We start from the raw sequence: 144,179 nt of genomic DNA, 5'->3' as shown, positions 1-144,179 counted from the left end.
GGCAGGGGTCACACAGTGCCTGGCTCGGGGAGATAGAGCCCTTGCAACGTTTTGCACCTGTATCATCTGTCCATGAACACTACCAACTGGGACAGCATTTCCTCAGCCAGGAAACAATGATGTCTCTTTATTGTGGCTGCACAAGTGAAGTCATGGGGAGCCTGTGGGCACAAATGGTGTGCAGTGAGGTAACAGATTAACAAGCAGGTTGCTTACAGCCCTTGAAAGAATTAACAAAAGGACTACATGAGAAACCTGTGGCATTGAACAGGAAAGATGTGCAGACCAGGAAATTCCTAAATGTAGTATCAAATTCAATATTTAAAAATGTATAGAGTGAACTGAACATGTGGTATTGCTAATAACTGGTGCTCTAGTGCATGCTTAGCATACAGATAAAGTAATTAACCAATTAAAAAGTGCATGAAAGACAAGTGACAGAAGATGTTAACCAGCAGGAGAAACAATAACTGCAGTTCCAAGGAGTGATGCAGTGTACCTAAATGGTGGGTAAGACCTGGATTCTCCATGTCAGCCCTACAGCTGGAAGCCACTCTGCTGTTTGCTGCTGAAGACTGTGTTGTGCTTGAGACCTGCATGAATATAGAAGCTGAACCAATAACGAATGGAGCAGGGGAAAAACTGAGTGATTTGGAGAGAGAAGTAGACTTGGAGCAGTCTTTATTAGTACAGACCAGAGGGCAAGAGGCCAACTCAGGGACACCCTAGAGCACTCCTGGAAAAAGCTGTGAACAGAGTCTGTGCACCTCACAAAAACCATTGGCATTCTTCTATGTCTCAGTGCACAAAATCCATCCAATAGCATCTGTTGCAATAATTCATGAACTGAATCCATGGCTTTTCCCTCACAGTTTTATCAATTTCGGAAAAATATTTGAGCCACTAGTGGTCGTTGTTGTCCTGTGCAGCTCTAATTCCTGGAGTTTGTGCCAAACAATTCCTGCGAGCTGACTTTCACCAGGTACAAACCATAGCCAAGATTTTAAAGTCAAGCACAAAACGATGGCTCTGCTCATTCATCAGGAGATGAGCGGGTGTTAAATTTACCTCTTCCTGTAAAATATATTCAGTGTCAAGGAAAACACAACAGTTTGACAACAATTAGGGATCACAGTGCATAGGAAAGGCTCCAGAGAGCCAAACAGATGCTGCTTTGTTTATGGAGTTTGTGTAAACACGGATTTTGATGCAGCTCCTTTTATCCTGTGCACACGTGTGTCCCTCCACCTAATGAAAGGCAATTGCAAAATCACAGGCAAATATGACACCCTGTTTTGGGGGAGTTTGGTGTGTTTGCTGAGTGTTCAAACAAAGCAGATGCTGTTTCCCCAGCTTCCCCCAGACAGTCTCTGCAGTACATAGAGTTAAAAATTTCGGCCCAGACTGACAAAGGGACAGAGGACAAAGCACTTAAAAGTGCTCAGCTTTGAGGTCTCCAGCTGGTGGAGCAGAATTCACAGATCGGAGCAGGGCATTCACAGGGTGCCTGCAACGCATATTTCCGTGATGTGCAGAGTTACCCCGGCTACTCTGCATGAGCTCCTTCCAGCAGGGGAAGCAGTGCAGTCTCTACCGCTTCCACAAATGCCAAAGGTATACAAAAGGTGGCCACAGCCATAATTAAGAAGATGAACTTTACATTTTTAACTGGATGCACCAGGGAAAACCTCAGTACCTATGGACTCTGAAGGGCTCTGGCCTGGCTAAAGGTAGAATATTCTCAGTGAGAGTTTCCTAGAGAAAGGGTTAGTGAGAAATGAAGATACAAATTCGGGGAAAAGATGAATACAGCAACTGCCTTCACTTGCTCCAGTTTCCTGCATTTGACATGATAAACTGAGTTACTGTAAAAACCTCAATGTTTAGTAAAATCTCATGTTACTATTACCACCCAATTATAATCACTAATCAACACTATAGTGATACCATACTCTGTGCCCTCTTTCTACTGGCCTCAAAATAACATTTCAGAAAGTAGAAAGCCACAGCTTCATTTTAAAGCTACTTAAAAAATATAAAGATTTTAATTGCACATTCATAACTATATGAGTGTATTAATAAATGCATGTTCACACATACACACAAATTCCTTTCACATGAGCCAGAGCTTTTCCACTGACTCCAGTGGGGACAGACAAACCACTAAAGGAAAACCCATCCCTTCACTGGGGAAGGAAAGCAGGAACTTTCTCTGAGACAAGCATGAGACGTTACCGCCCATTTTAGACATTTAGCAGTGCTCCCATATTTTGCCCAGTCCCCTGGGTAAAGAACACATGAAGCACATTACCCATGGATGCACACTGGGAAGGACTGACTGACCGAGACAATCTGAAAGAGAAGAGGACTTAAAACAGACTAACATCACTTTGAACAATGTGGGAAAAGGTTGCTACACAGCTGACCTAAGATTCAATTCAAATTGCACTGTTGTCACTGGGAATTTCTCCAATGACTTTGCTGAGCTTTGGATTAAGTCTCAAGCCTATAAAATGAGAAACAGAAGAGAGAACTCTGGCTTTGCAGAAACCCTCATATCACCTCCACCAGAAGCCTCCCACAAGACTTTGCAAGCAGTTGTTGCTGCTACACAGACTACAAAAGAGAGACAGCATCCACACCAAGCATCTTCCTCAGTCAGGCATAAGAAACCATTCTGAAGCAGCTTTCTGCTTCCTAAAAATTTCTTCTCTTATCTCTTTGAACTTTTCTGAAGAGTTGTGCTCAATACTCATCCATACTCCAGTAGTAGATATAGTCAAATATGTTCATACAATTTATGCAGTAAATGTTCTAGATGCTCTATTCACTCACTTGCAGACTGTCCCAAAGGCTATGTACTCATTAAAAAAAAATTAATTTATTCAAAATCCAGTTCTACATAATTCTATTTCAGTGCAGTCTATATTCAAGCAAGCATTTAAATATTCTATTAAAATTGATCCATCATCAAATATCGTGGAACCCAGCAAAATAATAGCTAACATCTTAGTGGTAAGCCTTCATCAGATACACGACGGTGCCTTGATACCCCCTTCATTTATTTCCAATTCTGGCACCTGTAACCATGGCAACATATACTGAAACATTTCAAGCAGAACAGAACTGACAATCACAATAACAGTGCGAAGTACCTGAGGTGGGGAGAAAAGAGGAGAGGCACAAGCAGGTAGTTGTTGAAATTAAAAGCTAATGACAAGAAAACAGCTGGAAACAAATGCTGGCTCACATGGCCATATTCTCTAGGCAGATGTATTTCTGAAAACCTGGTCTGTTCCATCTTATTAGCTGTGCAGCTATGGAAGGGAGGTAGAAAAAATTTTTTTTCAGCAAAGAGTAGAAGTGTGAACTCTAAAAAGTAAGTTGCTGCAAATAGAAAACAAATGTTTATCTGTTGCAGCCACATCCAGGAGTACTCAGCATTAGCCCATGAAAAGCAAGTATTTTTTCCAAAGGCAAACACTCACAAATGTGCTTCAGAGAAACACTATCCATCAAGAAAGAAAGAGAAGTCACCTTTTAAAGAGATTCTAAAAGAATAATTCCATTAGCCTACATCAAAGAACAGGTTTGAAATGAACATGAGTTAATAAACCATATATGTGTAAACTGGGATAACTTCCTAGACGTTTAAGGGAACTAATTAGCATTTGAATGCTGTGAAGCAAGAAAGGGAAATTCTATCTTTAAACTGTAACAATCAAAACTAGAAATGAGATTGACCTGTGTGGGAGAGCCTAGCAGGATGCAGCTGCAAGGTTAGCTTCGAAGGTTTATGGGGCTGGAGCTGAAAAAACATAAAGATCAAGGCCATCATGAGACCTGCAGGGAAGGCTGGGGTTTTTTATCTGTTACCCTGTGAAGCTGAATTTAGAGAACAGAATTAGAAGAACAAGAGCTGGACTTACATCAGCCTCCCTGTTGCAGCACCTCACAAGCCAAAGGCTATGAATCAGGCATTAAAACCATCAGGAATTCAGCGAGCAAGGATCCCTGGAAAAAGGGAAGAAAAATAAGACAAGACGAAAGCAAACATGATATTAAACTGGAGAGTTGAGGGAAGGAGGCAGAGCAGCTGGGGATTTCTCTGCTAAGGAGCTGTAACCTCCAAGAAACAACACGAGCTGTTTGACCTAGCCTTGCTCCGAGATCATGTAACTGCTGCCTAAAAGGCTTCACACACACTCAAAAATTGCATATTCCATTTAGCCTGCTACAATCCTTTTAGATCCCTTTTTCCTTCATCAGAAGGAAACATAAAAATTCTGCAGCAGGTATTAGGGGGATTAATCCCATCCTTGCAAGGGATGGAGTGACAGCAAGTGGAACAGGCAAAAGTGGTTGCAGACTGCAAAAAGGCCTGAACCCATGAAATATGTAAATGCACACCGAAGTCAGAATTTCCAGGATCAGACACTGCAGCCAGTTATTCCCCCCTTTTCAGTTCCTTGTGCCTGACACAGGAGGATGGAGAGTCTGGCACTTCACTGCTTCATCTCTCTAGGTTATGATGCTGGAGTGTGTGTGTTGCTCTCCTGCTGAGAGCAGCTGCATCCACCTCACAGCGGGTGAAAGGACCACGAGGAGACTCCTGGAGCAGGGCTACCACTGGAAAACCAGAGATAGTCACAGGGGCCTGAGTCATCACATTCCATGGGATGACTGGGACCTCACTCTTCACAAAGCACCTAAACTCTGCCTTAGGTTGTGTGTTCCCTTTTCCCTTGTCCAGGATTGCAGAGGCCCATAGTCCATAATCCCACGAAACAGCAAATGCACCAGACACCTCTTGGTTCCACCACAGCACATGGTTGTGTTTCCGTGCTGAATCTCCTGGTGTCAGTGGGAATTGTGGCTCCCTCTGCTGATGATCCATCACCCAGGCGCTGCCACAGAGGGAGCTTGTTTTTAGGGCAGGAAGCAGAAAGATGGTCCATTCCCTTTTTCCATGGTCTTTTAGTCATTCAAATCTTATTGTGCAGCAAGGGCCAGTACAGGATTCAGTGGAAGCAGGGGAAGATCTGGATTAGAAATGGAGAACATGGAAATGGAGAAGAGCTGGGATGTGCATTAGCAATAATTCTGGGAAAAGAGTTAGAGCCTCTTTTCTCACTTGCATCTCAGAAAATGTAACTGTCAAGCCACAGTACACAAAAAAGGTGTCATTCGCTGTCATGTAGGAAGCACCTTACTCTCCTTCCTCAGGGGAATTTCCTCAGTCACTGGATTTTGTAAAAGAGAGTATTTTTCCCCTACCTTTGTGTGTCTCATTGACTCCTATTTTCTTCTTTGTCATTTCTAAGACTCTTCTTCCTGACCCCCAAGAATGATTTGAGCTTTCCAACCAATTTCTCTAATGCCTTCAGGTTAATACGGGTTCAACAGCAGCAGCAGAGTTTAACAGCAGGTTTGGAGCAGCGCTCGCTCACAGATGTGGGAGCAGCAGAAGGGATAAGGAAAACCAGACAAGTGCAAACCACTGGGCAAAGTCTGCCCCGTCCTGGGCAAAGTCTGCCCCATCCTCCAACGTCTCTGGACATGTTTTACTCCAGAGGGAGCTCACGATGGACCCCTGTGCTTCACCTGCAGAAGGCAGCACACCTGCACCCCACTCATCAGCCAAACTCTCTCCTTCCCAGAGCAGACACCCCTCAGCCTGTGCACCTCACTCTGACCTGTCCCACGCAGGCTGAACCCACAGACACCAAGGCCAAAGGAGGACACCATGATTCCCTCCAATCTGAATGACCCAGACTTCCCCCTGTGACCCCTAGACCCTTTTGAACAATTTGCACTGATACAGAACTTTCTTGAAAAAGATATCCCGTCATGAGTTACAGACTTAAGTGCTAGAAAAGGCACTGTGCCCCTTGGGATGCTCCTTCAATGGTTAATTAATCTCACTTTAAAACCAGCCTCCTTTCTTTCTAATTTTTGCTGACTTCTTCAATTTCTAGTTACACGATCTTGTTATACTTTTAACACAGATATAACAGGTTTTCTATCTTTACTAGGGTGCTGACAGACCAAAATTTTCAGCTTTCCATTTTTTCAAAGAATCTAGTTAATGTTCCAATAAAGAAAACCTTTTCATTTCAAAATCCCATTAGATCACTTTTACAGAAAGATAACCATTTATTCTTAGACTCTAGGAACCACAGCAGTGAAACCATTTGCATCCAGTGTTCCTCTATTTTTATATTCACTTTCACCTAAAAGCAAAAGTGTGAAAGTCTTAACTTGTTCTGGATTTTGATTTCACTTCACACCTTCAAAGCTAATTAATTATCATTTGGAGTAAAATGGCATGTTTAACAGCTATAATGAAAATGTTAAGATACTGGACTTAAGGAGTTCTGACCAGAATGCAAGCTGTCAATAACCTAAACATTTATTTATTTTTAAATTTTGCATTGTTTGCCATCCCAAACTGGGAGAAAATTTAATATAATGAGAATAATACTCACTAACCTCAAATGATGTGGAGCCATGAAAGCAGAATTCTGTATCTCAAGTCTGACTTCTCAGAAAGTAAAAATGAGCTAATATTTCAAAACAAAAGGTCCTTCAGAGCTGAAAATTGAAACGTGTTTATTGCCACTACTTCAGTTTTTATTTTTCTACTTTGTTTTCACATTGGTTGGGTCATTCGGAGTGTACACCCTTACCCCCAAATCAAGATACAGCAATGGAAGGGCACTGAATTATTGTCCCTTCTTTGTCACCCTGGAAATCTTCTGTATCAGGATAAAGCAGAACCAAGCAAGCACTGCTGCTCCTGGCCTGTTCCTGCTGTAGGACTGGTGTAAAGGGCAGGAGTATAGCCCAGGATTACGGCTTTACAGCTGCCCTACTGCTATCTTTCTACCTGTGGAAAATGTTTTATGGGGTTTTTTTATTTTAAACTCATGATTTATGACTTTGGAATTAGGGATGAATCCTATTAGGGAGACAAAAGGCTCCTTGTAGTTCATAGCCATCTAATAGTGTGAGAGATAGAGAGACTATTATATTTGGCACAATATTTATAGAAATTAATCCTCAAGCGCTAAAGATTTGAAGGATTAACAGTTTGAGTGACAGCTGAGATCATCCAGCCTCTATCCCTGGATTGTGCCACAAAACCATTTGCCTTCAAGTTGAACATATTCCTCACTTCCACCCCAGTCAGCACAATTCCTGCTTTTATTGCACTCAGGTCCCCAGGGGAGATCAACAAACTCATAAATCCTTATTTCATGGTGGTTTGCAAAATTGTTGTGTTATTTTTGTTTCTAAGATTTGATATGTGCCTTCCTCCCTCTGTGAAGAAAAAGACATATTCCCTGTATAAAATGCACCACATTTTTAAACCTTCAAAATTTGATTAAAGAGCTTTGAAACTGTCCGTTTTCAGTAAGAAATTATATGTAGTGGCCACGCATGTAAACATGTCCACAAAGAATCATCCAGACTCTCCCAGGCATTGCTTGGAGAAGTCCTAACTAGTGGGAGACCTTAGCTAGTGTGTCCTTCCTCCCTCATTTCCCACAGCAGGAATGTGACTGACTATTCCCCTGGACTAACCTGGGTCGAAGAGGGCAGACGAGCTCCCATCTCCAGCTACTGAGAGGGGGATCCTGCAGTGAAGAGTTGGGAAATAGGAAGAAGTGGCCCCAGTTCTGGAAAGAGGCACTGCCACAGCTGTGGCATCACTCACAGAGGCTCCCCAGCTGAGCAGACAAGATAGGGAAGGAGAGGAGATTTTGTGGTTGCCATGGCAGTGGCAGCATGGGGCCATGGCAGGAGAGCAAGAAATATTCATTGCATGCTTATTCGTATGGCTTTGTAAAAAATCTGTGAAAACACCTGAAATAAATTTACAATTAATCTTCCCAATATCTCCATACTTTGAAGTCAAAGAAATACACAAGTACCAGCATGCTGGGCAAGGTGCAATTTGTTCAGAGCTGTGTAACTTTGTAGAGACCAATGAGGTTACAAGGTTTTGTCCAGAAGGATCTTAAATATCACAGTGTGAATGTGTTTCTTGCTTTTCAGGGCTTAAGAAACTACCAGAGGAGGAGAGTTCCTCCAAGGAGCACCGATACCCAAGCAGCTGGCAGAAATCACCCAGTCTCATCCAAAATGGAGACATTTACTGCCCTCCACAGAAATTCTGGCAGGGAAAGAACTGTGGCAGGATGTTTTTGCCATCTGTCTTCCCAGTTGTCAGGTTATTTCCACGGCCATTTTTGAAAGGTAACATCCACTTGCAGTTCCTGGGCTACAGGAAAGGGCTTGTGAAAATACCCTACAGCACCACGTGCAGCTGGGGACTAGGGGATAAGGGCTGCAACAGCTGTGTGATGATGCTTTTTAGGAATACACAATGAGGAGATGCTTTAAGAGCAACGGGAAGATGGTGAACTGCAAAGGGGGACGACTGCAGGTCACCATGAGATGCTACTGCAAAGGGATTCCTGTGGGTATGCAGAAGATCCAGTCTAAACAGAAAAGCCTCCAGAAGGATTGGGGGTTTTCTTGTGAGCAGAAAAAGTACCAGAGCCTGCGGATGACTCTCACTACTCATAAGCTACTTCCCTGTCCAGCATTTATAGGACGCACTGCTCTTAGCTGTGGATCAGATTAGGATTTTTAAGAATAAATCATAAAATTCAATGTCTTCAGGGTAGGAATAGAGCCCAGAACTGTCCTCTCACGAGGCAACATGAGCAGCTACAGCACAGTGGCGAGATGGTGAGGAGAACAGGCAGCATTGGTGCCTTTTGCCCCGTGCTCCACAAAGGGACATCTTTGGGGTGTCCCTGCATTACCTATCCCCTGCAGTGGGAAGTGTGGGATTAAAACATGTCCTCAGTCCTTGGCAATAGATAAGGTTTTCTTTTCCTTCCTTAAAATTGTATTTCATCCTTAATTAGCTCACAAGCCTGTTGTTCAAAAGCTGAGATCTCTTCTCTGGGTTTTCCCCTGCTTCAGTTCAAATCACATCTAAAGACAGAGCCATCCTTTCATGAACAGAACCATTTCTTCTGCTTGCGTTGCCAGCATGGTTAGGCCCTTATCAAATCTCTTCCCTACTGTAATATTTCTTTTCAAGGTAGCTCACTAACCCTTACCTGGTTTTCACTTTTACCTGCAAATAGCAAAATACCTTCAACTGGAAAAGATAATTCCTCACTTGTGAAAGTGTTATTTTTTTATTCTATGATATGGGCAATACAAATGTCACTCCAAGTCAGGTTGTATTAAGTAGTTTCATGTCACATGACACAGTGTGAATTGACACATGCTGTGCTGTTGTATGAGATCTGGGGTTACTTGTTTGAAGAGACTTTTTTCTTTTCTGTTTAGGAGAAGATATTACATACTATAGATATTACATGATCCATCCATTAGCTAAAAAATAGATCCAGATAAAGGTATAATTCCTGGCATTTAGAGCAAAATAAAACCTGGAAATCATTGCTTACTTTTCATATAATACTGATAGTCAGCTTATTCCTTACAATTTATTAAAGACAGCAAAAATTATGTGATGAGACTACATCTGTTATTAAATACAATTGATATAGAAAAGTAAAACAAAAATCCCCATGCAGATTCCAAATGTCAAACCAAACCAGGGACCTGCTTTATGTTAGCAACTGGTAGTCACTCTGAAAAGCCTCTTATAAGTTTCAGCATTGTTTTATTTTTCAATAAGTTATGGAAAAGCCAAGGACTTACCAACAATAATTCTCACTCTGCCTATCCACACACAGACCAGTATCACCAGTTATCCAGTACTACCAACCCCTTCATCATTAAAGTTTTATTGGTAAAGGCTGGGATGGGACAAAAGAGTTGATTCCTTATTTAAATCACACGTAAGAGCATTCAGTCAAATCGCATCTACCAACAAAATTAAAATCCTAATCAAAGCTCATTAAACCCATGCATATGAACCATGACAGTATTTGCTTGTTTGTTTGCTGAAAATTTTCCAGAACTTGGTGCTTTGTTTTCCAGGAGCCTGGAAGGCCTCAGTATAATTTTCTGGCACAGGAATAGGAAAGCTGTGTACTTCCAACCAGAGGAACACAGGGATTCCCCTTGTCTCAGTCTGATTATTTTGGTGTATAAGTTACCATCCTCTCCCTCTTTTCAGAATTGAATTACAAACTGGATTGCTCAACAAATATGAACAGGCTGGTTACCAGCAGCAGCATTTGCCTCAGTGAGCCTTGCAGGAGCCTCCTCAAGCCGGTCCTGTCCTTCACTTCATGCCAAAACAGCCATATTTCTCCAGACTCAGCCACCTCCAGGCACACAGCCTCAGCTTTGCATTTATTCTCACCTTTAATTCCCAAGGTTCTTTCTTATGTTCCAACCCAGACCTTCCCTTTGCTCTCCCTAATGTTTTGGATATTTGGAGACACAGGGCAGAAACCACCATCTCTGAGACACAGAACAACCTCACTTCCTCTGGAATTAGAGCAACACATCCATGATTTCACTGGCACATCCCAGCCCAAGAGCTTTTACAGTGCATCTTGATCTTACTGACTGCTAAAAAACGTACACAAAAGTTTGGAGTATTATAAAGGCTGCTTGTAAACCAAAAAGCATCACCACTGGAGCCTCTCCAGTGTGTCCCACCTGTTCGGTTCTCACAAATCACAGAGCACGGAGTCACTAAGACTGGAAAAGTCCTCCAAGATCATCAAGTCCAACCTTTAAAAGAATCACGGGTCTTGGGTCAATGCTGCGTGACAGGCTGCACCAATGACCTCATGCCAGCCCTGGGGCACCCACGGCACAGATCTGGAAAGTCTGCCCTCACACACAACACTTTTGGAGCCACATTTTGCGTGGCTGATGGGCTGGAGCTGCACTGCAGAGCAATGCAACCCCCTGTGCTCCTCAGAGCACCGATCTGAAGCCTGACAACGACTGTGGTCGGGGCGTTGCATTTGCAAGCAAAACACACTCTTACTTTCTCAATATTGGCTCCTTTATTGCCAGCTCTTATGGCTGACAACACAGGAGAGAACTTCATAAAGAAAGTCTCATGATAGCTGTTATTTATTATGCAAATGCTGCCTGCCATGGCAACATTGCATGCAGTAGTCCGCTTTATTTGCCCCGATACATGCATATTCAAATTGAGGCTGCATACATTGTGCCTACACATTACAAAGATTTTGTTTTCCTTGACACTTACGGGAGAACAAACTGCAATTAATACAGCCTGTTTAAGCAGACAGCATCCAATTAGTTATCATCCATTTTCAGATTGGGACTCTAGACTAAAAAACATGGAGCTGGCTTCTTATTCAAAAGGAAAATACATCCAAACTATGGGTTTTCAAAGACACATTTAACTCACAATGGCCAGGATACTCACTTGGCCTTTAATGTGAAATGGAGTGTTAATTTTTCTCTGTCACCTCTTAATTGCTTCCTTATTATACTGTTCAAGCAGTTAATTGCTAGGCTGAGTGAAAGAGTGTTTTCAAGGGAAAGGAAATGCCACAGCATGAAAGAAAAAAAAATAGAAGCAGCACACTAGTGTAATTTGGCCTGATATAATGTTAGTTGTGGTATTGCCTTTAATGGTAACTACAAAATTAACAGGAAAAGCTAAACAGTTTTCTATTGCCAAACAAGGCAGGAGAGGTATCAGGAGGTTTGGCGATCAGCAGTTGGTGGGATCACACTCAGGGAATCAATCCATTCCACGGACATGACGTCTGTACACGGGAGATTTCCTTCTGCTCCACCCCTTGCAATAAGGAACCCTTACTGATTTGTGGTGCAGGAGCTGCTTCTCAGGCTCACCTCTCTCGTTCCACTCACTGTTACCTGCGAGCTGACAAGAGCATCCCCGTGCCTCGGGGCTGGAAGCACCAGGACTGGACGCAGGCTCCGGCTCTCCAGGGCTGTTGTCTGTGACTGCTCTGCTGAGCTCTCCAGAGCCTCCTGAGCGATCCTGTGCAGCAGACTTGAAGAAGCAACCATCAGACATTTTTTCTGCCAGTCCTGCAAATACAAGGAATTGAAATGACTGGCGTTTCCAAAGGCTGTGAGCGCACCTGACGGCAGCTGCGTTCCCCTCCCCGCCTAACCCAGCATCGCTGGCACTCCTCAGGCATCAAGGCCAGTCCTTTTGCAAGAGACACCTGAGTCGGTCGGGAAAGACTTTACTGATGTCACACAGGGACAACAGATACTCCAGATGCAAAGGCAAGAATCAGAAGCCTTTATTTAAAGAATAAGTGATTGCAGGCTCTAGAGGCAACCTTTGCATGACAGTGCTAGAATTCATGATCAGTAGTATTTCCTCTCTCCTCTAATTTTTATTAGAGAATACTAATTATTAATGGAGGAAGGAGACAGGAAAAATAAAAGCAGATACCAAAGGCACTGTTGCATGGTAGATTTAAATACGCACATTAATTCATAAGCAAAGTGAGTTAAATACGAATTTTGAATTAATTTCCTAAATGTAGCTTCCCAGTGGACAATAGAAAAGAGATGATCCAGTTATCAACTTGTGCTTATTAGCATTCAAACATGCTGATTAACTCATTAGTAAGACTACATTTAAAGTCATCCCTTTTGTTTCCTTCTATAAACTGTTGGTCTTTCATTTATTGGAAGAAGAAAATACATTTATTTAGGATCGAGAAGAATGAGCCAACTTTGGCTGAAAAATAACAAACTTTATAGAATATAAAAAAAAAATCCTCTTTCATTTGACAGGAGTCTATGAAGTAGCACTGTCATCTGCTGAACTGGGTGGGTGAAAAGCAGATGCCTGACAGCGTTGCAATTTCACTGGGAGAAAGTAATGAGTAGGAGATATCAAAGCAAAATTTAGCTTTCAACCAGACAGATCTCAGAATTGCACAGAGAACTCCAGAATGACATCCTGAATGTCCAGCTGAGAGACTGGCTTGTGAAGCTCTACCTGCGTCCTGCCAAGGAGCTACACTGCTTATGGCTCCTGTGGAACACTGCTGCTGTCTGTTTGCACACACTGCAGGCATCGGTCACCCGAATTCTCAGCACAAAAACACCCCACCGAATGTGTGGGATGTGTGATTTAGAGTTCCAGAGCTAAGACATAAGGTTTTGGCACAAAGTGAGTAGAAGGTGTGAGCTGTGTATCTTCACCACCTGCAACTACGGCATCCAGTGAAGACAAACACGACGCCTGCCCGGAGCTGCAGGACCGGCCCTTGATAACTCTGCTGTCGTCTCACCAGGACGGCCGAGGTGCCACTTTCAGTCAACAGAAAAAATGAAACGAGGCACAGTCTTACTTTGCAGGACTTAATCACTCCAGATTAAGAGTGTGCCACCATGCTGGAAAAGGTGAGGAGACCCAGCAGAGCCCAGAGCAGATGTCACTGACATGCAAGGGAACAGGTGCAGAGGGAGTTTGTCACTGCAGAAACTTCTGGGACATTTTGTCACAGAGAGAAACCCCAGCAGAAACCTCAGTTCATCTTCCCCACATAACCAGCAATGGAAAAGGGACCTCTCCTTGTGAGCCAGACATCCATCTGTGGTAGGAATGACTGACCAGCTCTCACAAAGGTAAATTAGTCCATAACAATCACAGCACCAACTCCATTCACCATGCAGAGTCAAGATTTTCTCAACTCAGGCATCAGGAAGAAGTTTCAAAACTCTGGATATTCTTTTAATGATTATTTCAGTGCTTCTTTAGTATTTTATTTTACTATCCCCCTAAGAAATTGCACAATAATAGCTTTGCAGTGCCCTGAGATTTTCACCTCTTTTCAGGTAAGTGCTGTGTCTTGGCCACATCTCAGCATCTTCATTGTCTACCTGTTTATATGGCCTTTGCTTCCACCTGACCCATACACCTCACAAGCTTAAACTTATTTTAGTCTGTCCACTACTCTTGTGGAATATTTAATAATAAAATGCTGAGGCATCGAATAAATTAAATATTCTGCCACAGATAACACAGACCATCTTTCTCCTCTGGCCTTCTAATGTCTTCCTGTTTAAACACAGGAAGAAATTGTTAAAAATCCCTTGAAACACATCAAGAAATATCTCTCTCCCACTGGTGTAATCAACAAGTCTAAAATTCAGTCTGAACACACCAAAACATCTCATTTTGCATAGCAGACTTCCTGACACCTTTCTGTGAAACCATTTGATGTCCATACAATATCTAAGTATATGTACACATTACCCCCTATGCAGTACCTTGCTATTATTATGGGATAGTCTCCTTATATATTTCTGCCATTTTAGAGGGCATAAATAGGTTCTCTGAACAGGATATACTTAAATTGAACAACCTGATGTCTTATTTTCATACAAATCCATTTTATTAAACTGTCTGTTTCCATTCTTGTATATTAAGATTTTTACCTAAATCTCTCTCATTTTTCTCTTTAACTTCCAATTTGCCTTTGTCTAAGGATACTGACAATGTCCTATATAGCCTTGAAATCAATTTAGTGAGACAGTCTCTTTGTACAACAATTTTTCAATCTGCTACATTTGCATTTCTATACCTTTCTTTAATTCACAAAGAACAGCATGTCTTAGCCAAAGGAAATGGGAAAACTGAGCTCCAGGAATATTAAAATCTTCTACAAATTGGTCAAACGATTTAAAATGTCCATCCTTAAACAAATCTTTAATACAAATGGATCCTTTTTGTTGCTAGGTTCTAAAGGCTCCATTTTTAATACAAGTGGAAGGTCCTCATTATAACACAATAGAGTTAAGGGAGACAATTTCTCATACCAGCCCATGAATTTATACACTTTCCCCACATTTTACAGACTGGGAAATAGTTGTTAACATAATCTTTTTCTGTCACGCCATTTTTATGTATATTTTTATGTCTGTGTTATCTCTCAAGTGCAAGTTCTGTATATATAGATCCTTGTACAAAAGTGTGAAGGAAATTACCCTTGTCAGGTCCTTATCACTTAGAGTTGTGATGTGTTAATCCTACTCTCCTGCCACAATTCTCGCAGATCTGCTGCATTCCATTGGTGCAAGGTTTCCATTTAGCTTCCCTATACCTTCAACTGTACTACAGTCTTTATCAATAAAAGAAATAGCGTACATTTCTCTTTACAAAGTTTACATTTCAACTAAATAAATGAAAGAGTAAAATAATAGTCATTCACATAAAAAGAACCAAATTAACTACCTACCAGTCAAAGAAAATAAAGACAAATGTAAAACAGTAAGATAATGACAAATATTAACCTAGTCACAGAATTTTAAAAAGCACAGAAAGACTGAGGTTAAGAGTAAAGTTTGTGGATTCTCCAACCCTCTCCTCAACACAAGGCCAGCTAGATGAGGCTGCCCAGGACCATGTCCAGTCAGGTTTTGAATAGATCCAAGGATAGAGAGTCCATTACTCTGGGCAACCTGTCCCAGTGTTTGATTATTTTTACACTAAGAAAGGTTTTTCTTACATTTGAAGACTCTGTTGAACAAAAATTCTAATACATAGTGGGAACACCAGTAGACCCTCCTCTCCATCTCTCCACCTCGGAAAAGCTTAATACCTTCTTTGAGTGCTGTTTGTCCTACCTATTCCCATAAAATTTTCCATCATAAAAACACCGCAACTTCCTGTCTCTATTTCTATTTGTTTTCCTTCCACTCATTCAGCAGCCTTGCCTGCTGACTTCCATAAGTCAGTTTACTTCCCCACTCTAGCCCTGATGATTCTGTAATATGACCAAACTAAACAATTGAGACAAAATTCATTCCATTACTGTTCTGCTAAAGCCAGCGGATTTACTTCAGGATTGAATTTGCTCTTCTTATGTGAGAAATGGGGGATTCAGAAGGAGATAAAAGAAGAATGAAAAGAAAAACTGACCTTGATGGCCATATTTTCTTTAATCTATGAGGGCCACTATATGAATGCACACAGCTAGCCTGACAATACTGCCTGCATTTAAACGCGGGTGGGTGTAAATATAGGTAAGGGCACTAATCAGCCAGGTGGCTACATGTTACCCTGAACACAAGCAATTAACTACAAGGGCAATTTTCTCCCAGAGGTTAGTTATTTCATAGCCAATTAACCAGGCAGCTTCACCCCACTTTGAACTGTGTGTAGAGTAAGAGCCATGTCTGCATCTGGACCTTCAATAGATTCCCTGTAGCTTTAGCCATCAGCCCTATTCATCTTTTTCTAAAGTAGTTACAGCATCCACCTGCCTTTCAGTATTTAACTCCTTCATTTGTAAAGAAGCAAGCAGAACATTTGAACAAAAAGATATTTTTATCTTTATAATAGGCAAGGCAATTTTAGCAGTATATGTCTATGAAACTCGGCATTCAGCCTTGTGTAGTGTCTTCACAAAATCAGTGAATGCACTTTATTTAACATAGACACTGTCTGCAAAGCTGGCCTTTGGAGAGAGAAATGTGTTCTTTCGTGTTCGGAACATGGCAGGTCCAAGGAAGATTGACTGAAAGCTCAGGAGGAGAATAAATCCAGTTAACACAAGCTAACGCTGCACCCTCTTTATGTAATGCGTTAATAATGTAATTACACCTTAAATATTAATAGAATATGCTGAATAGCTCTGAACAGATGCATATCACAGGCTGTGTCTGACAGTGTGCATGTAAGCAATAGCTGGATTGTATTCCCAGCAGACACATGACAGCGTTACAGCCCGGGGTGGGCTCACCTGCAGCCCCGCACACGCGGCCCGGGCGGGGCAGGCTGGGGAGGCTCCAGGTAAAGGAATCCCACTCCCTCAGAGCTGAGCTCTGATTGCATCCTCAGCTACTGCCCTTCCTCCCTCGCAGCCCACAGGTCACAGCTCAGCACAGGACTAGAGCAGGGCTGTAACTCTGACTGGTTATTCCCACGAAAACGAGTGTCCAGCTGGATGAGGTCCTGCCTGTGGATCACCAACACCACAGCTCCTGGCACGGGAGCTCCCTCTGCCAGGGCGTGTCTTCCCCACCAGTGACACAGAGAGCCTGGAGAGCACAGCACAGCTCAGCTCCCACAGCCCACAGTGCCCCAGGAGCCCCCGAGGACCCCACACCCCTGGCGTAACTAACAAAAAAAGCATTTCCCAGCACTGTCCTGGTCCATCTAGAGGAGAGTCAGGGAACAGTTTCATGGCCCGGTGCTGTGATTTCAAAAGTACCCCTGAACCGCCGTATCTCACTCTGAAAATCTTCTAAATTACAAGACGAACAGAGCCAAGAGTGCAGAGTTAGAATAACTAGAAAGTCCGTAACTCTTATGAAATTCCCTGAGCTTTCCTTTGCATTCCTCCTGAGAGATTTTAGTGTAAGAGATATCTCAGATATTTTAAGAAGAAAAAAATCTACTCTGTGAAACAACACATTAGACAAGACACACATTCTCCTTCCATAAAGGGATTAAGAGAGAGGATGGAAAATGAAGTATCCCTTGAACTTTGCAGTTTCTAGGTTGCCAAGTTCTTGCTGAAATAAGAACATAAAAGCAGAACACAAATAGAGTTTTGAATAAAATCAAATAAAATAGTAAAAACACACAGAAGTTGAGCAATGTTTCAGTAGTTGCTTTTCACTCTGGCTAGGTTAATAAATTGAAATAGACATTTAAGTGAAATTTCACTGTTTATGGTCAGGATTATCAGAAAAGAGATGGCTATAATTTGGCTGCATCAATTCCCATCCCCTTGCCCTTGCTATTCTCTGTGTATTTCTCAGTAACAAGACTGTCATTTTAAGTATTATTTATTTACCAGACAACCACGGTACCGTTTGACATGTAATAGAATATTTCCATGAATTTTATTTGCTAAAAAATAGCAACATGAAATGTAAGGTTTTTTTAATCTGCTACAATAAGTAGCAAAAGATCAAAAGTAATCAAACCCATGCTGACAATTAGTTAGATAAAAGTCTGACAATTCTGTCCACTACAGCTATTATTATTTACATAAGAAATTTCTCAATTACACAATAAGTTATCATTATATAGTTTAGGCAGAGAATTGGAAAATATACGCAAGTTATAGAGTTTAGATCTTAAAATTAGCTGTTCCTAGAATGTATGGAGAATGAAAGCTCAAATTCACGACCCTCCCAACACTACAGATTGAAAAAATATGTTGTATCAAACATCCACATAAATTATAAAACCCCTTTAAAATGTCAAGTATAGATCCTACTGTGCTTAGGATGTCAGCATACCTCTAAAAATATGGAGTGATGAGGCATGGATACAATTCATAGCGGAAATCAAGCACGCTTTTCAACTTGCACGCACAAAAAAAAAGTGATAAATCAAACAAATCTTCCCCTTTTCAAACTGAACTGCAACTGTATTAACTTCACACAAATTGTCCAGATTGGTGATATCTGATTACGGTATTTAGGCATCCACAATGTTATATTGCCTTTTTTTTTTTTTTGACAGTAGGATTACAAAATTTAATGCTGCCGTTTTAGAAGACAAATGCATTAGTTGAAATCATCAGTTTAGCCATTTGCATTAAATGATGCTGAATAGAAAATGTTTATTAGTCCAGTTGTGACATCCCTGGTTTTTGTAAAAATCAGTAAACCAACACTTTTAGGCTGAGCCTGCAAAGAGATATATCTTGGCACTCTCTCAGTGCAAACAGAAAAATCTCTTTTTCTAGATCTTATTGTGTGACTAAATTTGTAGTATTTCCTCTTGGCTAGTAACAATTTCCCAGAGAGCTACTTTAAAAAATGAGCAACAAATATTTATAAAATAATATCATTTATGCTGAAAACTTGCAGCTGTTGAGGAATGAAAAGAAAGAGGGGGCTGGGATAAAACATAACGCTGTGAATTAACACAAGAGTAAGTGCAATGTCATTTTCATACACTGAGAGAAAATTCGTGGACTTCCCTCAGCGAAGGCAAAAAGCCTTTGCTCTGTGGCTGTCTTGCAAACTGCTTCAACTGCAACACCTTCAAATAATGAGGCTAGTTAAGGGAGAAATCGTCAGTAATAGTATGGTTCTTAGGCACCTAATCCTGGCTTTTTATTTACACAGCTCTGCCATGTGGTGTCAGAAATCTCTGTCTGGTTATTAGCAACCCTCTGAGGTCGTTCCCTTTCAGGCGGCTGCCCTCCAGAGAGGGACAGAGGACAAAACATTTGCTGTTGAAGGTTTTTCTCCTTTTAAATCGTTCTGCACTGTGGAGAGACCAGTGGGCCATTCCCGAGCGGTGCCAAGAGCTGGGAATGCTGCGGGAGGGGCGCGTTCCTGTCCCGCGGGAGCCGTGGGACTCTGCCCACGAGATGGCAGGCTGAGATGCTGTTTGCATTTTTCAGCCGCTCTTCAACTGGAAATAGTTTCCCCTCTCAAATGACAGCAGCCCCAGGTAGCAGAGGTGACATTTGCTTTACATTATGATACACACTAATTAATCATTAGCGATCCCAAAAGTATGTCGACTAAAAATGCTTTGCTATGGCTCATCACAGTAGGGGCTTTCAATATTGATACTGTTACACACACATATGTTCCACGGCTGGTTGTTATATACCCATGGATTTAGTGGTTTAGGCTACAGAATATCTTTTAAGTGCTGCTAATTATTGTTTGCTAAAATTCCTTACAGTTGGTAATGAACTTAATGTCTTGTACTTTATGCAATAAACTCTGGAGGTCACAAAACGACTGCTTGACTGGGAGATGAAATGGGACTTTTACAAGCTAAAGCTGCTGCAAAACTGACTGGAACTTTTTGTGGCATAGCCCAGGGTTTTTGGAGGGGTTGACATTTTTCCACCCATGTTTCAGTCTCTATGCCAACCGTCTGGGGCCATCCCTCTTCAGTCCCAGCAGCCCCTGGCTGATCAGTGCCGCAGCAAAGTGACCGGGGACACCACGGTTCTGTAAGAGATGATGCCTGACTTCACTTCAAATGTGACCAAAGCTGCATGTCACTACGGTGAGGACACTGAGGGGGTTTGATTCACCTCTGCTACCAAGTACCCAGGCTGGAAAATAGGAGGTGGTGAGGAGTTCACGTTAATAAACCTGAACAGGAAGGTCAAGAGGTCCAAAAGCACCAGCAGCTCTCAGTCCAGCCTCATGTGCCTTTAACCCTGGTTAAAAGCACCCAAGACAGTCAGAAGGAGGCAAAGAGATTTGGACCTTGATTTCAGCCAAGTACAAGATGGAAATTTTTTGAAAAGCACAGTCCTTTTCCCTGGGAACCCTCGTCAGAGGCTGCCAAGCTGCTGACCTGTCTCATTTTTTCACCTCATCATTGCTGCACAGAAACGATCCAAACCCAAATGTCCCTGACAGGTCCTGCCTCGGCAGTCCTGCTCTCAGTAGCTTCATCTTCAGTCATCCTTAGCAGACATCCACTCTACAGAGGATACATGGTCTTACCTTAGCTTGGGAGTACTTCAACAGACCCTTCTAAATGGTAAAGGGTGTTCAGGTGCACACCAGTGAGGGGAATCACATATGGTTAAAATGTTCTGTAAACCAAAGAGTCCTGAGTTCTTAAACAGCAACAAAAGCCCTTGTTTTAAAGAGAACCAACCAAAAATCACATTCCAGGTAGGCTGACACCATTAAAAGCGTCTCTGCGGGTCACCTTATCACAGATTCTTTTAACACAATATTCTTAGTTGGAAGGGACCCACAAGAAACCTCAAGTCTAACTCTTAAGTAAATGACTCATATGGGAATCAAATCTGCCACGCTGGTGGTTTTTAGCACCATGCTCTTACCAGCTGAGCTAATCTCAGGGTCTGCACTGGATGGGAGCTAAGCTGTCTAGAAAATTCTATTCTAAACATAAAAAATCGAGCCTTTGAATCTGCTAGTGTTGCAAGACAAATATTGAAAGGTGAGCACAGGCTCTTGCAAAGGTTATGAAGTGAATATCTATGATGCTTCTCCTCAGGGAAGTGAAGAGGAAGCAACAAATTAACATTTGTTACAGGACTTTTCTCTACCACTCTGCATCACCTGTGTGTCAGAGGGACTCATGCCAGCCTAGATGTCAATTGTTTCCACTCCCACCAAACTCTGCTGGGCACAGGAGATGTGCCCACACTCATCTCTACTCTCTCCTGTAAAAACTTTGGCTCACATCCCAAAATCCTGTTTCTAATGTGAACAATTTTCTGGCACAAGTCAAGGCTAGGTCAGCACTTAACAGCTAAAGAACTGGGAAAACCATTATTGGTCTAATGGGTCAGGAAATTAGTCCTGTTCAAGTAATGGAACTATATTAAAAACACAGAAAACAAAATAAAAAGTGAGAGAGAGAGTGAGGGAGTGAGAGAGAGGCCAAAAAAGAAAAAGGGGGATTTCCAGTTCTTTATGATTTCAGGACCTGAGATTTTAACAAGAATATGAAATACCACTAAAGTTTTGTTACATCTGTGACAGTTAAGATTTACAGTTTACTTGACTTCTTGCACTTTTAGTCCCACTAACGCAGAGTTTGGGGATGATATATAATAAACCAAGATTATAAAAAATGGGACTTACGGGCTGAGTCCCTGGATTCACAGTAAAGCCCTTCACACAGACAGGTGATTTCTGAAAGGGTGAGGCACCATCACCTTCAGGATCTGCAGAAATCTTGGTCTTGCATTCTGATGTTCCAAGGCACCAGATGTTTGCAGCCCTGCAACCACCCAATCCCACCCATGGTTTTTCCAAGCAGAAGTTGCTACAAGCAGAGCACAGAGGAAAATTTCTTCATTCCCCATATGGCCACAGTCAAGGCTCACAGTGTCCACAAAGCTCTGTAGCCCTCAGACACATCTGCATTCAGCCACTTACATCTGCTTGTAATGTTTCTTCTTAACTAGCAACCCTCAAAAGATTTTCTAATTCAACAATAAAGTACTCAATATTTTGACGTAGTTACTGTGCCATTCCAACACACCTTTCCCTCTTACTTGTCAATTCTTCAAAAGTGAAGAGAAAGCAGTTGTCAGTGAAGAGCATTTTAACTGCTACACCAGTTGACTTTCAAGCCTATTTGGCTTTATTTTAGAACTTTAGAATTAAACCCTGTTCTATTCTCTCCCTCTCTCTTGCCAACCATAACACTTATTTAAAATTCCCTCTTTTCCTGACGTATTACAAGTCTGAAAGCCCCCATGGCAGTTTTAACCTTGGCATCTTTTCAGCAGCCCCCTGATTTATGAGCTTACGGTTTCTACATTCTAGCTGCTTTACACTGAAGCTTGAAAATGTAGCAAGAAAATAAAAAAATAAATAAAAAAGAAGGCGGACTTCTAGCAGCAGGATAGTATTCCTCAAGACATGCCGATTTTGTTCCCTTCTTACTTGTGAAACAGATGGTGTTTTATGCTTAACACAATCAGTACCATTCTCTATCTGTTGCTTTCTAACCTTCCCCACCTGTGTGAAACCCAGCCAGAGCTTAATGAACATACTTGGAGCTGTCTGGACTGAATTAGTCCCAGTAGGAGCTACCCTTCAGGTACTCCACAGTCTCTCACGGCCATGTAACTGCAAAGGAATACAAGAAACCTTTACACTGTGGCTAATTAAATAAAGGTTTGCCTCTGCTAAGTGCATTTTTTCCCTTCCAAAAGCAGGTAATTTCTCGTGTGTTGAACTATTTTGGAAGCATTTGCCATTATCTTGAAAATTTGGGAAGACAATTTTGGCATGAAAATAGGGGCAGAACGTGATTTTAAGCAACACTTTTCTTCCAGTTTTAAACCTTTTTTCACTTCTACATACCAAATTATTACAATAATTACCTTGCAAATGTAAGGTATTACCAAAATAATGTTTTTCAAAGTTCACATACAAAACGTTTTGTTCCTACTATTCATGCCCTAAATTTGCATTTTTCCCACTTGAAATTCCAGAAAAATTATCTTTTTGGCAGCAGATTCTTTAAAATGAAGATGAAATGACAAGCTGGCTACTTTGACCATATTTCACATCCCAGACAGCAAATCTTAAAAATGTCATGAAGACATGCTAAAGTAATTTCCTTCATGCTAATTATCAGTTGCGGAACATTGTTGTTGTGAAGCAATTCAGCAACCTGAGATTGCTTCCAAAGTACCTATGGTGGGATCTGCAAGTCAGTTTATACACTGAAATTTCATGCTGCTGGGTTTCAATCTTCTGTCTGATGTATGAAACAACTCCATCCAGTTGTCAACCTGAATAAGCACAAAAAAATCCATTAAGTTTATTGGACCACTGATATGAAGCAGGCAAATTATTTTTTCCAATCTATCTTAGACCAAGAATGGGATCTCACTGGATTGCAATCAAGTGGATGGCCAAACTTCCTCAGGAATGTTCACAAAAATAACAAATTATCCAAGTTCTCTATCTGCAATTCCCTCATGATGAGGTTCAGCTGCACACAGGTAAGACAGACTCCTATCTTCTTAACACACCAAGGAGGATTCCAGCATACTGAAGAAGCCACTGTAATGAGCCAATATGGGGATCCAGAGAGTTAAAATTCCATGTTTATCATAAAGAAACAGAAAATGCCTTCTCCTACACTTCACAATGAAACACCATCAGGAATGTCTGCCAAACTTTTATTCAGAAAGAGCCATGCCAGTTCCTTGTCTTGAAGATAAAGAAACGAAACTTATGCCCATGACAGCAGCCAAGGTGTCTCTGCTCCTGGTGCAGAGAGGTGGTGAAATCTGTATTACCACATCCGAAAGATGCTACTTTCTTGTTTGGGAAAGTAGAGAATGACACAGGGGGTACCCCACAGAGGCAGGATAAACAGGTTTCCAGGAATGGGTACTCTGGGTTTGCCTCGTGGGTGTCCCTCTCCACTTGCACACTTGGTTCCCAGCACAGTGAGCAATGGCTCTTGGAGCTGGGCTGGGAAGAGCAAACCAACAGGGGCAAGTACACCTACAAGTCCCCTTCTCCCTCAGACCATTGTCTGGATGTCCCACACTAATCCCTGTCTTATTCAAGTTGGACCCTCTCTACTCTCCCTTGCAGGTGCTCTAGAGTGATCCTGATCTTCCAGAAGTGGTTGTTTGCTAAAATGATTGTACAAAGATATCTGAGAGTGGTTTGTGTAGTGAGAAGATGACACCTTAACAGACTTCTCAAAAACTCTCCTAAGACAGCTGGAGTAGAGGAATGTGAGAATCTTTCAGTGTGTGAGAAGTGATGAACTGTGCAGAAAGAGAAATTCCCTATGTCGGCTGTTGGGTGCCTTCTGGGGTAGGTAAATGCTGAATCGGATCAGAACATTGTTTAAAAAACCTAACAAGGCACAAGGGTGTTGTTTAAAGTAGGAAACAGGGGGAAAGTAAGCATACAATGCAGAGAGAGACATGCTGTCAGTTACGTGTCAGTAACAAGATATCTGATTGTGAAGGAGAAGGCAAAAATTCCAGTTGAGCCCTGCATAGGCAGGCATCCCTCCCCAGGGGACATCCAGGGACACAACTCAGCATCACAAAAGGTGGTCAATAAAACAGAGAGCAGTGGTCAAACAAATGCCAGCAATCACTCTTCCTTACACTGCCATTTAGCTGAACTCCCGGGGATATTGGACATCCCAAATAAGAACAGAGGGGGCACTTTGCCGGGGGCACAGGGGGAAGGGCAGATAAAATATAAAAGCTTGATCAGCAGTCGAGAGGCTTCTATAAGACAGACTGGTGAAGTAGGACGGGAGAACAAAAGCAGATGAGTCATGTACCAGTCCTCCAGGTAATAAGGGATTTTTTTGATGCTTCTGAGATGTGCAGGCTAAGTATTTAGGGACCAGTGCCCTGGGGACTCTGCCCAGCTCTGATTCTGTCACAGGGACTCACAGAGGCGAAGGTAGCACTCTAAAGTGTCACACTCACACTGTGTGACAGGGCAGGCAATCCCATGATGTCAGACATCATCCTTTGAGTCATGGGGATAGCTTTAAACCCCAGTACTACCACAGAACAAATGAAGATGTCCTATTTCCAGGTATCAAGACACCCATGGGAAGGATCTGTACCAACTCTATACTAAGATACAGAAGTGGGGAAGAGACAGGCTTCTCCGTGGTCACTCTAGCCAGTAATTCTAGTCCTTGGTCTTCTCTACCAAACCAAATCCCCAAAACCTCTACCTGCAGTATCAGCTCTCCTCATCAACCCCAGCCATGATGAGGAAATGTAATTTTAGAGAGTGCACTGGATGAGGGCAACATTCACTGGGCTGCAGAGCTCTTTGTGGAACTGTTCCATTTGAATTATAAATCAAGATAACTGTTGAAAGTTGCCTTTCTTGCTTAAAAAAAGTACCAACAAAGTGCCCCTTTAGAGGTGAAAATGACATGAAAGTTGAAGAATTCACTCTAGCTGAATCACGAAGTACAAAGGGGCATAGTGTAATTAAGTTCAGTGTCCTTGTGGGAGGGAATGCAACAAAACCTAGCACTGTGACATTAAGCTTTAGAAAGGGGATTTAAAAAAAAAAAAAATGAGGAAGCTAGTCAAAAAGGCCCTGAAGTCAGAAGTGAGGAAATTAAAATCCTTCAACTCAGCATGGAGGCTACTTAAGCAACCATAATAGAGTCCCAGAAGGAATGCGCAGCTTTTCAAAGAAACACGGAAGGCAAGAAAAATAAAATTAGCATGGGAAAACAGCAAGGTTCAAGGGGTTATTTAAGCCAAACAGGTAGAATTCAAAAAGAAGTGAAAACCTATCTGAAGGGAAGGAACACAACCCATGGAAGGTTCTCCCCATCATGAAAACATATTTCAAAATTGTGGTGACTGAGAAATGGTCTGGGCTGAGGGGAAGAGTGTGCGTGTGAGAAGGAGAAAATAATTAATGAAAATAAAAATTAGTAATCGGAAAGATGGATTTCCAGGCTATTTCAATGGATAATAACAGTGAATAAGGTGACTGCAGAGAAAAATCAGTTCTTTTTCATCAGCCTGTAGGCCACTGTGATACAAATTACCCGGGGTAGTAGAGTTTAGGACAAATAGAAGGGTTAAAAAAATCAAGGCATGGAAAAAACAAATGAATTAAAACCCAAGAGATCCCTGGAACCAGCTGGAACAGGCAACTGCTCCTTAGGGTGGCGTAGCTGGGCGCTAATCACAAAGCATGATTTTACAGTGAGCCCATATGGAAAATGGAGACATTCCTGCACTGAGACACTCTTTCTATCTCTTACATGCTGCATCAAAAGCCTCTTGATGTCTTATGTAAACCAGAGTGACCTCTGAAAATATGAGGAGACCTGAAATCTCTGGGAATGCCTCCTGACCCTTCCAGACCATGGCATCACTTCTAAATGAGCCAGGAGAAGTGGAGCCTTCCTCACTTTGATTGAGCTGGGCTCCAGCAAAGTGCCCTGTCCCCAGCTGCATCCAACCTGCAGCACAGAACACACTGTCTGAGCTTTAGTCATTTGTGTGGTCTGTTAAGTAATTATCCATTGCATTATTCAACGGGAGAGCACAGTATTTACTGGATTACTGGGTCTGTACTGCCTTAAAGACATAGCTCGGTGCTTTGGGAGCCAGCTGCACTGTTGCAAAGCAACAAGCAAATATTTCTCTTTTCTCCTCCCTTTTTGAGCTACACGAGAAGGTTCTTTAAAAGAAAACGGAAATGGTGGTGCTACAATAAAAATGCAATATATTTTATATCTTTTATGCAATGTATTTGCTGACCTGGTCTCAAAACTGGAGGTGGCCATGGCTCATTAGAGTTCCTTATACAGACTCCAGCTGAAATAGGCAAATTATCTTTCCATAGGCAAAACAAGGGCCATTTGGGAGAGTGGGGGGTGTTTGTGGTCAAATATTGATTTCTACACATACTAAAGCACTGACCCGTGGTGTGTCCAGCTGCAGCACATGGCAAATTTCTGTGGTGATTTCTGCGATTCAAAAGGCACATGCCCTCAAAGAACAAGAAAAGGGAGTAGAACACACAGTGGCCACTAGCTGAGAGGGCCCCATGGTGCCTGCGGGCAGGGAAGATGATGGCAGCTCACACTGCAGGATTTTGAGTCCTGTAGCAACAAGCACAGGTAACATCCTCGAGCCAAGGATGCAGGAGAATCCTTGTGGTCGGGTGGGATAAACCAGAAGCACCGAGAGGCATCAAGTTAAGACAGAGAATGAAACAGGAATATACAGAAAGTGGAAAAGAGATGTAAAATAGCCCTCTCCAGTGTTTTGGAATTGGATGCTATGCAGCTGGAGAATCTTCCCTTTGAGCTAACTCCCAGTCAGGACAGAGTTAATCAGCTGGGATGGGGATAATTATACAAGGGGTTGCATGGTGTTAATACATTTAAGCAGTTGCTGTTTCATCGTCCAAACAGTGGCTTTTCATGAAAACCATTTCTACCCTGGTACATGCATGTGAACACAAGGACAAGGAACCACACTGGCATTCATGGATAGTGACAAAGTGCCTTGGTACAAAGACACAGAGACTAGCTGGTGTTGGGGACAACAAACCTGACTGCCTGGCAACCCTCTACAGCGAGCTGCAGGTTACCTGCCCAGTTCCAGGTCAACCACCTGACTCTGAGTTCAAAAGCCGTGGTAGATCCAGGTTATGACACTAAAGGAGGGCAAAAATGATAAGCAGCTTATTTGGGAGACGAGGCATGTCCTCCACCAGAGCATGCAATTTCATATCCCCTCATGTCATCTTCCACTGATAAATATTCAGACACTGGTACTGTCTGAATAAGGAGCTGTTTGGGCTGACATTTTCATATCAATGCAAATGAGTTTAATAAGGACTTACACAAAGAAAATTTGGAGTTCTGTCTGTGTCACTAGAACAAGCTGTCTTTTACAAACATTCCTGGCTATCACTGCAGCACATGTTGAGTACAAAAATGCACCAGCTCAGACAAAAGGTCCCTCCAGCCCAGTCACTGTCCCCAAGAGGGGTCAACAACAGATGTGCTGCACAAGAGTGCAGACACAGGGAGAGCACACAGAGGTATTTATGCAGAATACTTCTCCAAGACTCTTCCTGGGGAAGTCCAGTGGCAGAGGCCATGTATTTTATTCAAAAACCTGTGGGAGGGTTTTTCTCCCAGCTTTTCCGAAGAAAACGGGTATTCCTCAACCCCCTTTACTGCCAATAGCTCCAGCATTCAACAGCACAGCTACTGACCCTAATCCCCAATGTATCACCAAACAGGAGCAGAACCAAACCTCAGACTGATCCAGTACGGTTCAGCTCACACCTCAGTATCCTGTGCTTTTGTCAGTGTGATTTCTGCTCTGCTGACTGTAGACTAAACTTTGTTCACATTTACACCACGTAAATGAGGATTCCACCAGAACTAAAGGAAACTACACTGGAATTATATAACTGTCAGAGAGCAAAATTTAGTTCAATGTTACATTAATCTTTTTATCAATCACATAACTTAGACATCAACTAATAAACTCACTCTGGCTATGCCTATCCAGAGCCAGGAGCAGGAGGAGGTTATTGCTGAGTGTCACAGAAACTCTGTTTGTCCAGCTTTGGCTTGGCTGACTTCCACGAGGAATGCATTTAGTTAATTGAAAAGGTTTTGGTTAAAGTTTGCCAGCAAGAGATCATAGAGTTCTAGGCAACCCATACTGTGAGTATGAACTCCATTCAACCTTTGAAATACCTCTGTGAAGGCAGGAAATTGAAATATTGTGCTATATTGGCAACTAAACAGTCATTTATCATCCATGCTAAGTTTGGAGCACAGTGGAATGATTTTTAAACTCTGAGGGTCCTGATTAACAATTACAAGGTGTATTTATATAGATATAGATTATGTATTGAAATATAGTTTCAAGAAGAATATGAGATAATCAACAGCTGTATCCACCCTCCTATTTGCCTAAGATCAAATTTGGACTGTGCTCAGAGGCACAAACACTATATTAAAACACAACAGAGTTAAGACACCTACTGACAAAAGCAAGGAAATTCACAGTTAAGGGGGAAAACACGCCATATGTTCTGCAGTACCTAGGCACAACAGGGAGCATTCAGCTCATCATTAAAGAGGCACCCAGTTGTGCCTAGGTATTGGAGAACATATGGAACACTTCCCTGCTCATGTCTGAATTTCCTTACTATTGTCAGCTTATGGATCAAGCTTGACTTTTTACTTTTTTTTTTTAATACAGAGTTCGGGGGACTTTTTTTTGTTTTAAATATAGAATTATGGGGATTTTTTAAAGTAGATGTTTAGTTTGTAAAATACCATTTTAAATTTATAATTATCAGCCCCACAGACATATATAAATTACTGCAAGTGTGCTTTCAAGAAGAGTTCAGGATCACTGGAAACCATAAATTGTAAAAATGAAGCAGGGAGTTGCTCAGGGAGTTTCCAGGCAAACACTTATAGAAGGTTACAACCGGCAGGACTAATTGGACGTACTGTATCTGAAAAGCAGTGATTTTATTTTATACTTCAGCCCTTCCCTCTGAGCTATCTCAAGGTTTTAACTGCTGAAGACAATATAATCAATCTATTGCACTACAATGTTTATATTTTAATTACCAGACTGTTAGGAGTCCCCAGCTGGAATTGCCAGGCACTGTGCTTGGTAATGTACATCTATTTATGAGATCCAAAGGGCTTATAGTCAAAGCTGCTAAGGAGCTAAAAGAGAAAAGATAATGGTTATTGTTCCCATTTCAGAGCTAAGCAAGAATGATCTGGGACTGGGTAAGTTGAACCATGTAACACCTCACAATGAGCATTCATTCAGTCTCCCGCTCTGGCCACTTCTGCCTTTAAAATTAAAACAAACAAACAAAAAAACAAACAAAAAACAAACCAAAAACCCCCAAACCAAACCCCCACAAAAGCAAAGCGAAGCACCAACAAAAACCAAGCCGGGGGCGCGGCGGGGGGAGCTGCGGGGACGGCTCCCGGCGCCAGGGGGCGCCATCGCCGCGGCAGCGCCGCTCCTCGGGCGGCCCCGGGGCGCAGCGCCCCCCAGCGGCGGGGCAGGAACATTATTTCTGATTTATTTTTGTTAAAAGTAATATGTATAATAATAGATATAAAATCGAATCGACTTATACGGTATGTCACTTTTTAAATGAAAACATATAGAAATCTGGTATCTTGGAAACCACTCCAGTCTCATTAAAATACACATGAGTTTGGTTTTCTCATTTAAAATATACTGAGGAGGAGGACGGAGGAGGGAGGAGTGGGGTTTGTACAAAGATTAAGTCTTGTCAGATCTGAATTACAGCATGATCTCATGTATGTACCGGATAACATACATTCTCATTTTCCTAGAAAACAATGTAAAAGAATAAGTTCATCTCCTTGTTTTGCTTCCTAAACAACCCTCTCTTCCTGTCTCAAAATCAGACTGTTCTTTCAGTAAAATAATAATAATAATAATTTTTTTTTATTTTATATTTCTAAAACTTAGAGTTTTCCATTTTCCCCCACTTTTCTCAGAAAGAAACAAATTCTGCAGACTCAGAGTAGGCCACCTATTTCCGGGCTTTACGGGGTGCTGAGCCATCACTGCTGCTTATGCTGTTTTTACGATGTAGAACAAAACGGTGACATGAAAAAATCTTGCACAGCCAAAGACAAACTTCCCCAGGTCCTTGGATGCACTGTTTGCCAGCTTGGACACCTCTGTGTCTCCCCTAGAACCTGTTACACCCTTAGATGCTGAGGCGAGGAGGATGAGGAGGGGATCTGCCCTTCAGTTGCCTTTCCCCTCTCACCCCTGGGAAATCCCAGAGAGGTCCCTTCCAGAAGAGGATACGTGGAGGGTTGTTACCTTTACCTGGCCCTTACCCAGCCACACACTGAGCGATGGAGCTCAGCCTGTCTGGCCAGAAGGGAGCGAGTAACGACCAAGGGAGAAAAGTTTCTTTTGCCTGAGAGTCATGGCCTGGGGCACAAACGCAGTCTCCTGAAACTGTATCATCATCCAGAAGAATGCACTGGAGAAAGGTTTCCATAGGAAACTGCCCGGCCTCTTCTTCCGGAGCAAAAGGAGGGAAGGACATTGCAAGATGTTGGTTTCAGCAAGCCTGGAAGACTAAATCTGAGTAAAATTCACCCAACCTCCCCAGGTCTGCTTAAACTTGCAAGAGCTGTACTCTCAACTCAATCCATGCAGAAAATGAAGCTAAGAATGAGATTTAAATCAAAACAATGAAACAACTCACTCACATTATTGAAACTCATTTAGGTTCCCCCTTCAATCCTTAAATCACCTTCCTCCCCCTCTAATAGACTATTAAAATGCTCTTATGATCTGAAAACAGAGCTAATTCATATTTATAAAAGTAGTTTTAAGCAGTCTAACAGGTTAAACAAGAAAACTATATACTAAGCTCAGTGAGTTACCTGACTGTGCTGACACTGTCAGGGCTGTGAGCATCCCTGGCAAGCTGAACCATTTCATGCATTTGCACAAAAGTTAGGGTGGAAGATTTGTAAGGAGAGCACTTGCCATAAGCAGAAAGAGACAAAGGAAAATGCAGACAGCAGTGCTGTTGCACTCAATTTTCTATGCTGGCCTGCTCAGCTCTCCCGGGAAGCAATGTCTTTCTCTTTATTAAAGTCCTTGAGAGAATGGATACTCTACAATTCAGATTTTAACAGTCTGTGTTGATGTTGACTACTCAGTTATTAAGTTGTCTTCTAGAAGTTCATACAAACCCTCCATCTGAGGAGGCTGTGGGGCAAACACGCCCATGTTCCCCTTCAGATGTCCTCTGCTGCCCTGAGGACTGGCAACAGTGTCCCTAAGGAGGCTGCAGTCATTGCTCTGCTCCACGGGCACAGGAGAGAAAGGCTGAGGGGCAGCTGGGGAAGCACAAATCTCCATGCCCTCTCCTGCTGGAAGTTTGTCTGGATCTGAAGAAACAGCCCCACCAACCTCTCCTCCTCAGCACCTTGCACTGACACGGCTTCGGGTCTCAGGTGACACAGCAGAGAACATCAGTAATGTTCCTCACCTTTTGCTTGCTGAGCACTCAGCTAGAATGAGATCTTTCCACTAGCCAAAGAAATAGTTTGGAGACTGGACTTCAAACTCAGAAACATCACAGCTGACAGGGAGTATTCCCACAGTGACTTAACATATTGTGGTCACCCTGCTCCAGAAAACTGTGCAAAGCTGGGGATGAAGCATACTGTCCTTAAAAGAGCACCAGACATCTCCTGCCAGCCTGCCCAGCACAGAGGATGGGATCCTGTACACGTTCTGCTGCATGAGGAAACAGGTCCTGCATACAGGGCATCACAGAGATGGCAAAACCTCCTGTGCCACCAGTGTTTCTGCTGTGGAAGGAGTGGGAGCAGCTTGCCCTGTCCTAGGCGTCAATTAGTCAGACAGGAGATATATCGAGTAACAGGGCACAGAGATGTAACCTTTTGTCTGATGAGATTTTCCAAATTGCCAGTCATCTGGAAAGGGTGCGTGCAGGCGAGGGTCAGAAGTTTAGCAAGGGCTACACTAGCAGCATGGCAAGGCAATAAACTATCATGCAAGCAAGTGCAAATATTAGCTGTGTGTACATTTGAAATCTTGAAACAAATTCGCTAAAGATTTAGGACTTCATTAAGGTCAAAAGGGTTATGCTGTAGTTGATAGGCACATTTGTTTTATTAATTGAGTCATAAGTTCTGGCAGTCTGCAAATAGATTGCAAAACATGCATCAGCTGCTTTCGATTGCCATGAGAGATCTGAAAACCTGCCAGGAAGTCTGTTTGCAGCTCTTAAAAGTTTTGGCTTAAAACCTGTTTTAAACTATAAACAATTACTTTTTTTTCTTTTTAAAGCATGAAAGGAGGGAGGGTAAGATAGAGGGAGAAAGAGAAGCACATGTTTTCTTTAGGCTCAGAGCACAAGAATTACTGATGTAAGTATCCTCCTCTCAAGGAGGCTGATCATTTTCCAGACAGCCCAAGCTCTCCCATTCCCTGGTATCCCTAGCCTTAGCGTTTGTCATCTCATGCAGCTCTCAGTGTGTTTTAGAATGAAGAACATTTGGTTAGCATACTTTTGGAAAAGAAACGTGCAAGCAAAAGGGGAAGATGTCCCATTTTGATGCCTTACTTTAAATCTGTTGAGCATACAGGACACGAGTACCAAAAGGAAACACTGCAAAGCAAGCCAGGTCCCGCACTTGCTAAGATCTTTCCCAAATACGTGTTAAAGTACCACCAACAAAATACAGAGCAGCTGTTTATCTTGCACGGTACCAAGCTCAAAGTGATCCTATCACAACTCTGAGAAGGTTTCAGCTATGCAGATAGTGTTTCATACATGAGTTACTTAAGCTTCAAACCCAGTGAGTCTCTCCTATTACCCCACCACTGTACTGGGATGATTTGTCAGCTGCTCTCCTAAAAGCTGTCATGGCCGAAAGTGGCTGGAAGCCAGACAGAGCTGCTCAGTTTGCCCTCCTATGAAAGAGCCTTGACTCATTATGGTTCATCCCAATGACATAAAAGGTTACAGATTTGGCACCTTCATTTCCCCCGACTGCAGAATCAGCCTTTGAAAGCTGCTCTCCCAACGCTGTGAAGCTGTTTGGTTCTCCTGTGCCCACGTCCCATTTCAGTTCTGCTGCCTTCTGCTCTTTTTGTCTTTAGGAGGCCAAGTAGCTCCTATAGGAAGACAAAAGCTGGTCTGAAAATTAATGCAAATTACTTTTTGGAAATAGACTTAAATTTTGGTTCCCTGATCTCAACACAGCTTCAGGATGGTCTGGGTTCATACAGAGCTCACATCTGGTGCTGACCTGAGCAAGAACCAGACAAGAGAATCACCCACATTAGGTATTGCCTCTGGCACCTCTTAAATGACTTCACACTGCATTTTGAATTACACTGTCTTCCAGCAAATTTTTCAGATCTCGCAATACAATAAAGCCAGCCATCTGGGTACCCCAGGTATGCCAACATAAGCTGAAACATCCCCGAATTTTTAAGCATTTTTCTTTCTCTTCTTGCTGCCCTCCCCACATCCCCTCATCACACAGAGGTGTGGCACAGGAAGGCCAGAAGAGAACACAACTGCACTTAGCTCCTCATGAAACCAGGTACCAAAATGCTCTCAGGGATTTGGACCCAGTTCCTTTGAGGGGAAGATCCATGCTCAGGTCCATTGTGCCCCTTTCCAACAGGGCCAACTCACTGCTCTGAGCAACCTTGTAAACAAGAGCAGAAGATCTGATCATGGGAAATCCTGGTATGAAGCCACTGCACAGCTTGAGGGCGTCTCTTGTTAACAACTGTAACATACCCTACATGAACCCAAACGCTCAAGTGTTTATTTAGCCAAGAACAAGGTTACTACCTTGTAAATAGGATGCACCCTCAAGCTATCCCAGCTGTACTCATAGCACAGCCAGGATTTGCTGAGCCAGGCTGGAATGATGGGATTGTCCTGGGGAACCTCCAGGATTTTGGTTTGGTCTGGGATGGTGCCTTCCCCTGAACACCTTCTCATTTCTGGCACATGTAACCACCTCTGCTGCCAAGGGCTGCCCAAACCAGCACCCCAATAAGACATGGACCAAATAAATACATCTGCTAAAAACACACATTTATCACTGTTTATCACTGAAGTTTTAAAGTCTTTTTCTGTTATGGAGTAGTCACTGGACTTAATTACTGTCAACCCACAAAATGGATTTGCTCCTTTGCTGGTAGAAAGCACCATGTGTTTTACTGAAGGACTTCTTCCATAGCTGGAGTCACAGGAGATGCATCTCTGGACCATCAGCTACAGTGAAGTAAATATGTTTGGGATCTCATCAGTTTCAGCAGCTTTTTTTCACTTTACCATCTTTACTTCCTAATTCCATGCACTTCACTTTCAACAAATCACCACTCGAGCAATTTTTTCCAATAAGCTCTTTCACAGTATCAGCTATTTTTTCCGATAAAAATATTTTTGCTCTGTGGTTTCAGTCTTCAGCTTCTTTTTCATCTGGTCTAGACACAAGCTAGTTATTTGTGAAACATTTATTATTGTTTCAACCAATTGAAAAAGTTTTGCAGGTTTTGGCTTCAACAGTAACCAAGTTAATGACTCTTCCCCTAAGAAAGCCAGAAACGATAAATCAATTTATGACTTCTCACAGGGAACTCCGTGTTCATGGGGGCTGAAGGAACATCTGATCAGGGAGCAGCACTTTAACCATGAAGAAAATTCAAGGATTTTTTTTAGCATGAGGAATCAGTTTGTGTGCACAGCAGCCAAATGTTATAAGCATTTAAGAGTCCATAAATACTCCTTCACAAGAGAGATCATAATAGTTACTGGGTCAAAGTCACCCTGCAAAAATTGTGTTACATTGGTGCCTGGTGAGTAAAATACATGCTTTCTATTCTGTTAGCAGCTACATGATCCTCTTCACAATTCTATTTTAGATTGGCCTGAACGTTCATAAAATAAGATTTCTTTTCCCAGATCTTATTCCTTAAAGCTAACAATAAAAATCTCCAAGGAAAATCCAGCAGGGAATGGTGGCATTCTCAGTGTCCTGTGGCCTTTGAAAAAGGTCATACCTACAAAGCAATACAGCCCATTACAGATTTAAACTCTGGCCTAAGCCCACATCAGATTTAAGGATGCAATTCAATGCTCTACTCAGAATTTTCTACCTAGGCATGACAGATGTTATGGTTCACCTCTTCACGGGGTTTTTTTAACACAGAGTTCACACTGAGTGAGATACCACTGCTCTAACCAAAACTATGCCTTTCTTTTAATTTTGGGGTTTCCAATCATCTACTCATGGTTCTGAGAGAATTCTCTTGTGACTATGGAAATTCAAGTCAGGTTATGAGAAAGTATAAAAACAATGAATACTGGGTTTGGCTTACAACAAGGAAGACCGGGAGAGGGCACGTGCAGCTATTTAAATTCATAAAAACCTTTGTGGGACTCCTGTGTTCTCACTTTTCCCTTGATTTTAAAGGGCCCAAAGCCATTTCCATCTCTTCACGCTGCTCTGCAGAGCAGTGTGCACAGTAACTGGGACCTTACATTAGGAGGGATTTATTTATATTACACAAAAATGATGCTCTTTTATCAAAAACTTTGCTATTAAAGTGTGGAGGCAGGTAGCAGGCTGAAGGACAAGGACTGACATCAACAGATCTCTCTTGTAATGAAGAGCGTTTGAGACTGTACCAGCAAGCTCTTCAAGGAGCAGGGTCTGCTTGGTCTGTCCTGGGTACAACAGGCCCCCTCTGTAAGTCATTTAAATGTTTAGTAGCTTTGCATTTTTTAACAATTCCTGCCAAATTGCATGTATTTATTTCAAGCCTGCCCAACGTCTGCTATTTACAAATACTGCCATATATATTAAAGCAAGAGTCACTCCCAATTAGCTCAAGTGTTTAAGAAAATCATCGTATATTCTGAATGATGAAAGATCACAGAAGGAGGTCTCCTAATGGATAGCAGGTGTGGGAATGAAAGCATCTAAAGACTGTGAGCCAAAATCTAAGAAGCCACAGAATATCATAACTCACTTTAAATTGCACCTAGGTCACAAAGTTAAATAAGACCTTTGGCTCAGAAAATATTTAAAACTACCACCATTTTTATAACAGAAAAGCAAACAAACAAACAAAAACACCCCCCAAAATGCTTATTCTTTATAAGAAGATATGCAGAGTCAGCTACATATGGAGGATAAGCCAAAAAAAAAAAAAATTAATAAACATAAGATTGAAAAACACTGATATTTTTGCCTCTGTTTTCAGGCAGCTATAAAGAGCCTCGATAAGCTCTAGTTATCCACAAACACCTCCTCCTTCTGTTTTGTTAGAAAACACTGAAAACCAGGCAGGTTAACTCATATTTAAAAGTTTGAATCCACTACACACTGTAGTAACAAAACTACTTTTAGGATCTTCAAACACATTTGATAATACAAAATAATCTTTGTCACAAAAATAGTAGAGTAAGGTCAACAGATTAGCTGGATGAAATTCCCCAACTTGGACTCTCACTTAAAGGACACAATGATCTATGTTTTGTTATAACCTGGACTTGTGGTACAGGAATATGGCACAGACCTCAGGTGATCCCATTCACAGTTAACGTGGTGGATGTTGGTACTGAGCTGTACCACAGCAAGATGCCTTTTCTTCCAAGAACTCCCAAGTCGAGTGACTAAGCAATAAGTTTTCTATTTGTCAGTGTTCTTACTATCAGTTACTGTGAAAGCAGGGAAATTTAGAACTTGAAGATTCTTGAACAGTTAGGAACAATTAACAAATTAGGTATGAAGGCAGAGATAGGGATGGGGAAATACAACCCACCTTTAGTCCCTGTAACATCACCACAATACCATAAACAGACTGTAAGCTTTGAGCAACTCCATAAACCTTTACATGGATGGAAGTAGAATTAACTGAAGATTTACGTATCTGACAGAAAAGAAAAAAACCCCAATCATCAAAACACAAAAGCCTGTCCTTCAGTGCCAGTATCATCATTGCCAGTTGGATGCTTCATAGGTCTTCCAAAGTTTGAGCAGAGCACAAACCTAGTGTGCATATACAGCTCTCACTCACCTGGAAATTTCAGTCAGTGGGTGTTTTGCCATTTTCTGTGTGTTTTTCCTGAAGATACAAGAACACTCACCATTGTTATTGGCCAAAACTATGATCAGGCAAGTCAGCTCAGGGAGATATGATGGCATTTTAGGTCAGCCTGTAAGGAAAGTTAAAGCTGACCATGCTGAAAAAGCTTAGAGAAATAAAGGAACAGAAAGCCCTTCAAGGTTGCCACAGTCAATCAATTTGTAATAAAGATAAAGCCATCACAGTCCAGTCAGACACACATGGCTGTACATGTTTACATGGGTAAACAAATAAAGTGCACAAGACCACTAGATCCAAAGGCAATCAGCAAATCCAACTGGCTTGCCTAGACAGCACCAAAACCTCTCCATGTGAAGAAAGCTGCCAGGTCACTTAGAGCATGGTCATGCACCATCCCCACCCATGAATTTGTGTCATCTGCCCCTACCACAGCAGAGAAGCAAAAGAAATCACCACGGTCCATCCAGAGACCAGAAAAGGGCAGAAAGAAGCAGATGATGTGCAGCACTTGGTCCTACCGGTGTGCTGAGAACTGCCAGCAATGCAGCCTCCTCTCCAGAGCAATGAGGAGAGCAGAGGGAACAGCACCCTCCCTGCACTCCCTCACTGCAGGGGAAGCACACCCCTCAAGGCACCCACTCAAGGCAGGTAATTAACCTTTAATCAAGTTCCATGGACATGTTTAAAACACATGCCAATGTTACTTGCTCATCCGTCCATATCTAGGCACGTACTTCGCACATGCAAAAGGAGGATTCATAAATATGCTTTTTATTTCCTAAGAGCTGCACCGCAAATTCCATAATGCATTCATTTCATACAATATCAGGGTATTTGTCAAACAAGATAATACTATGCAGAGCCAGGAATGGTATGAAAAACCACTGGTAGAAAGTGATATGATTCACATTTCTAGTAGTGGATCAGTTGCAATGGAATATGTTTTTCATCAGAACTTGGTACCAAAGCTACTGTGGCTGCTGATCACACAGAGATAGTGCTGTATTTTAGTATCCTTTTGAGAAAAAAACACCATTTCAAAGGGAGTTCTCTTTCTCTTTAGGAAAAAAAAAATATCAAAGCAGCCTCAGACCTTACACAAGTCACACATTGTCACTTTTCGCTGCTCCAACATCCGAGCTCCTGCATAACACAGTTCTTACCTTGCTGATTGCTCTGCTGATGTCACTGGCCTCATTTTGGGGAAGGCAGGATTAGGACAAGGCAAAACCACCAGAGTTTTACCTAAAACCACCTAATCCATCAGTCAGCAGAGCCCTGAGCAGCTCCTGAGCTGCTGGGTTACCACAAGGAAACTGAGGCCGCAGGACCCCGACATCCCTCACCTCACCGAGCAGCACAAGAGGCAGCGGGTGCATGATCCCAAAAGGAGCATGGGGGCTTCTCCACGTGGTGTTTTACATCAACTTTATTTAGCTCTCACTCCTCAAAAAGGAGCCTAGAGGTACATTAAGCCACATGCAATACATATTGTTTCCATAAATTTGCATTCCTCCAATCATTACCTGCAACTATCTAAGTAATTTTTAAAAGAGAAAGACAAAACAAAACCCGTGTTGTGTGTTAGATTCTGCCCTCTGATTCTGGAACCACTTCTCACCATAGTAGTTAAAAGCAATAATGTGAAAAATATTTCATTTCTATTTACACAACATGGATAGACATCTCTGAAGTTTTAGATGTTTTTTTCCCAACCAAAATGTTTATGTACTGATCAGAGAAGGTCCAAGTTATGCTGGGAGAAGTCATGGTATATGGCTCCAGGCTTTACTGAAGAAGTGAGGGATGCGACCACAAGGAGAAGCTCCAGAGTTGTGTACCTCTAGGATTATTCTTAGCCTGGCATATTGATTTCTATGTTTCAAAAGAATTTAAAATTTGTGAGTACAATTTTCAATAGACAGATATAAAACAGAACCAAGTTTCATTTTTGTTTTATATTAGACTCTTATCTGTCTTTTAAATATTTATTTCTCTCTTTAAAAACAGCATTTTGCAATTGTGATGGTTGCAAAGACTATTTCTAAATAAGAATGGACTCGTGGCAGATCACAAGCACCTCTGCTGCCATTCATTGCTGTCCTCAAGCAGAGTCACCAGATCTTTCCATGCCAAATCTACTGAAGAGATGCGCCCAGGGGGAGCACAGCAGTATATTAGAGTCACACCAGCCTTGATTTGCAAATTCTAGTGTAAATCAGAGCCACATGAGAGCATGTTAAAAGCTCCCTTTTCTTTCAGGGGAAAAAAAAATTAAAAGAGTAGAGTGGCTGGTCAGAACATTCACAGTAATATTTTCAAGTCAAATGAAAAAAACACATTAGAAATAAAAGTGCTCGGAGTTCCTAATTCGCAATTTGTACGAAGCTGAGAGGAGCATTCAGCATTGGCCCTGAGAAATATTCTTCCTAACCTTCAGGACAAATCCTTCTAGCTCTGCTACATGAGGTACACAGAATCAGGGCTTCATGGGTCACACATCTCCCAACAGTTCCCCCCAGATCTTTGAATCAACTGTGAATACACTGAAAAAAATCACTGCACTGACTTCAATACCTAAATAAGGCCCAGAAGCCCAGCTCTGAAAACCTTTGAAATAAATCGTGGCAGTGAACTTCAGCCCACATCCAGCTGACATCTGAACCACTGAAAAACTAGTCCAATTACACCCCAGCTCGGCAGCAAGACAAGGCAGCTGTAAGAATGCATTAGCCTTGTGCTATCACATCCAAACCATCTGAAGTGGAAGTCACGAGCCCTTAAATCAGAAGAAGGCAGGCAGCACTTCCAGTTCTCAGCAAGTCAGAGATGCAGCTGAAACTTCAGCCTTAAAACTAAAAAGTTTGGTCTTACCTGGGGGTCACCTTTGCTGAAGAGCACAAATTGCGAGAACAGTATTATGTCACCTACAGGCTGTGACTAGGTTTGATGCATTATCAGTCAGTTCAAAAGACGGATTAAGAGGTATTATCAGTGTAACACAGCTACAGCAGCAGCCTACTCCCAGCTCAGTGCCCATGCCACTGTAAGCTGCCTTCCCACTTCAGCTCAGGATGTAACAGGGTGATGTTAAGAGTTCATCCTTCAGCTGTCTGCCAGTTAAACAAAGATTCCCTTTGATTTTAAATTACTTTAAGTTTTTAAATAGACTGAAGCAACTGGCTAGCAACAGATTTTATAAGAACCATCATGCCATTAATACACTGACTAAAACAATAAAATAAATTCAAGAAAGCATCTAAGTTTGGCTACTAAGAGAAAATCTTCCTGCAGCAACATTTGCAAAGTACTTTATTTCTTCTCCTCTGGAACTGATGTAACCTTTCAGGAGCTGTAAGATTTAGAAAGCCACACCACATCGCAGTTGTTTTCCTATTAGCGTACCCCATGCCGAGAACACCAGCGATTACCACCCTTGTGGAATGTGGTCTGCCTGTGTTAGATTCGGTTTGACCTCCAGCGTGGGTCAAAAGATGCCAGTTTCTGGAGAACTCTGCGGCTATTGTGTCACCCAAGCAGAAAATGCTGCCTTGTGCTTCAGAGAAGGCTCAGGAGCCTTTTAAAACACACTCATGTAAAGCAGAGGAATTTCCGTGTCTTCTCTCTTGCTGTGTCACTCTTCAGCTAGCTAAGCAAAAAGCCTTCCAGGATATTTCTTGGGCATTTTCCTAGCCCTGACAGGAGTATCACAGTTCCATTCAGTTCTTTACTAATCTCTCTTCAAACCCACCAGAAACGAGGTACACATACAGGTGCTGCAAAATCAGCCATGTTGCATCCAGTGATGACTCCAATCCAGCTTTGCAGTGCCCAAATCCTAATGCTTAAGGACAAAATGCCACTTCAAAGAAACCAGGATTCACATCTAAAAACATGCACAAAAAGCACATGAAGTGAAAAGACCTGCACACCATTCTTCTTTGCTCAGCACCACGAATTACACCAGCCCCAGCAGTTTCTGGTCTGACTCTGCAACACTTACTATTTGCACAAATAAATCTCTGTCACAACACTCCTATCAGTCAAATAATTGCAGCGAATCTGTTAAAGCCCCAAAAGCCCAAGATTGCAGGGGTACAGAGAAAGCTCATCCTCATCTCATGTCTGCAAGCAGACAGACAGTGGAGTGTCTGTGCTGGAAACGCCCCTATAGGAAGGCTGATTAACTTAACTCACTGATGATATAAATATCATTATCTGCAATTCAATCAAAAAGCAATCAAGGCGTGTTTATTAGTGTATTTTTGAAAGGCATTTAGAGCATAGGTTGGGTACTTATTGGATTTAACTAATAAATAAGATTACAAGAATCAAATCACTGCTCTTGGAAAACAGCACTTTCTGTGGTGAGGAGCAATTTAAAATCATTACCAATTTGAAAAGGAATGAAAAGATAAAAGGAAAACATCAGCAAAAAAAAGGGGCAGCAAGCCATTTATTTTTACTTTTTTAAGAGGATTTGCTGTCAGTGTATAAACATCACACAGGATCCCAGGATGGTGTTATTTCTCACTGCAGATGTGTGCCACAGGACTGGTCTCCTCAGTCTCCAAAACTGCTTCTAATATTCTTCTTGTTTGGATTGCAATTTGATCCACACCTTCAATTCATGTTTTGTTGGTGTATACCTTTTATGCTGGATGACTTTACTTGTCTTCATCGCCTTGGCAAGTCAGAAGGGAAACATTTTTAAAAGCTGTGGCATTACTCAAGCTGTGAGGTGGGCGACTCAAGAGAAGCAACATCTTAAAACATTCTGCACGGGGGCAAGTAAAAAGTCAATAAGGAAATACCATAGTTAGGCTGGTTTTAACTTGCTGAAAGTGTGAGACAGCTGTTCATTTCCTGATCACTCATGTGGAAATGGTAAAAAATCATTAAGAACAATGACTAATCACCAAATCAAAGCAAATATTAAATAAGCAAACTTGCTTTCTAGCCTTAAATCCAGCATGCAAATGAGAAGTGGTATTCAAAAGTTTAGTCTTTAGATAATTAAAAAGGGTACATTAGAAGAAAAGAAAGATCCAGTTTATGGCTGTATCATGTTAGAACATCATCAACAGGAGTTATGGGAGCACTTGGATCCACATGGTCAAGGCTGGAATAAAACACAGAGAATTACTTTAAAGTCAGAAATAAGTAGTGTATGAGAATAGAAAGTGTACATGGGAAAAGCAAATTCTCCCCTTTGCTCGTATCCTATCCTGAGTAAATGTCACTGCTGCTTCTGAGCTGGCCGTGCTGTGATGACAGCAAGGGGATGTGTGGTCCTGAGTGGCCCGTCAAGGCTTGCGCTCTATTTCCTTCACACAGCATTTGGTTGGTTTTAGGGCTATCCAGGAGGGCATTAAAACTGCAGATTAGGAAAATACATTACCCCCTCTTTGGTAATGAGGTGTGCAGTCCATCTGGGAAGAGGCAGCCAAGCTGCTCAGAGGAAGCAGTTTGCCATAACACCAGGGAGGCACATTGCTGGGGCAAATGAAATGAGTGGGACAAACAATGCCAGGAAGCTCCGTTTGATGCCCCCCTCCTTTTTTCCTCATGCCCACTGCAGTTCTTTATTATAAATTTTCAGGTCTGCCTTAGGCCGTTGGTATTCATCAGGCCCTGAGCTCCCAACTCATCTCTGTCCAAAAGATGACTGATCCCACCCTCACTGTGCAGGCAGTTCCTGGCTCTAAAGGACTTCACTGAAATGCATCAGCAGCTCCCCCACCACCATCTGCTCTATCACAGTGTCTCCAACCTGCTCCTCTCTTCAGCCCCCCCAAAAACAGATTTCTCAGTCACAGAGAAAATGGGTATTTCTCCTCTATATTGTCCCAGAGACTGCAAGGGACCATCTGACAGAAAAAGCAGAGATAACTGGGATTGTTCCACATGGAGTGAATTCTACCCATTTTATAAATGGATGGGAGGAGGAAAGGACAGAGCCAGACTCTTCTCCATGGTGTCTAGTGAAAGAAAGACAGGCAATGCCTTTCAAATACAGCAAAATACAGCAAATATCATTGAAACATAAGAAACTTTTATGTAAGAGTGATTGATCACTGGAATAGGACACCTAAAAAAGTGAACTCTCCTCATCCTTGGAGATATTCCAAACCCAACTGGACATGATCCTGGGAAACCTTCTCCAATTTACTCTCCTCTGAGCAGGCAGGTTGGATGAGATGATCTCCAGAGACCTCTTCCAACATCAAATATTCTTCTACTTGAACGGAATTTCATTACAAGAAAACAAAAAATAATAATAATTTTATTAAAAAGCCCTCAAACTCTAGCTTAGTGATAGAAAAACAAAAATGCAACTCACCAGACATCACTTTATTCAGCATATTTTTTTTGGAACAGCATGCATTTTATTCCATGCTTGGGAAGTTTTCTGGAACAGCCACAAAAGCTGTCTTTCGAAGCACATGATTAGAAAGCCAGCTATTAACCCAAATGCTTCCTACAAGAAAACTTACGACCAACGTATTCTAGGCAGATGAGACTGGAGAAAAATGGTTCTTCCAAACTTTGGGATGAAACTTTCCAAGTTTAGGTTTGCATCCACTTTTTGGCCTTTGAACCTAGTTTAATTCCTGATTCCAAAGGACAGTTTTCTAAATATTCATCATTCAGCTAAATCCCCACCAGGAGCCCACAGTGATAAGGAAGAAAATGAGACTCCCATCTTGAAGCAGCAACTACTCTCATACCTACTGCTATTGTAAAAAATGCTGACAGTCTAATCTTTAAAATCAAACAAAAGTTGGTACTAACCCAAATTTATTTTTACCCCACCTCAGATAGCTCTTACACATCAAAATTTCTGTGAATAAGGCAATAGTTATATTGCAGAGAGATGTGGTTAAGGAAAGTAAGTCAAATTGTTTGCTTGACTTCAACCAAGTCCAAGGACCTCTTAATAAACTGAGAGCAATATTTAATTTCTCTCTGCCTCCTCTCACTTTGAGAAACAGAGTCTTTTCATTCACATCATCAGGGTGGCACATAACACCAGGGAGAACTACATGGGAAATAATACAGCAAAGTTTTGTGTGATGTCACTACATAGAAAAATTTTTATCTGGAAAAGTGAATGAGGAATTCCAGCACCAGCCCAAGTTCACTTCAGTGAATTCCAAAAATATTTGTATAATTTTTAACACATTAAAGAACAGCTATTACAAAGAAGAAGATTGTGCAGATGTGTTTGCATAGAAAGGAGGTTATTTTGAAAGATTCTGAGCTCTTTAACAAGTAAGCCAAATATTTTTAAACGGTCCATATTCAGATGGTCCCAGCAAGCTCCCCAAACCTCTCCCAGCATATGGCAGCAGAAGACCTGAGACCCAGGTTCTCATTAACTCGTTGCGTGAGTTTTATTCTTTTGTTAAAGTCAGGGTGCAAGAATATGCTTAAATAACTGAGAGATCTGTAGGAAATACGGAAAGATATACTTCCATGTACTAAAATGAAGCATTGGTAAATGGTTTAATGAATCAATTATATTTCAAAATGGACTTCTGTTTTGTTTTACATTTCCTTCCCTTGTAAACGGCATGCCAACTCCAATACTTCACTCAATAAATGACTACTAAATGAGTGCAAAGTTACAGGCATGTTGGTCTCTATGACAGGTCATACATAATCACCATAGAAATATATAATTACACCTGTCAACCTCATCTCATGCAATTGATTCAATAATTAACAATGTCAGCACCAGGCTAAGCTTAGAGGTCTCACTGTGTGAAAATACTCATACATGGCTAAACATCTTGGTATTTTAATTGCCTGTCATAGTGCCAAGGTTTCTATATTGTACCTACTTCCACAGCAACAGGCTGGAATGAGTAAAGCACATTTAATAACTGCAAAAAGGTGAATTTATAAGCTTGCAGTCATTTTACAGCACTCACAGACAGTGCAGGGTATTCTAAAGACAGCTGGAGATATAGTTGCATTTGAGAGAACAAGTTCAATTTGTGAAAAAAAACTTCTTCTCTGTGTGGACTGTATGTCCACCCTGTGAAATAAAACTCATCATATAAATCTGAGAATTGTTTCTAATTACAGCTGCTGGAGAGGTCAGCTCCTGCCTGGAAGTGTACACACGCCCAGTCTGACAGGACGGTTAATCTCAACACACCAGGAATGGCTGTGTAAAAACAGCTTCTTACAGGCTTCTAAGGACTTAATCATGACATGTTTGTCCATCTAATATTCTAAATTACTTGCAAGCTACGCTGCATTGAAAGGCCCTGATGTGCCCAAATGCTAACCCCCCTGAACTCGACGGCCGGGCTCCCAGCGCCCTCAGCAGCAGCCGGAGCTGCAGCTCCTGTCTGGCACTCTGTGCTAATTGCACATGAACATGACAAGGGCAAAGTCTTTGTGGCCTGAACTTTTAACAGTGGCAGAGCAAGACCAAACAGACTGGGTCAGGGAGAGGTACTAAGCAGAGTCCCACGAGGAGGTGAAAGACAAACAGATACTGGGAGCTGATGGGAAAGAGAATGAACTCTTCAGGAAATAGATGTGAGGAAATAAAATATCTATCTGGGGAAAAAAAAAAAAGTGTAAAATGAGAAGGTAAACAGGTGGAAGAACTGCTCCACACATTGGCAACAGGCAGTTCTAGAGCATCCCACACTCTAGGACTTTAAAATCAACATTGCAATGTAAATTCTGTTCACGTTTTCCCTAGTACAGAAAAGCCTTCACCTGTATGAAATTTCTACGTGAAAAGTTAAATTGCTTTCAAACAATTTGCAAACTCAAATATGAGTGAACAAAAAGTAAACAGCATCACTGAGGAAATCCCTCTATTCACCAGAAAAGCAGCAGAACACAAGTCGGTGAGAATGCACAGATGTTTAATTAAAATAAAGTGACGCATCTCTACAACCTTACTTACTCTGCAGACTTATCAGGCTATATTCTTCCCCTCTGATGACCAGGCCTCTTCAATTCTTCTGTGTTTTGGCTGAGTTCAGCTTTTTTTCTTAAATATCACCATGAACTGGAACCCTTAAACAAAAGAGAAAAGGTGCAACTCCAAAGTCACTAGAGAAACAAGAAAAAGCAGTGGTAGTTTTCACCTACAAACAAATACGTTTCAGTTGAATGATCAAGAAGAGCATAGCATGGCAGAAGGATGAGCCCTGACTTACTCCTGCATGGTTTGATGTTGAATGAACACAAGAAGGGGATGGAAGGCATTTGTTAAAGCCTATGAATACAGAACATAGGAAAATAGAAAACACTTTACCTTCTTGCTTTAATTTACTGTAAATAAAACACCTCCAAATGGAAAAGAGCTAAGTGGCAAACACTGTTTTTAAAAGAGGGTTATTATGGAACTCATCTCCAAAGACAGGATTTTATAAAACAAAAGAGAAATTAAACCCTGTAAAGACTAGCAGAACCTTCTGTTTTCCAACTTAGATCTGAAAAGGAGAATGAGCCTGGTAGTGCCAGGCAAAGAAGCCTTTCTGTTGAAAACTGGAGCAGCAGAGCATTTATTCATAGCAATGTTTAATGGCCAGATTGAAGTGGGGTTTCTCACATGAATCTTAAAACTCTGAGGCATTTTTAGACCTTTTGGAAGGAGATTCTTTCTACACAAGTCTGGACCAGAACTGCCAGCAGGACCCGTAAAGGCACCTTAACCTCGCAAGGAAGCAAACAGGTCTGTTAGGAACATGGAAAAAGCTGGTGGGATCCACGGGGGGTGGGATCCAGAGCACACCAGGTGTCCTGTGGGCAGAGGGTCACCTGGCCAAGCACTGGCCCCAGCTGACTCCCAGGCTGAGCAGAAAAGCCAAGGTACTGCCACCACCCAGTCTGCTGAGGGGTGACATGGGGTTGTATCCTGCTTCCCAACACAGCCAAGTACCTCCCTACACACAGGACAAATCTGTTGCTGAAAAACCAGCATCTAAGTTGCTTCCACTGCCTTTTGTTGGAAATAACACTTAAATGAGAAAAAAAAACTCAGCAAAAGCCAACCAGTGGTGTCTCTGCATGCATAAGGATGTGGAGACCCAGATTTTCAGCTGGCATAGATCACCCTCACCCTGTTGGAGGATACAGCAACTCTGCTGACTGTCACTGTTGAAGGGTGAGCCTATAAACACATACACAACCCAGAGGCAGGCCCACATTTCCCTCCCTGAATTTCAGGGTAGGTGCAGTTGCCATCACACACTGGCCAAGCTTTCTTGGAGCTGCTCCAGAACATCAATCTAACATGTTTTCAAGCTTATCCTTGGAGAGCTCAGCTGGCCAGAAGACTTCCCAAAGGATGTATTTTCTATATCCTTTCAAACAGAGAGCCCAGAATAAGAATCAGCTCAAAGAATTTCACGAAGTCTTTTACACTCATTGTAGTACTTGAGAAACAGGACGGGTATCACAGCTCTAAGTGGTCCATAGTACAGATGATCCACAAAGTTGCATTTAAAAGCCTTTCATCCACACAGAGTTACTGTCTTCTCTACCCATTCATCGACACAAAACTGCAAAGCAAGGACACTTCATAAAGCCTTTATAATTACTCATATCAGCATTTGCAAGGGAAGGTCTGCAAATTTGTAAGTACTGCTTTTCTGATCAACTTAGTTTATTTTTGGTTTTGCTAATTAGGCTCATTTTTCCCTCGTAGGCAAAGGAAAGCAAAAGGAATAGATACTGTTCCTTTATAAACAATGAAAATATCAAAAAACTAAAGTTCAAAATAATGATTGTTAGAATCCCTTTCAAGTAAAACATTTTTCTAACGATAATTACACATTTCAAACACTGTTCAGAGAGCAGTTTAAGCTCATAAGTGAATAGCTGAATGAAGCAAAGCCCAAAGCTCCCCTGACACAGAAAACTGGAGTGTGTGCAGGGTGACAGTAGTTCAGGGAAGGGTGCTGCCTGCCACATCCTCGGCAGGGCGAGGCAGATCAGCTGTCTGATTTCCAGGAGCACAAAGCCAGGTTACACCAGCCAAGGATCAGCCCCAATAGCTGCAGCTGAATTTTCAAGCCTCAGACAAGGCCTAATTCAACTCCCATTAAAGTCAATAAAAGCCTCCCATTGATTACAGCAGTGGTTGGATCAGGGCCATACTGATGTTTACTAGAAGCCAGATACAAGGTCTGATTACTTTTATACTGTTACACATCAGATCCTTATTCACTCCATTATTTACAGGCTTGCAAACAAGCAAGAAATTCTGATCACACAGTCATACAGACTTCATTTGCATCCTTGATTGGCATGATGAGAGCTCAGAGAAGGGTTTGAATATGTATTACACAGAGCAGCAGTGCACAAAACCTGCAGGATGCAGTAAAGCAATCAGGCAGCATAAAGAAATTGAAATGGAATTCCTTGGAGAAAGGGATCATTAAGTGCTTAACAAGCATCACTCCGTTATATCTGTTTTAGTAATGTTAGCATAATTTTAATTGTTACCATCCAATCTGTTTTGATAGCTTTGGAGTTATCAAGATGCTAAATATTTTACGGTGACATTTGAACAATCAGGAAGATTAGCTGCAATGCCCTCTACGCAGTAGCCCAGTGCCTGTGAATAGACAAAAAGGGGGATCTATTTTCTGTGTGGAACAAAGACAAGACAGAAAGATCAACACAATTAAATATTAAACAGAAGTAATTACATAGGCAGCTAAGTAATAACTCAAACACCCTGTATTTTATTATGCATTTCCAACTAGCCAATTAAATCATACAATATTGTGAATGTGCCTGGCATGTCCTGCTGCCTGGTAGGTCATTTAGCCAAGTTTTACTTCTGGTATAGAGATTCTTAGTAAAATTTATACTGAGCCAAGGAAGCATGCAGGATAGAGGGCTCTGCTTTGTCCTAAGCTGACAAAAAGCTGTTGTCCCTTCTAAAAAGTCTAAAAGTCCTAGAGTTCTATCTAATGCTAATGGGTTGCCAGGTGCAGTTTCAGAGCCATTTAAGGGGATACCTTACAGTATGACATGTGTGGCAATCAGTGGCCTCAGCATCACGCCTACAAGGTCATGGAGCCAGAACAATGTGCAACAGTCCCTACCTGCATGGAGACACTTTCTAGATCTAGGGTTCATGCAATCAGTGCATGCCAGGCACAAAATATAACAGAGGATGTGAGCTACATGGAACTTAAATGCTTTAGAATTACACACCTGCTAGAAGTGTTTGCTGAATCAGGGCCATATAGGCTATTTGCAAGTGATCCGTAATTAAATGCAAACTAGCGCTCCCAGCAGAACAGTAGCAAGTAATAATAGCTAAATATTATCCAGAAGAGAGGCAAAGGACATAATTATTGCCAAATGAAATATGGCAACACTAGAGCTTTAATATGCTTGTAAGAGAAGCTTGCAAAATCTGTGGTAGCATAAGACTGAGACTTCCATCTGGATAATAAGGATCCAGGCTGAAATCTGACACATTTTCAACTTTAGGGAAAAAACTCAGAACCTAGCAGCATATACTGCCCTGAAATCAAATGATACTGCTATCTAACAATTTCCACCTTAATAACCCATCTCTCTCTGATGAAACTGTAACTGTTTTTCAGTTATTCAACTCATGCTCATAAATGGGTATTTGAAAATAATTTCTCTCAGGAAAAATGGTATTCTTTACCTATGAGTAGAAAGAATAAGCTCGAGATTTGGGGTTAATCTGATTAGTCAGGACATTGTAAGAATCAGGATAGTAGGGCTTAAAAGTGCCCTGTAAATCAGGGTCACACTAAGATACCAGAGGATCTGGGTTTGTTAAGCTCATCAAGGTCAGGCACTGGCCTTTGTAGCCAGAGCCACACAAAGCCCACAGACCCTTCTGTGGGGTCTGTCACAGGCGCTGCACAGGTAAAGAGGAGACACTCCAAGTCTGGTCAGTCAGCAGCAACTTTGCTTCTGATACCAAAAGCTCAGAAGCTGCCAGCTCAGTACTCATCAGGGAGGAGACTTCCCACCTGACCTGTAAGTTTCATGCTAACTTGAAAACAGGAATCACAAAAGGTCCACAACGCAAGGGCAAAGGTTCAAGGGAGAGCTGCTGGTCCTTGCATTCCTTGTGATTCTTAAAGGGAACTCTCTTCTATTGAGCAAACATAGCAGCTCCTGTCCTTCCTTCAGATGGAGTCCCCAGAAGGACATCAAGGGACTCTGCTGTGGTGACAGAACTTGCTCTGCAGACTGGCACTGCACCTCTCCACTGGTGATGGGGCCCCTGAGGAAAGAAGCTATCAAATGCTGTGAAGGTTGTCACTAAGATTTTCCTTTTTTTCAAGCTCAGGCAGTGATGTTTCTTTCTTTTACAGTCACAGCTCAAAGTTCTGATACCTGCTGCCAAAGGGAGGAGGGCAGCATGGTGAGTTAGTCCCTGGTAAATCCATCAGTGAGACACCATTGTTTTCCAGCTCACTGTGGGCATATTCAGGAAACTTATTGTAAGAGTTTTCAGGCAATTTCACAGGCATTGAGACTGGGCACTGGACCAACACCAAAACACCAGTGTCTGACTTACAGAGCTTGGTTCCCCCAAGAATATGTGCTAAACATGTTACTTATAAATAATTGGATTCAAAAGGGTAGCAAGAGCTTCATAAGCAAAGAGAGCTTTAGAATAATTAATTAAGAAAAATATTTTTTAAATTATGCTGATGTACAAGAGGACTCGTCTTTGAACATCTAAGGAGAAAATTAACTAGTAATTGGGCATCTTCCTTGATCCATCTAAAGCAGTTCTGAGCTGCACCCCTGGCGGCAAACTGGAAGAACCAATAGCGTTGACACTGAGTGGAACTTTCAACAGTATTTTTGTGCATGCTTGATGAAAAGAATAAAATCTTTCAAAGGCTGAAATACAATAATCCAGTGGAACATCAGGGTTAAAGATGAAGGATTTGGGATGCCACACATAATAGTAAAGTCCAGAGTTCTGAGAGAAAAGGCATTTAGACTCAGCTCCTGCAAGTCCCATCCAAAGGGCCTTCAGATAGCACGGCCTAAGAAGAACAGGTCTGGAGGGGAAGACTCTACAACAAGCATTTTCTCAGTGACTCTCACAGCAAACCCTGACTGTGCTGAAGACATATGGCACCTTCCTGACATTTTTCCTGACATATTCCTAGACATAGAAGGAAAACCCAAGGGCTGTGCAGAAGACCACACTGCCACTCCCGGACAAGGAGTGCAGTATTTGCTGTCTGCATCAGCAAGAGAAACTCAGGACCTAAAACTGCTTCCTGGATGTCTGGGTATTTTAGAAGCTTTTTACTGAGTCTTATTTCTTACAACAATTTTACAGCTACTCCAAATCACAAACACTTGAGCCAAATCTCAAGAGTGCCATTCAAAAAATGAAACCTCTTTAATCTTTTCAGGGAGATAATCAACTTAAGTGGCTAATAACTTCATCATTTGAGATGAAACTGGTAAATACTTGTACCCTGAGAAAGCTTCAGAGCAAAGATACTAGCTAGAAAGAAAAAAACCAAAAGAGTGAAATTACCCAGTCTGGGTGTTAAAAGCCTGAAACATTTTAAAGATTAAATAAGTATTTGATGTTACTATTTTTAGCTAAAGAAAAACAGCATTGTGCCTATCAGACATTTCAATTTACTTAAAATAATTGTGCCTCAGTAGCTTACAAAGGAGTGATTACATACAGTGTGACAATTGTATTACTTACTACCCTTGACATCACTTCAGTGAGGGTCACTCCAGTTAAATATTTCATTTGCTGTAATGTCCATCTTCATCCAGCTATTTTTGAAGCAATCTGAAAAATCTTCAAATCCTTGTTCCTTCGTCTTTGTAAAAAGAGGGCCCTGTTCATTGTTCCCTTTAATACTTAGCAAATTGCTGGAGCATTTCACAAAACCTTTAAAAGAAAAGTGCATGCAAGAGAAATTCAAAGTAACTCATTGAAAACATCCTTTTCTCACTTTCTTAGTCCTTTCCACTGTCAAATTCCCTGCCTAAGTCCATTCTCTGGTCAGAGAGCCAAAGATGCTTTATTAACAGTGTCCTCATAAATATTCTGCATTTGAATGAATGAGATGAAGGATACTTGACATTTAAATGTTTCTTACAACTTCATTTATAAAGCAATTCTCTTATACCAAAGCATGCCTCCATAGTTACACACAAAAAAATTACAGCCTTCTTATACTCCTCCGTATGTGTCTTAACATCACCATTTTCTTAAACCCATCACGACCTAAGTTCTATTTGCTGAATCAGAACCGCCAGGATAACACCATTGAGAAGTACACATCACTAAGCTTTAGTGTCTACAGCTTACCTACAGATCATCACCATGGAAGAAGGTTTATGTCCTGGTCAGACTGTGGAGAGCTGTAAATTATGACATTGCATGGAGTACTGGGAGTGGAGGAAATATCACAGTGAAGTCACAGATAGGCCACTCCTCTCCACTCTCAGTTTGATCTGCATCGCTACTTACAGAAGCTGAGGAGAGAGAGGAAAATTCAGAGGGTTCCCCATCCTGCAGAGGTGTCTCTAGACCAGGAGAGCAACTACATTTCCAGGTCAAAAGCAAGAACTCCAAAGCCAGCAGCTTTCCACCACGTTGCAACCAGAGGTTTGTACATGTACCAGAGGCGGATACTGATCCCTACAAAACCTGAACTGTCATTAGCACTCCCCTTGCTTTCCCTGTACATTGGAGGTCTTCTTAAGTACTCTGAGACTAAGAAAAAATGAATAATTTTTAAAATGCACTGCATTAGTATTAACTGGTTGTTATCATTATTATTAATAGTACTATGTATCTTCATATGGTAAATATTACTCCCTGCTTCTCACATCAGCATGAAATAAGCCCCAGTATGAAAATGTTGTTCTGCGATCTCAGCACAGGCAGGCTGACCTCAGTTCTCAGGAATTAATGCACAGCTTTAAAGAAAGTCACACCAGAAGCATATATTACTTTATGGGTTTCTCTGTAAAATAACCTATCCCTCTTTGAGGCATGATTTAAAGACAGCCCACAGGACATAAATCACAGCTGCTAAAAATACAAACCCCTTTAGGACATCACTCCTTAACGGCAGCAAAAATCTTCACAGGAAAAGACACCTGCCCCAGTGACAGAGAATAATCACCTTCTCCAAAGCATGTCTTGGATGCCTGCTGGAGTTAGCAGGTTCACAGTGCCAAGTTTTCCTTTGGAAGAGAAGACAAGTTTCAAAATGCAAACCAAAATCCTGTATTTCCTCTCAAAAAAAAAAAAAAATCTACTTTTCAAAAGGCTGAAGTGTATTATAAAAAAAAAAAAAAAGGTGCACAAGGGTCTCACACAACTCCCTGGGAAATCCTGCCCCATTCTTGCACCCCAATTACCAATGCAATCAAACCAGGACATTGGAACTGGCAACCTAAAAACCACCCTCACTTACTGGCTTTACTTCCCCAGGCTCCTGGTAAGAGACAGATTCAGAGAGTCAATTGTAAGTAAGAGGTCTTTCTCCAAGTTTCTTTTGTGGAGGCACTGGGTCCTGAGGTCTTTGAAGCAATACTGATTGCAATATCAATAATTTTGATTTAATTTTCTTTCCCTTCCTACCAAAGTAACAATGCCATCATACTTAGGCCATTTTCTTTGGTCAACAAGATTTTCCAGCCACCATAGAAGATGTTAAAATGTTGATTCAGTTTCATCCCAAATTGGAATAAAATGTCTAGAATTTACCCTATTTTTTAAAATGGAAACTTTATCAGGCTCCAAGCTTTTGATGAGCTTATAACACATTGCTTCAAAGTCTTCCTTTCCTTATCCCATCCACACTCTACTTACCATTAGAATAATTTTACAGAGTATAGTCCATGTGCATCCACAGGGCACAGAAACATTGAGCAGAAAGAGCAGAGTTTGAAAAAATCCCAACAGATTTTGTCAAACCAAGATCATTTTACCACAAAACGCCTGACACATTTTGCTGATAATACCAAAACCAACAAAGTGGGTGTTATCACATATTAGTATAAGAACTGGACAACATGCAACTCAAACCAGAGGCAGATTTGGCACCAGCCTTCTCCTCCCCTCCAAACTGACCTGAGTTACACAGGGCTCTGCTCTGTACAAACTAGGACAAATATTCACCTTTCAGTCACCTGGCCTTGAACACTTCCAGGGATGGGTCATCCACAGCTTCTCAGGCCAGCATGTTCCAGTGCCTCATCACCCTCACAGTTTTAAACTTTCCCTCCCCTTGCCCTTTATTGAAAGACTTTAAATTCAAAAATAATGCTCCAGTACTTGAAGAGAAAAAAAAAAATGTACATCATCCAGGGAAAAAAAAGAGTCTCAGTTCGATGTGAAGCCAGATTATCCCTGACTAAGGCTGGCCCACTACTGCAGAAGCTTGTGCCTGGAGCCTGACAGCTCTGACGATGAAAGGTACAAATCTGAAAGGCAAGCTACTTGTAATACCCAGCTTGGACCATGAAATGACATTCCTTTCCCTACCAATTTTCCCACCCATTTGGCAAATGTTGCATTAGTGGATGTCATGTCATGGACACTGTAAAATGAGTGGCTTTTTCCATATATTTTTGGTGCTTTTGTGCGGTGTTTTTCTGTTTCTTCATTTTTGCAATTAAACTGCTTGATTTCAGATGTCATTTGCACACAAACTGCAGTAGAGATGACAAAGTTAGCCCACAACAACCACACGAGGCAAAATAAAAAACAAATACATAAATAAAAGCTTGTTTTATTTCAATTTCCCAGCTGGAAGTGAGAAGGATATTGGGAATGCTTAGGAAAACATAAATAAAGATAAGAACAGTTATCCAAAAATGTGTGTCTCAGAAAAAATACCCTAAAGATATTAAAATATTCTGGATAATAGGTAACCATCAGGTTTTACCCATGAGCAGCACTAATCCTGGCACATATCCTGCCCTCAACCATCCCAGAGGACATTCCTCCTGTGCACAGAGCCAGTACATCCACAAAACTTCCTCTGGAAATGCTAGCCAGGTCCCAGCAGCAGTGAAATTACCCTGTCTGCCGGGCTCCTTCACTTGGGTGCAATACCACGCTGACAAAGCTCTCATGCTCCACAATCCCACTCTTGTCTGACTGCCATCATTTCAGAAATCTCTGCAATATGCTCCTGGAAGGGGCTTGACATAAAGCAAATGGAGCCAAGCCTTGGATGGGGAATTGTCCCAGAAAGCACCCGTGCTAGACATTGTACAATCCTGAACCAGATGCTTCCCCAAAATGTTATCCTAATGACACAATTCACCTAATTTCCATGTCTCATTTAAGATCTCACACTTCTTACAAAGTCAACAGAACAAAGCAGATGCCTTTCTGATATGTCAGGGACTTTATTTGCCTTGTGGAAGCTTCCCCACTGACTGCTGAATACTCTCATGTATCCGAAAGCAGACCTTGTCCCCTTTTATACAGGCTAAGGAGGGAAAAGAGGCTTCACATGAGAAATAATTTCTTATGCATGCCTTCCTCTCCTGCCAACATCCCAGCTATACCAGCCCATTTTCCCTTGGACTAGGCAATAAAGGCAATTGAAGTTTTCAACTTGATTTTGATCTCAGCCTGCCAAAATGCCTAATATTGAAATTGGCCACAAATTATCTCCCCCCATATCTTTTCCACTCTTCCCAAGTAAGTATTAATTTCTCCCCTCCTCCTCATAAAAAACCACCAATATTTTTTAGCAACATTTATGACTTCAGAACTAGTTTAAAGGCCTCTTTAATTTTTGGTTTCATTTCATATGTCTTGAGGAAAGAGCCTTCAAATAGTCAAATTCCCCAAAGACCTGCTGTGCTGCATTTATTCACTCACCATGTTTTGAACATGCAAGAAAGGAATAAAAAGAAGGGACAAAAGATGGGAGGTGGTTGTTGGAACAACATCTGCTACATCTAGGAATGGAGAGCATGTCCACAGAAATTAGGATCAGATACACACATTCAACAACCAAATATGTAAGCATGGAAAAATCATCAGGATTTCACAGGTTAGGATTCTCCTGCACTTTTACACCTTATTATTGTTACCTAACTAGATGGGATCTCTCCAAGGAACAAGCCCAGAATGTACCAACATTGAGATTAGGGACAAAAGCCTACTTTGCTTGCAGCAGTGCAGTCCAGTACCTGGCAGTACCACAAGCACAGCTCACAAAAAGTGTATGAGCACCCTACCTAGACTAAAGGCTGGAGACAGCCTGAGTGATCTTTCTACAGCACTTCCCTTGCAAAATAAAATGTGCCAACATCCTCATTGGAAACTGCGCTGCCTGATACCCCCACCCCAGATACCCCCTACTACCAGAGCACAGACAGCAGCCTGTCCCAGGCACCCTTCACCAACCACTGAAACAGATCCAGCGCTTTAAAGCACTTAACACTGCTCCTTGAGACATGACTGCCACTCTAAAGCCCAGCACTCCAGCTCAAGTTCACATCATTCCCTAAGACCTGTATCTAGCCTACAGCAGAGAGCTACCAAAGAGAAGTGTTTTTAGCCATTCCCTGCTCCCACGCTCCCTCCTCAAATTAAAAGGCTGTGGCAAACATGGAATACAAACAAATTCCCTGTGTTCAGTGGCACACACCACATTTCTGTCCATTATTAGATGTGACAAACACGAGAGGGGGCAGAGCAAAGGGCAGGACACTTAGCGATCTTGTCATACAAAACTTCTCAAACATGCTCAGAGCAGTGTGGGATTACTCAAGGCTTCCCATGCGGTGGGTCAGGAACACCAGACATGCAGCAAAACAGCTTCCTGGGAAACCTAAACAGAGAAAGAGGAAAAAACAGCCCTGCACACATCCTTTCAGGCACCTGGCACCAGTGCATCTTTCAGGAACTGTTCACCACTTTGGTCTCCTTACCTATCACCTTGTTACACTAAAACCAACCCACTGAGAGAGATTTTGTCAGGTGCAGAAAGAGGTCAGGCTAATGCCAAGAATCTGGGGACAGAAAAACCTCGAGTTCTCCCAATCTTTTCCATCATGTGTTCAAGACAAGAAAACACTGCTGGCACATCCCATTAACATCCTGCTCCCCAGGGCAAACTGCAAGATGGCTTGTGCTGGGGCATTTTAGCCTTCAGAAAACAGAAAGCACAGTCTGACAAAATGTAATCCCTGAGGCACTACACTGCATGCAGCATCTCCCTCTGCCAAACTGCCCTTCCTGGAAATGCTACCCCAGGTCTGATAAGTACATGGAAATGAAGACTTTGCCATTCGAGAGGAAGGGAAGACAGGCTCTTGCCTATCCCAAGCACACATGGTTTCTCCTTTCCTCCTTCTCTTTGAGACCCAGGTAACCACCTCACACTGTGCTGATGTGCCATTGTTTATTTTCCAAGCATCTTCAGAGAGCAGCTTTCCTATGTGACAGCTTGCCTCCACAGGCTCTGTTCTCATGCAGACAGAAGGCTGCACTGCTGCAGCCTTTTTGATCTCCAGGCAGAGGTGAGGGGGCTAGAGGAGGGGGATGCAGTGGGAATTCCTCCACCCTAATGCTATTGGTTTGCTTTTCAAGATGCTCAGCAGCACTGCATGAGACAATCCTGTGCAGCAGAGGTTCTCTTTAAGATGATATCCTCACTTTCTTCTGTGACCTTTATTCCCACTGTTTGCTTTCCTCCGAGGGTGACTGCAGCTGTAACCGATCCGAGCCATGCCCACCCCCACAGCTCCTTTGTACCGGCTCACAGATCAGCATCTCCATCCTCACAACTGTTTCTCCTGCTAGCAGATGTTAAATACAGAGGAAGGGGTGAAAACCCCTGGCCCAGTGGTGTTTGTGTGAGCAACTGCCCTCTCCCATATCGTTCTTGCAACTTGCTTAACCTCAGCCAAAGGAATGAATGAGGGTGCAGGATGACAAGGCTTTCCTCATGAGCATTGTCCTTTTGCTCCCTTGCTGGCACCTCCGTCCTCCCAGTTATGCCTTTTCCACTAGTTCCATCCAGCTGGGAGAGCCCAAAAAACAGTAATAGCAATATTGAAATGGCTTTCTACTAGAGAAACAGCAGCAGCAGTGGCTGTCAAAAGAAAATCTACTCAAATTTTCCAAAGGGATTAGGAGAAAGCGAAGATAATCCAGCCACCAGCTGTAAAAGCTAGGGACAGGAGAGGAGACTCACATGACCAGCATGCCTTACATGCTCCAGGAGAAGACAACACATTACATTTCGGATACATTTCCTCCACCACATAGAAAAGGGCTGATGACTGTTGAGAAGTATGCCTTAGACTCAGCCTGTCTGCATTAGGATTGTGCTTTCAGATCAGAGGAGGAAAAAATCTTTGGAGATGCTGTGAGACAGAGCTGGACCTGAGGTCTTCCAGTTGCCTCCTAGAGATGACACTAGGATAGTCCATGAGGAAGAAGAGTCAAACGGAGGCTTGGACTTAGAGTGGACAGGATGGAATCACTTCAAGATTTGTACATCAAGAGTTTTTATATCACCACAAACTTTTTTATCATTATTAAACAAGAATTTCTACAACACTGATCAAGATTAGTACTAGTTTACAAACTGTTTTTCCTCTCATGGCTTCAAGTCCTCAAAATGTATATTTTTTCTCAAGAATTTTCAAATGTTCAATATTTTCTTTGCAGATATTTCCAGAAAATTCACCACTAGCTCAGCATTTCCTATTAAATTATCACTGTGGTCATCCTTAGCAACTTTAACTTAAGGAAATTGGTCAAACCACAAAAACTCACACCTACAGTTGTGCTGTATATAGATATCCAAGCAAACAGGAGCCCACACCAAGCAATGTGTGGGAGGAAGTGGCCAGAGATGTTCGCAGACATTATTGCCTCTTTTAGAAACCAAGCAGGGATCTAAATAGATCCAACAAATGCAGCTGAAGAGCTATGTGGCTTTACATGGGAATTTTGTTGTCGTCAAAGCTTCAGATTAGCATTTCAAGGGGAAAGCAAAGCAATTATTATAGTTTGTTACTAATTAGCAAACAGCCCGTTTCCCACCATATGTATTAATGGTATCCTGAAGACTTCTGCAGCCACAAGAGGAATAAAAACCTAGTAATAATATGGGCAGATTACACATAGAACTCACAGAAAATCATGTTCTCAAACACCATATTAAAACCAATCAGAAATCAGCCTCCCACCCAGCCCAAACGTTGGGGGGAAGAAAAGACTAATTCAGCTACATTTTATACTCAAGTGACCCAAAGGACGCTGTATGAAAAGGCCTCCTTGTACCAGCAGCACTGCACACTCCTGCAGTCCATCCCAAATCTTGCAGCAGCTGGTGCTTCCAGGAAGCCCCAGAACCTGCAGGCATGTGACTCACCCAAATCTAGGCTCTGTACAAAAAAAGAACATGTACCATAAAAATAAGTTTCCAATTCTCAGTTGCAAACAAAACCTTGAAATAGGCAACACAGATGGACCTAAAAGCTCATAAGCATGACAACACACCCAACAGTTTTTCTTAAAAAAAAAAAAAATCCCCATCCTCATTAACTTTCTGAGGTATAACTCATGAATTTTGCGTACTTAAGGCTGGCAAAGATATACAAACTCCTTGTAAAGATGCACAGCAAGTAGGTCTCAGAATTCCCAAGTCACAGATAGCCCTTGAACTCAAATAACCAGAAAATGGCTGCTTTTCAGCATCTGCCTTTCCACAACTCATTCCCACTTCTGTTAAGTGCTGGTTGTTGGCAGTGTAGGCCCTGGTACAGGTCTCTGGGTGAGGTATTCCCAGCAGGTATGGCAGCACTCCATGTCATGCATCCCAGCCCTTTCCCTGGGGAAGGAAAAGAGCCAGCTATGCACATAAGAAGACAGGGATTTACCAGGGAGCAAGACTGGGAAAGCCCAGCTGAAGTCAGTAATTACCATGGGTTCTGAATTTTTCAAAATGCAGCCACCTTCAGGGGAGACCCACAGACTCCTCCACACAGCAAGTTTGATGAGTAAGAGGAAGAGTTGATAAAGGTCTGTTTTACACAGAGTTTCTGCTCCCCAACATGTCCCTAGCCTATATTCTGTGTTTTCAAACAAAATCCCTTTTGTGCTTTCCCCCTGCTGCCCCTCCTGCAAGGAAGAGCTCCCAGCAGCCATCTACAAAGTGCCTTCGTTGTTTGTCTTCAAGCCGGCCTTCAAAGCCTCCTGAACCATCATGCAAACAAACAGCTTGTCATCACTTAAATCGCTGTTTTCCTGAGAGATCCATAGACCAACCTTCTTATCAGCCCCTTACACACCCCTATCTGTAACCCCTTGTCTTGGGCTCACTTTGGAAGTGGTCTAAGGACAAAACCATTTTGTTTTGTTTCAAAGCATTCCCTGACATCCTGGACCACAACTAAGACTCTTTGGCCTCAGAAAGCAAGTAATAATTCTAAGAAAATGAACCCATTAAGAGTCAACCTGAATGTGTGTAGATTGTCTGCATGTGTTATTAATAGGAACTGAGAAACTTTCTTGATTTCTTTTATTTTCACAGACACGTTGTAGTTCCCCAACTGATATATAACATGACTTCACAGAATTATAGAATGGTTTGGTTGGAAGGAACTTTAAAGATCATCTCGTTCCAACCTCCTGCCATGGGCAGGGACACCTTCCACCTCCCCAGGTTGCTCAGAGCTGCATCCAACCTGGCCTTGTACACTCACAGCGATGGGGCAGCCACAGCTTCTGTGGGCACCCTGTGCCAGGGGCTCCCCACCCTCACCAGGAAGGATTTCTTCCCAATATCCCATCTTACCCAGCCCTCTGGCAGTGGGAAGCCATTTCCCCCTTGCCCTGTCACTTGCCTTCCGAAAAGTCCCTCTCCAGCTCTTTTGCAGACACTGAGGCACTAAGGGCTCCCTGGAGCATTCTCTTCTCCAGGCTCAACAATCCCAACTCTCTCAGGAGCTGGGACACATTACCATGACCTCTCTAAAAGAAATGGAAGAAAATAAATCTGGAATCACAAAAATGAACCATCTGAGCCGAATACTATACACAAGTGAACCACCACTGCTACAGCTGGTTATTCATATTGATTTGTCTGCAGGACATGGCTGCACAAAAATCCATGTTTTATTTTGTCACCTACCATGAAAACTTTTGCTTGCAGGGACTTAGTTCATTATTTTCCTAACCACTCGTGAGATCCACTTGCACCTCTCAGCAGATTCATCTCCAGTCTTACAGAACTCTGTTAACTCCTCAGCAGAGTAACTCATCCACCTGTGAAGCAGGGACCATACCTTGGTCATGGCTGTTAGGAAGGTAAGTTCGTCTCCATTTGGGATATATTATTTGGTGACAAAACAACTGGAGGGAAAAAAATGCCACTCTTTTCAAGTGGTGGCAGGAAGACCTCAAAGTTTGTAAGAGTCATTAGATACTATTACGGTATATAGAACTAATAATGATGAGCAGTTTAAAATAGATTCTATTCCATCAGCTCGGAAAAAAATACATTATGATGAAAAAAATTACAGCAAAGTGAAAAAATATCATCATCAAAATAAACTATGAAGATCCCGCATGGAGAGATGCACACATTTCGAGATATCATTTATCCCCTAAAGTTACGGCTATTGTAGAATAAAGTTGACATGCAAATTCGCACGCTTGCAGTTCTTTTAAAAGACAGCCTGTTTCTTGGAGGTATCATAATAGTTTGGGATCCTGCAGTTGCTATGGCAACTACTGCTGCATCCAACAACAAAGTATTGTGTGTAGTTAGATAAATCTGCTTAAGTTATATCTGCCCCAAGTTCCCAATGCCACACCAAGTTATTATGCACCCTTAAAAAAAAGGAATGTAAATTGAAGAAACATGTTTCAACACTGAACAATGGTGTGTAGAAAACACTTTCTCCATAAACATTGCCTTTCAGGGCATGGTCATCACGTACCTTTGCTAGATTTCTTATGTCAAATTCTTATGACACCACTGCCAAATACATGTAATTTATTCAAATAAACCAAAGTGACATTAGGATGACATCTCAGTACAGTAACACAACTGCATGATCTCTGTGCATGTTTTAACGTCAGTCTGGTAACACAATAGGCTTTCCCTCTGACATTTGGTATGCACTTGCTGCAAAAAAAAAAAAGCTTTAATATAAAATAAAATGCCCTGAGATGTACCACTTTATCACTCTATGTCTTTCATCTCCTGCCTCCAAGAGCCACAACATTCCATGGAAAGCAGACTTCTATTATTGCACCCCAACCCTACAGCAAGTGCACAGTGCCCTCCACGTAAATAATCTTGCCAGTGCCAAGGCCCTCCATTTCCTTTTCCATCCCATTGCTTTTCACAAAGAACTTCCAGCAAGTACACAGATTATTTGCAGTTCATTTGCATACAACAGGAAGAAGCTCTAACACACTTCATAAGTGCTTCATTTGCTCCAGTTGCTTGCTTTATCTCAGCGGGGATAACCAGCATACAAGCCAAGAGCCTTTCCCAGATGAGAGGTATCTGCCAGCAACCAGCTGACATTTTTTTCAGTTTAAAAAATTACCTGGTTCTTTGTGGTAATACCTAAACACAGATCTATTCTGAGAAGATAGCAACAGAAAACCAAACCATTTCACAAAGGCAAAACAACAGACTCAGAGATTACTAAGGAGTGAGGCTTGGAGACTGAGACAAGAATCTTAATCTCTGCAAAACTACTGAGGTTTGAACACTTCGTTCATTAAAGCAGTGAAAGCCAAGCCATCAATTCTGATTTCCCCACCAAATTCCTTTTGTATTTTCTAGTTAAGAGAAGCTACATCATTCACCACAGGGGTTTCTGATAGCCTAAAATCATCTGCACTAACATATGGTAGAGTCACAGGCAGTGACACTGCAGATATGAGGAAGGAGGACTCATGGTCCCCAGGGGTGATGGCACTCTACTACTCCTGGTCACAGGCCCAAGGGACAGAGCAGAGCTTCAGCTGCCACCTCCCGAAGGGATGCACAGCCACTTGGCACCAATGGAAGTGCTTACAAACACACATGTGCACAAAAGCAAACACTCTGTAGTTCTTAAATTAAATGGCTTCAAAATTTGTGGAAGAGCAAGAGAACCCTTCTGGGTTCCCTTCAAGGTATGGTATTATTTGAGTATATTTGACTGAGTATATATTCTTTTGAGCAGGTGTCTTCTTTATGCACTAGGATTTTAGCTGTAGGAGCCAAAGGAGGATCCTGGAATTGTACTGAAGACATCTTTTCCTGCTTAATACAGCATCCCCAGAGAACAGAGAGCAGCTGAAGGCTGTCGAGGCTGAACCCAGCAGTGAGCCCTGCCCTCCTGGAGGCACAGGCTCCCTGGCACATCCCGAGGCGAGCACTGCAGGGCTCCCTCTGACACACATAATGGAGAGGAGCTTCACCTTTTACTGCTCTTCCACCGACAGCACAGAACAAGATGAAAGAGTTGGGTTTATTTTTACATTTTTATGACTTTTCCCACCCCTTTGCTACCATGCTGGTGGCATTTCCCACCCCCAGCACTGTGCCCTGGCTGACCCCACTGGGATGCCTATGCCCAGGAGGGCAGAGATACAGTTGCTATGGCAACACTACCTCCAAATTTTCTGGCCTCCATGCATGTAACATATTAACCTTATCATTTAATTGCCAGATGAATTTCAGGGTGGCACACAGGAAATTATTTTTAAGTAGATTTGCAGAGGAATCATTCTGACAGGCGGCATTTCTGCACATCACGGCTGGTGTCCTCATTACCCCGCCACCTGACCCACAGTGCAGAGAAAGGTCCTTTCTCCCTCCACCAGCCAAAATCCTCACAGGCAGTCTCTGCTAAAGCCTCCTGCTTTCCTCTGCCTTACAATCCCATCCAAAGCAGAGACTACCCTTTCTTTGTGGTCAATTGGAGGCACCATGCAGGGACAGGGTGGGCTCACACTGTCATCCAAGTCCAGCCAGGAGGAGCCTCTTACAGGATCACATCCCACATGAAATAAATCCCATGGCACACAGGGCCTGCCCTGCTTAGCCCAAGCGTGCTTCCTCAAAAATCTGTCGTTGCAGAGAGTTCTCACAACAGGCTGGCAAAGTAATAAACCAAATTCTCCTTCCTACACAAGGATGCCAAGGAAGGAGAGCTGGGACCTGCCCCCTTCAGCTCCCCATAAAGCAGCATAAAACCAGCCTCAGGAGCATCTCACCCCCTCCCACCAAAGCCACTGGTCAGAGCTACTGCCCAAAACCGCTGTGAGAGCAAGCAAACCACAGACCTCCTGTTGATCCCAAACCTCCTGAAGCACGTGACCCCACCAAAAACTTCTTGTTTTCAACATGCCTCCTCTGTATAGAGCTTCAGAGATTAAACACCTACCCAGAGCCCAGGGAGTACTGTGCAGAATTCCTTGGGCTTGTGGACTATTAAACCTGAACATTTATTTTGTCGGCTCTGTAATTTTCTTGACCATTTGCAGGAGGGAGAATCAACCACTTAGCTTTTTTTTTTTTCACCTCAGCCACTTATTACGAGCACATGGGGGAAGGAGAGAAGTGGGAGGAATCTATTTTATTTGTTGACCACTTTAACTTGTTTATTCTAGAAAATAGCATCCAAATGCATTTTCCAAGAAAACAGCATGACACGATCAGCAGCAGATATGGAGAGCTCTCTGCTCAAGATCCATGGGCTCGCAGAATGACCAGCTTCTGCCAGGAAAGGAACCTGAACCAATATGAAAACAAGAATATGTGAGTTTATTCACAGTTACTATGACCAGTAACTCCTCACTGAACCATTAATATCTGCAAAGTTAATGCAGTGTTACATAAAAAAGCATTTCTATTCATTGCTTCTCAACATTCCCAATCTTGGAATTCAATTTATTGCTGAATGCTATTGTTGTATACATAAAAATCGACTTGTTCAACAAAAACTACCATTCAAGAAACAGAATTCACTTCTACCTTCCCATTAATGTCAACAGACAAGGCTGGGAATTCTCTATGAAAAATAAACATCTCAAGAGTGTTGAAGGTAGACAGGCCACACCAGCTTAGAATGTTCCAGGTGCAAAGGTGACTCTCAACAGCTCTCCTTGGACACTTCCAGTTTTATTCTGAAGGAAACAGAGGACCAAATGGCAGAAGATAAAATGTGTAAGCTGGTTAAATTTGGCTGCCTCTGTTTCCATTGTGTGTCCACCATCACAGTAGATATTTCCTACTTCTAGATGTTCTGGACAATAAATATTTACAGGAAGGCCATTAGGGCATGGCAAATCCTGACAGAAGGGTTGTATATCACCCCTCAGCCAGCAGCACCTCACAGGGGGATAGATTTAGCAGTACACAGGATGTGTGAGATACCCTAAGCAGGCAAGGGTGAATTCCCAATACTCCGGTCTGTTAAGTCATACCTGCTGTACGAATTGTCTTGGACACCAGCACAATGGCAAGGCAGCTGTGTGCACATCCCTCCTTCTCTGAAATCATGCTCAAAAGGGCATGAGACAGAAGCACCTGGAGTCAAGAGAAAAGCCCAAACTCACCAAGTAGGAACTAACTGTTCCAGCTACAAACCCCTCCTCAGATCCCTACATACAGCTCACAGACCAAACAGTATCACACAGCCTTCACTGGGCAGGGATATTTAACAGTGAGCTGAATGTATATGGTAGAAATGCTGCAGAGAAATAGAGTGAATTTAACAATTCCCCATAAAAACAAAATCTTCCATCGTTCATACCCCAGATAAGAAGCTGCAGTTACTCAGCAGTAATAAAGGTGGAACAGAAGAAATGCAGCAGCCACGTCTGGGCTCCAGTCACTGTGAGCTGTGAAGCAAGCAGCAAGAAATGCAGCATTATGCTTCCAGATTCCATTTACACTGGTCATGGGTTGGGTGAGTGAGAGGAACCTGGGTAGGCTGATAGCCTGGCACCACTCATTTAATAAAAAGCAGAGCCTGAATGTGCAAACGAAGCGCAAGGACTACAGCTCCCTGCATTTGTTGTGCCCCAGCTTTCCCAGAGAGAATTAGCAGTAGAAAACGACCACTGTGCCTAACAACCCTCCCTGCTCTGTTTCTCCCTGTCTCTCATCTGTCACCACATCCTTCTACCTCGCCACCCAACCACTCCTAACACCTCTGGCTGTCTCTCGAGCTCATTTATACACCCTGCTGCTGTGCCCTCGCTTGGCAGCCTCTCTGCTGACTGCACTCAGAGCAAGCAGCTCTGCCATTCTTATGTTAGACACAGCTTGTGGGGGGCACTTGGCCTCCCCAGCCATGCACTTCCACCGACCCCAGCTCAGGAAGTCACTTGAGCATGACCAAGTGGAACCAGCTCATACCCAGAAGGGAACACAGGAGGGAGGGAAGGAAAGTGCCACGATTTCCATGGGGCACTTCCCTTCTGTGGGTCACTGCTGAGGCAGACACTATTCAGCAGAGCCCCCAGCAGGACTGGGGTCCTCCCGCCCACAAATCTGCACGGTGAAAATGTTCCAAACCCTTTGTTTCAAGTCTCTCTCACCCTTGGCCCCGTGCAGAGACATGATCATAATCCTCTTTCTCCACCACCCTTGTGCATCAGTGTTATGAGATCTCCCCTTCTACCACAAACCCACTCCAAGAAACATCCTTCCTGAAACCCACATGGCCCACAAGGAGAACTTCCTGGAGCTGACCCCAGAAAAAAACTTACTGCACTGAACACAGCTCTGCCTCCGTGCAGGGACTGCAGTTGTGATGTGTGCTCTTTCCTTGTGGTTATACCCACTAACCTGTTTGCCTGTTTTACAGCAGTCATATAATAGCCTGATCTCCACAAGGGTTTTTCTGTAATATCCTCTAAATCCTCTTACACCTGCCTCCTGCTAAAATACTCCCTATCCATGCAGAGACACACACTCCCTCTGTCCAGTCTTATTGCTGTAGCCATTTGGACAAACAGACTTCAGCTACCTGCAAAATTAGAGAAATAGGCACTCCGTCCTGTTTTAAATAATGAAATATAGACTGCCCAAAACCCCCATGTTTGAATGACAGTTTGAACAGCACTCACTTCTTTCTCAGCCAGCCACTGCCTCCTCATCTGTAAAATGGGGCAATGGCACTTCTTGCATCTGAGCGACAGTGTTTGCAAACATTAAGAAACGACTCTGCAGAAGCCAAAAGGGAGTACTCTATTTGCATGCAAATTCATGTAAAAAATTAATCCTCACGTGATTCCAAAAACATGATGCATACAAATACATTACTGCAAGCCTAAGAAATTTAGCTTTAGAAATGCAGCCAACTGTTTTCTACACTGACTGGGGGGAGTAGGGGAGAATCTCACAATGCACCTTCCTTTATTTAACTGTTAACTCTTTATTCTAAATCTAATATTGGTCCTTAATTTTCCATCAGCGTTTTGACTGCAAGAGAGCAGGGGACAAACAGGAGTGGCAAAGACAATCCATTTATTTCATCCTTTCTTCACTCCTGGGGTCAGCTACTCCCTCTCTGAATCAGTGCTAGACCTGCTTGAATAGCTGAGAATGAACCTTCCACAAAGTGTGGATTTACTTTTACTAAATCCTCTAAGTATTAAAGCTCTTCACACCATTTGGTCTTGAAGTGATGCAAGAGCGAGGTGTGGACACCAGTGACAATAAAGCACCATCTGGCAAAGTGAACTCCAGGCAAACAATGACAAGCACAAGTGAAAAGAATTGCAATGATTTCCACAAACATGTGAAATACTATAAACTGTGTGACTTAGCAGCTTCCTCCTCCTCACAAGTAAATAAACATGTCTGCAGAAGGCTGTTTGGTTCTGTCTTTTATATGAGCTGAGAATACACAGAGACTACCCTATTTGCATTTTGCCTTTAAAAAAAATATATGCAGATTTGTGAGCAAGGGGGAAAAAAGGGCAAGAAAGAAAGAAAAAATAAGAACTAACCAGACTTCACTTTTTCTTGGTTCTTTACTGTCAGGGTGATGTACTGGAAGTCTTTATTTCTTTCAGCTTGGGCCCCTCAGTAGTTCATTCTCCTTCCAGCCTGTTCTCATGCCTTTCTTATCACCTGCTGAGGCCTTGATCATGGACAGAGCAGACAAGCAGCAGGGGACAATTAGAGAGGAGTTCAGACTTTGATCATTTGACCATATGTGAATACAACAGCTGACCACATGTTTTAAAAGACAACTAACTTAAAAGTATTAAAAAAATCACAAAGCAGGCATAGATACTTAAATTTACATTTTAATTATCTTGCACAATGGTGCATTCAACTTTGCAGAATATTGAATTTTTCTTCCTAAATGTACACATGTACACATCTCCAAAAGGAAAATCAGCACTTTGCTGCTTCTCTGGAGTCTAAATAAGCATACTCTCACTAAAATAAATATTTGGATGATTTAAAACATAAACAAACATATCTATCTAGTAACCTGCAGTTTTTTACTGACAGAAAAATTCACAAATAATTTCTATCCTGCAGACAGCCCAATTTAAATAGAATAACACTGTATTACTTTACCTCTAAAAATACCATGTATTTAATAGTACACAGACATACGACCCTACAGTACTTACACAAGTGATTTCTCTCCAGAACCTCTCTGTTAGCCTTTAAAACTTAATACAGAAATACAACACGATTTAAAAGCTCAGCTGTTGTAGGGACTTGGTTCTTATTGCTCATCTGCCCACTTTTTCTTTAAAAAAAATGGGAAAAAAAAAATCTTCATTTACTCAACTGTTCAATCTTTACTAAATCTTTACGTTATCAAAGCAAAGGGTCCAGTTGTGAGCAGTTTAACTGCAACCACCCGACCCCAAATACTTGAGAAAAATCATTGTTGGAAATTTTTGTATACAATAGAAGCATTATCATCATTTGTGAAGATACAACATCCACTTATCTTCTGCACCTACAAGATAATTAACATATTCATGAAATGGCTGTTTACTCTCGAATAGGAGGATAATAGAAAAATAACACTAATTGTTTTAGCGGCAGTTTGTTTAGGAGTTATCTGAGGCAACAAATGTTTCTTTTGTAGTTGTGGAAAGGCAAAAATGCTCCTTTCTGTAAACACTTCTGTCTTCAGCTTTCCTTTCTCCCTGAAATTTGAATGCTACCAAGGAAAAACTGTGGAATCAGTGAAAGGAGAAGGATTTAAAAATTAAATTGTAGTTAGTTTTCTTTGGATAGCAATTGTTTGCATATTTTTATTACAATGGAAACCACGGAGTATAACAACATTTTGGAAACTGATGTGTTTTGCAGAGTACAAGAAGGGCTGTACCACATGCTGACTGAACAAAACAATGGTACTAATGGGGCATGAAGGGTGTGTACAAAATATTTTAAGAGGCTCAGGCTATTCCAACACACAGTCGTATTTTTTGCTTCTCTGACTGGACTATAAAATGTCTCCTTGTTGGCCCAAGTCTGCCCCTAATGAGGACAGAGGGCTGAGTGCTGGCAGCAGGTCGGCCTGTGCCTCGCCGCCGCAGCCGGGCAGCCGCAGTGACCCACCCGTGCGCAGGGCTGGCGGCTCAGCCGCGGGGCCACGTGCTGGCTTTGCTGCCAAAGCCCTGCTCGGCCACGCTCAGGCTGACCCCAAAACATCCCCAGCTTCCTCCGTGTTCTGCAGCGTGTCCCACCCAGCTGCCCAGCGAGCAAGGACTCAAGGTGGCCTCAAAAGCTGCCAAGGCCACTGCAGCCACCAGCATCTTTCACCTGCTCTTGGCTCCACCTAGCCTAACCCTGCGAGCCCCACAGGCCACCTCAACCACAGCAAGGGGACAGCCATTTCAACAACGCGTTGTGTCTCCTCGCTGGGATTCAGAGCCAGAAGAGAAGGAGCACAGCATGCAGCTGGAAGATGGGAGTCAGCTCAGAGAATGGAAAAGGAAACCTCTCCAAGCCTGGCAGCTTATCAAAAGGAAAAAATAATCAGTGTGGTGTTTGTCTGCAGCCCACTGAACCTTTCTTGCTTAAAATATTAGAGGATATTAAAGCTAATCAAATATGAGTTATCAGCAAATTTGCCACTTGCTTTTCAGCCTGATGCTGAGAGGTGAGTGGCAAAGGGTTTCTGGGCTTTCCCAAGTTACCCTGGAAGGAATTTGGGTTTGTTTTTAAAACCAAAGTTCACCTCCTCAGCACCATACAATAGCTTCAGCACTCCAAAGCAATTGTTCTCACTGAGAATCTTCCTGCACCTTAGGGCTCTCCGTAATAAAATATGGATGCAGTATTAATTAAATATAGATGCAATTTCCTCCTCCTTTCTCTCCTTAGCTGCTATCAAGAACATTAGTGCAGGCGCCTAAGGAAAGCCTCGCTAACCGAGAACAGCTGCCACACTAATTAGGCACCGTGGTCTATCAGCCAGGCACAGGCCCAGGAACAGCCACCTGACTTCTCCCCTCACAATTCCCACACACTGGCTCTGGGCATGTGGCTCCAGCTCAGCTTTGCACTCCCTCAGCTTTAGGCACGGGAGAAGACACCACTGACTGAAAAGAATGGGGTTACCACTGACCCCCAGCGGGTTTTGGTTGAGCTCCCTAAATGCAACAAGCATTGTCTCTGTGCTGAAGACACTGCTAATGGGTCATGTTTGCAAAGCATTTGGAGATATGCTTGGCAGCATTGCCATCTTTGGGAAAGGCTAAGGGAAAGCCACTGCCACGGAACAGTGTGGCCGTGTATCAGCTGCCAAAAATTCCTACCCCAGCAGACAGTCTGCCCAGAGTGCTCCAGCTAAACAAAGCAAATCCTGAGCTGATGGCTGCGCTTTAGACTGCTGGGCCCATCCCCACCTTGAAGCCACTGAAAAGAGGGGACCAACCCCCCCTCCAAGAACAGTAAACCCAGTGAGCAAGAGCAAAGGACCCTGCCACTAAAAGAGCCTTTGCTTTCACTGTCAGACTAAGAGGACTCCAACCTCCCTCCCCCATCCTGGCTGGGCAACTTGACAGAAGCTTTGCATCTGAAGTTGTATCACTGGGACAAAAATATTTAAAACAAGATTGAAGAATGAAGAGGCCAAAACAAGGATAGGGCATGACTATGACCTCATATTGCACTGACTGCAAGGCTCACATATGAGTGGGGAGACCCATCTTCTCAGTGCTGCACTGTGGCTTATGAACCATTTCTTGTGATGCCATTTTCTGTACCATGTGAGAGCAGCCTTCCTCCATCCCTGCCACCACCTGCTCCCAGTTTAGCCAATTACCATTTAATGTCCTCCATCTGTACAATAGGAGCACTGGTACTTCCTGACCTCACAGGTATGCGTGTGTGTCTGCATGTGTGAAGATAAATATATTAAAGATTGGGAGGCATTCAGGCCCTGGGCCAATGGGAGCTATATAAGTGCCAAAGAGACTAAGACAGATGAGGGCCATATAAATAGATGGCTGGGGAGCTGCACCCCTGAGGCTACAGACAGGAAAGGGGCAGAGGCAGAAACAAACCGTGGGAAAGAGCCCTGTTTGAAGTCTCTGACAGAGCCCCCGAGTGCCAAGGGAACACGGAACAAACCCCTGCTCCTCACACCGTGAGCTGTGCTGACACCCCTGCCATCAGGAGGCATCCCACGGAGGAAGAGGAAGGGCTGTCAAAATAAGCCCAGCTTTAGATCAACAGCTGATAAGGGAGCCTGGTCACATGCAGGAGGCCCTGCCATGGCTTCTGGAGAGGTGCCAGTGGTGTAAAATGGACTTGGCTCCCACCACAGACAGGTCCTGGGCTCTCCTGGCACTACCCCCAGCTCTTGATGCAGACAGTTCAAGCAAGGAAGCAAGCAGAGGTGTCCCCACTCAGCCCATGACACAAGGACAGTCACCAGGAGCGGATCCATCCCCTACCTGCCTCTGCATCCCCAAAACTGGGTGGACTTCAGTCTCCAGCTCTGTCAATCCTGCTGCGAAATGCACTTTATAAAGTGTCATAAATCATAAAACGCATCTCCTCCTCAGATCCACTGCCTCTTCTGCAGCTACTGCGGAGGAAAAAAGGCAGCTGTGAGAAATCTGGCCCACAAAGGTTCACAAAAGACTGCACACAGCGCCTTACTGGCAAAGAAAGAAAAAAGAACAGAGGAAAGGTAGAGACTGTAAGAGGTTAGAGGGAAAAGCAGCAATATCCTTTGAGAGCTCCCTGAGCTTTTCTGCCTGGTAAGCTTTGGGGATCTCTCTCAGCTTTCAAGAAGACGGCAGCAGCATTTTTCAGGGGAAAAAAACCCATAACATCGAAGGGACACAGATCCTAATCATCAATATAGTTATAAAGGAAATCTGATGGTGATTTTGCCACAGTGGGTCTGCAAAGCATCTCCCATGCCTCCAGCTGATTAAGCAAGAGGAGAGATTGACAGGATCTGCTCTCCACTGGTACACCCATACACTGCTAAAGCAACACCTCCTCTTGGCTTTATTATTTAGCATTTATTAAGGCAGTACCCAGAGGCCCTCCCAGATCCTCAATAATTTACAAAACACACAGATAGTTCCACCCCCAAAGATATTTAAAGGCAAACCACAGAGCATAGCAAGGGAGAGGAAACAGACAGAGGGGTAGGAACAGAAAATACCTCTTTAAATTTGGAGCAGCCAAGAGCAGAGTCACAGAGCTGATTAAAGGACATGGAGATGCATTTTAGTGAGAGAACTCTCTCTAATTAGCTCATCAAAGCCTAGGTTCATGCACACCTCTGTGGGAACCAAACTGTGATAACAGTTTCCCAGTCTAGCAAAGGCCTAACAGAAACTAAAGTTAAACATGGGCTGACTGGGCTACAAGTCGTTCACCACAGGTGACAGCGATGTAGATCCATCACTACAGTTTTTTAATGAAGACAAAGCAGATTGTTTGGAAGAGCACCCTTACTCAAACAAATTCACTCATTTCAGGAAAATCCTGTTGCCTGTTTGGGAAAGGTGATCACAATAGAATTAAACACAGCTTTCCCTGCATTACAAGGATTAATCAAATTGAAAAGTATTTAACAGTGGAGTAAAGGATCACAAAAAAAAGTAGTAGAATGCAGCAAGAATACATATTTGCTCCTGTTTATTTCATAGGGAGAAGGAAGAGATTTGTATATCTCTCCAGAGTCTTAAACGGCTCTAAGATAAAAACGAAGTTCTTCAAATATTCCATACAAACAGACTGCAATATACTGATGTTTAGTTTTTGCCTGGGGCTTAGAAAAGTTCCCAGCTCTGCCATTCTCCATAAGTCTTCAATTTAACCACTCCCTCCACTCTCAAAAAAAAAAAAAAAAAAGAAAAGGAAAGAGATCTGAAGTCACTGAAATTGATATGGATGCAAAGCAGAGAAAGCTTTTTCTAGGGGAATTAATCTTCCCTTTTGCTCGTCTCCAAGAGACTGATGCACCAAAGCCAAAATCCCCATACATCCACACAGGATGATGGAGTAGTTTAGGAACCAGATAAGCCAGAATTTTTGCCTGCAGATGCTGCTTGCAGGGACTCAAGGGTATCAGCTCTCAGTTCTATCCAAAATCTATCAAAACTACCATTAACATGCAAGTCCAGGGCAACTGAAGTTTTAAACCATTTGACAGTATGACCAAATCTCACATACTCAAAAATCACCATGAGTTTCCTGAAAACTACATCCAGCTGTAATCTGGCTCCAAACTTTCACGCTGGGTTTTTTTTTTGGTTGGTTTTTTTTGGGGGGGGTTTTTTGGTTGTTGGTGTTTGTTCTTTGTTTTGTTTTTAACTTTTGGAAGAACACTAAAGCACATAAAAGTCTCTAAAAAACTGAAACTTGTGGGGAAGGGAAAAAAAAAAAGTCAGTGCATTACAAAAATTATAACCCCAACATCCACCTGGAGATGCTGAACTGCCGGGGATGATTTATGATTTCAGGTGGTGGCACGGGACTTTATCCAAGTACTTCCACCACACTGACCAAATCATGACTGATCGTTTTTAGGGAAGGTTTTAAACACACCATGGGTCTTTCACGGTCTTTACCTCATTTCTATTCCCATATTAAATCTTTTACTGGGCTGCAATGCTAAAGAAACAAAACCAGAGTGAGGGCCCTATTTTCATGCATCATACTTAACTGTTTCTCCCTCAGTCATAAATACAGCTAAAATCTGTTGCACTCCTGTTATTGCCAGCATTTCTGCAATGTAAAAATCACCTGAGGTAAAAGAAAAAACACAGTAGCAAAATCAGCAGCTAACATTACTTTTTAAAACATAATAAATATTTCACCCAGACTTAGCCAAAAAAGATTTAGCCAAAAGAAAAAAAAACACCACACAGTTGCTTAAGCCTCAGGAGACATTTATGCTGTTAAAACAATGCCTTCACTGCCTAGAGAATCATAGAATGGTTTGGGTTGGAAAGGACCTTAAAGATCATCTAGTGCCAAGTCCCTGCCAGGGCAGGGACACTTCCCACTATCCCAGGTTACTCCAAGCCCCGCCCAACCTGGCCCTGGACACTTCCAGGGATGGGGCAGCCACAGCTGCTCTGGGCACCCTGTGCCAGGGCCTCCCCACCCTCACAGGGAAGAATTTCTTCCTAATATCTAATCAAAATATACCCTTCCAGCTTAAATCCACTAAGCACTAAGCTTTTGCAAAGAGAAAGGACTGCCAGCTAGAGAGGAGCCCTTTGACAAACAAACCAGTCCAGGGCACCAACTGGAAAGGCTTTAGTAGTTTAAGAGAGAAGGACACTCAACCCTTTTGGAGCTGGTCTTTCATTACTTATGTTAAAAGTGAGAATCCAGTGTGCTGGGAGAGCCCCACCCCAGATCTAATGCTGACATTTCTGCTCTGCAGGATTTTGCTTAACTACATCTGCACCTCCTTGAATGTAGTGACACAGCAAACCAGAGGCTGCCATCACTGGACTAAACCTTTTTGCTTTCTGTCCCATGGAAGGGACCACTGAAGAAAACATCTCTTGCCCTCTTGTTATAGTGGGATGTGATTCAGTAGCTCTTAATTGGTTCAGCTTTTCTCTCCCCTCAAGTCCAGGAAGGCCATGACCATTGGAAATCACCCCCAGCACTGTCTGCACTCTCCACACAACACCCAGACTGAAGGCAAGCAGTGCTAAAGACACACAGGGCATTCTGGCACACTGCAGCTGCATCCTGAGGCAGCCACACTGAGTCAAGGGCTGGTCCAGCTAATTCAGCTGGTCCCCGATCGAGACGTGGGCTCACACAGAGCTCATTTCCCTTTGTTTGTCCTCCCAGGCCCAACAGCAGCACACAATGAAAGGGCACATCCCCAACAGGGTCAAGTGAGCCAAGACAATAAGGAGAATGAGACAAACAGAGATTTCCCCTTTGTGGCATTACTCTTGATTTTTCAAGCATCCACAGTTACAGGAAAATTACTATAAATTTGAGGAGAAATTGAAACTTGGCTCTTTTCCCTATGTTTGCATTTTAAAAAGAGAGGGGGAAGAAAGAGAGAGGAACAAAAACCTCACCTTTTGCTATTTGTTTTTTGCCGGTTTTATACTTTAGAAACGTAAACTAAAAATAAGAGGACTAATAGGAGTTGTCAGACTTCCACCATCCTGTGTCTCTGGCTCCTCCGAGTGACACTCTGACAAGAAACTTCTGGTATTGTCCAAAGGAAATATCAAGGCAGAAGTTGAAAACACAGCTGAATCTGAGAGAACTGGAAACTTATCACAGCAGTAGATGTCTGACAGCAGAGATCCCACTCCAGGTGACCAGATCCCTGCGCCGGAGTGTCCCCACAGCCAGAGCAGGGAGAGGCTTTCTGTGGCCCAGCCACCGCTAGAGGAGGTCAGAGTGCCACAGAGAGAAGGGACGACGCTTCTCAAAGCTTTGGGAGAGAAATTACAGACTAAACTATCACAAATAGACTTCGCACTCCCTTCTTCCCATTTATATTTTTGTAACTGAGAAGTCTCCTCAATTTTAATGAGATTCAGTAGGAGCTGGGGGAAATGACATCACACACACACACCCAAGGTGTCTCCAAATTTTATTTAAAACCCAAGGGATCCCAAACCCATAGACATCACTTCTAGCCATCACTAACGATGCTAAATCGTGATGATTCAGAGAATTTCAGCTGCAGAAATCAAGCGGCTGCAAGACAGAGTTACCTATTTTTGTTTTTAAACAGAAGCTGGAAGTTTCCATCCCTTCTATTCCTTTTTATAATCTCCACAGAAAGACTTCAAAACATGAGCTGAATAGAAAATAAAAGCTGACAAACCAAGACAGCAGGACAGCCTTCAAAAGGACTCCAATTTAAATATAAAATATAATCTTCCCATTTTTAAGACCATCTCATCATTTTGGGTGGACCCAATTGCTAATTTTCAAGGGTATGGGACTGCTTATTTTGTGGGCAAGTTTCTGGCTTTGGCAGAACAGACAAAAAGCTATCATTTGAAAAGATAGCAAGACTGCAGACCTCAGCCAATTTCAGGCTGTGGCTGCAGTTTCAGAGCCATGACTTGTTTACCTATCGAGCATTCTTAGATCCTTAAAGGAGCAGAATGGTTTCTAAAGGCTTCAAGCCTACCTCTCTGAGCAGTACATTTGACTGTATCCCACTTCGTATGGTGATATTCTGGAATTCCAGCTCCTAGCCATGCTTTGAGCATGGCAGAATCCAAGCTCCCATCATCCTGAACGACTCAAAGGCACAAGGCTCACCATTGCTGCAGCGTGGAGCTCTCCTGCGAGGACAACTGACGGTCTCATTCTCTGCAGGAGATGCTTGGATGGAGTTCCTGAATAAGGACTACTGCAAGATGCACATCACAAAAACAGCTAGTCCTGGAGCTCTGCTGCAATCCCCAAAAAGGGAAAATTCCCATGGTAATGCCTTAAGAATTCAGCTGGAGAGAATGGGAGAACATGCATTATTAAGTAACTGTCAACAGCATGAGCAGGCACTATCCATTATGCCAATTCCAAGTCTCATTATTTATGTCTGCACACAAGACACACACACATCCAAACACACAGAGGCATATATACATTTAGGGAGAACAGATTTTACTTTTTGGCATTGCAATTCCTTCCACAATATTTTTCCACTTAGGAAACTCATATATGATCTCTCTATTCCTCTTACAGAACAAGTTCTCTGTTTTAAACAAAGAACAAACAAACAAAGTCTCTCAGTTGTGAAAGCAAATGTATCAACTCCAGCCCACAGTATTAGACTGAAATTTCAGCAAAAAGCAAACAATATACACTTATTCTGATATATAGTCTACCACAGGCACTATGCTGGGGCACTAAACAAAAAAAAAAACAAAAAAACCCCCAAATCATTGATAAGACAAAAAAAAACTTTTCAAAGCACTGAATTTAAAAATCATCTCAGAGAGTAAGTTCTTCCCCGGCCTCCAGAGTGTTTTCGCACCTGCAATATCAATCACAGCAGCCAGAACTCAAGAATTAGGATGTAGCACAGCACTGCTCTGGAACATGGCATTTTAACACAATGGTGCTGTTTCTGAGCTTAAAATAAACAGTACTACTTAACTGTAAAATAAACTCTACAGGCTCTTCCAAATAGCTCCATCAACTTGGATTAAATAGCATAAATTTCGTGTGGCAAGAGGTACACCATATTCAGTGCTGAACTTAGCTATTTTAAAAATTAATTAGGCAATTATACACATGGGGAAACTGTTCTAGTAATTTAGCTGCTTAATCAAATCCCAGGTACCAAATTATGGACCTGATCCTGCAGTTCTTATTCAAGTCAAACTCCTATTGATGTCAGTGGGAGTTTTGCCTAATTAAAGATCAGGACATACACATGTGCAAGCCTGCTTTTAAACGATGGCTTTGAATTTAGTCTTAGGAATATGAATATGGCTCTGAATCCCAAATCGTTGCCTACAAGTTTCTCACGTGAGACTTTGGGTATATTAATATATATTTTTCCTAAGTCTGGCTCAAATTAACTTCTAGGTAAAGTCTGGAGATTTAGCTAAAGAGTCTTACAAGGCCCAATGGCAAACTGACCTAGTTTTGCAATTTTTTTTTAGAACCAATTAAATACTGCTACAAAACAAGGAGCAGGTTGTAAAAATATCACCTACGAATCACACTTAGCTGCAGGAGCTGGGTTTGTGTTATTGTTCGGATCAGTGCAGTCCTCACAAGGTTTCTCCAAGGGGTCAGCTGAGTATGTTCCCAAAAGGGACTGCCCCAAAAAAGGGTTCTGGCTGGTATGCCCAAGTCTCTGCTGAACAAGCTGCAACTCGAGTAAGCGAGGAGGAGTATGTGGGGTGGGGGAGGAAGAACAGTGTCCTGCCTCATGCTCTTCAGCCCCAACCACCAAAGAAGCCCTTGTGGGGTGCACTTCAGGCAGGAGCAGACTGGACTCACGGGGGTGTGCAAGAGAACTGTCTTCACCCCTGGCTGCTCATCCTGACGTTGGTCCTGACTGTATCAGACCTGATGCCTTCGGAGCGGCTGCACTGACATACTCTGCTGATCTTGCCTCTTCAGATGCCTTGGTGATGTGTCAAGGGGCACACACTGAAGCATCACAGGCTAGGAAAAGGTAAACCAAAGTCAGTCAACAAGCAAGAAATCTGGTGGAGCAGAAGATTACTAAACACTGACAGTTGCCTGGTTAGTATTAGATTCTTAAAGGGAAATGTGTGTCTGTCAAAAAAACATGGGAGTGGGCATATACCCGAGATCCCTTCTGCTCAATGGCAAGGAAGAGCAGCAAAACTCTTTTTCTTTTAAGCAAAATAGGAACAACACTTTTCAGTGAGCACTGGGTTGTCTGTGCACTTGCTAAGTTATGCCCTCAAAGCAGGAAGGACAAGACCTTGTGTGTGTCTGAAGATAGAGGGAAATCACAATTCTGTCTAATACACTGGAGCAATTGACCATGAAAAGGTTACATGTTAGGAAATAATTATCTCTAGACACAGCTACTGACAAGGTCAGTGTCCACAAGGATTATTTCCTGCTCACCCAGTGCCTGCTGCCTGGAAGGGAGGTGGGTCTCCCGATGCTCCCAGCCCCACATTCCACTGATGCTAATGGCACTTGTGCACCGAGTGGCCCAGCAGCTGAAGCAGATAACCAGGAGTGAAGGGGTTAAGTGCCTGTCACAATAGAAGCCTCTGGGGGCACTTGACCTTTTCACATTTTTTATTCAGGAATGAGCATTTTGTGCCTGTTGGAGGAAGTTCATCTACATTTGTCCTCATTCTTCACCCTGTTTGTGTATTGTCCCTTCCCTTCACTCAGTGCCCCAGTGTCCCATTAAGTACCAAGCAACCTCTGTTGATGAATATGAATTTAGAGCAAAAATAGAGGGGACACAAACACTGCACATTGATCAAGTGACTTACAAGGAATTTAAACATATTCAGGGCATATGTTTCTGCCGAATAGCTTCCTACACATATAATACTCACCTGTCAGTACTGTGGTGTGAAGAGGAAGAAAATCACAGACAGTGAACAGAAACATTATGCTAGCTGGAGCAACAGTCTGATAAGAGCATTAAAGATGTTTAAATACTAAAAAAAAAGACTAAATCACAGCATTGACTTTCACATGCTAAAGAATGTGCCACAAGAGAAGGCACAGTGATACCTGCCCTTGGTCTTTCATTCAGCAATTAGACTGTGAACTCCTCTGTTCCAAGAGGGAGGGTCTGCAAACCTCTCTGGCTGCAAATCAGTCAAGGAGGATAAATCCAGAATGAGTTTGTCATCATCTGTTTCATTTAGAGGCAGACACTCTAAAAAGGTGCAAGCAATATCCAAGACCTTGATCCTGCTGGGATCAAGGAGAGTTTTGCATTGGCTTAAATAAGAGCGGGCTCTAGTCTTAGAGCACGTGTGTCCAATTTGTTAATGTTTTGGGTTCAAATAAAAAACAAATCTCATGTCTTCCCTGCATGGGAGTTTCAACCACATTCTTCCACTGGGGGAGAGCATCAGGGCTTAGACAAGAAAGAGTTTCTGAATGATCTAAGTGAATGGTCCTGAGGAGACTGGCATTACTGTGAGCTTTGAACACAACTACAGAGGGTCTTTTATAGATGTACTCCAGAGGGGAGATCCTTAGATGGGTCCTTTAATGCCTACCCCCATATGCAATCCAGATGAAATTCTTTATCAGATGGGGCCCGGATCTTGCTCCCATTAAAAGTTCTGCCACTGAATTCAGTGGGAGCAGATCTACTTGTTTTAGATGCTTATGCAGCTTCCCTTACCTCAGTGCCTCAAAATAATTACCCTTCATTCTTTTGAGTCTGGGGAATACTATTTGCTCCACTTTGCATACAGAGCACAGCCAGACCAGGTGACATAGTCATGTGTCATATGCATATCCAGGTCAGGAAAGGGCCTTAACTCCAAGTATCCCAAACCTTAGACCAAAGTACTACTCCACACCTTGTCACCACCATGAAACTCCTTTCTCAAGTAGAGACACAGAAGTCAGATTAGAGCAGCCAGCTTCCTTCTCTTGTTTGGAAAAGGAGGATCAAAGCCACGTGAGAAAACAATATTCAAGTATCTCTCACTTCTTTCTTCAAATAAGTTTTTCCAACTTGTCTTCTGCCACTGGTCTTCCTCAGCCACTACTGGATGAACAGGAGTCAGCCCTTGGCTGCTGAACTATGCTGCACTTCTAGAAAACATCCTTCACAACTTGTACATCTCCACTGGCTGCTGTCTAGGATGTAGCAGCCCACCCCAAGATAAAAGCAGTGCTCCAATAAACCAGTAGATATAAAACCAGCACTCTAGCAAAATTTCTGTGACCTTCAGCCACTGTCCACTGTGTCCCAGAGGTAGCAGCTAACTGCATTGTCACCAAACTGTCCTTGAAGCACATCCACAAAAGAGCTCTTGGGAGGATTCAGTGCAGAGTAGAGGGCAGGTCTTGGACTAGAACAAGAAGTAACTGAAGACACCTCAAGCTCACCCAGGAATGTTCCCTGGCAGTGAATGCTGCAAAATCCCTGAAGCGCCGCACAACTTTCAGAAAGATCCCTTCCCCATTCCCAAGCGACAGGTGTGCTCCTCCAGCCACCACCCGCTGTCAGTCTCAGCCCACATCTCCAGGGATGTGTTCCAGGGCAGCAGGGATGAGCAGTAGTACTGCAGGAAGTTGTTAGCTCCAGGGACTCTTGCACACCAGCAGAGCCAGCCCATGCCATGTAAACACACCTGCATGTGGGAGATGTCACAGTAGCCTCCTGGAGAGGCAGCAGCATCTACTTCCCTGGCAGCTTCATGTCATATCTGTCTACAAACCACCCAGCCCTTCGCTGCACCTGACAGCCACTTACCATCATTTAGCCCATGGCTGCTTAAGCACTAAAAAGGAAAGCACTGTGAAAGAAAAATCACCTCCCTGAATGTTTGTTATTATTTACATTTCTGTTAGCCCCAAAAGGGCTCCAACTGGGTTTTACACCAGCCAGTCGCCATGCCCCAGAGTGAAGGCTGTTAGTACCAAAGGGAACTTGGGAAACATAGGGAGAAGAGCTCTCTGGGAGCACTCAGAGGAGAACCCAGGTTCCCCATATCCAGACTAATACCCTGCCCAACAGCTCCCTCTCCATTTTCAAGAGTACTGACCCAAATACATAAATGAAAGCAAGCGTGTGTTGTTTATTTCCAAGTATGAATGGCATGGTTTCCCCTGGGCTCCATGTTTCTTGGAATTATTTGAACTGGAAACCAATCAGCCTGTATTCGCTATTGATTTATTTTCTAAAAATCTCTCATCCCTAAAGTAACAGTGCCTTTCCATGTCTCAGCCTGCTGTTTAGTGACACAGTAATCTAAAAGCTATTGATCACTTGGGTCTCTACAGTCATAACATATCTTTTTAAGTGCCTTCATGGAGGACTATTTGCAACACAAGTACTATAAATGGCAGGGCTGCTAATGAAATCAGCAAAGATATTAATAGAGATTTAACACTTGTGTTGTAACAGAGCATGGACAAAGGCCAGTGGAGGCCAGCATCTAGAGGAAACAAGTACGGTCATTATGAGAGAAGTTGCATTTCTCTTTGAACACCAGATGTGCCACAACCAAATTTTAGTCTAAACAGGAATCCAAGCCTGGACACGGACTGGTCAAACTACTCCCTACCCGAGCAGTGGAGTATCAGTGCTGGAGACACCAAGATGGTCTCATTCTGCTGCAGCAGTTCTACTTGACTTCAGTTTATCTGTAGTTCCAACATCCCGCATAACTTCTGCTTTTCTGCAATAGCAATCAGGGTTGGTACGCCCCAGGACACAGGATCAGGAGCAAGGAAGGTGTGGACACCTCATGGGAGAGTGCTGCTGCAGAAGTGCTGAGTACTCCAGCTCCTATTGCCTTGAAGGGATGTTGTCAACTGCATTTTTTTCCACCCACCACAACAGTCTGTATTACCAAAAACATGAGTCCCAACTGATCTGAAGCCAGACAGCACAGCAGCTTTACAGTGGACCTGCCTCAGTGTCATGCAGGAGGAGACCGTATTGTTTAGATCAGGTTCTGTTTCAGTAGAAATATCAATAAGTACATCAAGTTCAGTCAGGAAAAAGGTCTCCAGAGAGGACACTCTAATGCATTACCCCAGCTGAGACATTCTATAAGCTACAAATTTAAACAAGAAACATGTTGCCCAACAAAGAGATAAGGTGTCTGCAAGTCAGTAGCTATCAGTACTGTGCCACTTTACCCAGCCAAGCCACAGTGAACTGTGCCTTCCCAGTCCCCTCCAAAGAGGGCCAAGATGTGCTTATTTTGCATGGCACGACTCAGCTCTGCAGCCTGGGCTCTGTCCCATGTGGCAGTGCTGTCTTCGTGACCAGAACAGAACTCTTCCCCCCCATAAAATGAAATCAATCATGAGAACAGGACAGCTCTCCCCGACACTGCTAGGCAGTGAGCCTGGAGACAGCCGTGCTCAGGAACACGCTTCCAGAAGCAGCTTTCAGGAAACATTTGCAACCATTTAAATTTCCCACCCAAGAAGTTTTGCACTTGTCAATTTACCTTATGCCACAGGTTTTTAATTTAGTTGTATGGGAAGAAACTTTATATGCCTCAAATTTTATATGTTAATGCCAGACGTGAACACAATAGCATGTGTTCCCTCTCTGCCTGCTGCACTTCTTGGGAAAGGATGCTGTAAAGCTGCAGCACCAAATATTCACACAATCAACAAAACTCTTGCCCCTCTTCTTCAGCATTTCCCCCAGTGCCCTGGGGAATTCCAGCTGGCACAAAAATCTGCTCACACATACTTCCCAGCCTTCTGAGCACAAAATATCCCTGGATGCAAGAGGATTAAAGACAAAAATTTGATTTGCTAATTACGAAAGATAAGGAAACTGCTGAAGACCATGCACGATTGCAACGTGAGAATGCATTCCAGCTGCTTCCATGTATGGAGAAGGTGGGGATTATTGATTCAAAAAGCTTTTAAATTAATGAAGGTGCCAGCATTTTTTCTACTACATGGACCTGAGATGGATGAACATGAAAAGATGCAACTTCTTTTGATTATCATTGTTCTGCTTTAAAACTAGGAACTCTTTTCCACATTTTACTGTATGGGTGTTTTTCTTTTTTCCTGAATTTAAATATTTTTGCAACTCTTACCAGTTAGTAAAGTGTAAGTCATTACATGATACACGTGTTTGTCCTCCTGGACTTCTAACACTCTTCCAAAGGCATCCCTGAGGACAAGGCATACAACTCCAAACTCCATGAATGCTATAATGCGTAAGAAATAGCATTACCTGTTAATGACATCAGAGAGTTTGCATTTCTTAAACAATAAACAGTAAACAACATTTTCTTGTTAGAATCACTGACCAAACAGTGCCATCCCTGGCACGGCCATCTTCCCCCCAAAGCCTTGGCCAGAGGAGATGGCCAGGCATGACCTCTGCCTCACCCAAGCCCATCTCTCATTTTCATCTTGATCCCTCAAGGAAGAATTTCCCCTGCACATTCAAGGGAAGGAAGATGTGTCCTGGGGACAGCCAGGGTGGATGAACAGGGAGAGAAGACCTCTCTTCTGGCCTCACTCTGTGTCTGTCACTGGGCACTGCCTCGGTCTCCAACTTCACACTCTATAAACTAACTCATTTCTGAGTCCATCCCAATTGGGACACCTGCCCAGTTGGGAAGCACATGTGTTTGCCCCAGCCAGCCTGCTTTGAGCACTTGCTCAGCATTATAACCCTTAGCAAAGCAGGGGGAGAAGGGGCCCAGGGCAGCTCAGCATGGCAGTGCAGAAGCCACGATGGGGCCCATTTCAGTTTGATTTGTTGCGGCACTCTAGATGCAAGATGAAATCTGAGAGATGAAATCTGAGCAATTTCTTGCTTCTCTTCTTTCTGGACAGTTATTAACACTATAAAGAAGGCTGAACAGTGGGGCTTCCCAACTCCATTATTGTCAAGGCCTATTTCAAAGGCAGTGGCTGAAATGCCCAGTGCTGCCTTTGTTGATCCTGGGCTCAGGTCTCCATGTTCACTTCTGTCAAACCGCAAGGCTGAGCAAATTAAACTTAAGCTTTCTATGGAGGAGTGGAGGAGGGGGAGACAAGGACAAGCAATGCCTCAGCCTATGTGCCCATTATGTTCACTCTACTCTCAAGTTCCTCGTGTAAAACTAGGGGAAGCAGAAAAGCCACAACAGTGCCAGCTCTCCTGCCTGAAGCCCTGCACCTGCCTTTCAAGGCACCACTGTGAAGCCAAGCCACGGGCTGGGCTGTAAGTGGGTGCTGCAGTCTGACCAGTCTGCATACCTGCCACCAACCCTTCCGATCACAGAGAAATACAAAACACACAGGCTCTTTATTTTCCACCTGCAGGAGAGGGTTTATTTGTCCCCGAGACCAGTGACAAGCCTATTACAGACCATTTCAATTCGAATCAACTTGTAAAGAAAAGAAAGTGGGGAAAACGCATTAATTAAACAGCTTTACTCATGCAGAAAAGCTGCCAGCGTGAGCATTTTAAATTACCTGGGCACACCTAGTGGATTTGCATTCCCTTGGCACAGCTTTGCTGTGGCCCACAAAGCATCATCCACTCTATACTTCCATCTGAGCAAGGAACAAAAGAGAATGACAGCCCAGCACCACCTTCCCTGCTTGGGGGCTAGCGCCCTTCCTGAGGGATTTTGTGTCAGTTTATGCAGAAACCTTGCTCCTGCTAGGTGCAGGGACAGGAAGTTTGGATTCTTCTATAAAACTAAAGACCAAGGCAAAAAGAGGCCTTCCAGAAACAAAGGAGATGGAGCAGTGCCAGCAGGGGGGTAACTACATGCCATTGTTAAATATTAACATAAAATAAAGCAGTAGAAATGGATGTCCATCAACAGAATTAGAAGGAACTAAGAGAGTTTAAGAACAAAAGGTTTACTTATTTAAATTACAGGAGATGAAAAACAGCTGGGAACGCAATTTATAGCACAAAGTACAAAGCTACAAGACTGCTAAATGTAATTATATTTCAAAGTACATTTCCCCCTACATTTTAAACTAAACATGTACAATTATTTTCACTAAAATAAAACTAATGACAATGTAGCCTTTAGATGTTCCATCCCTTCCCTCAATCGCTTTCATATTCAGCTCATCCCTTTATATTAACCAAAGAGTTTGATTTCTTCAACCAAATAGAGGTTGACCTTTCAGATAGAAGACTAAAGCTTGAAGAAAGAAAATCACCATCACTTTATTTTTAAAAATTACCTCTTACTCTTAAATTCATGGACCTTAGATTGTACTTTCATTTTTATTACTTCCGTGCACAAGAGTGGAAAAGTAGCTGACTAATTAACTTCACTATTTGTCACATTTGATTTAGGCATGACAGGAATGCTTAAGAGTAAAGATATTTAAAGGTGTTCAAAAGTTTAAGGTTTTGGAGGTTTTTACCCTGCTTGGGAAAAAGAGCAACAGTGCCAAAGGCCAACAGGGTCCAACATTAAGGTGAAACCTGCATCAAGGCCTGGGTTTGCAAAACCACCCTTTATTGCACTTTTTTGGAACAAAATTCTCCAGGTGAAAAAACTTCCTTCACCTAAGACACTGGGTTGTTTTCCTCTGCTTATGCAGAGCTGCTGTTTGGTTCCACTGGGCTCAGCAGCAGCAGACTCCATCTCGATGGGCATCTCAATCACAGGCTGCACAGAGTCCTATCTATTAACGGCATTTTTAATTCCAGATGTTTATAGCACTGAACCACACAACTGGACCCTGACTTGCAGAGCTGCCTTTTGAAGCTGCCCCTTGTGTCGCATGTGATCAGACCCTTTTTTTAGCAGATCAAATTCAGCATAACAAAAGGCTTGTGGCCATCCAGCAAAAGTCCATCTGTAATGGTCGCTGCTTAAGGCCAGGTAACATTCAAAATATAGACCTGAGAGGTTTTCAGAAAAATCAAAATGTTGGCACAACCAACTTTATCCCACTATTAACTTTTCCAGCAGAAAAAAAGTTCAGGACCTTAGTCACACATCAATACATTACATATCTGAAAGTTTCCTTCTAGTAAAATTTTCAAAGTTAAAATATATTCGAGAGCCAAATGAAGCCTTTTTGTCCTAGTGAAAAAATAAACCTATTTCTTTCATAACAAAATGGCTTGCAACTCCTTGCTGTGACAAATTTTTCTTGGTTTAGGTCATCTCAAAAAAAAATATCACTGTTTCAGATGCCAAATAATTGCCAAATGAAAAAATAAAAACAATTACTTTGGCAGATCTTTACAGCTAAGAACATATTTCAAGTGTTCTGGGCTGCAACAAGCCATTAGTTTTGATTCACCTAAAATAAATTACTGATTCACCAAAAATTCACTGAAAAAAAGTACCAGCCCCTGCTAATGAGCTATAAAAAACACATGCACATATAAATTAGTTTATGTTCTTCTGACAACAGCCTGTACCAGATGTTTCAGAGAAAGACACAAGAAGCCTTGAAGTAGACAGATGTGAGATAATCTGCCTCCCACCATGGGTGTTTTCCTAATCCCTTAAAACCTGAAGCAGAAGCTGAGTATCTTTCCAAAAACATTGCAGCAGTTTCTGTTTGCATTAGCTGTTATTAAAGACAAAGCTAGCAATGACAGCTTTTACAAGCTCTGTTTTCAGTTACTTACAGCTTTGCAAAAGTTTGGACAATGTTTCACGCCAGGTACTTTTTGGATTCAATTTTTGCATTCTCCTTTGATAGTTTCTGCAAGAAATATTAATGTACTTTTAAGAAAACGACTTGAGGAATATACATCATTCCATAGACATTATAACAAACTCTTTCTGACTGCCTCAAGGCACAGATAGCTTCCCAACAGAACAGTCCCTTATGCTTCAGCAGAGGGATTTTACTGGTGACAAGGATTTCGCTGTGCCTTTTACTAATTTAAAAGAAAGGGGGGAAAAAAAAGAAAAAAAAAAAATCACATTTGGCCAGGTTGTAAACCTTTGGGGAAGAGAGAGTCAGCACAGTTCTCTTAAAACATTGTGTTCACAGAGCAGACTCCAGCCTGGCTCAACAGGGGCTGAGCTGGGTGTTCTCTCCCCCTGCCCCCTAAAGCAGCAGGCAGAAGAGTCAAGGCTTGGGATGTCACCACTCCCAAGATCCTGCTGCTTCTGGTACCAGCACAACGGGAACAGGCTGCAGAAAATATGGACAGTGAGAACTGTATCTGGAAGAGAACAAATCAGTAAGGAGCACTGAGCTGGAAAAGCTGGAAGCTGCTAACTGCAGATGAGGAGCTGCTGCCAGGGCTGGGACATCACCTGAAGAGGACTGAGGCATGGCCCTTGTGAGAGAAACGCAGGCAGTGGTTGGAAGAGCCACCGTGATGTGGTGAAGTCCCCAAAGGTCACACAATGGGTTGAGCTGGAAGGGATCTTGAAGATGATCTCATTCCACCCTCCTGCCATGGGCAGGGACACCTTCCACTAGTGGAAGCAGGTTGCTCAGAGCCCCATGCAGCCTGGCCTTGGGCACTTCTGGGGATGGTGTACTGAGGACAGCAATAGAAGCAGCAAGTGCAGGGCATGGTACTGATACACTGAGCAGAGGAGAAAGCACAGGACAGGACTGTCACAAAGAAAAACCTGAAGAAACCCAGGAAAAAGATGCCATGCTCAAAGAGCCAGCGAGTGAAATGAGACCACTCTACGGCAGGGACTGAAATGGAAACAGAGGTTCCTCTGTCAACAAAATACATCATGTTCATATAAGGTCTCAGTCCTCCACAAGGCAGATTACACGTGAAGACATTTACCTTTCTTTCCATTTGTCCTCTTTCAATTACAGGAAACACATATCAAATCAAAGGAGCTGAAGTCTTGATTACTACAAAGTTGCAATATTTGGATGCAAATACTCAGATCAAAAAGTAGAACTCTGAGAAAAAAAGCTTGATCACCTAAAAACTGATGCAGTGCTCTGTGCAGAGATCTTGTTTATACACACACTTTTACTGGCTTAACGCAATGTGCCATCTTAATTGGTTCAGCCTACAAAAAGCTAAATGCTAAACAAACAACACTTTTGTTTAAAGTAAATCTTATTCCAGCCTATTTTAAACAGATTAGGAACAGATTAAATATAAGTTTTGCTGAACCACTCCATACTGTCTTACAGTTTGAAAGTGGAAATACACAGGCAGAAAATCCACAAGCAAGACAGATTTTGTCAGCATCTTTTGGTACAGGCCAGATGTTCACATGCTAAAGTATTTGCACCCATAAAAACTGAAGTCAACTCCTAAAGTTTAACTGCAAGTAAGATGAGAACAACAAAGTGGTGTTATTAGTGTCCTGACAGAAAAAAAAAAATTAAAAAATGAAAGAAAAGAAAAAAGAACTCTAGCTCCCAGGAGATTACTGCCAGAAAAAAGGCCTTATTAAGACATTTCTAATTTGTTCTTTTTGCAAAATGAGCTATGAAGTATTCGGTATAATAATGCCAGATATAATGTGCTCAACAAAAAGGAGAGGTGCCCTTTTTTTAAAGGAATGCATTCTCTTTGCTTTTTATTTGTTTTGTTTGAATATTAATTTGTTTTTAAATTCGTAGTTCTACAAAAGTTTTTTATGGCGGAAAGTCAGAATTCACAACATGAACATATGAAAAACTCTTTAAAGGACTGGAGTCTTGCTGTATTTCCTTGCTACAGCCTGCAGCCTATACACCAGAGAGACAGCAAAAATCTCACCAAAACCAGAAATGCTTTAATAATAAATAAAAGCTTTCTTGTCATTGAAAAATCTTTTCACCACAAAAAGCAATGTATTTTTAGTTATAATGTTGAACATCTCTTCAACATAGGGACATTTTCCTCTGAGAGAACCCTTAGCACAGATGCACACAGCGACACATCTGCTCAAGCACTGGGGAAACCACCAAAGCCAGCTTCATCTTCAGGCACTGCAGCACATCTGTACCAGGAGCTCCCACGGCTGTGATGGGACCAGTCCAGGTAAAAAAGGTAGCAGAGCTCAAAGGTTGAATTTTATTCATTTGGACAGGGAAGCAACCACTTTGCCCTGCCTTCCCCTTACCATGACATTTAATCACGTTCTGCACAGGAGTGAGTGAGCGAGCCTGTCTGGTTTCTGTGTCCTTCTGAAGGACTTTTTAAGGACAGAGCCAAAGGAGAGGAATAAGCTGAAGTGGGATTGACAAGGTCCACAAGCACGGCTACGGAGGGAGCAGAGCAGCGATGGGGGACACGGCACGAGGGCACAAGCTGCGCATCCCTGCACCGCGGGGCCACCAAGCCTCTCCCAAATCCTCCCGCACAACCGCGAGAAAGGATGCGGCAGGAGGGCTGAGCCCGTGCGGTGCCAGAGCCGCCTGTCCGCCCGGGAGAGCCGAATGTCCGCCCGGGAGAGCCGCCTGTCCGCCCGGGAGAGCCGCCTGTCCGCCCGGGAGAGCCGAATGTCCGCCCGGGAGAGCCGAATGTCCGCCCGGGAGAGCCGCCTGTCCGCCCGGGAGAGCCGGCAGCCGCAGCGCCGGAAAGGCGATGGTCCCGTTGTGAGCCCCCGCAAGCGGGAGCGCGATCCCCGCATGGATAACCCGCCGAGGAAGATGTCTGACGCTGTCCATAAATGATGCAGACCCCACTATTACTGACTGAAGCCGAGATGGCTTCTCCGAATTACACACCAACTTTTCACATACCTTCTTTCAGCTGGGTACCTATTTTTTTTTTTTTTTTAACTTTTTTTCCCCGGCTACCTTTTAGAGCTTATTGATAATTTTCCACTTTGTTGCATCAAAAAAACCCACACACACTGTTACAAGACCATAGCTAAGCATCTGCAACTTATAAAACATTTAAAAGCTTTACATTTAACCTATCTATTGGCAATAAAACATACTCCAACACAAATTCACTATTTGAGACACATGTTTGAAATATGAATGAATGTTTGAATATTCAGTTTTAAATACTCATGATAAAAGAAGCTGCAGAGACATGCCATTGATCTAATACTTGTTTGCACATTCCTTAGGGCTATGCATGAAGCATAATGGGATTTCTATGTTACTAAACAACAAAAGGTGTAAAAATGCCTTTTCAGTTGCAAACTTTGTTCATTTATTCCTGTGGCAAAAGAATGCAAATCTTAAGTCATTTTTTTGTGCACTGACATGAAGTCTTTCTCACACAAAAAGTTCCTTAAAGAAACAAGAAGAAAGTTCAGAATAAAGTCATGCTTCCTCCCCCACATGTCCCTGGGGAAAAAAAAAAAAAAGCAAAGAAAGAAAAAAGAGAAAAGAGAAAGAGAAGGAAATGTCACTTAACCCAATTGTACCTGCCAGCTAAAAGCAAAGGCTACTTAAGTGGGTGACTCTAAGCTATTAGGCATATATGTCAGCAATAAACATGGGTTTGGAAGATCCAGGCTAAACATTTGTATGGTTATGCCTTCAGTATTTCGACTGCACGAATTTCTGCTCCAGCCCTGGGGTGAAGTGAAAGAACCTCTTCACAGAAGAGGTGGCAAAACAACTCTACATGAAGGCAAATGATAGCTGGTAACTTATAAACATGAGCAAGAAGATACTCTTTAAAAAGCAGCATTCCCTGTTAATATCTCTAGTTTTGTGTAGAGTAGGAGAGGAGCTTCTCTTTTCACTATGAAATTGCAGATATTTAAAATTAATACTAAGGCAGGAACTGAAAGAATGGGGTGGTGGGATGCATTTTCAAGGAGTGTAGGGAAATAGTGTTAATGTCAGAATCAATCCTTGAGCTATGAATAACTTAACTTCAAAGCTGATGCTACTGTTTGACTGAGCACCCTATGTCTTCAAGGAAGATAAAGCCACATATGTAGTCAAACCAATGTTTAATTCAGATTACGCAGAACAATACAGAAACTTGACTGGAGCCAATTAAACTAAGCTTTCACTGACTGATAAAAATGCTATTTCATATCCTTTCTGTGTACAGCAAGGAATAGTTTGAGAGTGTTACAGTTGTGAACCACATTTACTGACCTAACACATTTTTATGCTTAACACATCAACACCAGAATTTCAATTACAACAGTTGGTATTCTCCACCTTTCAAAATATAAAGAACCTTTACCAGAAACAAACCCTCATAAGCCTATACTGACTATGCAGAAGTACAGAGAATTATTTTCCAATTTAAAATACTATTTCTGTAGGAGATTATTTGTAAAATGCGAGATACTTTGCGCCCAGGCACTGTGCATGTGTTCAAGTGCATGTCTGCTACCACTCTTACTACTGTCATTCAAGAAATAGAGTCAAATGCAGGCCCTGTTCTTGCCCAGGACCAGATTGTGGTTAATCTGTGATGCCTCATATGAGGCAATCTACCCAGGGCTCCACCAAACAAAGAACAAGGACAGTTGTCTCCCAGCTCATGTCCCTGTGAAACAACACACCACACCACACCACGAGAAGCTGCACTTAATAGCTGAGCTGCTCAGACACAAAACGTTTATGTTGACTTAGAAAAGTGTAATGAAACATCTCAGACTTCAAAATTTAGTATTGTGACTCCATTGAGTCACATCTTTCCAGAATAACAGTTGCTGGCACTGTTGAGAGTGAACACAAAAGTATCCCAATCCAAGAATTTACAGTTAACCTCACTTAAACCTTTTGGGATCTGATTCTAAGACAGCCAAACATTTTATAGGTAACTGATGGGTGACTATAAAAGGCTACAAGTTGGCACAGCTACACAGCAAGACAGATTGATCACCATGCAGTCAGGTGGAAATGACAGCATTTGAAACCTGGAAAAAAGCCGCTTCATCCCTGCAAGGAAGAAGCCAGAAGATTACGCTACTGATTATGTTCAGCTGCACGTCTTCCACAAAGCCCTATTTCTAAAGAGCTGGGCCCAATGCCCCTTCCCAGTTCCTTAAAGATCTATTTTCCCTGTGCCTAGAATACCCACTTGTAAGGCAAAAGCAGCTTCATCCCTCTCCTACACCTTGCCCACTTTTCTATGCAATAGCAAGTTCTTTGGGGTAAAAGAAGTGCAGGTAAGGCCTCACAATGGGGTGGTGGCCCTTTAGGAGTGACAAATACAAACAAAAACTGTATGCAGGAAGTAGTGAGTCTGTGAGTAACCCTTGGAAAGGAGCAAAGTTTGAAAGCATCTGTATCACCTTAAGTCTAAGCTGTGCCATTGGTATCAGACAAATGGCATGCAAGCAATGTTAGCTGCCAGTAGTAAACTTTGTCAACAGGCAGCCAGGAGTGGAGGGAGAGAACAACTGAGCTACTTTCCAAGAAATTCTGTGATTTTCCAGCTAACCATGCAGCAGTAAAACTGAAGAGTCCAGGCTGGATTATGCAATAAGAGAAAGCCAATATTGTAGGCAGTCAACATATTTCAAAACACATTGGTGAGCTTTCTGTGGAATTTCATCTTCTTCTTTCGCCCTCGTGCCCATCTTATTAAAAAGTTTCAAACCCACACCGCTGACGACATTTTAAGGGACTAGTGCTGGCCAGCACTCGCTCCTCGGCCATGCAGATGCCCCAGTCCCCTCTCGTTGGCACGCACAAGCCAAGAGAGATTAACAAGGAGGAGAGGAAGGTTTCTTAAGAGCTGTTCATAAAGGACAGTGTCTGACTCTACACAGGGGGATAAAAGGAGAGCGATAAACTCTGTTGTTGTCAAGAAGGAGAAGAGCGCTTAAAAAGCCTTTGAAATAAGCAATTTCCCCTCTCATCAGTATCCTCTTGACTGCTAAGCTCCCTCCTTTGTCCCTCACCTGAATGGTGATCAGCAATGCATGATTGGCCAAGGGGCATCAGCTGTAAGTGACAACACCAGGCGAAACCACTGCGGGAAGGAAAGGCTGCTCTCTAAGGACCTCTCTGCCTCACGGAGGAGAAGGAAGGAATGGCAAAGCATAACAGCTTCATTTGTCTTGCCTGTTTTGGCACAGGGTATAGGATTTGCCATCCCTCATATTAGGTTTACTTAGCATCCCATCTCTGATTCCCAAACGAATCAGAACTGAAGGTGCAGGTGCCAGGAACCCCACTGCCAAACAAGCTTCCACCCTACAAGCCTTAATGATATTTTTGCTTCTGTCCTCAAGGATGAGGGTGAGTAGCCCTTCCACTGTGCTCTCTGCTGTCCTGTCCTCAAACAGCTGCACTGCAACCACAAAGTTTCTTCTTTGCAAAGTGTGTTGTATCTTCTGGTCCCATTGGTCTTGCATTTCAACCAACTGGCACATGCCTAACAGCACCCTGAGCACAGTCAGAGCTCATATGGAGTTAAAGATCACCAAAAATCAGCTTCATTGCCATAGACAAAGAGGGAAAATTTTATTCTTTGAAAAACTTTGTTTCTCGTTAGGCATATTTCACCTGTGATACTTTAACATTGCTGTTTAACCTGATTGCATGAGGGAGAGTTTTCCAGGGTTGTTTGCCATGGAGAGATTCTTCACTAATCCAACTCCATTCAAGTACAGAGCATGATCACCAGTGTGTTACCATGTTATTTCTGAAGGGCCAGACTCCCTTCTTTTACAAGTTTTAGAAGCTAGAAATAAAGTCTTAACTGGAACCAAGGTTGCTGCCATCAATACCAGCTACTACCCAAACTTCGGCAAGATGCCCCACTCCAAGACCATATTTAAGAGGATGCACTTTGTAAAATAGTGTCCTTTGGTCCAAAGCAAACATGCAGAGCAACTTCAGTTCGTGCCTTTGCTTCAGACATTTTTAAGATTTCATGTACTCAAAAACCAAACTGTCTTTTCCACGGAAAGTTCTCCATGAGTTTATTGGTACTTCCACACAATGCAACTTACAAAGGTTTTTGTTCCCAGTTTATACAGACATTAACTGCAATTGCTTATCACGTGCCATAGGGTATGTGCAGAGCACCACCATGCTGAGCAAAGGTAGAGAAGTGACCCTTCCCTCTTCCTCTGGCTCCTTTTCCCAGTAACATGGTGAGTTAGAAAAAAATGTGGTCCTTCCATCAGACATCGGGTGGAAGAAGAAAGATCATGATCCTGGGCCTCCCCAACTTCCACTGACTTCACATGGTTGTTGCTGTGCTCAGGTCCGAAAAAGTATTAATCTTGTCCTTTAAAGTCCATGCTCAGACATGCACCACAGCTCCCAGTCTTCTCAATCACCCCCTGAGAGCAGCAGTTCAGGACACAGACACTTCACTCTTCTCTAACAAACACTAATTTGTAAAGATGCTTTGCTGGGGGAGGTGAACTACAGGAACACTATTTCTTGTTTAGAAAACAAGAAAGGAGTACAGAGAGTTTAAATAAAACCAAGTAGAAATTAAAAGTCTGTTACTTTTTGTGTGTGATCATTTTTCTAGGGAAAAATTATATTGGGACAATTCTCTGAACAACAATGACCTAACAAAGACATCACGTTACACCATTTGCTCAAATAATTGCACATCATTTAGATATTAGTCTTCTACCTCAAGGCATCACAAGGGAGTCTTAGCTTTTTGAGCACATGCAACTCCCATTAACAAGAATGAGAGCTACTCGCATATTCAGGATGGACAGTACCTCTCTTGGGAATCTCTGCATTCTTCATACCTTGTCTGGGGAAACAATAGGAATGTAACAAAGGCAGATCCTAAGTCAAGGAGGATTCAGACACTGACCTGCCATGACTGATTCTCAGCATTTCTCATCAGTTATTGCTCCCCCAGCTCCTCAGGAAATATTACTGGGATGTTACTCATTGTGCTCCAGAACATCACACCTGTCTCAAACTCTCCCCAGAGCTGCTCTTGCTCCAGACTACACCACCAGGCAAACCCACATTAGGAATGAATGAGAATCACTTTCTGGGAATCCTGTTTCTCAAATTCAACTTAGTGGCTCAGATCCAGATTTTCAGATGGCCGTTTCTTACTTTGGACTTTTTCAAATGTTGTGCCCACTAACGAATACAGCACAGCAGCCAGCTGGTTTTGCTGTTAGGGCTGTGTCAGTCATCATCATCGTTCCTCTGCGGTGTTGGTGCCTTGAACTGACACATGCAAAGGACAGCAGGAGTGTGGATGCTTCCCCACACAAGTGTGGCAACCATGTCACACTGAGACTGCACCAGCAGGTACTTTAAGCCCTTCTTTTCCTCCATCTCCTCAGCCCTGTCATGTCAATAGAGTACTGATCAAACTGCTCTTCACAGCTATGCCCATGAGGAAAGTGCATTTCCATGCACTGTACAAGCTTCATTCCTGCTTATAATTCAGCAGAAGGCCCAAGAGAAGAAGATGGAGGTGTCACTGTTGAAGCAGAGGACTGGTCATCGAGGGCTTTTAGCTCTACATCCAGTTTTCCTGTTGGGAATGAAACCTTTTTCACGGATGTTTCAGCCTCCAAAACAGTGACTGCACTACTTCTCAACCCTCTGGAGGAATGCTGAGAAGGCAGCCAGTCTTTCTGAAGGGCATTTTGAAAGCAGAAATGCTTATTAGTCTTGTGTGCCTACACAAGGCCTTTTGTCATATTCCTCACAATGTCTCTCCAGTCCCTTACTTTTGTTTCACACCCAAATGCTTGTGACTTCAGCTCACACCAGCAGGGCTGATGAAGAGCACTCCCCCCCAGCAATCAAATCCAGGAGTAAAATTCGTCAAGCTTAACCAAATCAACAGAATTTCAATAGGACACTTTAAATAGTAGCATAAGTTACAGCCTGAACCTCACAAACTGTTATAAAATTATCACGCTTAATTTTTCATTTTTATCAGTAGCCTCAGTGCTCAGTAGATAGAAATAACACTGACTTCCAGGGCTGCATCTCCCTTCCCAAACCAAATCCCTCCCTACAAATGCCTGCTGTGATGTGCACTGCCTCATGTCCTAAGAAGTCCTTCACTTACATAAACTGCTCATCTAAATATATCACTTTCCATGGCCAACATGGTTGATAAATGGTGTTCCCTTTATTTGTACCATTCCATAGTCATTATGAAACCTGGTAAAGAACTTTCTCCAGAGCAAAGTTAAGCCAGATTCATGCTGCTCCAAAGTGCTGATTCAGCTTTCTGGTTGTTTATCACTCAGAGGAAAACACCACAGTACAACTGAAGAGAATGGTACAGGAGGCCGCTCCAAAGAATAGAAGTAGTATTAAAAAAACCAAAAAACAAAACAAAACACACACACACACAAAACCCTACTTAGCTTCTATTTCACTAGTTATCACAAAACCAGAGCTTACTTAAAAAAAATATGTGTTATTTCAGAGAAAAACAGCTTCCAAGATCACGATGCCATATTAAATTCTTTCCCAAGCTCAATAAACTATTACTTATAAAACTTGTAAAATCCTTACTAGACTCAAGCCAGCTCCCCACATGTGTCTGTGGCGAGAAGAATGGAACCTTTTGCTAAACATCTGCTAAATCTTGCATCTTGGCTTGAACAACTCTACCCATCCCTACACAGTGCCTTAGCGCTTCCTCACTGCAGTCTGGGACTGATGGAATCTGTCTGTCTTCATGAACACACTGCTCTGCCATGGTGCTTTACCACTGCTGCGTCTGCTCAGCCTTTGCCAGCAACACTGCATGAAGGCACAACCCTTAGGGCAGCTGCACCCCAACAGTGGCACATAATGGCTTATCACAGGCTGAAATCACACAGCTGCCAGCTACAAGAGTAGGCACAAAGAGCATCTCCATTTGTACACACTACTCTGAGCTTCTGGAGTCCAGCACCTTTTGTTTGTGAGCAGCCAGGTTACTCAAAGAAATTTCTGAGAGCAGTGAGAGAAGTTACAGAAAGTAAATTTGCTTATTTGTGCACTGTATCACCAATTAAACATTTCCCACTTGATTCTCTGTGAAAAATTTTTAAGAAGAATCTCTCCTTAACCCAATAGGCATTTGTCTATTTTGAAGCCATCCTACAACTCTTGATTCAGAAGAACAGAAGTGTCCTGTGTTAATACTATTTGGAATAATTTGCTATATGAGTTCAAAACACGGAACGTACAAAAACTTCACTTGTGTTTACTCAGACTAGCTTTTTAGCTTTAAGGAGAAGCCAGTGATTTTACATTGACCTGTAGAGATGCAGAACGAAGTCACTGATGTTTCCACAGTCTGCTGAGTTTAGTTTCAAAGCACAAGTCCTTATAGTACAAGGAATAGATCTGCTGAATGGGAGGTTTGCCCATCACCTTTAAGACATGCTGGTCCATGACTTGGATGTGGAAAGGAGTTGTACATCTACAGACCAGATGAATTTCCCACTCTTTAACGAGATGATCCCTCCAGCTCAATTCTACTTCCTACTTTGAGATAATTAGGATCCCAAATACTTATTTTTTTAAAGTCAGCTATGCCACAAGAAGCTTTCCACTTCTTGTGAGCATAACAGGTATTTTTTACCATTAAATACCTTTTCAAAAAAAGTCTTTTTCTTTAGACAGTCCACCCGATGCCATTTTCAATAAATAGGCATTTCCCCCATTGCATCTATGCACAGCCTTATTACTCTGTAGATACTAGTCTCACCGATTTGACTGAATTTTGGCAATAATTTCTTTCTCCACATTGTAAAGCCTTCTGTTTTCTGAGGCTGTCCCTACCACTGCAAAATATTATATGTAACCCAAGTAATTTACCTTGGAGTACAGCAATACTCAAGATGCTCTGACTTGCTCTTTGGCATGTGGTGCATCATAAGCCACGAATATAGAAGCATTTCGCCCTGTATATCACAAGTACTTTCCCTGGCTGGGGTGGATTTTTTTTGAAACTGGGAAGTCATCTCGACAACCTAAGCAAGGAGACCCTTCAGAAAACTGAGCGCTCTACCACCATATTTATCCCACACACCTCCCTCCTCTCAGATGGCAAGAGGATAGAAAGACAGAAAGTAGTCTGCATTCTCACAGGACAAAAAAAAAAGATCTCTCACATCTAAAAAAGAAAACATTATGGCAATCTGGGAGCTCCAGTGCATTAGAAGATGAAAGATAAATTGTGTTCTGTGAATGTCACACATGCTGTTGTTATTATCTCTAAGAGGAGGACCCCATTGTGCTAAATACTACACATGCTCAAACTAACAGGCTGCTCCTGTCCCAGAGGCCTCATAACCCAAGATAAAAGCAGTATTGTTGCCTCCTTTTTATGAAGGGGAAGTGGGACACCAGAAGATTCAGACTTGAACAAGTTACTCAGTGAAACAGCAGATCTGAGAACTCAACCCAGATCCAAGTCTCCATCCCATGATTTAATCCTCACACTGTTCAAAATCAATTTTAGTTAAGCAGCATCTAAGCTGCAAATTGGCACCCATGATTATTTCTACTTCTACAAAAAATTTGACCTATTGTTCATTCCCCCATTCATTTTAGATTCCTGTAAAACGCTCCTTTAAGTATACGTCCAAAAGATACAACACAGCCACGAGAGAAAACCCTTCTATGAGAAGATTACTTACATATTCAAATTCAGAGAATACTGACATCTATCTTTAAACAGGCACTTCAAAAAAAACCAAAACCACCTGATTACATGGAAGTACACACAGTAGCAGTATTTTGCTTCACAGGTGATCACAACTTTGAAAAAAATTATTACAACCCTTGGGAACTGAAGAAGAGCAATTATTATGCTGCCCATGAGTGCAACATTAAGAACTGAGTTGTTCAAAACTTTCTAAAAAATCAAGGTAATACAAACCGGGAGTTGTGTACCTAAAATACCCAACCTAGTGGCTATCCCAGCCAGTGGCTTCAAATTACTGCTTAATTTCATAGTATGAAATAAGTGGTGAAATCACACACTGAATAAGTTACCTAAACATCTGTCCATTTAACAACTGAACCTAAATCAATATTTCAAAAATCCTGAAAATGTTTCTTCTCTTGGGAAATACGAGAAAAAAGTACTCTAGGTCTTAAAACAGAGTGAGGAGGGATTATCAGTTTTTTGGAGATGCACAAAACAATATTAGAAATTCCAAATTTAAAAATAATGTGAGAACAAACTCACTAATGTAGAGAAGCTGCAGAGACGCACACTGTGGAACTGTGACCTTTAGAAGAGTTAACCCTGGGAAGAGCTGAGGTACAAGACAACATTTATAAGGCAACAAGGCTAGACAGGAAGCTGCACCCTGGGGAACCATGAAGTTTGTGCAGGGCGAAGAAAATGAAAACTCATAATGAAGTTCCAGCACTTTGGGATGGGGGAAGAGCGATAGTCTCGCCAAACTGGATGGGTCTAGTAGGCTGGAAAATGTTCTGTCTCATATTCCAAGGGTTGCGTGAATTGCAGTAAGTTCTTCCAATTATTTTAAAGAAAATACTGGCAGAGTGAATTCTATTCTCATCCAGTGGGCTCTGCATACCTTCATGAGACAGCAATCCAATTGGATTTGTTCTCAGTATGCAAAGAGAGACTGGGCTTTGGCCATGTTTTAAGAGAGTTTGTCAAAAAAGGTCAGAAGTACTGGAGGAGGGAGCAGAGTTCTCCCAGCAGAGCAGACTGCTACTGCATTAACGTGGAGGTCACCACAGTGACCAGAGCAAAACTCTAACCATGTTTGAGAAAACATTAAATTCAACTCTTTAGAGAACTGATTTTTATTCATCCTTCTGGAAGAGAGACTGGGAATTGCTTCCCACTGCAACTCCTGGGACTTAATAGAATAAGAGTTAAATAAATCAGTACCAGAAACTGAGAGAGATTACACTGAACATTTTGAAAGTGCATATAAGTGGACTGCTCTTCTCACTGGTGGCACCAAGCCATTCCCCTAACCCACATTTTAAGTCACCGAACTCTGTTCCTATTCTTTGCTTTGTCTAGACAGTGTGTTTATTTCCTCATCTTTACAAAGAAAAAGGTACATAGGCTACCTAATGCTGCCAGATGCTGTATTTAAACTGGGAATAGTAAAACTATGTTGGATTACTGAATCTGTACAGAAAAATTTCCCTGTTAATGTCCGACATTGCAATTTGGTCTGTTCTGACAGGTTTCTGGCTTTTCAGCAAGAAACCCTAAACCAAATATATTCAAACACTACCTCAAGAAAAGGAAGGTTTCAGTTTTTCTTTGGAGAGGCCTTCTTTAAAAATAATTTTAAAACAAAAACAACAACAACAACAAAAACAAAGACAAACAAATTTAAAAACCAACAAAAAAACCCCAACAACAACATCAAAATCCTCAACAACCAAACCCACAAAGTTTGTTTTCTCCTCCTCAAAAAATACAACATTTTCTTGTTAAATGGCTTCAAGGACTAGCAAACTAGAGAAATTTCAATTAACTCTAGAGAGTAGTACTAGGAAAATCACCCTTCCCATGCAAATTTCTCTCCAGTATCAGCAACCCCTTAGCTTTATCCTCCACTGAATGAAAGTACACATGGAAATTAACAGAAATTTCTGCCAACATGTTCCCTTTCTCCAGGGAATGCTGCACCAGCTCAAAATCTGCCTTCATTGCTGCAATGTTTCAGTTATTACCTGGATAGAAACATGTAATTCTTTCATTACCAAGTCTGAGAGAAAGATAGCTCATTTCTCTCAATCTTCTCCTTGGTAATATATCATCTGGTTTTTAGGAGGAAAAAAAAAAAAATAGGAGAGAAACATTGTATTCTCCCAGGGAAAGTCAGATCTGGGACACTGTTAGGAAAAAATAATTGGTCCCGTTATTATCATTGTGTCTAGCTTTACACTTAAGGGAGAAATATGCCTGAATAGCTGGTTCCATCAGCAATGCAGATAGAGGAGAAATTCCCACAGTGTGAGCAAGTCTTCACACACTTAGAGAACGTGACCACACACAATACACATGACAGTGGAGAAGAACAAAGCAACCTCAGGAAGTGCCCCTGATTGTTTTCGGCTGATTAGGGACATATGCCAACAAGCCTCCAGTTGTTGAGAGAAGCTTTGCAACTTGGGGTGGTCAAACTTACATAACACAATTAAAGATATCGAGTTGCTTGGGTGCATATAAAACTCACATTCAGAACAATGTTAGGTACAAGTTTAAGACAATTTTGTTTTTTCAGACCAGTTCAACCAAGGGGCAGCTTTATCTTTCAAGTTAAATAAGCAGGGGAGGGATTAAAAGTCAGTAAACTAATGTAAAAAGCTAATTTACATTAACATCATCCACTTGTTTTGGAATCAAACCACACAGACTTCAACTAGTTACAGCGGTTTATGAAAACTGCATCAAACCAGCATGAACATCAGGCCTTGAAACAAAAATACTACCTATCTACCTTTTTCAAAAGTCACCACACAAACCTAAATATTTTTGGATCAGATAAACCACCTGAAAAATAACTGCACTGAAGTTAGCAGGAATTTGCCAGGTTGGTGCTCTTTCCAACAGCGAAGCCAGAACTGCCCATTCCAGGTGTGAAGTCATCCTCAATCCCAAAGGCTTCCCTGAGCTCTGCAGTGAGGTGAAAGATGCACCCTCTGGATTGCTGATGGTATCACCTCATCAGCCACCAACAGGGGAAATTTTAACCTGGAGATAACCAGCTGCCAGCATCACCTCGGTGTTGGGCCAGGAGTGCCAAGGGATGCCTTGAGAACAGCTCACCTACACAAGGACTGCTCAATTCTCTCCTCCCCAGTCAGCCAGCCTAATAAAAAGGTATTACATTTTCCTACAAATCATTCAGACTTCTGTAGGAAAGCATTAAAAAGAGCCACAGAGGTTTTAAAAAAACCCAACAAGATAAACGAAACACAGTACTTGGAGAAAAATGTAAGGCTTCCTGTAAATTAAACTGAACCTTTTTACATAATAGATCGCTCACAGCTATTTGTAAGGAAGTGACAAAGCTGCTGCAGATCTTAAGATATTGTAGTGAGGTTCGCAGATGCACTTATGTAAATATTTTCTGACAACTAGACTGCTAGCGAAAACATTTTTGAAGTTATCAAAAAGAATTTAAAGTATTTTCCACTCTAGTCATTAACGTTTTATTTGCAAAAAGGCACTACCAGAACTGTTAAGCAAAATGATCCTTTCTGCAGAAGGCACAAGCCCAGACAGCAGTGCTTTTAAACACGCCAGGGATCTGTGAGCCCCAGCACTGCTCTCAGAGGACCGGCCACTCCCAGCTCGCTGCCCCAAGACAAGAAGTAGCAAGTTTTCACATTCAGAGTGATCACACTCCACAGCCCCCATGCAGTCCCTACCCCACGAGATGCCCTGTCAGCCCGTGCCCCACACAAGATGCCCTGACGCTGTGAGCAGGCTGGGCAGCTGAGCTAGGACAGGTTTCCCATTCCTTGAGCTGCCAGAGGTGACACTGTGCCAATCCAGCCAGTGCAGTTCACACCGTGTGCTGAGAGCAAGCCAGAGCCCGGCCATGCCTGGAATCAGCAACCTGAAAACACAGACAGCAGCTTTACCTCAAAGCCATTATCCACTTCTTGGCATTGCAAAGCAGGAATATTACATGGCCTGGCAGTGGTCTATTAGCATATGTATTTTATCTACTGTCACCAATACAACACCATTTAGCTGCAGGGTTTTTTTGGAGCTTATTTTTCTCTCCAGACATTTAAACTGCATAATATTTTTTTACTGTTAAGCAGATACAAGAAAACACCTAGTAACTGAAGACTATACAAGTTAGAGACAACTAAGAGCAGGCCATTAGTGGTTTGTTAACTCTCTAGCAATCCTCCAGGAATCACAAGCAGACTCACGAAATCCTACCAGATTCTGTGTTTGAGTCTCAGGCTGGAGACAAAAAGCTTTGTGAAGACATGTCTACAGACAGCTTTCCCTGCTGGATACACAGCCAAGTCACCCCAAGCATGCAAGACACATTTTACTGCTAAGGTCAGCAGGAATTCACATTATTAAAAGGAGCTTCACTAAACTCTGTTTCAGGTGGTACAAGAACTTAGTGCTTGAGGTTTGAGACCAGTTGTCTCGGTTTTGCCCAAATAATACACCCTTTGAGGGGGAGTAGGGGCATTTAAGGGCAAAGGATAAGACAAATCTTCATTGCTGGGGAAGATCAGGTGATAACAAATTGCCAGGAGACCACATCTGAGGTGCAGAAGCTGCTTGACAGCTCCTCAACCACGTAATTCATTCCTCTTCTCAGAGCTACACAAGGCAGATCTCACAACAGAACAGATCTTCAGGGCAATCTGCTTTCAGAGTTCAACACCACATTGCACTAGGGATGCTTAGAAAAGTGTAAAAGACAACTGGACATATTTACAGCACCATCTTCTGACCGAAGCACCCAATTAAAAAAATCACAGATTACAGGAAAAAAAAAATTACAATTAAATTACCATGTGTGATGTGTGTGTATGTGTGTACTCACATATTAACCCCATACATACTCCATTTCTGCAAGTTCTTATTAGTCTAACAGAATTAATAAATGCCTTTTTAGTTGGTTCCTTTTAATTATTTGATTTCTCTGTATGGGTGAGAAGTATTTATAATACCCTTCACTTCACCAACATATCAGGCAGGTTGCACAATCCTGGAGACATGAAACAGATTCTTCCCTCCAGAGGAAAGGACACATTTAAAGTTAATGAATGGTCCATAGTGGAGCACACTCTCTCCTGACTATAAAAAGGAGCATAGGGAGTTTAACCCTACAAATACCCCACAGGTTTTCCCTCTGCTGTCTGGACATAGACATGTGAGTTTGAGAGCTCTGGCACTGCAGCTGTGACACATTTTCTATAAAGGAACACCTTTATATGCTATAGAGCTTCAGTAGCAAAAACTGCAATGGACAAAACTCCAACTTCCCACACACAGCTGGGATAAAATATTGATGCTGCTCAAGTCAGGAACAAAACTGCGTGCCACTGACTTCAGTGGCGCCTGGATTTCACACTAGTTTTGCAAGGGTTCTCATTTTGGCTGGCAAGACTTCAACCCTTTTTAATTCCCAGAAGCTCAACCACAAATCCCTCTTCTCCTCCCACGCAGCTGCACTGACACTCCCCAAGCTCCTCTATGGCAGCAGCAGAGCAAACCTCCTTGGGAAGACACAGGGCTTTGCGTGCAGGAGATCCCCACCTCCTCCGACCGTCTTTTAGCTCCAGAAAGGCCAGTCTGTAAAAATCTTCAAATTGATTAAGAACAGACACCCCCTGAGCTTAGCCCTTCCCCTCAAGCTCTGTGTATCACTGCCCACAGCACTCACTCCTGGCTTTTCCTGCAACTCAGCCAAGGGAGCACAGTCCTGGCACAAGCAGGACTAACAAGATCTGGAAGCATGGCCCAGAGTCTGGGGAAGAGCAAAGGACACAGCACTGGACTCGGGAATCTGCAGTAGTCCCATGAAGCCACAGCACTGAGGTCTAACTTAGAGCCTGATTCTCCCTCAGTGTTTCTTTTTACAGAAAGCAGACATTAGAAACAGATAAAACAAAACTGCAGTGACAGAAACAAGATACATCAAGCACTCTTTAGCCAAAAAATTAAGAACCCTGCCTTTTGGTGTCCCCAGGTGTCTTCCACATACAGAGCTTATCCCAGCCATCTGGCCATCAAACATGGAGACAAGACAGGAACAGCCTAGCAGAAGGATGGATGTCAGAGAGTCACAAAGCAGCCTTTAACAGGGCACATAAAAGGATGAATGCAGCCTCCTGAGAAGGAAATGTCACTGTGATTGGATGGAGAAAGCAATTTAAAAGCTGAGGGAGGTTTTCAAACTAAGAGCTTCCAAATACCAATATCCACCAGCCATGCACAGGATTTGGCACATTCATTTGAGGGTCCTTTGACAAAATCGTGTAGTCCCAGCAGTGTGAATGATTGGCATATCAGGGGTCATGGGCACAGCACCAGCAGCAGCCGAGCCTGAGAAAGTGATGCTACATCTGGTGTAACATGACAGACATTGCACTGGTTATAGCAGAGATCAGCTTCTTCAAGCACCAAACACACTGTTAGCAGGCAGGTCATGGAGGAGCTAAACCCTCATTTTGCAAAGACTTGCCATGTTTTTCATGCACAGACACCCCACTGGCTATGGCAACACTCCCTCTCAGCCAGCCTTCGAGGGATGGGGGACTCTGTGCAGCTCAGTCTGGTAGAAAAATCAGAATTTCTGGGACTTTTTTATTTCTGGCCAATCTCATTACTTTTTACTCTCGGTGCAGTCAAGCCTAGAGAGGTTTCAGTCAGAAGCTGGAGCCATTACCCACTGCATAATCTTACACTGCCACAGGAAAAAGACAGCCCTTGACCCAAGCACTTGTGTCCCTAATATAAGACAGTCACAGAGAGTGTCACAAAAATCTTTCTTGAAGCCCAGAGATTCCTTAGGGACAACAAGATGAAATTATTCTATAGTTAAAATGCAGAGGCAGCACAAGTTGTGATACACAGAACCAACTCTTAACTATTTTGTCCCGATCAGGATAGGGCTCCCAGATCAATCCAGTGTTAAGCAGCATAGTTGCCCTGGGCACTGGCAGGAATTCTTCACCCTGTAACAATACTGTGCCACCCTGGGCTCTACCCCCTCATTGCTCCTATGGTACATCAAGGGCCATTTGCTGGCATGTCCTTGCTCATCCTGAGCCATACACAGAAGAAAAAGGAAGCAAATTTTCTACCCTTGGTGAATTTTCTGTCCCTTGAGGGATTTCACAAGGAATCTCATCTGGCAATATTGATGCCTGGTAAGGGTCAGTCAGCTTGGATCACATCATGTACTGTTACTAACCATGTGAAAGATCCCCCCACCACAACTTCTTTAAACAGTTTCTGTTTCACATGTGTTACACATCTTAAGGCCCCCATCACAGTACAACATTCAGTAGGGAGTTGCTATCACACACAGTAGGACAGCAAAAGTCATTCTGTTTGAGGCAAAAAAAGGCCTGAATTACAAAGCACTTCCAAAGACAGAACATACAGCAGCTCCTGGCATTGACATGGAACAGCAGAGCCCCTTTGGAGTCACAACTCAGCCTGCAGGAGCAAGGGTGACAGTCCCCAGAGCCTTTCCTCAGCAGCACCGTAACCAGCTGCCCATGGTCTCTGCAGTGGCAGAGAGCACAGATGCCTCAGGAACAGCCTAATGCAAAGCATGATCCATAACAGCCCCACAAGCCCTGGGCTCTGGCTTCCTCACCTGGCCCCATCACCTCTCTTTCTGCACAGGACAACCCACCATCCCTGGGGACCCCTCCATGGAGCAGCCCTCCCTTGCATCCCTGAGGTGCCTCCTACCTTCCCCCTTTGGCAGGACCTTGGAGCAGCTGTGCCACCGAGGAGGTGATTAGGCCCTTCCTGAACCCTTTTCAGGCTGCTGCCATTGATGTGCCCCACAAATGTATTCCACTTCACTTGCCAAAAACATACAGGAGCTACAAAAGAGGAAGATATCTTTCAATAGCTCCTAAAATGACTTTTGCTCCTTTCCCTAAAAAGCTGCAACATAAATTAGAGCAGAGATGGGCTGCTAAGGGAAGCTCCTTTGTCCCTGTTACGTTAGAAGAGAAAAATAATTGTTGGCTTTCCATCAGCCAGCAGGAACAACTGCTGTGGTGCCATGCCAAAAGGATTTGCACCTCTCTGTACTTCTTTGTGGACAGCTATGATCTGCTGTTCTCTGAGTCAGTGTTTCTTTACTATGGCATGTATCAAAAGAGCGTCATTGTTTAGAATATGCTCCTTATTTCACATCGGAAAGGGAAAATGACGGCAACACAGGGGCTCAAAGTTTGGAAGATGAAAAGCCAAACAATAAAGACAGTTGTCTTTGAGCTTACAAGCCCCTGACATGTCACAACTGTAAGCACTGAATTATCTCCTTGGTGTACCTTGTGAACCACTTTCACTTCAAAAATAAAAATAAAGCACCAGGTTTCTTTACGGTCTTGACAAAATCTGCAGTGCCTGGCATTGAGCAGTGTCACATTATTTCCCTTGCAGGTGACCTGGGAGGGGTTTTCAGAAAATTGATTTCTGTTTACTTTCATATGTTTCTTTACAATGGATAAATAAAGTCTGAAGGACCCTCACCTCCCTCAAAATCTCCTTCTGTTCTCACTCACTGCCCTCAAACTACTTTATTTCTCAATAGCATCAGGAACTCTGAACACAGGCTCATCCCTCTACGTTGACTGGTATCACACTCATTTTGTGAATTTTACGAGTTGAAATAAGTGTTAGGAACATCTAGCCCAAATGTATCTTCCCCCCAGCATTTCCCCCAGTTTCCCACTCAACATACGAGGTAAAAGACCATCAGCTCTGACATCTCCTGCCCAGCCACCTGCAGTAACAAGGTGCACAGCTCATACAGGTGCTGCCCCACTGCCTGATGCAAGTAGCTGCTGTCACAGAGAGCTTTGTATCAACCCACAAATTCAACTTTCCAACAGCCTGATCTACCCCACGTACAGTACTAGACACAGCACAACAAACCTCTTGGTTTTCATTGGGAGTGGTAGAGCCAGTAGCTAGAAGATTCCTGCCTTTGCTTCCAAGCAAGAGACATTCCAGATGTGTTTAAGCTTCAGCAAGCACACTCAAATCCACTAACCTAGAAACATCCAAAAATCAGAAACTTTGCAACTTCTAGATTTCACCTGGACCTTAATTATTTTTGCATCCATATGAGTATGCGGTAACAGTGGCCTTCTCTCCACCAGAAGGCTCAGAAAGAGGAGCTCTGAATGCACAGATCACACCCGAGACCATCACAACAGCCTGCGTTTTGCTCCAGTGCAGCACACAGAACCTGTCCAAACCCCATCCTATCCAAATCCAGTATCAACACGATGAGCACATTCTGAGCTTCTGCAGCAGGTTTCTAGAGGAAAACATCCTGCTTTGATATTAGAATTTCCTACGACTATTAAATCACCATGTTTCTCAGCAAGCTGTTCCAACGTTATGCACTTCACTAATGTGAAGAGGGATCTTTTTGACCCTGTGTATTCCTGTCTGGAGGAACTGGTCTGTATTGTGCCTTTCTTTGGAAGATCAAAGAGCCCTTTATTATAAAACACCTGCTCCCACATAAAAAGGTGCAAACCCTGAGCATCTAACAGGGTCTTAATTTGCTCAATTCAGAGGTGCCTCACCTGGTCTGAATCCACTGCAGTGCCCTTCTTAGAGGGCAAACACCAGGGCCAGGCAGTATTGCAGCAGAAGTTAATCCAGTAATCCCATTCCTAATACATAGCCACTGGCTGCTAGACCTTTCCAAGTACTAAAAACACACAAAGACCTCAGTCTTTAGTCAGACCTTTATTTTTATATATGAGCAGAGAGGCAGTGGCATTTGGCAGCAATATACAAGTCCTGGTTCCTGACCTGTTTCCTCAGTCACTGGTATCTCTTCTCCTCTCGCTCCTCCTGGGGATGGAGTCATGGCCATTTGAACCTGCTGCCTGTCCATATTGTCAGTGCACCTTTGGGCAGCATCCTCCCTCAGGGACCAAGCTGCCCACATCCAGGTCTGGGCACTGCTTCCCATCCCACACCACCATGCCCAAATGTTCTCTTGCAGCTGCCAGTTCCCATCCCACTCCAGAGATAAGTTATTAATCAGGCACCACCAGCTCTCCCCACTTTGATTTGCAGGGGCAGCTGCTGCCTCTCATTATGGGTTTACCCTCGGCCTTATCAGCAATGAATGGGGACCTCAGAGGCACAGCCCCAGTTGTTCCCCATGGCCCAGAAGCAGAAGGCAGGAGCTGCAGCGGAGCAGGGCCCCGGCACTGCTGGGTCAGTGGCCCAGGGCTGCCCACGGAGCGTGGCAGGACTCCCCTGGGTGACCGGCTGAAGGAGTTCTGAGAGCCAGAACAAAGCCCAGAGCACTAACTATCTAACTGGTAATTACTTTCTGGTGAAGACTGAAAAATGGGTCATTAAAACCATATTAAACTGTTTTCATTAATACAAAAACCTGATTTACATTTTTTTTTCCCACAGAGCCATTATGTTCCAAACACACTGCACGGATGATTTGTTTAATCACAACCACATGGAATAGCAATTTTAAGGGCCTGTGACAATCACTTTTTTAACCAGAAAACCTGGCTTGCAATAATTGTCATTTTTTGTTAGCCACCCTTCCCACTGCTGTCATAAACCCGCTCCTTTCCAAACATTCTGCCTTCCTAGTTGCACATAAAAGCAGCACAATCCACTGATACAATTAATAACACTGAATATTTAGGTCAACGTCAGTTCTATTAATTTTATCTCTTAAAGACTCACACATTTTCTAAACAAGTCTAGCCCTTTGGGGGGTTAAACTGTAATTTGCAGCCTGGTTGTGAGTCCCTATCACATAATAGATCAATTAGGTTGAACACTCTAGTATATTAATCTTATTCACACATAGTAAAGGCAAATATGGCTAATTACTGTATTACAATACTGCCTACTTTTTGCAAATATGTATTAAGGAAAAGGGGAGTTTACTACATTGAATTATCAAATAAAATTATCTTGATATTAAACTGACAGTGAAGATGAATGCCTGTATTAATCCATCTCATTTTTCCTAAATCAATATCCATTGGAAAATTTGTTTGTCATTACTAATGTGCTGGATCTGTAGAAGAGGCTCTTTCATATCAAGAATTCAGTATTTCCCTTCAAAGCATGGTTTGCCTGCTATGGCATTCTATGAAACACAGTAGTGAGATTTCTTTTGCCACAACTATCAGCTTTATTTTTGTACTTTCCAGTTATGAACTAATGGTAGGATTTCAATGACTCCAGAGAAATGCAGGTAGTGATCCAAACCTAATTTCTGTGCCTCTCCCCGCAAACTCTCATGGCCAGAGGGTTTGTCTCTATGATGAAATTAATTGAATCCAGTTTTTAAACCACCAAGTTAATCAAGATTGGCACAACAGTTAACTGGCCAGTGGAAACAAGGAAAAGTCATGGTCAGCATTAAGTTTACCCGAGGCAAGCTGAGGTGAGCCTGAGCAGGATTTGTCCTTGTCTGCTTCCACTAATTAGCAGGTACCAGTTAATTCATCCACAGGCTCATAACAAAATGGGACAAAAAAAGTACTGTAAGAAGTCACCTAGTCTGCCTCGAGGCACCATGAAAAATGAGTTTAGATGTGACCAAATATCCTAGCAGAAACTTAATTCTGTTCCTTGTTCTGCCACTGATCCACTGTGTGACCAAGTCACTTCCTCTCTTCCCCCACTGTGGTGATTTCCCTGGCCCCCATCTCATTTAGCTCCCACTCAAAGGCAGGAATTCCCCCTCCCGCCCACGTGGCACCCGGCACAGTGGGGCTCGATGGAGCTGGTGCTCTAGGCATTACTGCAGTCAGATGATACACACTATTAGGAGCGAAGACAGGGCACAAATTAAGAGGATGGCTGTGCTTAGTGCTTTCTTAATGTTTTGCACATTTGAATTTTCCAGCAATAGCTCACAAGCTGTGAATTTGCTAAAGTGGAAACCAGGCCAATAAAAATAAAGACAGAAATCTAAATGCTTGGGCTGCTGCAACAGAAGTCTTGTATGAAACACCTGACAAAAACATAGAGATTAATTTGCCCACATAACAGGCAATAAGTTCAACAAAAACATGTTGCTTTGAAAAAAAAAAAAGAGGAAAAAGACTTCTACACTGCTGCAGCATATGGAATATCTTGGATCTTAGGATCATTCCACAGGACACAGGTGAAAAATAGGTTCCTCAGCTTTTTTAAGAGCACACAAAACGTGTTTATGCTAAGCACCTACTCATCCCAGAAGCCAATTGCTCCAAGGCAGTCCCTCACCACATGAAACATATTGGCATGTGATTATTCATACAGTTCCACACATATGCACACTCCCACATACAGGAAAGAGGCTGAGCTGTGGAGGACACAGGAGCCAAAATGCTGATTTCCTGTCTTGGGCTGACATCATTGGTGTACTATTCACTATTGGAAACCTCCTTGCTTAGAAGCATTTCCCAGACTTCTTGCGTCTCTTCTCTGCAAAATTTGGGAAGATAAACGATTCTCAGGTGATCCACAAAATAAAACATTCCATAATTGACTCTGCTAAGAGCTTATACAGCTGCATGAATGACAAATTTTTATTTCTGCCTTGAAAAGTATTATTACATAGTCTGAGACTACTCTTAGTCTTTTCCATGCCTAGAACTGTTCCCAGCTAGAGCTGCTTCTCACATGTTACTGTTCCATAAGCAAATCTCATTTCTTAAGTGGGTCATCAATACTTTGGGTTCCCCTTCTCACCTCATGGGCCTCTGATTTCAAATCCTCTCTAGAATTTTTTAACTGCCAAGTTGAAGGAATGCATAGCCAGAAACATCCAGATGTTTGTTATAAAGGATCCAGAATGCAAGTAACAATGGAGAAAAATTTCCTATTTGCTTACAACAGAATCAAATTATCTCTGTGCTCCATTTACCAAAATCAATTATTGAATTAAATCTGTTCCTGTTGTTTAATAGGGCAATCTCAAAGAAAATCACTCTTTCCGTTCTAGAAAATCTGTGCAAAGGATCACATTTCTATCCTTAGTTGGACCAAACTGTACTAATCAATAGTTTCATTGCATCATATGGAGCCAACACTTGGATTAATTATTTTGACAAAAGCATGATCAGCAATAGGATTATTAACTTCATAGCGCCAGAAGTTCCCAAGGAACCAGACTCAAGCCATTCAAAAGAACAACACTTTAAGGATGCCTGGAGTGAGGAAGAATCCTCCAAGAGAATCTCAAACATGAAAGTGATGGATCTCCCATTTCTACCAGCAGCTGCAATCTGGAGTGCATAGTCAGTGCTCAGCGAGGACATGGAAGAAATGGCTGGAGGAGCTGGAGCTGACTTATTTCCACCAGTGTCCAGCATGAAGGGAGCAATCAGGTCTGCCCGAACTATGATTTCAGACAGTACCTGCTCTCTTCAAAGTACAACAGTGTTTGAGGAACACCAAGGCATTCCAGAGCCACAGCCACTGGGATAAGGCTTGCTCATAGCACAATTAAAGAACCACTAGGCTTGCAGGCTTTTGCCTTGGCTATATTAATTTATGTGTACTTCACCCAATTTCCTTCGCTATTTTCAAACAAGGGGTTTTAAAGATTTGCCTTTGTTCTGTGCTGCATTTTATTTTAAAAGATGCACCAACTATCAACAAAGCGTAATTTTTTAGACTCCAAAGAATCCAGGCATATCAATAATCCAGAAAACAAAAGACAACTCATACAGAATAAAGAGGAGACAAATTTGGAGGTGTGAAGCATTCTACAGCAGAAAAATTAACACTCAAAAAGGAAAGTGTAACTAACATAAGGGTTCACAAAGAACTGTAAGAGTTAATACTTTCTCCCTCCATTAAGCACATCAAGAGTGTTCTTTTCCTAATGAGTTAACCTCTTATTATTCAAGTTTAATGGGGACATATATTTGTTTAACCCTATAGCCTCAGGAGTCAGAATTTCCTGGTGTTAATTATATGGCATATATTCAGACTCTTTGCTAGCAGTGTGAAATGACAATTCCTGCCAAACCTGGAAACCAAAACCAGAAATTGCCAGCAAATCTCAGTCTGCTTGACAGGTGAAATATACCTGAAGGTTGTAATTCCCCATGGTTCCTGTAGTCCAATTCCTGCAGGGCAGTGGACAACAAGCTTAGGACACATCTTTCTCCCTAAAGCCGGCTTGGACTTGTGTAAATTGAACAGGCACCAGAAAGCTTCCCAGAGAGCAGGGCAGCATTACCTTCCCTTTGCCAGGAAGGGGAAGTGATCCAGACAGATCACACACCAGTGTAGAAATTCCACCTGGGAGTTTCCATTTTAACTCAAATGTGTATGGAAGTGACTGTGTGTGCACAGGACACTCTGCTCTGCTGTAACAACCCTACTGGAGCTTGAATTTGTATTGCTGTCTTGGTCTTTTTCTTTCAAGAGAATTTAGTAGGAAGAAGAGCAGAACCCATCCTGTAAAAAGATCTCCAGCAGCACCAGAGTGCTCCTTTAAGCACTCGACAGTGAATGGATATATGATCCCAAGGGACACGAGGAAGGGTGTGCACATGGGACATGCACACACACCACATCAGAAAGTGCTAGCTGTGGAAGGGAACACGTTTAGCCCCTCAGAAACCTCCTCCCTGATCTTTTGCACATAAAAGCAGACATTTCTAAACACAAATATCTTCAGAGCCAAGGTTCATTTGTCTGTTTAATGATCATGCAGACACAGAAGAGCATAAAGCCCATGGCAGTAGCATGACATGTATGAATTTACAGGATAAAAAAAAAAACTGTAGTAGTTCCCCCAAAAGCCATCTCAAAAACAGCCTCTTTGACCATTTATTGTTATCCCAACAGGGAAACATTAAGTCACAATTTCAGGGTGGAAGCAGACACCCAATAAATATCCTATTTTTTGATTGTTTAGTTCATGATGCAAATCAGTTTGTTTAAACAAAATACAGTTGTCTTTGGTGTCACTGATTCAGCATCTCCCCTCCACCTTAATTCTCTGCTAGATCTGGGCACTCAAAAAGAAGGAGGCTATTTGCAGCAGCACAGTGGTTAACAGGAGGCTGAATTTCCACTTCACAATATGATATCCTGAAATGACAGCAAAGAAGAATGAGTTGCTACTAGAACAGGAGATCAAGTCCAAGTGCCATCAGTACACGAAACAAAGCCTGATCTCTTCTGGATCAGGAAAGAAGCTGTACTTAACTCCCTGGAAGTTAAACACCATCCTGTGTCTTCCTTTGCTATTTTAGGCTGCAGACAGAATCAACCAGATGACATTTAGCATCAAACTTCATTTCTCTTCCAATAGATGGAAGGTACACACACAAGTTCTTATTAATCAAATCATGGAGATGTTCCTAGGCCTGGAAAGGGAAGACTCCTCCAGAGTCCCACCAGCAAAGCAGAGCAGCAAGTCCAGTGAGCACCTCCTTGGGACAGTCACAAGAAGTCAGTGCATTTCCACTCACTTACAGATCAGCTGAGCCTACCATCACCCTACTACTTTCATCCTGCTTATTGCAATGAATAAATATATCAATAATTAACAGCAAGTTAAGATGATTTGCACTTCTGTAGGGCCCTTCCTCTGAGGAGCTCGTTAACAACACAAGGCCTTGCAGAGCCATTGTTGTCCCATTTCACAGACAGGGTACTCCATCACATCCAGCAGTGGAGTGCCTCCTCCAAGGGTCCTGGAGCAACCCACCAGCAAGAGAGACCAATGCTGAACACCCAGGCTGTACCCATCAGGTTGCACTTCACTTGGGGAAAGAAAATACCAAGAGCAGGCGGTTCCTTCCCAGCCACCTTAAGAGCAGCGATTGCCTTCAAAGCTCTCCTCCTGTGAAATATGCAGGTTCCTGTTTGCTGTGTAACACTGAAAAGACAAGATTTTTGGGGTGGCAGGCAAAGCCAAGCAAAAGGGGAAAGTCATTATTTGTAAATAACCATATAGCCATGCATGGCTTGTGAACCATGGTTAATTCAATACCCACACGTGTTCATTAGAGCTATTCATGCGCCCACTGCAATCAGCTTGTTTACACACTTATCAATGACAACTTTAAGATTATTACTTTAATTAAGAAAACCCCTTCATTCATTGGGATTATATCACCAAAACTCCTTTTCCACAGGGGGAAAACTAGTATTTACAGGAAGACAAGGAGCTGAGCTAGTCACTACAACTGCCAGTTGCTACATGGAGCTCATTCTTCAAGGATAAGGAGGCACAGGGAACCAACACCAGGTACTACAACCATAAGCAGCAGTACACAGGAGTATAATGAACCAACTCGCAGTTCTATGACCTGCAGTGAAGAGGCTTCACAGAAAATCCAGTGGGACTCACTCACTTCTGAAGGAATATCCTGTCAGGAGCAGGCCCACAGCATCTTTATACCCAGCCCTGGTGCTCCTGATATTTCCCAGGTGCCCTACCAGCAGCCTGTCACAGACATGCTAAACCTCAGAGCCTTTGGGACCTCAGTGGCTGAGAGTCCCACAGTCCTCCCATATTCCCCACATCTCACGGAGGGGATTTGTCCCAGACCCCATCATCAGGTGTGTCACAACAGGGCCACTCTCCCAGCCCAGCAGGGCAAGACCAAGTCCAGACCCCACAAGCTACAGAAACATCTTGCTCCCACCAGCCCCACAGAGGTTTGTACTGGGGCACCAGGTGCTCCAGGTCTGTTACAGATGCTCCAGGGAAGTGCCCTCCAGCAGAGCCAGCCGCAGCAGGGCTGTGAGGAAGCCAACTGGGAGCCATCAGTGCCCAGCACTGACTGGTCCTGCTCGCTCCAGCCCCACACAAACACCTCAGCATCCACCACCTGCTGACCTGCCACCAGATGAAAGTTCAATATAAGTTGACCTGATTTTATCACAGGAATAAAATCATTCCTTACAGATCTTGTTAAGACTCCAAGTTCACAACAAACCTGCCTCCAAGTCAAAATTATCATCCGATTATCTCCAGTCCAGCTAGAGCAAGACTCGGCTGCAAATGAGCAACTGATTAACAACTGGTTAACTCCACCAGCATTTCCTAACATCCTCAAGTTCTGCCCGTGGCAAGCCATGTGACATTATTTCCCAGGAGGGGATTTTAACAGTTACCATTTTATAAGCGCTAAAAAGGAGATGTTAATAAAATGCATAATTGAAATTTACCCCTCTTCTCTTACTAAGAGGCTATAAAATTTTTGCACTGTCTGTCCTAAATATTTTTTGTACTCTACAGTCATAACTGTTTCCCCACACAAATTTGAAACTGACACATAAATCAGTGTATTTGTTTGCAGCTATTTCTGAAGGCAGTAAATTAATCTAGGTTATGGCATCTGACTACAAAGTATCCTACAGATTACTTTTATGCATTTGCCAAATACTTTCCAAAATGCTGCATGGAATAAGTACCAGATAAGAACTTACTCTGAAAAACACTAAAAAATAATAATAATTGTCTATTTTTTCCAGCTCACCAATTCTTTGTGCTTTTTTCCAATGCATATTTCCAATTTTCCAGTATTCATCTGAAAATCCACTTTTCCCCCTTGTTTAAAATTAAACCCTCAGCTACTGACACAGAAGAGACTCTCTCACACTCTCAGCAGACAGTAATAATAAGCTGTTGAAAGAAGGAGCCTTGCAGAAGCTGGTGTGAACTCAGGCTCCCGGCACTCGGAGCAGGAACACGAGCAGGAATACTTCAGCCAGCCACCAGCAGCTCCTTGGTCTGGTTTTTTTCCACATTACCCATGGTATGTTCTACAAGCTAAAAAACAGAACAAACTAAATCACTTACTCCCTTCCCCCCGCCCCTTTAATTTCAAATTTGTACTCGTCTTTGATGCTGATACAAATGTCAACAAACTGAGTAAATTTTGTTGGTAGCTTGGGTTCAATAGTAAAACATCCCCGATTCAGCAAGCTTCTATTTGTCTCCACACAGCGCCACAGCTCCAAAGACTTCACATCCCCCAAGGAGTGAGCCAGAGACCTGGGGACATCTTCTGGGGCAAATGACTTTATATTAATATGAATCACACCTATCCTCTGTATAACCATGCCCTGTCAAAACCTCTTTCCAGGTACTGGTAGGTGACCACAGAGTTATTTTAAACACTTATCTGCATCAGCAGGTCAGTAGAAGATACAGAAGAAGCCCAGCAGAGATACCAGGTCTGCAGCAAGGCCTAGAGCAGATGTAGCACTGCCTTTCAGAGTCAGATCTGACTTCAGGAAGCATCCTGGACCTTTAACTCAAGCCCATGACCCACACACAGATATTCTAATAAAGTTACAGTTTAAGTCTTTGTCCCTAAGTACCCATTCCTGGGATAAAGGCTTTGCCCTGTACATGCAGTTACACATATACATCCCCACTTAAAGATCATCAAGTAGGGGCAGGAAATCTATGAAACCTTCAGTGCAGGAAGGTCACCTGCCTGCTCAGGCATGTGCTGCTGGCAGCCAGCTCTCTAGCTGCCAAGGTGCTGCCAAGCTCTGTGAAAAGACAACACACACTGGTATTTTATGCCTACAGAGTTCTTGGTAGATGCAGAACTTCAGCAACTTCTGGAAATTTCTCAATTTTTGTCTGCTGGGTGGGAGGGGAAGAGGGATGGTTGTCATTACCAAGTTAGAGGAGTCTTTTGATAGACCAGTCCTTCACTGTGGAGTTCACTAATGCATAAAAACTATCCCAGGATCTGTTCCTGTGCTGTAACTTGGAAAAGGGGAAGACTCTGATGGACAGAGCAAAACAAATATAACCCACACTCCACAACAGAACAGCACAAAACAGCCTCTGCTGATCCAGTGTACTCCTCCCAATGCCAACAGGGGCTCTGCCATCCTCTTGGATGGGATTAGGTCTCCGCTCTAGATAACTAGCTCAAGGGGAAGCCACTGAACATGCATTGCAACTGGAATTATAATGCAGAAATAGAAAGCTATGGGCCAAATTTGGTCACCTTTAGTCAACCCTCTTTCCTCCACCTCAGGCAAGCACAATCCAGTCCACTAAACCAGCCTGTTTGCTGCCCAGCAGATTCTTGGTCCTTGGCACTGGATACCCGGGATTTACAAGCCATGTTTAGACATAAACAGAGATCAGTCTCCAGGCAGGATCACACTAGGGCACATCCAGCGAGGCAGCCCGGCACTGATGACACCGATTAAGAAGGTACACTCGGAGGGGTGAACCAGCAGGAGATTAAACCAGTTCTGGCACAGCACTGGCATCAATGCCAAGGGCGGCAGGAAGAGTAAACCCCAGCAAGCATCCCCAGCATGAGAAAGGTTAGCGGCTCTGGGCACTTGCAGTGCCCCAGATGTCAGAGCAGATCAGTGCCGGGGGTAGCAGGGGTGCTGCAATCCCGGGCTAGGGCTGGATAACAATGCAGGGCACAGACAGAGCAAGGGCTGGTCATTAAAGCTTGAATAGGCAGAAAGGAAAAGGAATCTCCTAATCATTTCCTTTAGCCATCTCAGCTCCTCTCCCATCCTTTCCCCCTTCCTGGCCTTTTGAAGATGCTTGCTAATAAGTGTTAACGAGTTGCCTGACAAAGAAGGAGGGGGAGGGGGAAGACGCTACCAAGGAAGAAAAGGGACCAGACAGAGGTCTGTGCATGCCATGGCAGATTCTAGATGCAAAGGATTCCCGGGACAGGACCCCCACTCCTGGAAGGTTCATTTCACGCTCTGACCTCTCTGACTGAACTTTTAATTTTTTTTTATTTATTCATTATTTTTCTTCTGCACGCCGCATGTCTCCTTCCCTTTCTTCCAGTCCATCTGAGACAAGCCTGCAGCTTGCACTCACCAGCTCACCACTGTGTCAGTGCTGCCACCTTCTTCGATTCCACCACTTGTTTTCTTTCTCTCTCCATTTCAGCCCTCTCTGATGTGAGCCACAACACAGCTGCACACACTGAAGCACCCTGGGCTGCCCTAGTTACCCTGTTCTTCCTGCCACAAGAACATGACTGTCCCAGAGCCCTAGCAAAAGTCTCTCAGCACTCTGCATCTTCCAACCACCTCCACAGCAGCTGCTCCTTCCACCTTGGAAGGTTCACCATCTCTGTCAGATTTAACCCTTACAGCCTTAAATGCAGGTACTCCCATTCTTCACAGCACTCAGCCTTTGTATGGAGGGGCTCTACCCCCCACCAGAGCTTCCCTGTGGACACAGGATGCCGCTAGCCCTCCACCCCTCCAGGAACCATCTGTTCCTAGAGCAATCCACATCACTTTTGCACTAGACCAGCAACTACAGAAGACCATAAGAGAATGGAGAATCAGGACAAGCATCTTTTCCCATGGGAGAGTTTATCTCAGACAGCTTCTGGCGTGGCTCTATTCCCATGGTCCATCACCCAAGGTGGCCAATCTGCCCTCTCAGCTGGGAATTGCAGCCTCAAAAGGAGGTGCCACAGAGCTTGAGAACCACCACCGTTTTGCTCTCACCTTAGAGAGGGGAGATCTTCATTGCAAAAGCAGCACCTCTTTTGGAAGCACTAGCAGGACTCCGAAGAAAAGTGTGAAACAGTGTTTCTGTCACCTAAATCTGTAACAACAGCAACTCCTTACAAGCAAAGCTCCCTCTCAACAGCCCCCTCTGCTGAGAAAACCTTTCATACGGACCCCACCCGAAAGCAATCAGCTCATTTCTCCCATCTGGCGCATCCCAAATCTCCTACAAATCACTACCTGCTGCACAGGCCTTGCTCTAGTTGCTGCCAAGGGGCTGATTAACTCCTTCCCTGCCACCGGAGGTTTGTCTGGCTTGGGGCAGCTTCCCATCTGTACTTTTTCTCCCCAGTGCCTCTAAGATTGAAAAGGTCTCTCCCTGCCACAAATACATACGGGGCCCGGTCTACAGACGGAGGTCGTCTGGCTGTTCACCTCATTTGGAAAATCATTGACCTCATTTATATTCCAAAATTCAAATCCGAGCTTCCAAACATATGAAGTTGATCACCTTGAAATCTCAGCCCTGAGGAATCTCCCTCACCGACAGCTGTCCTTACTGACTATTGACCTCTCCCCATTTCTTGTGCCAGAAAAGAGAAGGCAAAGCCAGACTCCCCCGTGCTATACCAGCATCAAGAGGTATTTGTGCCAGCTGAATCCAGCTTCAGTGGTGTTACAGACTAAATGAATTTAATCCATGACTTTGTTTCCCACAAAGTACTACTGAGACCCTTAACATATGGATATATCTTAAGGAAGTGATTTTCTGAGAACAATAGGGAACTTGAAGAGACTGACAATGCCTCTTTAGTGGTTTGGCTAGTACAAGAAGGTTATCAGCTTGTCCCAGGAACAAAAAAAAAAAATCCAAAAACTGAACTAGAGACACAATTTTTGAATTGCCAGAAAACAATTGATACATTATCTAATCAGATCATTGTGGTTTTACTCATTCATCCTCAATTCATCAAGAAAAGCAGTTCATTATCTGAAGAACCATGCATAAAATGTATATATCAACTACTCTGTTTTATTGCCAAGCCTACTGTATTATACTTCAGTTTTATGTGCATTACAATAAAAACCATGTGTGAATTCTCATCTTCTAAAATAGTTGTGCATCCGTGTGGTTTGAGTTAATGCTTTTGGAAACAGTCTCCACACGATGCTATCTGCAAATAGAATCTGACTATGATAAAACTTTAACTCTTAAGATGTGCTGTAATAACATATTGTGATAAAAAGAAATCCATTCTCAGAAAATGAGCTTTAGCCACGTGCACAATAAATATTTTAAAAATATAAAACTCCTAAGAAGGTGAACATCAATTCACTGCAGTACAAACTTCACCTCCACCGAGGAGAAAACATACTTCAGATACTACAGCATGGGGGGGAAAAAATAGCAATCCCAGCCAGGCTGGAAGGCTAGAGTGAGTACATCAATAATTAATCCTCATATCTTACCCAAGAAGGAAAAAAAAAATTTCAGCCCAGGTACAGGTTAACATTAATATACAGTTGCTTGTGAGTACTATATAAACGGAAACTGGAAACATACTGTTGGCAAATGGTAGACTTAATCTCTGTGTTCTTCATATATAATGAAGGCAGCAGTTGCAGGAGGATTATGAAACAAATATTTGTTCTCGTTTTACTGAGTCTATTTATCAGCAGTAAATATCAGCAGCAGAGATAAGAATAATATCCACTTTGTATTTTTCAGGACACCATCAGAGAACAAGACCTCCTGCAAATAATGAAAAGAAGATGAGGGCAAATGAAGCTCTAAGTATTTGTGCAACATAACATTCACATTACTTACGTGCTGAGAAAGAGTACTTATGTCAAATGCTGGGTGGGATTTAACCATTTGTAGTTCCATATTTTTTACACCAGCTCTGTGCACTTCAAGGATGTGTTAATGCAAGAAGTGACACGTTTATAATGCTCGACCTCTGTTATATAAATAGCAGTGATACACCATCTTCATTTGCTTCATGCTAACAGGTGCTACTGTCTCCAGTCTTCACCAAAGGTCAAGCACAGCTTTCTCAGAAACCCGGAGCTCTATTCTGCTAACAGACTTAAATGCAAGTGTTTCTTTTCCTGCTAAGGTGGAGTTCTGTTTAACAATCATGTCACGATATGGGCTATTGTTAGAACAAATTACCCAGACCATTAATTACACAGCTATCTTTCCATCAACTAATAAAAATACCCCCAATTACATACATATAATAAGTAACCTGTTGTTGCAGCACAGTCAAAATGAATGGTGATGTAAAAAACAGCAGTGTAACACTCCTGGACACCCTGAAATTAAACCAGGATGCTTTTGGCCCGTTAGTCTAAAGAAGACAGTGTTCTTCTTGGGTGACTGATTTTTAGTGACAATTACTAAGTACTTGTCATATTCTGAAGTTGCTCACCCTGCCCTCCAGGGACAAGAGGCCCACTTGAATTAGTATTTGTGTCCAAGCAGTGGGAGCCTGACCGTTGCCCTCCTGCCCCAGGGTACAGAACCAGTACCGAATCATCACCCTGATGAGCTTGTTTGGCTATAGCACCTGAACACTGCAGTCATGGACATCCTTGAGCCAGACCTCTCCTCCTCAGTGTTCTTTGTACGTAAAACAGAAAATCCTGTAATTAAGAACCAGAACCTGGAGCTTCTCATTCCAAGGAGAGACACCTGGGCTTTTGGGTCCACACTGGATCACACCCTGAGGCTCCAGCAGCATTTAGAGGTATTACATTAATGAACTTCTTAGCAAACCATCCATTGCACAGTGACAGAAACTGCAGTTCCCAGTGACATCGTGTCAAAGCTTCAGTATGCTTCAAGTGACTCAAAATGACACTCGGCTACACAAAACATCTTCAGAACATTTCATTTTCCCAAAGGAAATAGCTAGGACCATGCAATATTTTTTGGGGGGACTTTTTTCTTTGTTTCCAACTCTTAGACTTCATTATTACACCCAAACAACTGCTAAAAGGAACCAAATGTTTTATATGGAAAGAGGCACAGAAAGTGGATTACAACCACTGGAAGAATGGGTACCTCATGAAAAATGAGTGTAAGGTTCCCCCTGTGACAAGATATGAGAACTCCAGCAAAGCCTGGAAACCCTTCTGTCATGTCTGCTTACTTCCGCTGCGTATTGTGCCCACCAAAACGTGTTCCTCTTTCGCACAAATGGGAAATCTCTTAAGTGAATCTAGGGCAGTATCTAATGACACAGCCAAGCAAGCCCAGCACTCCACCTTCCACAGGGCGTTCAGAGCAGCAGACGAACATATCCGTGGCATGTCTGCAGGAAGAGGCACAGACAGACACGCTCTCTCCTGCCTTCAGACAAGGTAAGTAGCTGAGACTCACCACCATGCTACTACATTAACTCTTCCAGACAAAGGCTGTTCCGGGTTTAACCATCTCGGAACAGGCAGCGGGAAATGGGGCTGCCTGCATATGCCCTGAGGGATACAGCCAGTGTCTGACAAAGACTGCAGCCCATATCAGATCTTTATTCATGGAACTGGAGATTCCAAAGTGGCAAGGGAGAAGCAATACCTTGGCTGGATGTTTTCCATCTGGGCTCCCACTACAAAGGCACATGATGCAAACAAGCTACAGCATATGAGGGCTCTGATGTTTTTTCCCCTTCCAATCTCTCTGGTTGAATCCTGCTCTTATGGTTTGTTGTTCACAATTATGATACAAATGATTTGTGGGTGTATAACTCAACCAATCCACTGCACTACACTTGTATGAGAGGATTCACTGCTCACAGAGCATTATTATGCAGTGAGTTTGGAGACCTGCTTCATACCTGAGCAGTACAAATCAGCTCCATCAAATACCTGGTTTTGTCTAGGTTAATAAGTCTATTCAGCAAAGCAGGGGCCATCAGGAAGATTTAAGCATACACATAAAACTAAGCATACATCTAAGAGCTTTACTGAATACATGTCCCTTGCAGCCTTGTGATAATCATGTATCTTTGCAGAAACAAAATGTTAATGAGTATTCGTCAGAATCCTTTCTGCTTCACATTAAAAATACTCTTTGTGCAAGTGTTCCCAGGAGAACAAGGAAGAGAGGATGGAGATTTCACAGCTCTCTGAAGGCTTTTATACAGCATTCATCCTATTTCGTCCAACTCAATAGCAGCTTCTGCTGCAACCACAAGTATATGTCACCATCACTACTACCCCCTAAAAAGGCAGATATGGATTCACACTAAAAATGACTGTGATGAAGACAAATTTGGCTGAGTATCATCATGTAAATAGAGACAAAATAGACTGAGTGGGGGTTGTAAAAGAAAAACAGTGGGTGACCAAGAGTACAGGCAGAGAATAAGAGCAGAAAGCCAAATGCATTTAAATAAGCCCAATGACAGTCTCAGACAGAGATCACTTTAGAGCTGGCTGAAAGAGGCTTGGAGTGGGAACACAAAATGACTTTTGATGTTTTGCTGACTGCAGTGTCCCAGAGCTGGTGCATCTTCTGGGTGAAGACATATAACTGCATCAAAGTAATTTCTGTTTTCCATCCTAAAAAGAAACAATCTACCTGCCCCAAGTTTTGACTAACCACCTGATTTGAAAGCCGTGAGGCTCCAGAGCAGGCAGCCAGAGCAGCTGTTTTTACTCAGGGAGCAGAAATGACATTATGACTGCAGTTAAAGACACTGAGGCCAAAAAAGTCTGTGTCTGGACTTCAGGTTCATGCTCACACTTCAACAGGCTTCAACACAAACCTAAGGACATATGGTGTCCTTGACTCCAGCAAGTCAAGTTTTACTTGACAGTCAATAGTGCGACACCATCCTCCCAGCACTCAGCTACATCCTGGGGCTTTTCAGCTCTTCTCAGACATTTGGGTCTCATAAACAAACAGCAACTTTTGTTAGCACTGGCTGCGGAGGGTCCCTGGGGAATGCCTTCCACCACCCTTCCCACAGTAAGCACCCTGCATTTTCCAGCCCCCACAGCCAACAGGCCTTGAGTTTTAGGCTTTGGGCCTGAAATAATGTCCACAGCTTCCCATTAATTCCTCTATAATAGTCACTTGGAGAAATGCACCACCAGAGCAAACACTTTCCCAAATATTCCAAAGGCTTTTCATCATCTCCTGACAGGCATTAAGAATAGGGGAAATTTGTGCCCTCAGAAAGAGTGGCCACTTTGCTGTGATCATGCTGTGCAGGCAGCATCTCTCCACATTGTCTTTCATGCAGTCCCAGTGGTGAAGCAGTGCACAGATTCCCATTACTAGCAGCTCTCCAAAGTATAAGAGACAAATTGCAGCCTGGTAGTAATTATTAATGAGAAGAATATTTTGTACTTTCAGATTTTTACATGACTAACAGGTTTTGAATAACCTCTCAGCCAAAGGCATAGACACAGGTACTAATGCAGCACCAAAAAGCTCTTGTTCGAACCAGGCACAGCTCAGACTCTAAAGGCTGCCACCAGGGCACTGAGCAAAGCCACCAACCCCTGCTGCACAGATCTGCTTTTCAAACCCGAGGAGCCCTGGCAGTTCGAGCACAGCCACCACTGGAGGGATTTAGCAGTGCTCTTGTTTGCTGCGTTCCATCACTCGCAGAAGCCAGGGCTCAGACTTCCCAAGCCTGTCTCCTAACTGCGGGAGCGCAGTGCCCTCCTGAGCCCTCCCCACCCCTCTCTCAATGCCCTAAACTGACTGACGGAATTAGATTTGTGGAGTGAACTCAGTTGCTTTTGATCTCTATTCAAGGTGCCATCAAGGGATCTTAATAGGTAGTATCTTAGCAAACGCTTTAAGGCCTGAAACCGTCATTAAAGAAACTCCTGATTCTCACAGTTGTCTGAAAGAATAGACGAGCAAGCTGGCTTCAAATGCCAGTTGACAGATGGGAAGACATATGGACTATAGGATTGCTGATCTAAAGAGTCAGAGCCATGGTCAGGCTGAGGAAACATACATCTTTATTTTGATGTTGACCTCAAAGGGAAGAGGTCTCAGCCAACAGAAAGGGGAAAGGGCAGAAAATATCACAAGTCTGAGGCCAGGATTGCTTTGAACTTGAAGACAAATAACACTAAATGGTACCAAGTTGACAAAAAGGCTTCTTGACACTCCGTGTCTACAAATTTAGCAGTCTGACCCAAATAGCTGCTTGATGCATTTTCAGTAACGAGCCGAGTAAGGATCAGTAATGCTGATGCAATCTCTTGTGGCACCCAAGAAGTTTGTCATTTCTTCCAGCTCCAGATATTCACAGAGCTCCGGCATGGAGCAGGACAGAGGCACAAGGGGGCACTTTGGGTTAAAGCCCTCATTATCCTTCTGCCAGTCTTTGGTGCTACAGAGCAGCAGATCCCTGCAGAACACCTCTCATCCAGTCCTGTATTTATTTCGCTACTGGCTCTCTATGGAAAAACGTACAACCCCATCCCAAGTCGTTAACATTGCACATAGCATTTTCTATAAAATTCCCCCTGGGACACTTAACTGTATTCCTTTCCGGCACTGAAAAAAATGCTCAGGATAAAGTTTAGACACTTGGAGCCTTCTGCTGAATTTAAATGGCTGTGCAAGGAATCCATGAAACAAATGAAGGGACAGATATCCTATTTTCTTCCCAGAAAAAAAAGCAGGGCCTTTTAGTTCACTGTCTTTCTTCATGTCATCTTTTTATCACAAGTGTGCACTGATGACACTACTTTAATGCAGTCTGTTCCAAGAGATTAAATTGAATGTCTGTGTAGAGTTTCAGGGCTCAGCAGCATAGCATGGCAGCTTCGTTTCACATCTCCGGGACACTGGGCAGGCATAAAAATAATTGCAGACTCAGAAACGATCAAGGAATGTATGCCGGCTGCAACAGATGCTGTATTAAAAGGAAAGACAAAAGCCAAAGTGCATAATGAATTTTAAAAGATTTCTTTATCAAACATGTCATTTGTTTGAAGGACTGAATTGCTGGCATCAGATGTGGCAGATGAGCTTGTTACCAAAGTGAAACACAAGGACTGCTATGCAATGGCAATTGATGAGTCAATTGAAATCACTGATGTTGCTCAAATGCTCATCTTCATTTAATATGTCAGTGGTCAGAAGTTAACCAAAGACCTTCTGGTTTTGTTGCCACAGAAGCAAAGCAAAGGCTACAAAACACGGTGTGCTAGCACTGAACCTCAGAGGCCCTAATATACTTAATGGGAGCTGACACTCCAACTACACTTGTCTGTGAAAAATAATTTCTGACATAACCCTAACAACTGAACTCAGGCTCATGAGCATCAGCGCCTTGTCCATCAAACCATTCTCTCAGCTGCATTAAAAGCAAGACATTAAAATGGCATTAGATTACCCAGAAACACAGTTGTTTGTCTAAGGCTGACACCAATTCTTTTGGTTGATTATTTCAGCACTCTCTTTATGGGGATGATTTTGAAGGAAACAGTTTGCTACGTACTCGGGTGCTTTGCTGGTTGATAAAAATACAACTAATGCTTGTAAAATAGAGAAAACTATTTAAAAATTCTTTTCTCCTTCAAAACAACAACAAAAAAACCCCACATAACAAAGCAAAAAAACCCCAAAACAAACAAACAAACAAATCCCAAAACAAAACAACAACAAAAAAACCCCACAACCCCCTCCCCCAACAAAAAAACATTCAAACAACACAAGACCCCAAACATATTTCCTCCATCCTTCCTAGCCATTTCCTGGTTATCTGGACTAATTTCTTGGTCTTGATACAACAAGCCTAAATAATCTTGGAAAATATTTACGAGTTGAATTCTTCTACTTTAGAAATGCAGAACAACAAAGCAGAAAGTGTGACTTCATACAAAACTGGTTTGCACCATCTGGATTTTTCACTAGAGAAAAGAGCAAACTGACTGAGAGAGCGTAAAATTTCTCTCCAGGTCTTTGGGACATGTTTTGAAGATTTTAGTGCAGTCAGGCAAGTCTCCTCTGAGCTTGGTAAACAAGCCCTGGCTAAACTTGCTGAGCACATGGAGGCAGATTTAACTTGTCGGGAAGAGCTTTCAGCATGGTTTGCTCTACAGGCTGCACTGTGACTGCTTTTTTCTGCCCCAATATTCTACCTCCTCTACTGGCAGAGTCAAATGGGAAAGAGAGGTTAGCAGCCTGGGGGGCTGGGGCTGGCACCCACAGGGCTGACCTGACAGCAGAAGTTGCTCTGTGTCTAAACAGAGAGCAGTCCCTGTGCCTCTGCCCAGGACCAGCATGCAGTCTCAATCCAGCTGCAGCACCATGCCTGGTAAGAGCCCTGGGATTTGTTAAAAATGAGGCTTTTCTAATATGCTAAAGATGACAGACCTCAAGTTGTCATATATTAAAATGGTGCATAAATTCCTTCCTCTGAGTAACCAATAATGGGACAAAAATCCTTGCCAACTCCAGTCTGTCCCTCCTGCCAAGGATTGTTTGAGCTCAGCTCATCCCGAGTGCCCCCATTGGGATCCAGATATAGATTAACACAGTTTTGAAATGCACAAGGGCCACAATCATGCAAGGCTTGATCCAACCCAGACTGGAGTCCATGTAAAGGTCTGCATTGACGTAAGCGGATGGAGCACAGCTCCTGCTGCTGACAAACCAACCCAGTCCCTCTGCCAGGGAAGGACTCACTTGTGGCCTGCAAGAATGGAGGGCAGTGGGAGCCCTGGGGGAGCAGAAGGATAACAACAGCTCCCCGAGGATCCCTCTGGTCCCGAGCCTGGTGGGGATGAAGCTGCCTGCAGGAAGGCAACCCATTCTTTCCTCCTTGTAGCTCAGGCCCTGCTCACCAACAGGCTCCGTCGCCATCCCCATCCCAAAGCCCCGGCATGGGAACGGCGCCGCTGGTGCGCACGCACTGCCCCCGCCAACAGCCCCGCACAGCTGCACCGTGGGAGCCAAGATTGTGTAGCGTGGAGGGTACCTCACCCCAAGCACCACACGCTGCTTCCCGCAGGGCAAATCCTGCGCACGTCTCCAGAGACACACACTTTTGTGGGGGCTCTGCCTGAACAGCCTGCAAATGCAAAAGGCTCAGCTGGAAGTATTCACACACAGGGACAAGGAGCAGCTCCTCACTGCTGCACCAGCCTGGCTGCCTTTCACTCCACTATTCCTCCTTCGCCAACCCACATCTCTTTTGTTCCTCCTTTCCTCATTCCCACGTTTTTGTGCTGCCCTCCCAGACATCCCCTGCGCTACCCAACAGCCTGCCCTTCTACACTCTTCTCCAAGTTTACTTCTCAGCCATCATTTCTTTGGGATTTGCTGCAGTCAGAGGAGCAGGAATTGAAATGGGGAAATACCAGCCTTGGGGCCCTCTCCCCTTTACAGTCTCTGGTACTGGTATAGAGCTCACAGGAGACAGTACCAAGCCAAGGGGGGCAGCATTCATGCATGCAGTAGCCCCCAGCTTGGGGCCTTCTACTCTATAACAGCAATAAAAAACTGCCCATTCAAGTCCTTTGTCTTAAAGATTTCCATCCTGGCTACAGCAAGTACAGATTTATTGGTGGGAGCAACTGCAGGAGGAATAGTAAACAGCGTGCGCGTGCGTGTGGATGTGCCAGCACACCACGGCCATGCCTCTACCAGAAACTCACCACAGCCAACATTAAGTATGGGATTAATATAAAATGAGTTTTCTGGCACATTAAAAAAAATAAAAAATATCTCATTTGGCACCTGATTTCATGACATCCACAGCCCAGTCAGAGCTTGGTGGGGAGGCAGGGATGGAGGAGAACCGAAGCCAAGAGACGGCTGCCTACGCTGGATCTGAGGAATCAGACACCTTCATTATTATGAACAGTGATGCACAGCGTGGCCTCTACTTGCTCACAGGCCTGCACTCATGCAAGCTAAACTGCACAACCTGTGTCCACCACTGCCTGCCTCCATCCTATTGAAAGGTGCAGCCTCACCTCTGCAGTCAGAGCTCTGCCAAGGGGCAAAACCCAGCCTTCCCACCCCAAACTTCCTGCTGCAGCCTTCTACCCCTTCCACAGAGGCACACACAACTTCCACGCTTGTTGACACTTCAAAATAATACGTTGCTAGTGATAAAATCAGCAGCCGCCTCTTTTGCTGACTTCTGTAGGAATTTTTCCGGAGAAAGGATGGCAGGGCATGACTCCAAGCTCACGGAGTGACATCTTATATTTTCTAAACCATCCTCAGATTTTTCATAACATCCAGCAAGCAAGTTGCTGACAGATCAGGATGGCTGCCTGTTTGTTGGGCAAGAATACTTTGAGATTCAGTAGAATACCAAATTTGGTAGAATGTCTTCCACTTTGGTAGAAGATATTACAAACAACTGTGCATTTTAACACGTTTTCACATTACACATCATTCATCCTGGGGAGGGGGTGGTGATGGCTCTCTGCAGCCAGCCAGCAACGCTTCCAAGAATGAAAATGTTCATCGGAAGATAATGAAAACCAGATATTTAGTAACATTTTCATTTTGCATGTTTAAATATTTATAACTATGTTCATAAAACCACATGTTTGCTCTCCTAATGCTCTAGTGATTTTGTTTATGAAATGCAGTATTTCTCCAATGCCCCTTCCTTGCGTCAGCCTCTCCACAAAGCGTGATTTAGTCCCGTTCTGTACTGACAGCTTTTTTGTAAAAGATGGGCCGAGATTAAGAACAGAAAACTAACAAAAAGAAGAAAACATATTTTCAGGGCATTAATGTTTCACTAATACATATATGATTTTATACTTTGTAGGGGGCATTTATGCCAGTTTAATTCTCAATTTATTGTCAATCTGGAGGGAACTACTTCTTAATCTACAGCAAAATTACAAAATCTTGAAATATAAGTGCGATAAAACTAAGGTGCTGATATAAACTATTGTTCTATAATTTTTTTTCCCTGGCTTGGATGAAAATTAAATAACGACAAAGAACTTTGCTTTAATACTACAGTTGGCTCAAGTTTGTGTTACAGATTTCTGGAGTTTTCAGTTATAAATTTTTATAAAGCTGATCAAGTGGACATAGTCTGAAACCAGGAGTATTAGAAGAGCCCACTGTACTCTTCTTCTCTGTCCTCTGACTGCAGACGTCATGATGTAGCTTACAAGGTCCATTCTGGTTTCACGTCAAACATACAGAGACTACGGCTGTGAGACGAGGCGGCAGAGCTCAGCCCCACAGCACGGCCCAGTGCAGGACCCAGTGAGTTCTTTATCAAATCATAAATCTTAAAATGCTCCATGTAATCTCATAGTTTAAAAAAGGAGCTAATGTTTAAAATTTTTACTAAATTTTCTTCTCCTTTTTTTAAAAAATATTTCCAACCGGAGATTTTTTAAAGGGTTGGGGAGCTCCTCTGAAATCAAGTTCTCAGCAACACACAGTGAGCACCAAGGGAAAGAGGTTTTTTTTTAATCTCAGCCCAGCATCCTCCTGAAGGTATAGGGAGTGTCTTCAAGGCATATTTTCAACTCCTTTGGTCCTTTGCCTGCGTTCTTCTGCATCAGCAAAGAACAGAAAGGAAACAGAAAAAAAGTAGCAGATTGCAATGAGACATTGGTATCTCATTTTAAAAACAAAATGAGTTCTGTAAAGCCATTAAAGTAAAACACTCCACTTACTGTATTATTTTAAAATACTCCTGTGGGTCAAGATTAAAAATTAAATATGTACTTTACTGCTGCAGTTTTGCCAATTTTTACAATGTTGGCAATAGCCTCATTTTAAAAAAGATAAGCTCTAGGATCATGAAATTACACAAAAACTCAAGCCCACTTTAAAACACTTAAAACATATTTTTTAAAGCAAGTTAAGTGCCCGTTTGCAGTTGTCACTGGAAAGAAAAAAAAAAAAAAAAAGGAAAAATAAAAAGGCAGCAAAATAAAATCTGGCCAGTGAGGCTCTTAAAAATAGGAGAAAACGGAAAAAAAATTGTCCTTTTTTTTTTTCTTTTATAATCTTGTAAAATTGAGCAAGTCCATTTCAAGTGGCCCTGAAATATGATTTTTAAATATTTATGATTCACAGTTTCAGAAAGTTCTTGCAGCATCTTCTTTCTAGTGAAAATAAAAATACTGTAGGTAAATGAGTATTCTGGGGGAACATCTGCCTTCCTCACCAGGAGTCCTTGCAAACTCTGCCCTCTGCATGAGTCAGAGAAACTTTAGTCACATCACCTGCTGCATCAAGCTTTTTCTCTTAATTAAAGATAATATTTGAGTCTAAATTAAGATTTTTCCTATACTTAAGACTGAGTTTCACCAATCTCAACATAAGCTTTACTTTTTTTCTTGAGTTTACTAATAATCCCTGAAAAGCTCAAATCCATGGATTTAATAAATGTAAACCAAAAAAAAGTTTATTTTCCGTAAGAGCACACTGAAGTAATGGAAACCCTAAATCCAACAGCATTCTACTAACACAGGTAAAAAAAACAAACAGAAAAAAATTAAAATAAGGACAAAAGCGAACAAAAATAACATCTTCTTTCTCAGAACAAGAACTATGCTACATAAACTACAGAAAGCAGCAAAAATACTTAAAAAAATAACCAACACCAGATTTTGCACTGCAATAATGTCTTACTGAAGCTGGGACAAATTTAAAGAAGGCAGAGATTAGTAAGTAATTTTATGTCAGGAAAAGACTGTATGCTAACCTCTCGAGCCTGTCCGGATGCAACTATATTTTCTGAAGTGGTTGTTCTCTGTGGCACACAAATGCAGCAAGCCCATGGCCAGCAGAAACCAAAATCCTGCCATTTTCTACCCTGCTGTGACCCTGCCAGCTAAAGGCTGCATGTCGGGCTGTGAATAAAGCACATCACCCTTTTCTGCTCCAAAGCCCCACTCTGCTCCCTCTGGAGCACAGGGAGCGGTGACATCCCGCACCTGCCAGGCACAGCCTCCACGCAGGCTGCAGAGAAAAACACTCTTTCCCCCCTTACCAAACCCTACCGAGGTTCCACGTTTTTCCTGCCCACAGACCAGTTTCTGGCAGAACAGAGACAGAGGTGCTGGAAGCCAGGTGAGGCACAGCCCCAGGAAGGCTTCGGGACCTCTGCTCAGCCCCTTGCTCTGCCATGCCCAGTGCCCAAAAACCTGCTCGGAGCCATTTTGTAGCTGTAGAACCACCACAGGCCTAGACCGGGATTATACAATGCTCTGAAAATCAATGAAAACAAGAAAATAGCCCTAGTCTGCGCATATCCTTTATGATCCTTGGCCATTAAGCTCTCCAGCTTCCCCAGCCTCTTCCCAGCCAGCAAGACCACCAGTGACTGGTCCCTCTCTGAGTCTCCCAGCCATCGCAGGTCAGGATACCTTCCCCAGCATGCACAGGAATGAATCCCCAACAGGCAGGCTGGATCGCCCTCAAAAGAAACTCCACATATCACCCATTTCAAAGTCGAGCCTTGACAATTTCAAAGCTGCCACTATTGAACAAGTTGCCAAAACAAAATCATTCAGCTAAACACTTTGGTTTTTTCCCAGCTCTTTTTATTAAAGTTTCTTTTCACACAAACATTTGAAATGGAGAAACATTACCAAAGTATCAGCTAAAAGAAAACCTACGCAGCACACAACCTTCTTTATTGAGAATAAAATTAGCATCTTAATATTAAAATATATCTGTGCCTCTTTTGACAACTGCCTCCCCCGGATTCTGCAGGGGGCTTTTCCACGACTAGAACAGAACAGATGCCTGTAAAGCCATCCTAAACTGTCTCCTATCAGGTCTGCAGGGCAGATCCTTGCTTTGCCATTCTCACTCACCACTGTAAGCTCTTACAAAAGCATTTTTACTCCCTGCAGTTATGTTCAGGTGAACAGGCGCTAGCAAGACAGATTATATTTTTATCCCATACAAATAGCATAGAAAGGTTAACTAAATGTCTTAGTTCAGGGGATGTACAGATTAGTCACTACAATACAAACTATTTCCTTCTGCATGTTCCATTATAAAATTAGATTTCTCAAAGAATACAGGCTTTCTCTGGAGTTTTACCTCTCCAAATCAGGAGTGCATCTCTGCAGAAATATTGTCCTTATAGCTGATCATAGTAACAGCATAAATAACAGGGAGAGTTTAGCAAACAGTCGTGAAAGTTATACTCAGCTGAAAAAGCTGGTGTTAGTACGTAATGCTTTTAATCTGGGAACATTATATTAAAAAAATAAAATGCAAACACACAATACACTACACTACTACACCCTATCCACTGCTTTGGAGCTTTACAGCTAATAGATTTATTATAGAAACTTAATTCCTGGTGCTGTAAGGCCGAGACACTTGAACACAACCTGATCAAAATGCCTTCAGGACTCTGCCTTCACTCAGTGTGCAACCACTGTATGCTAATGGCACACACAAAGCTTGAAAAAAAATTTTTTTTCAGAGGATTACACCAGACACAGCGACAGATACGCAAAAACAATAACACCAAAGGAATCAAAATATTCATGGCTCATAAAGCATGGTAGAGATGGAATGACTCCAGTTCATCCCCTGCCTCTGCTTAGATTCATTATAGCACAATGAATCAACATTACCCCTTTAAGAAAACTATCCCGAGTTGTGTTTATCTGGGGACAAATCCACCTAATCCCGCTCATACAAGCAAGCACAGCAACTTCAAGAGAGCTGCCAGTCTGGGAGAGGACAGCAGAATATGTCTCCTGTTTGTGAACAGTCCTGTTAGGGACTTCTTCTTCTGGGGTGTGACACAAGTCCCATTTATCATGACACACTAGGAGCTGAGCTAACATGACACCTGCCCTAACAGTACTGTCCTGCCCTGGTCAGCTCTGTAATGCTTTTGTCCAAGCTGCGAGCACAGGTCCCCACTGCCAGGCCCTGGCTTTGAAAATCATGAGCTGTCTCTCCCCAACTTACAAACCAGCCTAAGAAATCCAGGAGAGAGGATCTTTCCCATTCCAGAACTCTCCATATCTCCCTGCAACTGGCAAGGGTGAGGAATAGAGACTTTTTACCTCTTTTTACAGAAAAACCCTTCTTATTTGTCCATTAAAGCCAAGGACTTGGTGCAGGGTGAGACAGCTCTTCTCTGGCCTTCACTCCTAAATCTCAGAGCCAGCAGCAGCTGGCAGAGGTACTGTCAGCAGCCTCTGGTGAGGCAGAGGTACTGACAGCAGCACCCACCAGCACACCATACCATGCTCAGGGCGGGGCATGGCCCTCCTGCCCCACCTCATGGTGCTGAACCCAGTGCTTTGCAAGTATTTCAAAGCCAAGCAGGTCCCCAGCCCTTTTCAAACCCATCCCGAATCCATTGCTCCATCCCATACCATACACACAGAGACACAGAGCTGCACCTGCCCAATTCATGCCCCATTTTTGGAGGGCTGCAGAATGACCAAGGGGGACCCGGGACCTCAGTGGGGTGCAGTCAACAGTTTGCTCCGCTCTTCCCCAAACTGGCTGCAAGCTCTGTCTGGATGGGGAGGTCCCAGGGTGGGGGACTGACCCCAGGGACACCAAATGAGCCAGGATGCTGGTTTTAAGTCCTGGCTATAAAAACGGCAGGGGCAGTGCTGCCGGTTGAAGGAAACACCTAGGGGGGCAGGTAGGAGGGCAACTTTGCCAGCATGGCCCAAAGGCCCCGGGGACCAGCCAGAGCCACTGTGGGGCCAAAAAGGGCCCCTGCACTGAACCTCCAGTGGGGCCACTACTCCAGGGTTGAAGATGCTACATCCTCCCGGCCACAGCTCCCCAAACAGGACAACCCCAGCCACAGCAGAGCCCCCCACGCTGCGACAGCGTTTCGGGGCCCGACAGCAGCAGGACCGGTCCCGAGATGCTCCACCGCCAGCCCTGTGCTCCCCAGAGCCCTGCACACCCCGCGCCTCTCCCCAGGTCCGAGCAAAGCAGTAACGAAACCGAGCCTACCGGCACGTTTTCCAAGCCTGGCGCGGTCCGGAGCAACGCAGACACGACCCAGGTGGGTGTCGGAGGAAAACCCGACGGCCCTCGGTGGCTCCGCTGCTCCTCGCCCGCCGCGGTGCAGCGCGGTCCCGCTCGCCCCCCGGAAGGACCCGGGCCAGCAGCGCTCCGCGTCCAGCCCCGGGCTCGGCTCTGCGCACAGCGAGAGAAAGACTTCACAGCAAAAGAGAAGCAGACATCCATGCCTAGCCGGGGCACCTCGAAGGGAACTATTTTAAGGGGCCAGTGGGGAGCTCGGGGGGTTTTGTTTGTTTTAGATGTGCAGCCGCAGAGGCTGCAATCCACCTTTCTCCCGTCCTTTTCTGCCCGAGAAACCTTTTTTCCTTTTTTTTTTCCCCCCTACCTTTGGAGGAAGGAGAGGGTAAATTTGTTCAAATGTAAATTTTAAAGCATGCAAGGTTCCGCGGGTTGCTCGCCCGAGCGGCCCCTGCGGCAACAGGAGGGGATGGGCCACCCCCGTCCTTCCACTGCGCCCCCAGTCAAGTTCAAGAGGGGCCTGTCTGGGGTCTCCCCCGGTCAGCGAAGGTGCGGCGCCCGTAGTGCAGGTCCCTGCCTGCCCCCGGGGCTGGAGTTAGCCCGCGGCAAGTCCCTGCTGCCGGAGGAGGATGCGGAGCCGTGCGCCCGGACTGGCCGCGCTCCGCCGGGGCAGCAGGCCGTCAGCATCCCCGCCGCAGCTCCGGCCGGCCCGCCGAGCAACCGGTGCCTTCCGGCCGCCGGGTGCACCAAGATTTGCCGGGGATGGGCCGTTTCCACTGCCGCTCTGGTTGGTTTGGGCTCCTGTGTGACGCTGGAGAAGTTTCTCGGGTGAGATGAAACATCTCGATCCCTTTTCTCTCCTGACGACGGGAAGGCTTTTCCGCATTCTAGTCAGAAATAAAAACAAAACAAAACAAACCAGACGATAACGGAGACAGTCCTGCCCGCCGCGAGGTCGGCCCGGGCCCCCCAGCCCGGTGTCGACGGGCCGGTCCGGCACGGCTGCCCGGCCCCCAAACCCCGGCGCTGCACCCAAGGGGCGGCGGGCGCGGCGCTGCCCCCGCCCGGTACTCACCGTCGAGGACCTCCCCGTCGAGGCGGCCCCGCTGCCGCCGGCGCTCCTCTACCTCGCCAGCGCCGTGCCCCGAGCTCGGCCCGCTCGGGAAGGTGGCGAGGGAGCGAAGCCGCTGGGCGGTGGAGGGCGGGGACAAAGGGACAGGAGAAAGAGCGGCTGCGAGGAGGAGGCTTCACCCGGCATCGCCAGCTCGAAAACAACGGCCTGGCCCCAGTGGCAGCGCCAACCGGGCCCGCGACAGGACCCGCGGCTGCCCCGTGCCCCGCAGAAGGTCAAAAACGGCTCTTTCCAAAACAATAAACTTTTAATGCTAAAGCAGTTATAACCAAAAGCTGTACAGAGTTGGATTTTTTTTTTTTTTGTTTGTTTGTATTTTTTGTTAGAAAACAATTTTTTCTCCCCCATAAATATTGTTCAGTTCCCGGCACTTTGTATCAATAATTAAATTACGAATGATAAATATGGCATCATGGGTATGTATTTACAAAAAAAGTTATTACAAAAAGGCAACTGTTATACTAAACGTCACAATCTGGGCATAATAAACACCACATCCTCATCCTGAAAAATACTGACCGACCCCATCAGACGAGAATACATTCACAAGTGTAATGCTTGGAGAGAGAGAAGGAGAAAGAGGAGAGCAGAGAAAGAAGCAGCAGGAGAGCTAGAAAAGAAAGTTCAAGACATAACAGGACTTTGGCACGGTTTAAGACTGTAAGTTTAAACAATCACCACTAAGGCGAAGGAGAATTTTCATCCTCATGTCAACATCCCACCAAAAGAAAGAAAAACAAAACAAATTAAGAATAATAAAATAGTGGGGAATTGGAGGAAGAGAGACTCAGGCAAGGAGAGGGGGGGAAAAAAATCAAAGAAACGACTGTGACTGAAAATAATGAAAACAAAAAAAAGAAATCTAATCCTGAGAAAAGGACATGGGTAGTCCAGCGTCTGGGCTTGCAAAAAAAAAAAAAAAAAGTAATAATTATAATATAGTAATAAAAGACCCCCCTCCAGATCCTGGCAGTTAACTAGGTGTAGCCCTATGTGGTCATCGGTGTGGAAACTCCATTTCCGTGGGAGCGAGCTGCAGTTGGCTTGGTTTGTCCTTTTTTTTTTTTTCCTCGTTCCCAATGCATTTGGTCCAGTCTGTGGCCGGGCAGCAGCTGCCTTCACACATACCACTCATTAAAATTGGGGGGCAGTCCAGGGTTGTGGCCGGGGTTACTCTGAAGGGCAGCCGGCGGCGTTTTAGTGGAGTCCTTACTGCCGGTGGAGCCCACCGCAGGGGGGGTGGAAGACTCGTACCCCGAACTGGCTGCAGGGGAAGAGTCCGACCCCTGGGATTCGTGTACCTAAAACCAAGAGGCAGAGATGGGAACGAGCTCGGGGCCTCCACCACCCCACTGCACCAGGCTGGGCCATTCCTCCGTGCAGGAGGGTCACTGTGGAGCCCCGGCTCAGCCTTGCCCGGCCATCAGGCCGTTCATGCCTGGCCGGCCACTGAACACCGGTGACAAACGCCTGTCTCGGCCCCTGGCCACTCCGCTGCAGCGTCCTGGTCAGGGGGGCTGCAGCATCCCAGCATGAGGGGCTGCAGCCACAGGCCAGGTTGCACCTGCACAGCCTTCCAGCGCTGAGCCACATTCTGCAAACCGGGCAGCACTTGCACCAGTGGGAGCACAAAAAGAAACTACGCCATTTCCCCGGGCTGTGCTCCAGCCACAGCCTAGACACCGGGGACTGCTCAGGCCGTGCTGGGAACATGGAGCTCAGCTCTGCCCTGCTCTGGGGGAATGAGCCCTGAGCACACCAGCGACTGAGCATCACTGCTCAGGGAGGAAAGGGCTGGAGCACTGGGGTGATTTACCTTCATGTGTTTCCTAAGTGAGCTGGGGTGGGTGTAGGATTTGTCGCACACCTTGCAGATGTAGGGCTTGTCCGAGGTGTGGACGTGCATGTGTTTCTTCCTGTCACTGCTGTTGGCGAAGCGCCTGTCGCAGCCCTCAAACTCGCACTTGAAAGGCTTCTCACCTGTGAAATTTAGAGAGGGTGAAGGAGGGCCATTCCCCTCTCCATCCCCACCCGCCTCCTCCCAGGACAACATCTGCTGTGCTCGCCCCACCTTAGGGATGCACAAGCACCACAACAAATGAAGAAGGGGAAGATGGACAGCAAGGTTTGTTACGTGTCGGATAAATTTGGATCAGCCTTTATTACTTCTAACTCACCTCCCGCCAGGCCCACGCTGGGCTCCAGCAGGGAAGGCGGCTGGGTGAGCTTGGGGAGGGAGAAAACCAAAGATAAATTCAGCGACTCGGACAGCTTTACAGGACCTACTCGAGGATACAAGCCAAAGTACGTTTGCTTCCAACCTTCCCCCTCTCTTCCCTCCACCAATGCAGGAGGGCTGAAGAAAAGTCGGGGCTGCAAATAAAAATACTTTGACAAAAGTATCGCCGATTTAATTAGGAGAGACGCCAATCAGGCCTAAAAATAAAAAAGGAGCGGAAGTCACCGAAAATGAGATTCATTCGCATTTCTACGGTTCCCTCCGCACAAGCGCTCAGGAGGCCGAGAGCGGAGGCAGCGCCGCGCACCTCGCGCGCCGGCGGCTGCCGGCCCGTCCCCGCAGCCCCGCGTCCCGGGTGGGGGAACACACGGACACGGGCCTTACCTGTGTGCGTCCGCTTGTGAATCTTGAGGTTCTCGGAGCGGGCAAAGATCTTGCCACAGCCCGGGAAGGGGCAGGGAAAGGGCTTCTCCCCCGTGTGCACCCGAATGTGGTTCACCAGTTTGTATTTCGCCTTGAAGGACTTGCCTTCCCGCGGACACTCGTCCCAGTAGCAGATGTGGTTGTTTTGCTCGGGCCCCCCGACGTGCTCCATGGTGACGTGGGTCACCAGCTCGTGCATGGTGCTGAAAGTCCTGTCGCAGCTCTTCTTGGGCCGGCTGAGCTGGCTCTCGTCGAGCCACTTGCAGGACAATTCTTGCTTGATGGGTTGGCGCATGTACCGAAAGAAAGCGCCGGGGCCATGGTGGTGATGGTGGTGGTGGTGGGCAGCCACATTCATGCCCATATTCATATTCATGTGGTTGTAGTTGTGGAACTGGGCGCCGGCGTAAGGGTCCGTGCGGGGGCTGGAGACGGCCCGGTAGGGATCCGGCCGCCCGAAGAGGTCCCCGCGCAGCCCCAGATGCATCTGCCCGTTGTCCACATGCCCGTTGGGGGATGTGTGGCTCGGGCTCTGCTCGTGCAGCCCCGGGAAGAGCAGGTACCCCGGGGTGTCCGGGATGCCGCCGGGGCCGTGCAAGCCGCCGGGGGAGCCGCCGAAGAGCCCGTGCTGCGCTGTGCCGGAGGCGGCGTCCGCGATGCCGGAGCCGCGGTTGCGGAACAGAAAGTCGCGGGTGGAGTTGAAGGCGGCGGCCCCGCCGTAGGAGGGCACCTGGCCGGCGTGGTGGTGGTGATGGTGGTGGTGGCCCAGGGCGCTGGCGTAGCCCGGCGCCTGCGGCGTGAACGCCGAGCTCTGCCCGGCGGCGAGGTCGTGCGGGGCCGCGTTCAGCTTGAAGGCGGCGGCGTGCGAGGAGTCCCCGAAGGGGCCCAGCCCCATACCGCCGCCGGCGGCATCGCGACCCGGCATCTCGTGGTGGCGGGGCGCCGCGAAGCCGCCCACCCCCAGCGCTGGGAACTGCGGCCCTCCGTCCAGCAGCATCGTCATGGGCGCGGGGCCGTCGGCGCGGCAGCAACCTGCCCGCTCCCCCCTCCTCCCGCCCGCCCCCAAAAGAGTACAAAACCACCCCAAAACGCACCCCTACCCCGCCTCCCGCTGCGGGCAGGCGCGGCCCCGGCCGCAGGCGGGCAGCGAGGCGAGCACTCCCCGGCCGACACAAAAAAAACCCAAAACAACAACCCACAAAAAAAAACCAAAAAAAAAAAAAAAAAAAAAAAACAAACCAAAAAACTCAAAACAACCAGCCCCAAAACAGCCACCCGCCCCCCGAGGCGCCCGCCCCCCGCGCCGGGCCGGGCGGCGCAGCAGGGCGAGGAGGCGCAGCACGGCCCCGCTCCCGCTCGGCGCCGTCGGGGCACTGACGGGGCGCCCGTCCGCGCCTCGCACATAAAACCAACTCCGGGGCCAGGCCGCGCCGCGCCAATGGGGAGCCGCGCGCCGCCGATCACCTGACCCACCGCCCGCCGCCCCATTGGCGGCGCCGCGCTTGATTGGCACGCGCCCCGCGCCGCCGCGGTCGCTGATTGGGCGCGCGCGCCTCGCAGGTAGAGCGGGGGCAGCGGGGGGGGGCCCGGGACCGGCCCGGGGGCGGCGGGAGCCCCGCGAAGCCCCGCGGAGCGGCCCCGGCCCCGGCCCCGGCCCCGGCCGTGCGTGTCCCCCCGGCTCTGTGCGCGCTGCCGCCGCCGCCGCCCCCTCCCCGCGTCCCGCTGTGTCCCGCAGCCCGTGCCCTCCCAGCGCCGCCCCACGTCGCGCGGGATGCTCGCCCTAGGCGGCGCGGCGGGGAGGCGTAAAGCCGCTGCAAAGCCGCCGCGTTGATTCAAAAATAAAATTTAATTTAAAAAAAATGGCTAAAGCCGTGGGTGTTTACAGTTTATTTATATATACATACATACATACACATATATATGTATATACTTTATATATTTATTTTATTTTTCTGTTCATTTTTTATCCTTACTGACTAAACATGAGAGCAGAAAGGCCCGCACCGTGCGTGGAGAGCCCGATCCTGCCCCTCAGCCTCGGGGCTCAGCGCGACCGACCCGGGGTTCACCCCGCCGGCCGAGTCCAGCCCCCTTTTCCCCCCCCTCGCTCCGTCCCTCACCCCCTGCTCACCCGCGGAGCGCGGCCGAGCAGCGCCCGGCACGGCGGCTCCTGAGCTGGTTTTTTCCTACTCTTGTTTATTCTTTCCTTCGCTCTTTCTCTCTTTCTTTCTCCTGTCTTTTTTTTTTTTTTTTTTAAATTTTATTTTGCAAGGGCAATGTTCTGCCTTGGAATAATTATCAGTGGCAGACAGCGCTATAAATCCACTCATTTTCTGTTCTGGAAAGCATTTGCAAAGAACTATGGGGAGCAACAGTGGAAATAAAAGGCAGAAAGAAAGATGGCTGTAATTGTAATATCCTGAGGTTTGCTGAGCCCCCAAGTCTGGCTATTGGGCAGGTCTCAGGCTCGCCGCCGGCTCTCTGCAGGAAACGTAAAATCTGATCAAGTTCAGAGACGCATTGAGAGCCCGCTTCAAGCAGCGCTTTATAACCGCGGCCCTTTCACATTCTTCCCCCCAGTCAGCCCCGGGAAAGGCTTCATCTTCTTTTTTTTAAGGTTTGCAGGGAGTGAGGGGAAAAAAAAAATTAGAGAGAGGAAAAGAAAGGAAAGGAAAAGAAAAGAAAAGAAAAAAAAAGAAAAGAAAAGAAAAGAAAAGAAAAGAAAAGAAAAGAAAAGAAAAGAAAAGAAAAGAAAAGAAAAGGAAAGGAAAAAAGCCACCGATATAAAATCTCCCCAAGAGATAACACCGGTGCCCGTCAAACACTCAAATTTCCCAGGCCACAGTCGCCAAGAACAGTTCTAAAGTTGGAAGGTGAGTCCCTCACTGCCGTTAGTGCACGATCGCAGCAGAGCAGGAGGCGGGAGCGCGGGGACCCGCCCTGGGGGGGACCCACCGGGGGGGACCTACCGGGGGGGTCGGGGCCGCCTTCTTGCTCTCCCGCTACACCCCGCGGCTGTTCCGCGGGAGGCGTGAGACCTGGCAGGATCGTAGCCCTTCCTTCCCGCGGCTCGTCCGGGAGCCCGGGCGCGGGGAAGCCGGGACAGGGCCAGGGATACCCGGTCACAAACCTACGGCCCCCGGGGGTGGCGGGGCGAGATCGCGCACCCACCTTGCTGCTCCGCTGAGGCTCTACCTCCCTATCTCCGGAGGGCTGCGGCGGGGTCATTAATTACCTCCCGCACGTGTCGGGTTTTCTTGACAGCAACCGACCCCCAATAAAAAAAAAAATAATAAGAAAGAAAGAAAGAAAGAAAGAAAGAAAGAAAGAAAGAAAAAAAAAAAAAAAAAAGGGGGTGTGGGGGGATTCAATTATTCCCGTCAGCTGAGCGCCGGGGAGGGCAGCGCCTCTGAAGTCGCCGACCTGGGGCGACGGAGGGCGACTGACCCCTGCTTGTGCAGAGGCCTCACGTGTGGCATTGTGTCCCCAATGGGTGGGACGCGCCGGGGCCGGGCCGGGCCAGACCGGTGGCGGAGCTGCCCTGCCCGCCCAGGTGCCCACGCCTCGCGGGGCTGCGGCTGCTCCGACCGGGCGGCGTGGGAAGGGAGGCACGGGTGTAGGCTGGGAAACCCTCCGGCTCGGAGAGAAGGAGCGAGTGTGGCTCCACGGCGGCAGAAGCTTAAAAAATAAGTAAATAAAAATTAAGTTTCTCCTAAAGAAAATCTCGCCGCGTCGGCAACGGCGGGACCACGGGGCTTCGGGAAAAATATCCCGAGGATTTGAGACTGGGAAGTAAAACGAAGCGATCGTAGCTTCAGACGAGGACTCCTCGTTTCGGGAGGATTTGGTGGCCACAGCCCTGCCTTGCAGCTTGCGGATCGGGCTACATCAATTAACCTATAAATATCTTTTTATACGTTTCCCACTTCTGCTCTACCAACTTTGCCTGGGTGTGTGCACCCGGCAGCATTCACACTGGCATACTGCCACTATTTACACCCCATCCCTTCCTGACTGGAATTTGCCAATTCCGGGACAAAAATTGTATAAAACGAGGGGTTTTTTTCTTAAAGCATTGTCTATGATTTTTTCCCTTGCTGAGCTTTCGGAATATATATATATATATAACATATTTTGTACTTTATCACTTTAGTAAATTCCATTTTTATTCAGCCGTATTTCTGGCCAAATCCAATT

The 144,179-nt window shown here is 43.8% G+C and overlaps 1 protein-coding gene and 2 long non-coding RNA genes across 5 annotated transcripts; all 3 read right to left on the bottom strand.

The window, feature by feature from the left end:
- Positions 1 to 11,531: 11,531 nt before the first annotated feature.
- On the bottom strand, positions 11,532 to 53,854 carry LOC109145039. Its single transcript, XR_005604728.1, has 3 exons — positions 46,561 to 53,854; positions 40,500 to 43,863; positions 11,532 to 12,045 (listed from the first exon to the last, which is right to left on the bottom strand). It is a non-coding gene; the product is annotated as an uncharacterized LOC109145039 (long non-coding RNA).
- Positions 53,855 to 64,237: 10,383 nt separating this feature from the next.
- Positions 64,238 to 75,103, bottom strand: LOC109145038. Its single transcript, XR_005604708.1, has 5 exons — positions 74,790 to 75,103; positions 72,556 to 72,689; positions 68,623 to 68,756; positions 66,088 to 66,190; positions 64,238 to 65,393 (listed from the first exon to the last, which is right to left on the bottom strand). It is a non-coding gene; the product is annotated as an uncharacterized LOC109145038 (long non-coding RNA).
- A 2,613-nt stretch (positions 75,104 to 77,716) lies between these two features.
- On the bottom strand, positions 77,717 to 141,026 carry ZIC3 (Zic family member 3). Of its 3 annotated transcripts, XM_039572254.1 has the most exons (6): positions 139,944 to 141,026; positions 139,137 to 139,300; positions 137,264 to 138,621; positions 136,159 to 137,075; positions 87,864 to 87,940; positions 77,717 to 79,252 (listed from the first exon to the last, which is right to left on the bottom strand). In XM_039572254.1, the coding sequence occupies exons 1-3, from the start codon at positions 140,983 to 140,985 to the stop codon at positions 138,439 to 138,441; spliced, it is 1,389 nt and encodes a 462-aa protein (XP_039428188.1). In that variant the 5' UTR covers positions 140,986 to 141,026; the 3' UTR covers positions 77,717 to 79,252; positions 87,864 to 87,940; positions 136,159 to 137,075; positions 137,264 to 138,438. The 3 variants fall into 3 exon arrangements, with proteins under 3 accessions (XP_039428188.1, XP_039428187.1, XP_039428189.1); XM_039572253.1 differs by lacking the exon at positions 87,864 to 87,940; XM_039572255.1 differs by lacking the exon at positions 87,864 to 87,940 and having other exon boundaries at positions 139,188 to 139,300.
- Between the last annotated feature and the right edge of the window lie 3,153 nt (positions 141,027 to 144,179).

The sequence above is a fragment of the Corvus cornix genome, chromosome 4A (assembly GCF_000738735.6).
Source record: "Corvus cornix cornix isolate S_Up_H32 chromosome 4A, ASM73873v5, whole genome shotgun sequence".
Classification (NCBI taxonomy): Eukaryota; Metazoa; Chordata; class Aves; order Passeriformes; family Corvidae; genus Corvus; species Corvus cornix.
The sequence above is the reverse complement of the archived record's forward strand: the minus strand, read 5'-3'. Positions and strand labels throughout refer to the sequence as shown.

Coding starts and splice junctions, on each gene's coding strand:
- ZIC3 (XM_039572254.1), bottom strand. CDS start 140,985: ATGACGATGCTGCTGGACGGAGGGCCGCAGTTCCCAGCGCTGGGGGTG. Junction 139,301..139,943: donor TCACAAGCGGACGCACACAG/GTAAGGCCCGTG, acceptor TAAATTTCACAG/GTGAGAAGCCTTTCAAGTGC. Junction 138,622..139,136: donor CACTTAGGAAACACATGAAG/GTAAATCACCCC, acceptor TCTTGGTTTTAG/GTACACGAATCCCAGGGGTC.